This window comes from Corvus moneduloides, chromosome Z, assembly GCF_009650955.1.
Source record: "Corvus moneduloides isolate bCorMon1 chromosome Z, bCorMon1.pri, whole genome shotgun sequence".
NCBI lineage: Eukaryota > Metazoa > Chordata > Aves > Passeriformes > Corvidae > Corvus > Corvus moneduloides.
The window spans coordinates 2,415,107-2,559,285 of record NC_045511.1 but is presented as its reverse complement, the minus strand read 5'-3'; the positions used below and the strand labels follow the sequence as shown (position 1 = coordinate 2,559,285).

General features: G+C 39.6%; 1 protein-coding gene across 5 annotated transcripts; it reads left to right on the top strand.

Moving 5' to 3' along the window:
• The first annotated feature begins 42,051 nt into the window (after nucleotides 1-42,051).
• On the top strand, nucleotides 42,052-102,657 carry PIK3R1 (phosphoinositide-3-kinase regulatory subunit 1). Of its 5 annotated transcripts, none has more exons than XM_032095407.1 (16): nucleotides 42,052-42,224; nucleotides 46,786-47,540; nucleotides 75,709-75,801; nucleotides 77,155-77,229; nucleotides 80,096-80,227; nucleotides 81,103-81,304; nucleotides 81,492-81,571; nucleotides 91,560-91,662; nucleotides 92,351-92,449; nucleotides 92,576-92,756; nucleotides 93,215-93,340; nucleotides 94,338-94,480; nucleotides 94,754-94,930; nucleotides 95,029-95,097; nucleotides 97,421-97,591; nucleotides 98,028-102,657. In XM_032095407.1, exons 2-16 carry the CDS (start codon nucleotides 47,207-47,209, stop codon nucleotides 98,215-98,217), a joined length of 2,175 nt encoding a protein of 724 aa, XP_031951298.1. In that variant the 5' UTR covers nucleotides 42,052-42,224; nucleotides 46,786-47,206; the 3' UTR covers nucleotides 98,218-102,657. The 5 variants fall into 5 exon arrangements, with proteins under 5 accessions (XP_031951298.1, XP_031951299.1, XP_031951301.1 ...); XM_032095408.1 differs by lacking the exon at nucleotides 42,052-42,224 and adding an exon at nucleotides 46,499-46,517; XM_032095410.1 differs by lacking the exons at nucleotides 42,052-42,224; nucleotides 46,786-47,540; nucleotides 75,709-75,801; ... (2 more) ...; nucleotides 81,103-81,304; nucleotides 81,492-81,571 and adding an exon at nucleotides 87,692-88,006.
• Nucleotides 102,658-144,179: the final 41,522 nt, after the last annotated feature.

Sequence of the window (144,179 nt, the reverse complement as noted above, 5' to 3'; positions counted from 1 at the left end):
GTCAGAATGGAAAAACAACGTGACATACACATTCTCAATGGTTTCCATTACTTCTGTCAAACTTTGAGAGATCACTAACACCAGGCATATCAAAATGGCAGTCCTGATTCTAATTCCTGACTTATAAAAAGTGTAAGCCAGGGGCCCGACTGCCCATAGCTGTGGACATGTACTTATGGCTAGATTCCACAGAAAAATTATTAAATCAAACAGCATGGTCTTACTGCTGTACCTCAATACCAAATGCTTCAAACCAAAATGTTCGGGTTTTTTTTCCACTTTCACGTGCCCCTGAAAATGAGGCGCCAAATTTATGTCTCGATTTTGGAGACAAAATTTCAGGAGGAAAGGGCGCCAAATTTATGTCTCGATTTTGGAGACAAAACTTCAGGAGGAAAGGGACTCCTCTTGTCCTCCGTCAATAAGACAAATGGGTCACAAGGAGTGAAAGTGGCAAAAAAGAAACGAAACTGTTTATTAACACACAAACAAAACAGGACAGAACAGGGAAAAAAAACCCACTTAAAATACAACAAATTCCCGGAGAGGGATCAGACACCCAGCCTTGGACCAGTTGGGGCCACCCCGCAGGCCCGCTGGGGCCACCCACAGGCTCCCCGGACCAGCAAGGAGGGAAGGCAGGTAGTGAGGCAAGGGAAAGGAAAAAAAACAAGAAAAACCAACAGAACCTTTTTTCCAGCTAGCTGGAACACAACAGAAACTGAAAAAACAGCCCAGCGCTCCCCACGCACTCCCTCCCAAGCCCCGCCGCAGCCTTGAAGTCCCGAGCCTTGGGCCCGGCTGTTGAACCCTCAACTGCCCCACCCCCAGGCCCTGTGGCCCCGCCCCCCGGGTCCATCTTAGAGAAACAGCATCCTTGGGCATTGAGCGGACAGTTAAGGAATAAAGAGGCTTCGTAACATCACCCCAGGACACCTGGGTGTAGCCACAACCATCCTGCTCAGAAGCTTATCAAGAAGGTGTTTCTCCTTGGGAGGAGAGAGAGGAAGGTAGCCATTCAGCTGCCTGCAAGGCAATTTTGGGTCTTTCTTCTAACTTAGGTGAAATTCCTACCTTCCTTACATGCAACCCAATCTTATCCTCTCCTTCTCTGTTACATATAGCATGATCTAAGCAGACAGTTTGAGTAATACGGTCCTATGCATGGTAGCGGGTACTTCATTATACTTATTAGTATATGCAGAATGTGTGTTTTAATATGAAACTGACCCTTAATCAGGACAAGAGAAAATGGCCTCAAGCTGCACCATGAAAAGTTCAGGTTGGACATCAGGAAGAATTTCTTCACTGAGTGGATTGTCAAGCACTTGAATAAACTGTCCATGGAAGTGCTGGAGTCACCATCCCTGGAATTACTCAAGAAACAGCTAGACATGGCACTTAGTGTTATGGTTTAGTTGGCATGGTGATGATCAGTCAAAGGTGGGTCTGGATGATCTCGGAGGTCTTTTCCAGCCTTAGGTGTTCTATGACTCTATGATTCTAAAAGTTACATTTTCAGCTACAGTGCCCTTCAAAGTTCCAGTCAAATGACTTTGTTGCATTTTGTGCTGTTCATCAGAGCCATTGCCCATCCTATCTCCACAGGACCTTCTCCTTCAGCCAACTCATCCTTTCTTGATGTGCACTATGCAGCTCTCCATCTGCAAAGATAATGCAACAGGTACACAGTGGAGGCCATAGGTAGGAAGCCCAGGCCCTTGCTGGATCTTTGGCCATCATCCCACAGGGCCCCAGACCAGGATGTAGTACTCCAACACAAGTGACAAGTAGACGGGTCTGACTGTAACAGTATTCCATTTCTGGTGGAGGTACTTCCAATACCCACTGGTACTGTGTTTGTATTTATTTCTGACTGCATCACATTGCAAGCCTATATCTCTTCTTTACTCAACTTCATACTAAGCTTTTATTTCTCACAAGTAATTTTCGAGGAATCTTTTTGTTATGAGTCACTACAGGGTCAAATTCTTCATAATCCAAGTACAAAAAAAATATTTTTCTTCTAAAAATGAGTAGTTTTATCGCAGCATTTCTGATGGCATGAGATGCTGAGAAATTTTAGCTTGGACTGATTTACTGTGTTCTGAAAAGTACTCTGTGGCTTTTCCACACACAGAAAATCCTGAAGAGTTGTGCCAATAAAAAGTCTATTGCAGATTACATAATTTGTATTACTAGCTGCTTATCATTCCTTTGGATCTTTTTACATCTGAGTTAGCACCAAAAATATGAAGGACATTCTGAAAAATATTGAATTTAAACTAACAATTAATTAAAAGATTTTAACGATCCCTTACAGTTTAACTCCCTAAATGTGAAAAAAACCTTACAGCAAATTCACAAAACTTTGGTTTTCCCTTACCGTTGATCCTTCATCTTTATTCTGTTCTTTCTGATGACTGACATGAGATTTGCTAAAAACTTAATAGAATTGCCATGGTTGTAAGTTTTGCAAAATTCTTGACTGTAATGCAGAGAAAATTTGGGTGTATTACTTCTTCCACACCAAGGAACACAACCTCTACAATTGCATTTTTAAAAGCACAGCACTGAGAGGTCACTTTGCCAAAGGAGAATGACTGTAGTATTTGTCTAGGTTTCAGAATCGCCCACAGTTAAACAATCTTACTTTAAATGAAAAACCCCATTCCAAAGAAGATGGTAGTACCTGACATTAGGCATATAAGAATATGGCAAACACAAATGTATTTTGTAAATAGGAAATGAAATTTATATATTGAAACTTTTGCATTTGTCTTTGAACTGAAAACTCTTCTTCCTTTAAGTACGTATGATATCTTCTGTTGCAGAAATGGTATGTATCCCTCTATATTTACTGACCAAAATCCATCTGTACTTATCACCTTCTGTCTCTTCATCAAATATAAAATAAAAATGATGAACCTTAGCCAGTAAAACAAAAACAGTTCCAGAAATATGGTTATGTGCAAGTGATGTGGGCATTTAAATCTTACTGCTGGATGACCGATTATGATTTTTTTCACTCCTAAAACTAGAGAGCTGGAGTGGCTTTGAAGTTTCTTCTCATGGAACAGCATCATATGTTTGCACTGGTGAGGGCATACCTTGAGTACTGTGTCCAGATCTGGGCCCTCACTGCAAGGACATTGAGGTGGTGAAGTTGTTGAAGGGTATGGAGTACAAATCTTATGAGAAGGGGCTGAACGAGCCTGGAGAAAAGAAGGCTCAGGAGTGACCTTATCATTCTCTACAACTGCTTGAATGGAAACTGTAGCTGGGGAGCATCAGTCTCTTCTCCCAGGCAACCAGTGACAGGACAAGAGGACATCACCTGAAGCTGCACCAGGGGAGGTTCAGGCTGGACATCAGTAAGAATTTCTTCATGGAAAGGGTTGTTAAGCATTGGAATAGACTTCCATCCGAATGATGGAGTCACCATCCCTGCAGGTGATCAAGAAAGAACTAGTTTGACACGGCACTTAGTGCCATGGTCTAGTTAAGAGGATGGTGTCTTTAAAGGTGGGACTTGATAATCTCAGAGGTCTTTTACAACCTAAATGATTCTGTGGTTCTGTGATTCTGTGGTTCTGTGATTCTGTTGCCAACCTTGAGTGATCAAAAAAGAAGGAAAAAAAGGAAAAAAAAGGAAAAAAAATCCTGATCACAAAAAGCTGAAGGTGTTGGTAAAAACAATGAGATTTAAATAAAAATGCATGTTGAGGGCTGCTTATTTACCTAAAGATGTTTGAATTTGCCGTGTTCCTCTTTCCTGTTTTGTTCAATAGGCCAGTTTGTGGAGAGGTATTTATTTATGTATGTATTTTTTTAGTGAAAGATGAGATTATGATGTAGTCATTAGCTCCTTAAGAGATACATTAAACTGTGAGAACTGTCAAAATGGTGTGTAATTATCATTGACTTGAGAATATTTTATCCTATATTGAGGAACTTCTGACATTTAGACTAAAATTTTGAAAGTACAGTAACAATTGCCTCTGAAACTTGTAGTGCCAGATTTAGAAAGACATGTATGCAAAAATACCCACTAAGTAGAACACTGACACTGCTGTGGAATGTAATGTGGAACTAGAAATGATGTACTTAGCAGCTCAATATGATGCCAGGCTTTTCCTCCTAACAGCAGTAAAGTTGTCATGCATATGGGCAACTGACTGGGCTTTAGGAAACCACCTCAGCTACTGATACAGAATAATTATTTATGGAGATTAAAAATCATGGCATTGAAGAAAACAGAGTTTATAAAACAAGCAGAATGGTCCAACAAAATCCAAAGAGTCATACTATGACAGAGTCACAGTTTAGCTTTTGTCTTCTACCTCTCCATGGTTTGGTAATCCAAAGATACATTTCAAGTTGTTCAGAAGCACACAAATAAATGAGAACAACATCCTTCCTGAATAATTACTATTAATTCTGAAATATAATTCATAAAACCATGGAAAACAGAAATGTTAAGTAAATTATATTCACACTCTACTTCATAGAACAGGGCCACCTTAGATTTTTGTAGCAAGAACTGATTAGAAATATCAGCACAGTCTTCTCAGAGACAAGCTACTGATTAGCACTGAGTCCAGGATATTTAAATTATACTGGGTACTAGCACTTTGCCAATACAATAACTATGTCAGTTGCAACACATATGTTTCATGTGTTGTATATAGCTAAACGGACAGGTGGTTGTATTAGTCTCATATGAAAAATACTTAGAAGTAAAGACAATTCATTGCATGTGTTTCCCTGAATCCTGCCTGAGGGACAGAACAAGGAGTGCCGCACAGGCAAGCCTTTTTCAGCCCTCACTCTCAAGCTCATTGACACTAATCAAGGAAGTGCAGCAAGGAGACAGATGATGAAAGATGTTCCCAGGCTCCTTCAAACTGATTTGGTTTAGAAACCACTTCAAAGGATGTGGTCAGGAGCATAGTTTTTGGTGTTACATCTGTGGAGCTGCATCTGTAAGGTCTCTCCTCTTCATGTTCTCCACTCTGTCCTGGGCTGTCTGGTGAATGCTGAACTTGGCTGCATGGTTTTCACATGTGTCTCTTTTACAGAAGAGGCACAATTTCACCTTTTTTTTTCTTTTCCTGGGTACCATCGTAAGAATATTCTACCTGGCATTAAATACAGGATTCAAAACAGAGAGCCAGACACTTACAGCAAATAATTTAGAACTTGTAGTACTAGAACTTCAAAGGGAATTCCCATCCATTACAACTAATGAATGGGAACCACACTCTTTTGATAGCTCAGTGGGCTATATGTGGTTTTACTCCATAACCTTCCAGTTGTATGTAGACTTCTCCTTTTTCACATCTGTCTTCTTCATTTGGAATAAAAACCCAAGTATGAATGCTTGGGAAATGCAAGACAGACTAAATCTCCTGTTGCAACTTCACTCTGCAGGGTCTGTTTTGCACGCACTCTTTGGATTTTCATAGTCTCTGAAAGACCTGGATGCTTAAGGGTTGCAACTATTTCAAAATCAGCTGGAGCCTGATATAGCTCTTCAGTTAAATGCTAAGCATTTTTGTCGGTCTGTGGGAAGGGTTGGTCTGAGAAAATCGACAGGGATGGAAAAGAATAAACTGAGATTCATTTATAGAGTTCTATTTTGATAAAAGGCTGCAGGGATTCTATATTTCATCTTGTTTACACTAGTTAATTTCTAGGATATGGAGATCAAAAAGTGAGGCTTTAGAGCACAGGATCACGCTCCACCCTCGGCTGCTGACAGTTTTGCCTGAGCAAGAACAGCATGGCATGGTGCACAGTAACAGCAGCTATGTCTGTGAGAGCTGGTCAGGTTTCTGCACACATAGACACTAACCAGAACTAAATAGTGTTTAATTGTCACTTTGCTGCATGGTAACAGCTGATACCACTCAACCCTTCTCCTCTTCTTTTTGGAAATTTCCCTCGAGTGTGCGGAAACTAGTGCAATGGCCAAATACAGCTCAACTGTGTCTAACTCTGGTGTGGGTTAGTGACAATAATGTTCAGGATATAAATATCCTAATTCTGGCTTAACCTCGGGCCACCAGACTGCATGACAAATATGCAGAGGTCCAAACATATGCTTGGAGGACTGTAACTTATAGCTGCCACAGTTGACAGGCATTCCCATTCAGAAGGCCCCTAGAGATTCACACATAGCTATCACACCACCGTCTGAAATATTGCTGGCAAGGACTTACTCAATTTTAAGACCCCCTGATCTTTCCCAGGACAGTTGCACATCTGTCTTTTTGGTTTTTTCCCACCAGTACTTGCCCTTTTTATTGCATGGTACTTTAAGCTGTCACCTATCATTTGCAGCAGAACACAGGAGCTTTACACAGGATTAATGACTTGAAAACTGTTAATGAATCTCATTAATAATTAGCTGGAAAAGTAACCCTGATATCATTGCTTGATTCCAGAAAAAAAGAGAAATTATACTTTGCGTTTTAGTGAGGAAGCTAGAAAGCACTGGTGAGGAAATTACTTGACTCCACAAATATCTACAGTTCCATCTGAAAAGAAGTATGAGAAGTACATAGATATTTATGAAGAAGCCTATAGAGTGTCATAACAGGACTTAGCAAATGGATCAATTCTTTTACATCACTCATTCTAGGCACACTAGTAGCTATCTCACTCCCACTACAACTGCAACTGAAAACCTGTAGCAAGGAGGAATACTCTGCAAGTGCTGGAGAGCAGGAACAGTTTTAGCTCTAGAAAAGGCAGCAGATGAGATGCACGGCGTGAATATGGCCAACATATGCAAACCGAACATTAGGAATCAAACTAAATATAAATAGTGCTTAAGAAATGGCTCACACAGGGACTCTTCACAAATACTTCTCTAACTTTGGAAGCAACATAAGGGTTTGCACAAAAAATACACACTGAATGATTATTAGGAAAAACTTATCTGTTGATGGATTTATTTGCAAACATCAGGTTTCATTGTCTGTCTTAAAAATCTACACATTACTTCATCCTAATAATATCATTATAAGGTTGTATGGTATTGGACAAGGTTAAATAGCACTCACATTATTTCAATCTACAAACTGAAGTCAATCAACATGCCTTGATATCACTCCTCCAAATTCTCGATAGAACTGAATAATAAAGAAGAGGTAAATCAAACCAAGCTACTTTAGCTCCAGCCAGTCTGTCTCCATTCAAAGCATCCATTCAGCTGGGAAGTACATCAAAATTTATAGCACAGACATTTACCGTGAAAGGCTTTAACACTATGAGGAATCCTATACTCGTGTCTTGAAAGCCAATGATATGACACAGAGCCTATATTTGCACTGTGCTACAGTAGCGCTGTAGTTGACTACAACTGCAAGCAAAAGTATTTATTAGGCTGTGAATGTTATTTCATCTGTGTACACCGATACTGGATTTGTTTTCTCAAAGCTGAAAACAACAAGAGATTAGAAACGGTAATAGCTCCAGCCTTTTTATTCTACTTCCAACTGAGAGTACAGGATACCAGAATATTGATGTAGTTCTCCATCAAAAAGTTGGGCAACACATTTCTGTTTCCAATACCATAACTGTGTGACACAGAGCAGAAAAATTCTTTCAGAGGGAATATAGAGCAAATCTATTATCCTAGACAGTGAGAGTATGAAAGTAATCAAGATTGCAAACATTTATATTGCTGGCAACTTCATGCTTTAATTCTTAACATTACTAGTGATAATATGAAAGAGAGGAGCATCTGAATTACTCTCTTAATGTGAAACAATAATAATCTTGTTTGGATAAACGCTCACAGTTTCTTGGAAAGACCCTTCAATGTATCAGAGACAGCAGAAATATACCTCTGTTTCCTTTTCCAACCATAAGTCTAACTACATTTTATTTTCCTCATGAGAAATACATGTGGATAAAGCAATGCATAGGACATCTATGTTCCACTGTGTTTTTCTTTATGTTTGGACAAGTGGAAATCAGGTGAATCAGTCCCACACTATCTTTTTCAGATTGGGGTCCAGATGTAGCAGGCAAGTGCACAGCTGTTGGAGTGCCTCCCCTTTGCAACATTTGTATTGCTAACAATCTGTATGACAAAGCCTGAATGTTAGTAAGAGGGGTATCTATCCAAGACTTTCAATCCTCAATGAACATGAAAAAGGCAAAGAGCTTTACATTAATGTAGCAGGAATCTTCATGCATTCATGAGTAATCTGTTAAACCACAACATCAGCACATAGCATGTTACGATACGGATTGTATGGTTTCACCACACAGAAATACAATTTCAAAGTTTTCAAAACTTTCTCCTATCCTAGTCAAAATAGGATATTATAACTGATTATATTACATCTTTTAGTGAGGGAGTTCTAGTTGTAAATATGTTTACTTAGCATTTCACCTGCTTTTGTTCTTTATTTAAAGATTCTGTATCTACATACTCTTCTTGGTTTTTTATGACTAATTTGGTAATAATATTTATCCCTTTCCTCTTCCCATCCAGAACAGTTCAAAATCTCCTTGCCTTTTCCTCTCTAAGTTTACTTCAGCAAATCTAGGAAACAAAGTTTTGCTTAGAACTTAAAAAATGTACCAGCTGGTAATGGACAGAAAGTCTCATCTTGAGAAACCGTCCTTTCAAAAGCAACTTCCCTTTCTGGCCTATATTTACTCTGAATAATTCATATTTTCCTCACTCTGGTGCCTTTGTCTTCTCTTGTGTTTGCTAACTGCTAGAGAATGGCTATGCATTCACTTTTCAGGAGGGCTTTTAATCTGATATGACTAATGCATATTAAGAAAACCAAGTGAAAAGCGGAAATACAACACTATAAGGCAAGCTATGTGAAGTCAAGCATAGCCTGAGTTGATAACCCTGCCAAGTTATCTTTTGATACAACTCCATTTCTTTGCTGGAGTACATGAGTAAGAGACTGTCATTCTGTTACAAAGGTGCTAGAGCTGAGAAAAGTAAGAATTTCTTCTCCATTAGGTATTACAAAATTGGAAGAGAATGATATTGCATGTTGTCCCAAAATGTCTTCAGAAGTTTCAACACTTTTTTGGAAAGAGAAAATTCCTACCACATTTCATTTTGAAATGAGATTTCATTTCAGATATTTCAAATCAAATTCTTGACAACAACAGTAGTAACCACATCTCTTAAGAGCTACTCCACTGGACTTAGTAAAGCTGAAAACTCTCCTGGACTGCTGGTTTCTAGGGCAACACACCGGATAGGAGCTTCCAGGGGGGCCAACCCATTAAATCTTAGGTCACAAACCTGAGGTATATGTCAAGCATACAGCTGAGAAGACTGGCAAAACTCTAATAGAAATTTTTCTGGCAGTCAATCTTGGCAGCTCTCCTTACAGGAAGTGTTCCCGATCTGTCTCCAGATTCTCAGGTTAGTATTTTCCTGTGAAATGATTTCATGCTATTTAGTTCACATTTTTTAACAGAAAAAGCAGATCCATTTAGACATTTCTGAGCAGTTCTAGTAAAATTTGTTACATGATATCAGGCATTATTCCCATTATTATCTCAGATTACCCTGGTTTTGTTTTGGGTGAATTCACTTTCATTGTAGATAACCTATTAGATCCTATTACCTGTCACGTCCTTTAGGTCACAGTTCTTACTGAGCTCGAGTTCTGAGTCACATCCTTCATATTGCAGCTGCTTGCTTGATCTTTCCCAGACAATGCTCTTTCTCCTCACTAATATTCCAAACTAGTTCTGCTGCTTCTTCAAAGTACTAACCTCCCTTCCTGCTGTGAAGAAGTTTTTATATTTTCTAAGAATGGAAGATTCACATACAGTGAATTTGGTTTGTTAGAGCAGCTAGTTTTACACATGCATTGTTCAAGCAATGCTAAAAAATATGAAGAGATGCCTAATTAATTAAGATGTAGCTGAAGTTGACTACTGTGCACTGTGCTGTATAGGACCTTTTATTAACTAGCATTAATAAAAGGCTGAGGCCCCCTTGGGATTCTGATAAACTATTTCTGGTTATCCACAGGTTGTCAGTGACTGACAATGGTGTGTCCTGTTTTTCCACACTAATGCAAGTTTTCTAGAAATCCTTACCTTATAACAGCAATCTCACCGCATTTGATTTATATTTTCCAACACACCTCAACACATGTGAAACAGCAAACATGAATTGCTGTCAGGTTTGCAGTTTTTTTGTATGATGCACATTTTGGCTGAAAACTTGACCTTATTTTTATTCAAACTCCTTCCTGCTCTGAAATATTTTGAAGGCCTTATGTGCATACCTATTATTTGTCACAGAAACTCTCAAAGGCAGTAAGATTTGCTCAAGCGTATGCTTCATCAGAGGGTGCACCACATGTATCACTTCTGTTTTCTGACAATATTGACTTGAGATATTTTCTAGACTATGTGTTATTCTAGAGATTGTATTTTGAAGGAATGTGTCAGCCTTCACTCTCTGTGAAGGAAGCTGGCTGGCTATATGTATTCACAACATGCATACAGAGCTCAAACACCTGCAACTCAGATACTTAAGGTTTTTCGATAATCCCTTAGAGAATCTGATTCCATGGGGTAAAGCTGAGCTACATTGAGTCCAACTTCCATATGCTGTCTGACAATACTGCTTCAAGAGAGACTCTTCTCACATGTCTTAGATCAACAGAGAGAAGCAGCTCCATAGGAATCTACAAGATCAGAAGAAAAATTTGGTGTCACCTTGAGAGCTGTCAAGCACAAAGGATGACCAAAATAGATACAGCTCTCTTCCAGTACATTATGGTTACCATATGCGACTTAGGAAGTATACCATAATGTCTCATGACAATGTCTACCGAAGCACAAGCAACAGGAACCTTTCCCACTAATATATTATTACAACTCATTAACTGATTTCTCAGCTGCAACTGCAACCTTTGCATGTTCTCACTGCATGAATAATCAAACTCTTGCCTATAAAAATACAGGTATTGACTAAAAGCGAATCTATAGTTCATTTGTTGGGGGTGCTGGTTTTCATGCTGTTATCTAATAATGGGGTTTCAAATACAGGATAGGGATGATGAGTTAACTACATGTGGCAAGGTCTATAGCCAGGTCACAACCAGGGTGAAAGGTTTTGGGGCTAAAGGCTGGAGAGACAAAGGTCAGCCAGCAAAGGGCATGGTCACCCACAGCTCATTAGCCTCCTAGGAAGCAGCCTGCAGCAGCAGCAAAGGAGAAAAAGAGGAACGGAGTACCTAGTGAAATTCAAAGGGTAAGGTTTGATCTCAAACTGTAATGAAGGGTTTCTACAGATTTTTTTTTTTTATTGTTTCATATTATTCCTAAATAAAAAATATGTTTAAACAGTATTCCTATCTTGCTGTGTCTTTCTAAGAACTTAGTGGCAAAAACCACAGAGAATTATTTTTCCATGTGGATAGAAAAATACATGGGATGTTACAGGTTTCAGATTATTTCTCTGAAATTTTAGTCTTCCCAAACTAGATATTCACAGATATGATTAAAAAAATAGGGGAGGTATTGTATAGCAATCATATCTTCAAGACTAGTTTGTTACAGAGGAGATTCTGCAGCTCTTCAAAGAAGCAAACTTTATTTTCACCGAAGACCAAAGGTGTTAGTGGATTGTAACTAGATTGCTTTGTCGGCTGAGTTCTGGGGGCAGTTTCTTCAGAGAGAATGGATCCAAATGGATTTCCTAAGAAGAGCAGATGAAGGAGCTTGCAGAGATTGTAATTCCCTGAGAGAATCTGATTGATTAGCAGCAACTTGCTTTTATTTAGCGTATAGCACAGATCTGTAGCAAGTCACATCATGCTGTCATTGCAAACAGGAGTCTGATAAACTCTGTAGCATGATGGTTGTAATACATCCAGCATCTTGGCAGCCTGCTTGAGCTGACTCTTTACACAGCTGAAGGATAGGTATATTAGGCTTGTCGTTCAACCATGCCTTGCCACCAAGTAAATTACAAGGGAACACTTTGATAAATGCGATAAATGCCAGTTTGGCACCCATCAGAAGCACAGCATGAAGTATGATGTAGGAACTGGAAGAGAAAAGAAAAGGAGCTGTCTTCAGAAAAGTCAGTGTTTTGTCTTGACATGGGATTAAAACAGGTAGACAGAGGCATGTATTGAAAATTGTCCCTAGCTATGTTGGTACAGACACAGTTGTAGAAAATATCTGCAACTGTACCTGTAAAATAGATTATAATTTTGTTGGGAATATGATTTTTTTGCAATTCTGCCTGGAATTCGCATGCAAGCTTATGAAAGACAAAACACCTCACATATATAGTCTGCACCCGCTTCACAAATACAGGTCCTCCTTACTCACTCCCTTTGAAACTCAGGCTGGTTTTCTGGCTTTAAATTACCTGTTGCTAAGCAAAGACTTGAGCAAAAATTTCAGTGGCCATCTCAAGGCGTGTGCACATGCTTCTGTAGACACATGAAACAAGATCCATGCCTATTTACAAACCAAACTGGGGGACATATATAAAAGATAAAAAGTAAGAACCAAAAGGTTTTGTTATCTTGCTGGGAAACAAGGAAAGGCTGTGAATTATCTGGGGCCTGGTTTAGAGCCCTCAGCCGATAGCAGACAAACTATAGTTTTCTGTCTGCAAACTGTGCTCCTGGACAGAAGAGTAGTAGAGAAAGATTCACACACTTTATGTGAAACCAAAAATGACAGACAAATTTTAGTCAGGCAAGAAAACCTGATCTCCATGCTGGACTTCAAAGGCATTAAGGGCTTCTTATTTAAAGATCAGATTGTTCAGGAAACTAATTGTCTACCTTTACAGGACAAACTGAGAAAGATATATTCAATACTACAGTAATTTTTCAAGGAACAAGAACTGCTGAAAAAAAGGATAAAGGAATAACTCTGTTTGGTATGGAACAAGAGCAAAGGTAAACAGGGGAAGAAGGAAGCAGCATGAAATAACGAAAGCAGGATGGAGACGTGGTAATCCACACTGTTTGGAGGGAAAAAAATCACCTTGCCCTGTGGCACAGGAAAAAAGGAACAGCATCTGCAGTGTCTGTCAGCCGTAACTGCCATATTTATGATTATAACAGCTGATCAGCAAACCATTTGATTGCAGCTGGATTGGGAAACCAGCTGCCGTTGCTGCTGAGGTAAGCAGCAGTATTCATGTGGTGGCATGTGGCTGAGTACTGGTGAGGTGTGTTCTGGGGCCAGTGGGCAACTGCTAGCTGTTGATAGGAAACCCACAAAACAAGAAGTGTTGCTGCAGATATCATCATAGCTGGCACACAGGGAGTTTCCTTCTGTGCTGAGCAGCAGTGCAGTGTGAACCACGATCATAGCAGAACACCAAAACTTCTTGGGGAGTATTGCTTTAGGTTCTGAGTAGTATGCTGCCAAATAGAAAACCAGATTTTAGAAGGAATGATTCAATCCAGAATTGCCTTAGCTTTGGTGGGTACACCTGAGGCTATTTCCAGCTGCAGTTCAGGCTCTTTACAGGTTTTCATCCTGCTCGTCCAAGCCCCTGTTGAAGGTGCTTTTTGTAATTTGTATTCTTGAATTACGTGAAGACTGCTTCCTGCATTTCTAAGTCCCATTTCAAGCTGTCTGCTTAACTACACTGCATGCAAATAGCATCATCACCTCAACAGCAGTAGGGAAAATTCCAGGTCAGGTACGATACTGACCTTAACACATCACTGAACTGAGCATGGAAGACATTTGCTAGTTCAGGACAGAAGCATTGACAGTGCAATGGCAAATGGTTTTTACAGTCCGTTTTGCAAGTGCCACTGGGTACACTGCCAGCTTAAAAAGTCTTACCCTACAGCAGGTATCTATCTGCTCAGCTGCATGGATCTGTCACTTGGAGGACTGAAGTAACTGATAGCCAGTACTACATTAACACTTGTCCCATACAGGATGTCAAGGGGTAACGATGCACATGCTACCAGTACTTATCACAAGTATCTGCTGATGGTGGAGAAATAGTAATATGTCTTTCCCATTCAGGTTTATTTTGAGGATGTGGGCAGAAGGAGAAGAGAGCAGGACAGAGTAGCTTATGATTTAGATGAAAGTTCATGATTAGGGCATGTTTTTTACTTCCTGAATTGCATCCTGAGTTGGTTACTGGAATCAACAATATAGAAGAGATTGGAGAGCTTGGGTAATTTTTCAAATCAAGGAACTTTATTGTACTTGCAATTTTGCTGGCACAACACCTCCATTTTGTCAGTTAAGTCCCTTACTGTGGACTGCATAAAAAATGAAAGCATTAGAAAAAATATGACTCTTCATGCATTAACAGGAGGTGACTGAGGGGGAGAGAAATTTTTAGGATTGTTAATAATTTATATGTGACATGAAGTGAGGAAGAACACTTTGTATTCCATCTATTTCTGCCTGAACAACTCTCAAGTTGTCATCCTGCTCCCTGATAAAATGAATGCTAAGCATTACTAATGACCAATGAACTTCATTCCATTCCTCAGGGCACTTTTGAAATCCAGTTTTTGGATACATCGAGAAGTGAAGATGTATTTCTTTCCCAGAAAAAACTCCAAAGGTTTTTCACCAAAACAAGACTCAAAATCCTGTTTAGCTACTGTTACTACAATGAAAAGAAAGCTAAGGAATTTAAGTAGCTGATGAATTGTATTAATAAATAACCAAGAGATTATAATGCTATGACTGGCTGATATGATGCATCATTCATGCTGTTTCTGCAATTCTGCATTAAAAATGACAAGGAATGGTAAAAGGCTGACAAGTATGGAGTTACTAAAGGTTTATTAATCTTTTCAACAGAAATGAAAATGAGTGAAATATTTGGAAGAAGGAACAGAAAGATCAGTGTTGGTGTAGAAGTATGAGAAACAAATTGTATTTTGATGCTGGCCTTATTTTATGATTTAAGACCAATTTAAAATGTCATAGCATGAAAAAAATACACCCAAAGAATTTGGAAGTTTCAAGTATAATTTCTTATGGCTACCTTTAAAAATTTCTTGTACTTGGGTAAATAACAGTTGTCAAAATACCACTTTAATAAGAGATAGTGAGTAAAGCAGGTGAAAACAATATGAATAGAAAAGTTTAAACTAGGTCCTCTCTTGGTGAATGTATCTCTGGGCTTTGAAAACTTAAGACCCTCTTCTTTTTTAGGCAATGAACATCTTTGGCTGATGGTTCTATTAAAAGATCAAAAAGTGTTTCAAAGAACTTTGAATCTGAGTATTAATAAAACTAAAAATATTTCAGCTCAAGGCACTTACAGTTACAGCTCAAAACACCCAAGAATGCACAGAGACCAGTGTCTGCACTAGGGTAAATGTGGCACTTACAAAGAAACTAGGTAAGGCCTCTATATCTGGACTTCACATTGCTTAATTAGCATTGCCTCTGTCCAGGGACAGAATAATTGATGTGGATTTGCCTTGTGTCAACAGTCATGCTGCCAGATGGATTCAATTATGTCCATGAAGTTTAAAAGGGGCGTCTCTTTTGATATCAGTCAGGAGAAAGAAGATGTGCAAATACTGAAGTCAGTTGTAAAAAGGTGGAGGTGTAATAACCTACTTAGCATAGGCTCTGTGCCTTAGCTACGTATGCAAAGTTTGCTGCAACTCCCAGTTTAGATAACCTAGGCCCAGGAGCCCAGAGCTGGAAATACTTCACACTCTCAGCAATTATGAGAATTTATATAAGTATCTGCAATCCATGTTTTTCCTCAAGATGCAAAGCCAGATTCATCCCCTTAGCTATGTAGGTCCTGTAGATTCAGTCCCCAAGTTGTTCATGGTGACTAAATTTGATGTAGGTGTTCTTTAATTGATAGGCAGGAAGATGAAGCTAATTTTGGACATTACCTCAGAACTGACTAAGCCAGGGACTCAAGCCATTCATTGTTACTCATTCATTTGGGAAAGTTAAATACAATACAAAGTATACTAGATGGTGTCTTTTTGTACACTCTCCAACAACAATGGGATATCTGCCAATGACTTCAGTGGCTGCCAAGTGCACCCTGAATTCTCCAATTCCAATATCTTCAGCTGAATTTATGAGCTTTACCTAGAAATGAGAAGTCAGGTTCTCATTGCCAACTCTTTTTTTCCCAATAATGGCAATTATATCTTTTCTATACACCATTCAGATTAATTTGCAGAGGGAGGATAAATGTATCACACTTTGCAGATAATTAGGGTCATCTTGCCTTTTACAAACAGGATTCCAGCCACTGGAAGCATCCATAACTACAAAGAGGTATTTGCTGTAGAACATCGTAACTGTTCTGGGAGCAATTATTTCTGATAGCTGATGCCATATAGGACAACTACGCTGCTACAAAAATCAGTGCATTTGGGAGGCCAAGGTACCACCAATACCAACAGGCTTAGTACTGCCAAGGGAACATCTTGCCTTCTGCATCAGTTTGCTCTTCTGTTAGTGATATCAGTAAGAGTTCAGTGATGGAAGACCTTTCAAAAGCCTAGAGGATTGACTTTCAAAAGTTATTTCAGCTGAAGGAGAAATCAATTTATTAAATGAAGTGAAATAACTTCTTTTGGAGCTTACTATTCACTGAAGCAAAGATTTCCAAGTAGTCTGATCCAGAAAAAAAAGAGGTATGTTAAATAGGAGGTCACATTTGTATCTTCTGGCTTTTAGAGTACATAAGACAAAAATGATTCCTAGTACTGTGACATAAGATGTGAAACTTCCTCACTGACTTATGTTGTGTTAAAACATGCTAATTCAACTAAAGCAAGATACTTTATCTGGATTTCATTGTGCTTCTGCAGATTTCTACTGTAACAATTGGATTTTATAATAAGCATTTAGTATTTACTATTTTCTGTTTATGAAAAAAAGATCCAAATTATAATGAAACATTGTAACAACACCAAAATTAACAAGGTGATAGAAGCAGCCCTCTGGGGCTTAAGACTTCGTTCCACAAGAAATTTGATGTGTTTTATCTTATTTCATTCTACAGTCTGATTCCCACCTCTCTTGATGAGCTGTGCTTCTGGCCTCTGGCCATAATTTTTTCACTGGGGATGTTTCCAAACTCACTTAGAGTCAGCACTTAAAAAGCCAAATTCTAGTTGGTTGCTTAGTACATCTTGTTTTGTCATATGTTTCTGTAATGAATAAAACTCCATAAACTTACAGTTACCCTGTTGCAGAAAGGAACAGGCAAAAGTCCATTTTGGTTTGAAATTGTAAATCTACACTAATTTTATTTTTTAGTGCCAGTAAATCATAGGCATTTTTCAAACAAACTTTTTAAATAAGAGCAGCTTATTTTATAAGTAGTATTTATAGAATCTATTGAAACTACTGAAGTCTCATTCTTCCATCTGACAAGCTCAACATTCAATGTGTTCTGAAAACTGAACATGTTTTGTAGCAGCCTTTTCCTACAGACTGAAAATGGAAATTCCGGATAATGGAATCAAAGCCAAATGAAAAAAAAATCTAAACAGAGAAGTATCTACTTAAGAAGCAGCAATAAATCTGTGGCAGAAATACAGCCAGCAGTGGACTGAGATGTACAGTGCTCTGCAATGGAAGCTGAGATTAAGAGTCCTTCCATTGTGGCTGAAAAACATTCTCTTTGAAGATGGGGTAAGATGTGTTGAACAATTCCGATCAGAGCCAACATCTACTCCTTATAAAGATCCAGCTCTCTACGCACAAACCCTGAGTGAACATTCATGGGATTTACATTCTTTGCTATGCCCTGAAAACTGCCTGGCATGCAACCTACACAGTGGGGCACACGTACAGTTCACCAGTCTCCCTGGTCCAGAGGCTTCGTTCTGCCTTACCTATTGCTCTGCAACAGGATCACAAAGATCTGATACAATAGAAACTATAATCATATTTAGAAAGTCAAATCAAGTTGAATATACTGATCATTTGACATTTCTGACTCAGGACAGGCAAAATGCAACCAAACAAAAAACCCAGCCTTGGCACAAATTTGGTACCAAAAAAAGTCTTCTATGAGAGGAAGGGAGGCTGTCTCTTTGTCCAACACTAGTAGATTAAAAACATCTGTTTATCACTCAGTGATTATTGTATCTGCAATTTGACCTCTTTTTTTTTTCTTATTTCCAAAGCCATAAACTAGCTTATAAGACTGAAGTAGTTGTGGGATAGCAATTAGAAGATGAGGTATATAGCACTCTCTAAGTAACAGTTCTTGTTCCTTGGTTGAAAGATCTGCATAGATTTTAATTGTACATGCTTGACTGGGATTGGATAAGTGAATTTCTTTTAGTTCTCTTTTACTGAAATACTCTTAAAACTGGACATAGGGCAGGGAAAGTTACATATGACTCCTTACCTGAAAGTTTGTAAAATTCTTTGGAGAAGTTGAAGCATACTGTAGGAATCTTCTTGCTTATGTGCCTGCCAAGGGGTTTCCAAATGGTGTTTGCTAAAATGCAGAGCAATGCATGCTGTGAGCAGAGAAAATGTTTTACACATGTATACCAGTGGGTGGATGAACTGTTTAAAGTCAACAAGAGATGATAAGAAAGGGTATATATCTGTGCATGCCTAAAGTTAATGTTCACAAATACCTTTCTAAGTGTTTCAGATGAGAGTACTTTAATTTATTTATAAACCTCATGTACTCTGGAATTATATTAGTCTGCATTCCACTCCCAGGAACAAGATCCAAAGAGCTCCAGGAGTACAGAAAAACATTAAGAGGACTGCTGTTTTGGACTGACTAGAGAGGCTATGAAGTCACGGCACTGAATATGTGGTGTTACCCTCTGAAAAAGGATACAGTGTCAAGTACAGAAGAGAACTGTTCGCTTTGCAGTTAGAGGCATAATGCAGAAAAATGTATATGAGAGAAAGGACCAAGCAGTTGTTCAAAGTAGGGTCTGAATTGGAAAGATACAAGTCACAAAAGTCAGGTAGTAAAAGTGAGTGCTAATAAAATTAAGAAGTGGCATTTGTGGCTGCCTGTAGTATGGAGTGAGCCCAATCCCAGTTAAGAACCTAAACATTCTGGCTGTTGCCTCTCTCACCCGCATGCAGAAATCCACCTAGCGGTTCAAGGACAAAACATGTCATTTTTCTTGTACCTTCTAGAGCTATTTGAAATATAAAAGTAAGAAAAAAAATTATCAACAATCTCCCTTCTGCCACATTTCCATGCCCGAGTTTTTCTCTGAGACAACTGTAAAATTTCCATACCTGCATTTATTTCTCAGTATACAGTCAAAGGAGTACAATGGTAAAATTCCTTATCCGATGAAGAAAATGTAACTGCTACTCTTTTTGCTTAGCTCAAATTCTCAGGCCACAGCATTATTTTCTTTATCATATTTGAAGAGCAGTGATGTTTAAAATAACAATCTATAGACTCATACCTACCATTCTTCTGGAGCTATTTATCTCAAAATATCATTCTTCCCTATCTAACTACAAATGTTTCATTCTGAAACTGTCCTTAAGCCTTTAATAACCACCTGTGAGTAAAAGAACTTGAGTTCAAGAAATCTGGATGGTTAACTATTGATCTAGGATACCTGCCATTTCAAGAACTCTCTGTTAGAAAGCTGGCACACAGTATGTGGACAGACTATTGAAATGCAACAGAGATTTCAGTGTCCCTATAACCACTATATGGAGCAACAGCACTGGAAAGAAGAGGAGTACATTTTGCTTTTTAAGATCATGTCTGCCTTCAGAATGCTGTCTGGTTTTTGTTTATCACATGTATTAAGCATCCAGAAAATTTGGCAGGATTTATGATAACTTCTCCTGGCATTTGGTGACTTCAAAGTGAATTCATGTTAGTTTGTTGTCCATTCTGAATAGCTGTCAGTTCTTGGATACAGTTCCAATTTTGTAGATACTTCACAGGAGGATGCCTATAATTCATAAGTAAAAGGTGCACTAAATGAAGTGAAATGAGTCTCCTGTCTTGAAAATTTTATGCCCAGCATGGAATTCAGATCTGCTGCACAGTTCCATGTTATTAGTAAAAACTGGTCTTAAATTTACTTAGCTGCAAACATATCAAATATCAATCCATCAGACGCCTATTACTGGCAAGGGAGTACAAATCCTGAACTAGGATTTGCACTGAGGAAAGAAAAAAGTGCATCTCCACATCAAGGGATTAACTTGTTGGCAATTCAATGACATTGATCCAAGAAGAGACAGGGACCGTTTTCTTTCCACCTGCATTTTACTTCCTGACTAGTGAATTTCTGACAGAAAATTAGATAGTACTTTAATCTTAATTAATTGTACTTTTGCTTTTTCGTTAAAGAAAACTATATGATCACAGGGAAGTTGCCTCCAATACTATAATCAATGAAAAGGAGATAGGAAAGGGATCTCAAGAGATTACATAGTCCAAAATTTTGCTTCAACATAGAAGAAACATGCTTTCATTGTTCGTGACAGATGCCTGTCTTCCATGTTCAATAAAAGGCATGGTGGGATTTGAGGGAGAAGAGCAGAAAGAAATGCTCTTCTCAGATGCTAAGAACTGAATTACATGATGGACTCCACTACAAATTCCTGTCTTTGGAGATTACTGTGTAGTAAAACATGAGTCTCATATCTTCACACTAATTGTCCTGCCATGCTTCTTTGGTCCACTCCTTTCCCATTCAAAATTATTCATTACTGAAGACGTGACCCAGTTTCTCCATTTCTTTGCACTTTTCTTAGCAAAGTTCATGTCATATTCACCTTACAAGTAGCTACAGAAACTGACAGACAGAAAAACCAGTTTAAGTTCCAAGGGGAAGAAGTCACAAGGTTCTTTTTTATGAATCTATTTATGGAGAGAAAGGGAAGGAAATATTAATTTTACGTAGCTATTGCTACATCCAGCTTGACATCTTGCTTTGTTCTTGGTGTGTTACCACCTCTAGGAAAAAACTTTACTCACTGTCCACTATTTTGAGTCTTCTGGTCCTTTTCCCTGGACTCAAAAGATGTGGATTTCCTCCAGTGTCTTCTGCACCTTACGTTGCTTAATTGCTGTAAGTTGATCATTATACAAAAAAAAAAAAAAAAAAAAAAAAGCACCATGACTTCTGAAAGCCTTTTTTGAAGCCTTTAGTTAGCTACACAAATGCAAAAATCTAAAACCAGTCAAAAATTGTGTTGCCTTCAGTCAGAAAGCTAACACTCATCTGAACTGTGCTCCCTACAGAATCCAAACAAAAGTTGCTCTCAATTCTTCTTCATGGGTGATCATGTAAGTCCTTGATTTTTTGTACATCTGTAAGCCCACAAATATGTTTATGGCTCACTATCCAAAATGCAGTACTGGGACAGTCAAGTGGCTCACCACATATGAAAAGGTTTACCTCTAATAATAAAACCAAGCATGTCATGATAAGCCCCCCTTGTCATACAACCAGACCAACAAAGAACTTGCTAAACTGTTTGTTTTTCAGAAATACAGTATTTTCCATGAAATTTATTTCACCTGTGTTAACATTATTGACGTCAAATACCTGAAAAATGAGCTAATAAGGAAGAGTTAACTGAGTTCCTTAAAAAATACCAAGAATACTGAAGCAAAGCTAACAATAAATATCTACAAAACCTGAAAATTTTATTTTCTGCCTCCCTTTCCTTCAGGAAGAAGGCAAAGAAAGAATTGTGTTTAAATAAGGAAATTTTTTGTGATGTTTTCCTTTGAAATATAAATACTAATTAAATCCTTCAGACAAAAGGTAATTTATTGCATGTTGCACATTTAAAGTGATACTATTTGAAGAACTGCTCCTGCTCCCAGTAAGAGTGAAACCTCACTACTTCTCTAGCATTCAGTGAAGCAGTGATAAAACTTTCAATGTGATATATGATGCATGTCCAGCTATCACATTTGTGTTAGCACATCTATACATAGCATACTATTAGCAGTTTTACACTATTCCAAATTACTGTGAGTCTCAATGAGGCTGTTTATTTTCAGTCTATGACTAAATAATTGGTATAGAAGCCAATGGCATCAGCTTAGATTTGATGAGAGCCTGACCCAAAATTTCTTAGTCTTATCTCTTCTGGTAAAAATCTATTCTCACAAATAAATAGACTGAAAAAAAAACCGTATCACATGGCTGAATTTAATCAGAAGTATAAATAATGTGCCTTAGCTCCTCAGCCAAAGATGAATCATTAATGACGTGACAGATTAAAGATGAGGATATCACAAAATATTTTTAAATAATCCAGTCTCCTAATATTGATCCAGCATATTTTCTTTCTGCCACATTTTGTGCAGAGGTAAGTGTGTAATTATTGACAGCCCAAGCCAGTATGAATTTTTAAAATACTCTTCCTTTCTGCAGTGCACAGCCTCACAAAATGGTATCAGACCTTTGGAAAATAGGGTGAATAAGAGCACACTCAGAGCATGAAAAAATTCTCTTCACAAAATTGTGTAGGAGTAACTGCTTATCTCAGCAACTGTATGTTGCTGGGAGTAGAGAAACCAAGGGACCACCTTTCTAAAGGGATTTTCAGCTTGCCTTTCTTTGAATAAATGTGATTCACACTGTAACTGTCCATCTGTAGTATAATGCCCAAAGATGATCTGTGCTTGATGTGCTAATGCTAGGTCTATCATTTGCATGCACAAGTGATATGCAGGCACCCATTTGCACTTACATATGTAGAAGATGACATTTGAAAAACTGGCTTCTAGAATCATTCCTTCTGTGAATGTTATGCAGCCATCTGTACAAAAGTAACAACCAAATACTTTGCCATCAGCAGAGTATTGGCCTTTCAGATATGACTGGTTGAGAGGGGGTTTTTTTGTGCAAACTTCATTTCAACAGAAAATTGTTTTTTCAACTAATAAAATTTTTAAACAAAATGTGAGTATGCTGTTGGTTTTCAGCTGAATCCTTTCTACTCTCAGCATTGCCAAATTTGATTGATCTGATATATGCTAATTTTCATGTCCTGTGACTTCAGTTTTCTCCATAGTACTATGATCAGGGATTCTTGTAGTACATCCTAGCAGTTCACTGAGAGAAGTGAGAACACTTCAGGGTCTGTACCCTATGATAGGACCTACTACCCCCATAGCATTTTGGCAAAAAATCCCCACCAAGTTTCTTTTTCTTACTCCACTTCAGAAAGCATTAAAAAATTCAACGAGGAAAAATTTTTCTCTCTAGTCTATCCAGTGAATCTGAAAATCCAAACTTGCCACATAATGGTACATCATTCTTCCAGGTGGTAACTGTCACAGGACAAAGGTCCTATTCAGAGGAAGTTGTTGTGACAAATTGTCAAAAAGATTTCTTTGTGTTACGATCAGTGTTGAGTCAGCTGCTAAAACCGGGTTCAAGCTGGTCAGCACTGTTTTCAATGAAGCACACTGCTACTTGATCAATGGAGTGGATGGACAAAGTACACGATGAGGGAGGCATGAAGGGCAAGACCTCAGATGATGAGAAGCACATATGGAATCCATGGGTCATACACTATACAGAATGCTCAGTATGTTAAATCTATCAGGAGCTACACTGCTGAGACACTACAGCATGCTCAGCTACAGACATTAAAATAAGCTACAGACATTAAAATACACATGCTGCATGCTAGAGTACATCTGACTCAAATAACCTAAACACAGGTGATAACCAATGGGAGAACCCATCAAAGAGCCATGAAAACAAGCATGTGGCAGTTTTCCAAAATCTGCTGAAATAGCATACATGCCAGGAAATGTGTTCCTCCTTCACACATTGTGTCAGAGAAGTTAATTTAAAAAGTGGAAGTGACTTGAATTTGTCATATTACTCTGTGTAAGTACTCATTCCATGTTATCCTTCCTTGCTGTTTTATATGAGACCAAGATCATGTGTGCACATGTATATGCAGATCAGAGACATGGATAGGATATTTCCAATGAAGTCTTTCAGTCTTTTGCTGCAAAAAAGAAAAGGCTTTTATTTTTTCCCTATATGTTTAGAAACAGATTTGCTCTCAATTGTAAATACTGCTATCTATTGAACCAACCCGAATTTTACCCATGAATCAGAAAAAAAACCTCAACACAACACCAACCTATACAACCTAAGGAAATGTTCCTGCAAACCGACAACTTTCAAAGAGAAATGTTGGATTAGAGCTTACTTGTAAAACCTCTATGGAGAGCCAAGGTGCCCAACAATGTCTCTGCTCCTTGTAAGAGCAGATATTTTAAATTTGCCAGTTTTTCTCCCTTCTTTCCTTCACACCTTGCCTGGTTCTTTACAGAGAACAATGAAGCAATCTTGTCCCATTTTGATAATGCTTTATTCACCCATCCTGCTTTTCATACCATTTGATACATTCTTTCTGTTCTCCTGAATTATTGCATTTGTTGCAAGACAGTAATGAATCAGGATCAAGAAGCCGGTTGACCTGGGATTTTCTTCAGTATATACTTGAAAAATGTATTTTGGTATATTTGGTCCTCAACTAGCTGTACTAAAACTATTTAGAAGTGCTTTTGTTTTGCTACCAGAAACCTTTCTAAGTCAGATCTTAGTGATAAAGGACACCAGATAGGTCACAGCTTCTATGAAGTATATTTTTAAAATCATTCCCTGCTCTTCAGGCTGGCATCCATTTCCATAGAAACAGAGGCGGAACTGGACCATTAGCATCAATGAGTCAAATTGAACTACCAGTGGTCAGGTTCTATCACTGAAAAAAAAAAGTTGAATTGATGAGTGTTTTAAAATTACCCTTAAAAATGTCTTTTAATGTATTCTTCTGCTCTTGTCACACTGGGTCTTTGTGGAATGCGGTCACAAATCATTCAGAGCCAGCAGGGAAGCAGAGGAGGAGGAGAACTCCAGATCACATGCAACAGCTGGAAGCAAAAAGCAAAACAAAACACAGATGAAACTTCGGAGTTCTAAAGCTCCCAAAATTAAAATGCTAATTTAAAATTGCATTTTTTTAAACAGTGACTTTTTAATACTTTAAAAAAAAAAAAAATTCTCAAGTCCTTTTGACAACTGCACAGAGACTCTTTAGGAATTCATTTTTCTTGGAGAGAAGCAGCTATCTAGGTCACGGGGATATTTAGTTACTAATCATATATTCTGTGATATCTTGTTTTACCAGTGCAGACTACCCCCTTAGACATGAAATAAGGAAGTCCAAAGTAGCTTTTACTATGTAATTGCAGAATGCTGAGCTGTAAGAATGCTAGACTTAAGGTCTCTTGGTATTACTGTTTAACAGCATGGTACAGATACTGAACCTCACATTTCTTTTATTGTGGTGAAGCTCCTTTTCCATTAAAGACATGGGTCCAGCTTTCTAAGCATGAGAAGCTTCCTTTGTGGGGAATCATGGCAATCAAAACCAGTTTTTCAGTGGCTGCTTTCAAGCCTAAGTGTGCATGTGCTGTGCTTTATTTGCACATTACATACACCACAATATTTGACTGTAATTTTTTGCTCTTCTGTCTTTATGTGCAGTTGAAAATCTATCTGTTCTCTCTGTATCTATCTACCTGTTCTCTCTAGAGTTCATACCTACTGCACAAGGCTTTAAATATCATCTAGGAGACTGTGCTGCAAAATCATCCTTCTATTTGAAGATAGAGCAGCAGCATTTCTTCAAAGCAGTTTGGATGCCTAGGGATCAGTAGCTTCTCCTCTTTGGATGAGTTTCATTACCCCCACAGATGGTTAAAGGATGAAAATTACATGCTTAATATTTTTTTTTCAGGAATTTTGCCTGATTTCTACAGCGCATTGATATAAAGGTCAAATTCCATTAGCTTCTGCCAGAGAATTCTCTGAATTTTGTTCTTTTCTTTCCAGAACACCCAATTAAGCCGTACACTTGCTTTAAAAATGTTTCATCTTTTGGGTGTTTTGTTAATTTATTTTCTCCCAAAAGAAATGTTACCTTTGTAAGCCTTTTGTTGATTTCTTTATTTAGCTCCATTATTTCAGCATTTAGTCTTCAGCAATGGGTTGAGTCCTTTCTTTCATTCTCCAAAGCTCTCAGGAGCAAAAAAGAACATCATGTTCCTGTGGACTGCCCAGGACACATGCTGCACAGCTGTGCCAGATTTGCAGCTGACCAATTGGCCTATGCTGCAAGAAGAGTCATTTTCAAAATTTACAATCGTTTATTTTAATGCGTGCCAGATAGGCTGATTCACTGTGAGAATTCTTTGATTTTATTGACGCTTAGAGACTCATCCAGTTCCCAGTGAAGTCAATGGGTGTCCTTCCAGTCCTTATAGTAGGACTTGGATGAATATCTAAGCAGGCAGAACTGTTTCCTGTCACCTATTTTGCTCACTGAGACTTACAAAAGATCACCAACCCCTATTCTGTACCATCTTATAACAGCATTTATTCTGGAATTTGAATAAATTGCATGATCTTTAAAAGTAGCTAGCAAATTAAAGGGGGCAAATGATTTAAACTAACAGATTTCCCAATGATAAGCCTGTCGTGGGAAGAATAAAAAAGGCATTATTTCATTTGGGTTATTTTCCAAAAATAGAGTACCTTTTGGAGTACTAAGCCCTGCTCAGCTGAATATGGTGGCTTGTCTAGAGAAAGGAAGTGCACAAACAAGGAAATGTTAGGCATCCAATCTAAAATACAGTGATGTGATTTCACTATCAGAGTTTTTAAAAGAGTGGAAGCAGGCATAACTCAACCATAAAATGTTTAGCATTTTATGTCTGAAACTATTTCAGGCTGAATATTTCAGTTTACAGTGCATATAAACAGACTTATGAAAAGTAGCATTTACAGAGATGAAATCATAATCTGGAAGACTCCAAACCCAGATGACATTTGAGTCTGAAGCCAATAATAGTATCTCCTCTGCAGTGTAAAATCAACAGGGCAGCAGCAATGTTCATACACATTGTTAATTGTATGTTAGTTTACAAATATAAAAAGCACATATACTCTACATGGTCTGATGCATTTTCTGGTGCATGAAAAAGAAAGAATAACTGGACTGCCCAGGGCTTTTTTGCACCAATCTAGAAAGTTGTTCGAATAAGACTCCTGAAAACAAAAAGAGAGAAAGGTGCCTACTGTAAGCACAAAGGTGTGTGACTTGTCAGAAGTGCATCTAAATGTGACGTATCAAGAAAAGTGTTTAGTGGGGATGTCTACAGTAAGGTAAATGCTACCCTTCATATAAGAGTGGGAGAACCACTTACAATGTTATTACTCAAGGCACTTGAGAATAACTATATGGAACAATTTTGGCATGAAGAGTATCAACTACAAATATAATGCAGCATTTCCGTCCCCACTTTCACTACAATCTAACATAATTGAAAGCACATTGTTTGAAAAAGGTACAAAACATTTTTCTACATTTCTGTAAAAGAAGTAAAATTCTGTGAAATCAGTAAAGGGAAACACTAAATTTAAAGCTGAACCATTATAGATGTAGTCATGTTAGACTGCAAGAAAAAAGGAAGAACAGACTTTCCTCCAAAAAACAAGGAAGGGAAGAATAAAAATCTATGTCACTGCAAATGTTAAAATTTGATTGTTTTCTTACTAAAATGGTTTTAATTTCCAGTTGTATTTTTTTCCAAAGAGAAAACAAAGTCAGTCATAGAGAGCTGACAAGATCATGTGTGACGGATTGAACCTCACTGGATGTCAGGTGCCACTCTATCACTCCTCTTCACAACTGGACACAGGAGGGAAAATATAACAAAAGGCTCATGAGATAAGAACAGGGAGAGATCACAAACACATTACTGTCACAGGCAAAACAGGCTCGACTTTGGGAAATCAACTGAATTTATTACCAATCAAAATCACAGCAGAATAATGAGAATAAATTTTAAAAACACCTTTCCCCAGCACCTTCCTCCTCCCTGGGATCTGCCTCCTCCTCTCCAGTGGTGCAGGGAGATGGAGAATGGAGGTTATGATCAGTTCATCACAGGTTGTTTCTGATGCTTCTCAGGGAAACGAGTCCTTCCCCTGCTTTTGCGTAGCGTCCCTGCACAGGAGACGGTTCTCCATAAACTTCTCCAGTGTGAGTCGTTCCCATGGGCTGCAGGTCTTCATGAGTGTGCAGTCCTTCAAGAACTGCCTGCTCCAGTGTTCATGGCCCACAGGGCCACAGTCCCTACCAGCAAACCTGCTCCTGCATGGGCTCCTCTATCCACAGGTCCTGCCAGGAGCCTGTTCCAGCATGAGCTTCCCACAGTCTCACAGCCTCCTCGCAGGCCTCCACCTGCTCCAGCGTGGGTCTGCTCCAGGGGCTGCAGATGGATCTCTGCATCCCCAGGGACCTCCATGGGCTGCAGGGACACAGCTGCCTCACCATGGTCTGCTCCAGGGGCTGCAGGGGAACCTCAGCTCTGGTGCCTGGAGCACCTCCTGTTCCTCTCACATATTGTCACTCTGCTCTCCCCCGAGCCCAATTACATCTGCATGATGACTTCTTTTTTAGTTCTTAAGTATGATATCACAGAGATGTTACAACCTCCTTTGACTGGCTTGGCCTTGGCCAGTGGTGGGTCCATCATACTCCCTCCTATTCCTGGTCTTGCCGCACCTTAACAAAAGAAGATAACTGTAATGAGAAGGACCAAAAAATTACTTTTCATGAGTATATCTGGGGATATATATATCCCCACTATATCTGGGGATCTACAGATCTGGATTTTGTCACTATAGGAGGTATGCAAATATATGAAAAGAATGGAAATCTGCCTCAGCTACTGGAGTTAGTGTGACGCCTTTTCTTGGTCTTAAAATCAAGACTCAAACATGGTTAGAAGGGGAAAAGGGATTTTACCTTGGTATTTATTTTAAGGATCTTTAGGTGCACACGTCCAGGTCAAATGCACCTAAATGCACACCACAATACACACCCCAAAAGATCTGGTATCACATTACAGGTTTTACTAATTAGCATATCTATCAAATATTCCCCAATGAGAGGCTCGAGTGAGCCCCCCCTCCCCAAGGAACCTTCCCCTGGATGCTTCTATCTTAGTTTACACAATGTGTTCTGGAGAGGACCTTGGGGTCTGGGGCACACTGATCCCTAGCTACGAAGCTTCTAAAATGTTTAGTCTCTTAGCTTGACAAACAAGTCCAAGAATGTAGGCAAAAAGCACTAAGAATACAGAAGTTGTAAAAAAGGTATAAGAGGGGTATAAAAGAAAAGGCAAAAAATCTTCATGGCATCAAGTGCAGTGGCTAGCAATCACTTATTCATGCTACAATATCATTAACAAGGTTTGAGTAGACAGAAGCTTCATAATCCTAGGTGCTATGTAAGCACAAAGAAAGACATCCTCTTCTTGGAGCAGGAATTGTAAGGTAAAATGAGTGTCTTGGGGATGTGGTAATCAGTGAGGTGAAAGAGAAGAGCAGGGACACAGCAGCTAGAGCACACACCACAGAAAGATGCTGAGAAACAGGTCTTAAGTCACTCTTTCTGCCTAGACAATAACGTCCACTTTTCTCCACTTTGTGCTGCTAAACCCATTGTCCATGGGTTATCTGAACAAAAGAGTGGCTTGTACAGGAGAAGATCATGAAAATGGCAAGAGTGTGAAAATAATGTAGGTAGTATGGGCGAGCATGCAAGGGGCAAGTCATGTCATCTTTCTTGGGGTTTGCTATTCCCTGCATTTCTTTGCTGACCACTATATCATCAACAGTAGCACCAAAAGACTTTGAGGGGCAGTGCTTTAAATTAATTATCCTCTGTATGCTGTGATGCACTGAGATAGGTAGTAGATGCAGTATCAATAACTTCTGATTATTTTTTGGAAGTACACATGTGGGAGGGTGTTTCTGGACTACACACCTGACAAACAGAGTTGAGACTGCTGGAGCTGACCAGGGCTTCATTCTTTATTCTGCCTACCAGCTACACTGATGAAAAGGGAGGCTGCATAAAAATATACTTTGGGCATTGCACCAGGCAGTGCTGGTGGTGAGGGCAGAGCACTGATTTGTCCCTGCAATCACCAGGTCTGGTTTTCAATCACACTGATGAACTTTAAATGGAAGCATGAACCTAACAGTAGGACACAGGGAAATGGCCCCAGAATACAAAAAGACAACCAACTCCTCTGAAAACCCAATTAAAGTAGCAATGATGCTCATATTGGTCATTAAATCACCTTTTCGAGAATGTTTATTAAAAATGAGCCAAATTGCTCTTTTAGCTTGTTTGCAACAATGGACCTTTGTGTCCTACAAGAGAAAAAATTAATGTTCAATTAATAAATTAATGGTTTAGGTCTGAAATAGTACTCTGTTTCATATGTACTAAAAATTTGCTTAGAAAATTCTTGATATAGATACAGAGGAGGAAATTGTTACTAGATCCTTGTTCAATTATTTTTACTTTCAACACTGCCTCAATAATATTCACAGACTGCCCACTGAAGAATTCCAGCTCTCTTTCTCAGAGATAAGCATACCAACAGCCAAGACATTCTCATAAAAGATTAAAATTCCTTCCCATATCAACAACAAATTAGTCATTCATTTTCACATTCTTGCACACTGGAATCAGAAAAATATAAATTATTAACTATTGTTACACTCCATTTACAAGAGCAAATATTTTAGTTAATTGCTTATTTGAGCATGGCTTATAAACAAATGAGAAAATGCACTGTAAATTTTAGCACTTAAGCATATAAAGTGGATTCTACCAGAAACAATGTTAGGACTTAGCGGGGAGATTTGGGGAATAATTCTTCATAGGAATAAATCTCAATACAAAAAAGATTTGCTGAAGCCTTCTTTTTCCTACATAGTAATATAAAAATGGATCACTGTTTAGGATACTTTTTCTGTGGTATGTAGTGCTTATAACTAAGTCTCTTTTTTCTTACCTCCTATAGTGGAGAGTACTTTTATTTGTAGATACAGAATATGTTTACATGCATTTGTGATTATTTAATAAATCTGTGTGGTAATTTAATAACAAAATCTAATGAAATATTGCTTATTGACTAGGTGAACAACTATGCCAAGAATATTTAACACTTTAATTCATAACATTCCAGAAAGTGAATCCTTTAAAAATACCTATCTGCATTGTTTTACTATCAGTAAACTCAAATACATAAGTAAACTAATGGCTTAAATAAATACGTGCTGGTTGATCTAAGGTGAGGATCTACAAGTAGGCTTTAACAGGACTCAACACAAGGACATGGAACCATGTGGTTTGCTTCCTTTGTGGGACAAGATACGACAATAGTTTTCTATGGAGTAAAGTAAATTTTTCACACAGGTAAAGTAAGTCCTGAAATTATAAGGAATGCTCCGTGTAATGTATTCCAACCAGAATTATCACACAGGGTAGTGGACATATGTAAATAAAGAATCAGACAGCAATTTTCTGGTATGACAGAGGGCTGCACATGCCTCTTAAGGGTTTAGATCAATGAATTTAAAATTGTCTTGGAACATAAAAGTCAGAGAATGTTCTTTCTTCTTTTTTATACATTAAACACAGTCCTACTGGACTAAATTAGTGATCCATCACAGTACCCCACCAAGATCTTGTTCACCTCTTCTGCAGATGAGAAGGCCCTAGGACATAAGCTGTAGCCAGGTGATTTGGACATGATGGACTGCAAGCACAGAACTTTAAGCTTTCTGCTCAGATCATAGAAAAAATAAAGACTGGTGAGACATCAGGACTGTTGAATTGGTAAAGCTGTAGACCTGCTAACTGAGGCCTAAGTTCCGTGAGCACATATGGGAAGAAGAAATTTGCATACTTACTGTACTGCAATAGACCAGGTGCAGGATAAGTTTATATGCAAAATGTGAACTCACTGGCCAAAGACCAGGCTCTGGTTTCTCAGAATTGCACTACTCTTCTCCATTGGATCTGTGTATTTCTTGATGCATTATGGAACAGAAGTAACTGCCACTAGCTGGAATCTGACTGCAGGGAAAGCACTGGACTCTGGCTTTTCATTCTGGAAGTCCTGAGCTTGATCCTAAGCCTGACTGTCCAGTCCTAGCAACAACCCTGAGGTTCTCTGCCCTGCCAACCATGCTTCTCTGCCCTGCCACACAGCAACGCTGAATCAAGGTCAAGGTGCTCAAGTCAACAGAGGTTTTCATGGAGAACGAAGCCACAAAGAGAAGCAGCACTGCAACAGTACTGAGCACAGAGGGAGGCACTGGTTGACCTAAGCCCTTTACCTAACTCTCATCATACAGCTCTTCAGAACGGGCCTCTTTTTGCAATGCCTGTTCAAAGATAAGCATAGCTGGGGCTTGGATCCTACTCATACATCTAACCACAGGATATAAGCCAACAAAAATTGAGAGCAATGGATCACATATATTTCTGTGAAGACACCCCTGAGCAAAGCTTCTGTAGAGGTGTCTTTCAACTTACTTGGAAACTGTGAAAGAAAAGTTTTTTCTTTTTCTGTAAACACACTGGCCTCATCACTAGCATAAGCTGGCTTAACAAGATGTCCTTTGACAGAGACAGCCAGGGCAACAAACTGAACATCTTCCTGTCTTCATGGAAAAAGAGTGAACTCTTCAAGAAATACTGAGACTTCAGAATTTATACTCCCATTGAAAGGGAATTCTATAGCAGCCTACCTTCAAAAATTGCCTTCCCTTCTTGCCAAGGCTCACTAAGATTCCATGGAGTGGCCATATAATATGAAATTAGCACTTTGTGGAAAACAAGGTCACCCGGCTGAGTGGAATTACTTTATCCCCATTTTAGTTTTTACATTAATGTGTGGGACTCTGATACATAGACTAGGCATCTATTCAGCCTGTCAGGGTTTCCACTACAAGTAATGGAAGCAAATTACAGTTGCATTGTATGAAAACAGAGAACTGAAATGCTCTTTTAAAAATTCAGAATACATTATACTCTCCAGCTTGAAATAAAGGAGTACTCCCAGCTTGCAGAAAAGACTATCTCTAGACTATAAGCTCCTTGACTTTTCTTTTGAATAAGTTTTTTCAGCTCCCTACTCCATCACTGGAATGCTATTCTAGCATTCTCTGCAACATTTTGTAAACCATTAGGAACCACACATGTGCACACACAGAGAGAAAAAATACACAGGGGAAACTTTCAGTGATTTGAAAATGAGATATTTGATGCTGAATTCAATAAGCCCCATACTCCCCCAGCTCTCCTAAGTGTAAAACTGTAGAGCAGTACATGAAACACTATGCACACTGCTCATTCAGACCTCCCTCTGTCTCTCTGTACTCAAAGAAGAAATGCTCTCCAAGGACAACTGCTTACAACTTTTTTCACAGGTGAATGTATCACACTTGCCCCTGTATCTCAATCTTCCTCTTACCTGTATGAGCCACAGTTTTGCTCTCCAGCTTCTCCCATTTGCTTTCCGTCTTGAGAGACAGTTGTGGCCACACTAGGGCACAAAATTTGAGCAAGGTATACCACAGGCTCATCCAGACTGGAGTTTCAACTTTAGTTGTGAATATATTAAGGCATCTGTGCTGAGTGAGCACTGTGAGAAGGCAACCTTGCAGAGATACTGGCCCTCCTTGAACCACCATTTTCTACTTCCTGGCCTTCCAGAAAAACCGCAGACTGTAGTTGTCAGGTGCTGCAGCTCAACCTGAGACAGGAGATTTTCTTCCCACAGTCCAGGCCTTGTCAGTAATTCAGTTCAGTCTCATACAATAATAGCCACAGTTTCAGAACATGTCACACTGTTTTAATAGCACTTCCTCTCATCAGCTTCCAAGAAAATGTTTTGCTGTAGCAGCAATTCTTCTGTCCTGCTTTTAACCATGATGTTTCCTATGGTGCACCTCACCATATCGCTCTGTTTCCACAGTCTGTACATTTTGCATTGTTTTTCCAAAACTCAAGTTATTAGCATTTTCTTCTTAAGACTTACTCTCTAGAAGGACTCACAAATGTCAGGAGTTTATTTTCTGTATCACTTTTTATGTTGGATACTGTCTCAATCCACTTCTGTACTGACTTCAGCTAGTTCTTACATCTTCAAGGCTATCACAAGATCCCTCTGAGATCTAACTTACAATATGACACAGCTGATGAACTGCAAGTTCCCAAAATTGCTTTACTTTAGAAAGCTGTGTTTAAGAAAACAGGCCAGAAAGCAGTCCTGTCTCTTAAGAGGCTGGTGACCCTACCATGAGCACAGTTGCATCACACCTAGGGAGGTCTTTTCAGCAGAAAGTTGCAGGAATAAATTGCCCTTTGTAACATAGTTTCTGCTTCAGGCAGCTGGCAACTCAAACAAGGAAGGTGAGACCGACAACAAAAATCACTTTCATCATGATTTAAGGGGGACTACGGTATCTTTGCACCAGACACTGATTTTTGCTTGCCATCTAAACCTGGGCTTGTTCAAAACCAACCAACAGATCAAACCCAACCCCTACACTAGTAACAAATACTGCTAGAGACTAGATGGCTCTATTCAAGGTTCATTTTCCTGTCTTGTAAAGGTTATTGAGAGGTGCACCTTTTCCAAAATGCATTCTGTTTCCAAAGTCATAGAGAAGCGAAATACTTATTCTCATATGAAACATGCAACAACAATGTACAAATTGGTGGGTAATGGGTAGACACTACCATCCTTATCTTTGAATTTCCATTCCTTTTCTTAAACCCCAAAACCTTACTTTAAAATTGTGGTTTGCTGTCCCTCCTCCCAGGCACCCCCCCTTTTCTTTGTGGCTTAACAGATAAAGTCAGAACAGGGGGAGGTTTCACCACTTTTGCTGCATGTAAAAACATTAAATAATTCTGTTATTCTGAAGCTTGCTGATAGTATGAAAATGACAACTGAACACCAAGGATAGCATTTTCTTTTTCTGCTACTAACTGAGGGCTTCTCTGGTTGGGTTTTTCAGTTTAGTAAATTCCTGATGTATTTGCCTTGATATGAACCTTTCAAAAAAACCCTATTCCCTATTTTTTTTCAAAGAAAGTATGATTTAAACACCTATTCAGTTTATATTGAAATATATTAGCTCACATGCAATTGTCAAATCCTATTTTTATCTCATTAAAAAGGTTTCCTAGTAGTACATACAAAATAAATATTCTCCAAGAAATGTTACATATAATATATTGTCTACTACATTCCAAGTCAAAATGAAAGAAATTAAAATTTCATAAAATCACTGACTTGCAAAATAATTTAGGTTGGAAAGGACCACTGGGGGCTATTCAGTCCATTCTTTGCAATTTGCTTCAAGCATGGCTAGCTTCAAATTTAGATCACGTAAACAGAAGAAGGTTCCAAATACTAATTGTTCTTATAACCGCTTATTTTACAGTGACATTCATTTAAGAGCTTTGTAACATTTTTACAGTAAGACATACATTTTTTAGTACAGCAACTTTGTTGTTGCCATAAAATGACACAAATGCCCTACTCACATGACAGGCACAAATAATGATCAGTTACATGTGCATATGTGTTGGTTGGTATGCATGAGGAGATGTATGATGAATCATCCTGTCCTATAGCTGAAAGGTGGGACTGAAAATCTTCTGTTTGCTGTTCCTTCCTTCCCGGGAAGAGGAGTAGGTAGGAACAAAAAAGGCAATTTGCTGCCAGGCATTTTCCTACGGAAAAGTGAAAGGCAAATGTTCACAGCATTCTCAACTGAGACTAAAGGAAGCCAGACTTTCTAAGGTGCAGTTCACAGCACCTGTATTATCATTTTGAGCTTACTCGAAAGACAGCTGTCATGTTGTGTTACAATATTTGCAATAAAAAGGTTGAAATTTTGGGGCTGCACCCTTAGGTACCAGTAGAATGTGTTTATACATCTAATTAATCACATTGCAAATTTTTCTCAAAACTAAAAAAATGATAGCTCTGACCCATCCGTTTAAACACCAAGGATTATAACTTATTTATTGCTGCAACTAAAAAAACAAAACAAAACAAAACAAGAAGCCATCTACCTACTTTCCTAGTCTAGGCAGCAAGAAGATACTAGATACACTTTTCTTCTGGCCCTGAACTCCTACTAGCTTCACAGGATGAGCCCTAATTTTCTATTTGCTTCCTAGTGCTGTAATTGCTGGAGATGTCACTGTAGATGCATTTAATGTAGGAGCAACAGCACATGTTCCTGCCTGGCAGAATCTGGATTATTCATGCACATATTGCAGTGAGTTTCACAGGCTCTCCAAAAACATATCTAAATTGGCAAGCTTTCTGATGCTTGGTCTTGCATCTCATCCACTTTGCAAGAGAAGGGAGTGTACTACCTATCAAATATCCATACTGAGATGTACTGTGATGAGTGACTCCTATGAAGAATTGATTTAAGGGTCCAGGATATATCAGACAATTGGTAACAATATGTGACATCTTCCACCTTGATGTTATTGGAAGAAACTACACAACTCTTAATCTGTAAAAACTGATACAAAATGACTAAATGGTCTCAACCTAAATTAGACTTAATCTATTTCTGAGTCCATTTCTGCATAATGAAAATTTCCTTGTGATCAGTTGAAACACCAAAAACTACACACAGCATCTTTAAGAAAACAGTCTTAATAGAAAACACAGCCACAAATGGCCCTGGATAATATTTAGATACATTATTACACATGGAGGTTTTATTATTCCTAGCAGTCTTATTCAGACAGAGCTGAAATGTTGGTGTAGATGTCAGTGCACAAATGATACAGTGCCTGAGAAAATTTCTAAAATTTCTGTTCACTCTACATCACTTGTCTGCACAGAAGACATGAGTTTTACACGGCTGTCAAACCTGACTTTTCTATCATTTAGCATACAAGCACTGAAAGAGCAGAGGAGGAATTACTCATAGATTTCATAAAAAGCAGAATCCTTGTTTATGTAATTTTACATGGTTGAAAGATAAACACAGATGTTGCATTTGCAGATATTGTATTTATAACATTATTTTATCAATTATGCTGTGCTTCAGACATGGAAAAACATTGTATATTTTTATTTCTTAATTATTATGGATTTTTAAAAGATTCTTGACAAAATGTATATTTTCATACAGTTAGTCAAAATTATGAGACTAAAGAAAAAAATTAAATTAAAAGTCAACTTCCAGATAACTGAAAGTAGTTTGGGGGGTTTTTCAAGCAAAATATTTTGAAGACTTTTCATGAACATGAAGTATTTTCCAGATGTGATCATCACACAAAAATATTATTTTCCACTACTTTTGCGTTCCATAAATGTGATCCAAAACCGACTGAAGAAACTCCTTGCTATCAGATCATATTGCAGAAGAAAGGCCCTATGTTTTTTTACAACTACAGTCATCTGGCTTTCAGATATCAGATGAGAGCAGGGGAGCGATTTTTGTCCACTTCGATTCTCATAGGAAAATTCATTTAAGAGAAAGTATAACTTCTCAGGGTTTGTGCCTCCTTCTGATAATTCGTATATACGTTCACTTAGAGAACCACAGAAGGCCTCCAGCGGCCACCTATTCCATCTCTCTGGCTGAGTCAGGACAACCGGTGTCTCTGCCAGGCAGATGTTTGACTACCTTCCTAGAAACATTTAATGATGGAGATTCCACCACCTCCTCAGGTGTTTTGTATCTTGAAGAAAGGAAAACAGCCTTAGATGTCAACTGTGACATGAACATAAACTGTAAATGTCTGTGAAGGCAGATTTGTCTGACTGGCTGAGATATCAACATTTATTGCTGATGTCAAAGTTTTGGCCAGATAGAAACCATTCTATCCTTCCCACAGAACTGAAATAAATTTAAACCAAATCACGTTGTGATGCCCAGCATGACTGGCATGCTGCTAATCAGCTTTCTTCCAGTTTTAAAATGAAAGTTGTCAGGCTTACTTCTCTGATTCTTAATGAGATAGCAAGTTTTGCTTCTTGCTTTCCTGAATTTCTCTGTCTTATTTTTAGCTCATTCTTTTCCTTTACATGCTAGAAAGCTTTTAAGCAGTGAAGGAACTTGCTTTTCATACTACTGTTTTGACTTTTGAAACACACTTAAAGCTACATTTCTGAACAGCAATGTTTCTTTGTCCCGGCTATGACAGGAAAACATCACCATTCATAGTCTTTGATGCTTGTCCTTCTTGTGATCCATTGTATTTATTTGGCATTTAATTCTTGTCTACAATAACTATGGATATTTTTTTCCTGTTGTTTTCCTGACTTCCCATTCCTTTGGGAATTTTACGTGAGTCATTTAGCAATGTGTGCTAGTAGAACAGTATAACTACACTGTATTAAATAATTTTCATCTTTGGGAGTAAAAAAGGATGTATGCATTGATTCTCATCCAATTTCTTCCCTCAACTCAGCTGGCTGAAAACCCCACTGCTGCAGAATGGTATGATATTATGTCACAAATCACAGGACTCTCTTCTGAACTTAGCAAATTACAGTGTTATTAGCATTCATCACACCTAAAAATTATTGCAATAAAACTCCCCTGCACAGTCTCTTCCACCTTTGTCTATGCTATCCCAGGAGATCAGATTCAGCACTGATAAAATCATGGAATTATTTAGATTGGAAAACTCCTTTGAGATCATTGAGTCCAACCGTGAACTTAACACTGTCCATTAATCTAGGTATCTTACTTCACAAATGGATTTGCCTTGACATCCTATAAGAAACAGAAGGAAATCATCTTGCTTAAAATATGCCAGTAAAGGAAGAAATATGGAGTTTGTCAGTTGAAGTGGAAGAGATCCTACACTCTGGAAGCCCTGCTTTCTCCACAAACCCTCTGATGAGTGCATTTTTTCCTCTCAGTTTCCATACTTTAAAATTTCCTGTTTAAGATCTAGCTGAACTTTTTTCCTAGAGGAAAGGGAACTTCCAGGGTAGATCCTCTCCAGTGCTGCATGACCTTTACCACAGAAAGCTTACCCAGACATAAGATGCAAAGGCTCAAATCATTCAACTGCTACTAGTACTGAAAAAAAGACCTGCTCATTTTTTTATTGCATTCTCCTAAGCAGCTTCTGGCAGAAACACTCAAAAGGTCTCCTGACAGATGGAAACTACAGTTGTCTTAGCAAAAACATGGATGTATGGCTTGTACCTTGATAATCCTGCCCTCTTACCCATATTTTATCCTTCTGTCTTCTGCTTTCCACTCACTGTTGCCTTGAAAATCCCTTCTGTTTACATGCTGCCTCAATAACTTAACCTTTCAATTGGACAAGAATATCCTTTTCAACAAACCTAGAACTAATCAAACACATCTACATGCATTAAACCCCACTGTAAACTTGATATGCAAAAGCTTTATGCAGTCCTTAAGACCCCCTGAGAAGTACCTGATGGAAGAAGGAACACGGTTTTCAGCTTGTGCATTCTCCTTTTTGTCTCCTGTGGTACTGCTTTGCAGCATTCCTAGAGCAAACCTAATTGTATAACTTTCACCTACCAAGATTAGACATAGGAAATTATTCCTGGAGACATTGGGATACTGCTGGGATCTGTGAGGAAAAAGGTGTGAAAAAGCTGGAGTGACCTCAAGACTGAAGTCACAATAGGCATGACAGCAAAGCCAGCAAGGGCAGCATTACAGTTATGTGCTGCTATTGCCTACTTTCCCTCTTTTGGGTCCCTTTCTTTCCTTGATGGACAGAGAAAACAGCAGGTGAGATGCCCAAGGTAGAATCAAAAAGTCGAGTTCAGAGAAGAAAACTTGTAAAGAAAGCAGAGATCCAGATGCCCAGCTACTGCAGAGGGGAAGCAGAAGGAGGTACTGGAATTTCCCCTGGAGGCTTTTCCTTCCACTGACAGATATCATGCCAGCAGGGAGGGAACACAGACATCGACTCTTGCCCTGCATTTCACCTGTGGGACAAGTCTAGTCTCACTAGCTGGGAAACACTACTTGAGAGGTTTTTAGTTCCCCTAAATACCCATTGTTAGACCAGTGCCCAGGACTGGCATTCCAACCAGCCAGTCTGTCTAATCCCCTCCAAAATCCATGCTGTTTTTGCCTTCAGCAATAGCAAACGCCAGAGACAGCAGTCTGGACAGAAGAAATGGAACATTCTTTCTTAATTCTGCTTCTGCCTGCATTTTCAATCACACAAAACCCCCCAAAAAAACTGTATGAGACAAGAGCTGCAATTTCCCTCAAAAATTTTACTGTTCACTATTTAAATTATAGCAATGCTTTTGTTTGTGTGTAAACAGCAGTCTCTATTCCAACAGGAGTGTTAATTTTAAAAGTCATTCTGTGTTTTTAGGTAGCCAGATAGACTACTGAAGGCATTTTTATCATCTTCCAGGGTATGGGTTCTGGAACTTCAAGGATGCAGCCTTGCAGTGCTCTTTCACACCCCTCTGGGGTCAGATCCATGCTGGAACCTTAAGGTCTTAGGAACTGTCATCTTCTCCCATCTGCAGTCATGAAGCAAAGCGGATCTTAATGAATCAAGGCAAAACCCATTAATAGGTGCCAGAAAACATCTTTCTAGTGACTCTTGGAAGTTCAAAAAATTAGGAACACAATGGGGAAACAAGTAAAATCCTCTGCAAAGAATAAGAGGCCAGTGAAGAGCATCTTCTAAAGGAATTGTAACTAATAATTGATTCCCACATTTACCCCATACTCAGAATAATAAAAATTTTTGGTTTGGAACATTTTCTACATAGATACCTCCAGAAGTCTAAGGATTCCAAAACTGATCTATTGTACTTGGCAGAAGCTTGTAGTAAAACTGGTCCACTTTTTCTTTCTGCTGCTCATGATCAGATCATAAGCTAATCCACTGTTTCAGAATGTCAAATTAAAACAAGACGGACTCTTCCCTTCTGCCCAGACAATACATACTCTTCTGCAGATTACAAAAGTTCAGACTGTCTCACTTCACCAGACGTACAGTTTCTTACATGGTATTTCAAGGCCTGAACCTTGCTCTCTGTTTGCAGCAAACACTTTGGATGTTCTGTGCTATCTCTCTTTTGGCTGGTCTTAAGCAGGTCAACCCCTGTACTTGTGTTCACACCACAGGCCTCTGTGAACCTTTACCTTGCTTCTTGCACTTGCATTCCTTCCCTGCCACCCTGCATGTGTTTTATTTTTGCTTAGACCACTTTGTCTTCTTTCACAGTGACAGTCGTGGTAACACTTGTACGCATACTTGGTATCTAAACAGAGATCTGACCCAACGCAGTAGATACATCTGCAGCATGACTGTCTTGCTGCAACCTCGTGGTGTTGTGTCACACCCTGGTGTTGCCAGATCCACTGTAGGTGGTGTGCTCCATGCAGCAGGGAATATGCAATTTTATTCTGCACTGCACGGAACCCTTCAAACTTGGGCTCTGGTTATCAGTGGTATCAACTTGGTGGTCTCCCTTGCTGCAGACAGCTGCCACCTCCAGCCAGGCCGAGGCTGAGGGCCGTGTGGCCCGCGGCTCCCGGTGGATGGCGCTGGGCAGGCAGGGCCGTGGGGAGGAGTGTGGCCACTGCCCGCCGCTGCCAGGCGGCCCCGGGCGAGCAGTCCTGCAGCGGGAGCCCCAAGCAGTCAATGGAGGGGGGACAGCTGGCTGTACTGCACGGCCCTGCTCCGCACACAGCCGGGCACCCACGGCCCACGGTGCCTGGTTTTGCTCTGGACACACTCCACCAACGTGACACCGCACATCAATACGGGGGGCGGAGAAGGAAAAGAGAGGAGAAAAGTCCCCAACGAGGAACTAGGCAGAAGCACGTGTTCCGCTCGCTGCCGCTCCCCGGCCCGGACTGGCTTCCCCGGGCCGAGGCGGCGCCCGAGGCTCGCAGGGCCCGGTGGGCGCCGCGCCAGAGGACGGCGACCCAAAGGCCCCTGGCCGCGGGGGGGAGCTGCGGAGAGCCCAGCGGCGCCCGGGCCCCCGACCGGGCTGCGCCGAGTGCCCGGCGGGGCGGGGGCGGGCTGTGCCGCCGTCAGTCAGCGGGCGCGGCTGGGCGGTGCCACAGCGGGTTGGCGGAGGCGCCGGGGGCGGGGCGGGGGCAGAGCCGGCGGCGGGCACGGCACTGCCGAGGCGCTGAGGCGGCGAGCGCGGTCGGGGCAGCGGGTCTGGGAGCGTGGCGGGACGGGCGCACGGCGGAGAGCGGGGCGTCGCGGCGACAGCTGCTGTCCAGCGGCGGGAGGGACGTGGTGACGGCCCCGCCGCTCCTGCTGCAGCTGCTGCTCCCGCTGCTGCCGCTGAGGTAAAGCGAGTCCCGCTGCATCCGCTGCAGCTGGTGCTGCCCCTCGGGCGGCTGCTGGGGCAGAGGAGCGGGGCGGGATGGGGCGGTGCGGGGCCTCCCGGCCGCCCGGAACCCGGACACCGGCCGCCCTTGCGGGGTGACAGTCCGAGCGGCAGCGCCGCCCCGTGCAACTTTTTCCCCCGTGCGGGGCCGGCTGTGGCGCCGCCGAGCCCTCCGGCGCGGCAGGCCCGGGCGGGCCGTCCGCTGCGGCCGGGGCCGAGCCCCGGGGACGGTGCAGTCTCTTCCCCCGCGGCCGGGGGCGGCTCGGCCCGGCGCTTCCTGGACGGGCAGGGCGAGTGGCGCGCCGCGGCCGCTGCGCGGCTGCCGGGAGCTCCGGCCCGGGTGGCGTGGGGAGCCGGGCTGGTGCCCGCGCCGGGATAACGCCTCCGGGGCAGAGGAAGGGGGGTCCGTAGAGACAGCTGGGGCGGGAGCGGGCGGCGTCCTGCCCGCCTGTGCCCGGAGCTCCACCATCGTCCCCGCGCCGCCGGGGAGCGCCGGCTCGGCGCAGCCCTGCCCCAGCGGTGGAGGGGCTGCAACTCCGCCGAGCACCGACCCCTGGCGAGCGGCTGCTCTGTGGCGGGGACTGCAGTTGATGCAGGGCTCCGGAGTGGTTAACCTGCCTGCCTCTTAAATGGGATGGAAGTTCAGACTGTACTGCTCTACTAAGTTTTTAAATTATCATTATTAATTTAATTATTCTGCTGAAGTGGTCTTGATGCTCACCTGCCTTCGTCCATAATTTGCAGTCTTTATAAGATCTTTGAGATGTTTCAGAATAGATGTGCTGTACAGTGTTCACAGTACTTATTCAATGTGTATGTATTTGGATTCGTTCAAAGTCTTGTGATAGAATCTCCACAGATTCAAAATAATTATTTCAGTTTGGGAGCGGTATAAAGGTATTACTTCGTGATACATCACGGACCTCACTTTCTTAAAGAAAATACTGTTCTGATGTGGTACTTAACTTGGTCGTCTCCACTTGGAGAGCGTACTTCAGAGAAAGCTGCAGTTTGAGTCACAGGTGTATAGACACCTAGTGGGGAGAAGAGTCGGTCTCCAAGCAAATTTCCCTGCTTACCCCTCAATTCTCATTATTTCAGTGTCTCCCTGAGCATGTTAGTCAAATTCATCCTGCAGTGGAAGAGAAGCTTGTGTTAGTCACTGTTTCTCTAGGGATTTTTGGAATTAGTTTAGAGATATTGCAGTACAAGGAGTTATGGTTATTAAATTTGTTAATATAAGGGTGAAGAAAATCTTTGCATCTTGTATTAGGGATGCTGCACTGGTTACACATGCACACCCCTCTGGTATCAGTGTGTGTGCCTATGCAGTGTAGAAGTTTGTATTCTCCGGCACCAAAGGAATGATAGCTTGTGTGGAAGGAAACACTTGGGTACCAGTGAAGTGGGAGCCAGATGTCATTTTTAAGGGGAGCGTGCAGGGGAAGATTTCATGTCCCCTTCCTTTTCCACCTATATTTGTAGGAATATCTTGAGTTTTTATGTTGAATTTTAAATTTTATCACCACCGAAATGCCCAACATAAACCATTCTGCTGAGAGACCGGAATTCTGCCTGAACTCAGGAATCTTTCAGTGGGATCAAGCTCTTAGACAGTAAATAAAAAACAAATGAACATTGATTCTCTTATAATACTTCTTCCTCCTTTTCCATTTGACCAGCCAAATGGAAATCCAGTAATACGTCATCTCAAATTGAACAGTTTCTCCCCTGAAGTGTTTCATTTGGTTGTTTTAATCTATTTAAGATGGTGTCCAAACTATTTATTTTAGTACTAGCCAGCTTAAGTCAGTTTAAGTCAAAATGCCTGCGTGTAGAGGCTGTGTAACTTCACTTGGAGTAAAGGGAATTTTTTAATACAGGATCTTAGCACAACAGTCTAAGTGGGCTTTTGGATACACCACGGTGTTACTGAGCAGGTGTGAAAATTGGTATTTGTCCCAGGGGTTAGGTCTATCTGCAAGGTTCACGAACTCTGAGACTTAGTTCATCCCTAAACCCGACACATAGTAACCATAGAAAAAGGCATGAATCCAAGAAGTTCAGAATGGCTGACTCGCAGGAGTGTCTCCAGGTACATGAACCATAGATCAGTCAGGAGGTTAGATGCCGGGGACTCTGTACTGAGGGTGGTGCTGATAAGTGAGTATGAACAGGTACTGCAGCTCTGAGCCCCAGGGAAACTGGATCTAGGGAAACTTTGCTACCATAACATCATTGAGTTTTTCTAGTCTGATGCATGTTTTGAATTTTTAAAATATGCTTTAAAATTGTCATAAGTTTTTATGTTACTGCAACATTTCCAGTTCTGTATTTTCAGAAGATGCATAAGAGACACAAGTACTCATTTTAAATATATGGTCATAAAGTTTCTATGATACATTTGATAATAAAAAATCAGAGGAATAGGTCAAGTCAGTTGAATTATGCAGTGTTTAGAAGACTTTGTTGACTGCCAAAATGCCCCTAGGCAGTAGGAGTTAAATAAGTAGTTGTAACAGAGCACTTGTTGAACGTTTCTTTAAAAGAAAATAAATATTTCAGAGTATTTAAAGTAGTCAAACTGGTAATTTTCTAGCACGCTTTACTGTGTGCATAGTTGATTTTGATTGGAAACATTTATATTAACCCAACATTTGGATCTAAAGTGTGTAAATGCATTTTTTTTCTCTTGCTACATGAAACAGGAGAGATCCATGCTTTTGTAAAGGCTTCTCTGCTATTTGGTTGATACACTGATACTTGTATTTTTTCCCCAGCTTTTGTCTGTACTTTTCTCTGGTAGAAGAGGCAAAATGAAATATCAGTGAAACTATTAATGTTAATTGCAAAGTCTGTGATGTTTGGTAGCATCAGGTAAGCAGCATAGTTTGGTTTTTCAGAAGTGGCTGCAGAAATTTCTAATTAAAACTTTGGTGGGAGCTGGGTGCCTAATACACGTGGATAGATTTGCAAGTTTTTAAATACTTGCATGCAAGCTTTTTGAAATAGGAAGTCTAATTCAGGCTCAGATAATTCTTTCATTTAACAAAAACTGGTTGCAAGGGATGATAAGGAAGTTCTTCAAGAACTTAACAAGATTTTCTTCTGTGTTCTGTCACGAGAGAGGTTGTGCAACATGTTGCAGGGACCTGATGGACAGAAGAGGAGCCACATACAGGTTAGGGATCAGGTCCATTCACTGGCACAGAAAGTCCATATGCATTCTTATAAACACTTCTTAGCTTCAGTTAGTCATATTGCAAAGGACTTGATGACTGAGACATTAGAAAAAATAGTGTGGAAAAGAGCTGTCAGATGTTCCCTATTCCAGCCCTGTCTACTGGTGTCTCTTACAATGTGAAAAGGGAGTGTTTCACAAGAAAAAGAGCTTTCTATACATTGAGTACATAGTACACAGTCAATATTTTACCTGCTGGTATTACACAGCTCTCCTGGGTCTTTTATTCAGATGTAGTTCAGGAGTTTCAGTGCAACTTTGAGTAGTTAGCACTTTTTGGTTTCCAGTATAGTATTTCAAATTATGATTTGGCTTGTCTTTTTAAGTAGATGAAAATGAGTAACAGTTGAAATAATGTTTAGAAAGCTTTCACTGTTGTATATGTCTTTAAGCAATTGTTCTCTAAATAGATTAGGTTTGTAGTCATGTTTTTCCTGTTACTTTATAGTTGGGCAACCTTGAGCCAAAAGTTCAGGCCTGTGTTCTCTTGCCTTTAACGTAATTTAAGCATACACCCTGATACTTTACTCCTGCTAAGGCTGCTTAGGTGGTCTGGGTGTGCCTATTTCAGTTGCTAATTGTTTTTCTAGTATTATACCATAAACACATTAAAAAACATCTGGAAGATAGGGGAGTGGTAAAGCCCCTCCTCAAAAAAGAAAAAAAAGGGAAATATGGTAGTCATCAAGTAAAAGCACTCTGGAGTCTTTGTTTCTTTTACAGATTATGAAAAGACACGTTCCTCCAAAAGGTTTTTTGAAATGCAGGCTTTGGGATGGGGATTGTTGCCCATCCTCACCCTTGTCATAACCAGGAGGAGACTGAATTCCCCAGGGGTCAGTTCTAATTACAGTAAGCTCCTCCTCTGTCTTGTCAGACCTTTTGTGGAGAAGAGGTGTGGCTGTCTGGCTTCAGGGGGGTAATATATAAAATCTTGCTGCCAGGTTAGATACTGCACTAGAGGGATAGCTCCAGGGCTTAGCCCTCTCACCCTGAGACTTTTCAGCAGCCGTAAGTCACAGAGAAGGAAGCATGCCTCATACTGCAGGGTTACAAATTTGGTTCAAGTAATTTGACATATATCCTTTATAAAAATGCAAACATTATCTGGAGATATTTTTTTGTGCTCTTGCTTGATTTTATTGTTACATAGGATTCTTATGTGGGACACAGTCTTTGCCAGGGTTGCAGAAAGCTTAATTCATAGGTAGAATCCCAAGTTCACAATCATCAAGAGAATGTGTGAGATGATTTAATCAGATTTCTCTTCTCTTTCCAGGAAAAGCATGTGTGCAGAGTTTGGTGGCAGAATACTTAAGGTACATGAGCAGCCTGTGGCAAATACATCTGAAGAAAGCGTGACTGGCTAAGGAGTTGGCTGAAGTTGCGTATGGAGATGCAGAAGTGCAGGCAAGCCCAGGAAAAGAACTAATTGGAAGAATATTGCTAGACACAGAAGAAGTGGAACACTTAACTTCTGCAACAGACAGTGACTCAGAATAAATACATTGGTAAAAACATCAGCAGTGAAAAGCCAAACTTTGGTGTTTTTACATTCTCTGGTGGATTTTATTACTTAAGAGATATTTTCTTCATCCCATTTAATACATCTTGAATTTCTCGGTGCATAAAACTATAACTGGACAGTTGCATTTTGATACTGTTTAATAACACTTTTGAATGTTAAATCATTTGCCAAGATGAGTGCTGAGGGATATCAATACAGAGCTTTATATGACTACAAAAAAGAGCGAGAAGAAGACATTGACTTGCACTTAGGAGATATATTAACTGTGAATAAAGGTTCCTTACTAGCTCTTGGATTCAGTGAAGGGGAAGAAGCAAAGCCTGAGGAAATTGGTTGGTTGAATGGCTTTAATGAAACCACAGGGGAGAGGGGAGATTTCCCAGGAACTTATGTAGAGTACATTGGAAGAAAAAAAATATCTCCCCCCACTCCAAAGCCTCGTCCTCCTCGGCCTCTTCCAGTAGCACCAAGTCCTGCAAAAGCTGAATCAGAGAGTGAGCAACAAGGTCAGTATTCAGAAGGTGTGTGTATCCCCCATGGTTTCAGGTATTTATGTTTCACAGTCTTGTCTGACTGTACGTTCGTGTATATAGCACCTGCTGGTCAGCTTTTTTAGTTTACAGCTCATTTCAGTCAGTTAAGAATTGTTTGTACATCGTAATATTTAGCTTATACACTTTGTAATTTCATGTGGTTTGTCTCAGGCACAGGGACCAATGACTTACTGTGAGGTATGTCTCACAGGTTGGAAAGTAATGCTTGTAATTCTCCACTGTAGAAACTTAAATGAAAAATGAGCCACTTAACATTTATTTTAGGTTTCTGAGAAACTGATGGAAGTGTTTGCTTTTGTGGTTCATCACACTCACTATTAAGAAAGTTCTTGGTGAGTCCAATAGTATGCATTCTAAATAAAACTAAGTTCTTACCACTTACCATCTCTTGCTAGCAGCAAAAAATATATTGTGGTTATGGGGGTTACCTGTGGCATTAAAGGTAAGAACTACTATTTTAAAATGAACAATGAGATTATAATAAAGAGAAATTCAGATTTATCACTTTTAGGGAGTATGGCATGCAGTAGAAAAAAATAGCCTTCTATAAAAAAGGTTAAACAAAGGAAATATCTTCCTAAGTTGCTTTCTAACCTATATTTGCAACAGTATGTTAGGCAGAACTCAGAATTTTATCAGAACTCTTCTGTTAAAAGAGGAAACAAGTCTTCTGTTTTAAAATTGGAAAAGCTTTGGGGTAAAAAACTAAAACAAAAAACCCCTCCTTCCAAGTGACTTTCTCTCCTTTACGTACTGATGTTCAGGTAGTTGGGTTTTACAGATCAATAAGCCAAGTACATTTTAGAATAAACTTTACAGCCTATTGGAGAAGTCTAGAGTGGCTTGTATTTCTTGAACTTCTAATACTTTGTAAATTCTCTGGGTTTCTAGCTGTAGGAAATAAGAGTTGTAGTATGTGATCATGATTTTCACAGTGACATCATAATAATGAATAGTATCATCACACTGCCTACACAGAAATGTTTGTAGCATCACTTGCAAATTTGTGGTATCAGTTTATCAACTTCCATCCTTCTGTGCATATTGTAAGTTTATATTCAGCTGTGCTGATAACGAGCGAAGATAAGAGCAGAAATATAGAAAAATGTATGTGGCAACCAAGTTGACCTGGCAGAAGCATTTCTAGGTTGGTGGGGAATAAAGAGTGAATCTGAACTGGTTTATATAGCAGTGTTCTGAAGCGCTGTAGCAAGCATTGCTTGCAAGTCTGCAGTGCCTAGATGTAAATCATTGTTAGGATGAAGGTGGGGGCAGATGAGGGTGTAGTGGCATTTGAAGTTATACTGTCCCTGTCTCTGAACTCTTAACTGCTAGTCATTAGAGTCTCATGTTTTCTCTTTCATTAGAGTAGTTCTGAAAATGGGGTATTTCCTTTGAAAAGAAAAACTATTATATGTTTGATCGTTCCTTGTATTGGATATTAATGTGTGCTGCTCAGGTAACACTGACTCTTTTCTTAACCCACCTGTGGAGACAGTTGTTATCATCCTATGTAACTGCAGATAAACATGGCTTTTGGATAGACACCTCAATGCTGACAGATCATTATGAGCAGCAGAGAATGGAAAGAAAATCCCATTCTTTACGTGTGCATGCTGTGGTGAAGCAACCAGCATTCCAGGCTTTGCTGTTTATTGATTTAAAAGTAGCGCTTTGTAACTTCCTTGGTTTCTGTAGTCATGCTTGCTTGATCCTTCCGTTCACAGCTCCATGCTGTGAGCTGGCCACAGCCCTGCGCTGGGAAGTCCTGGGTTAATCTTGCTGTTTCCAAGCCTGCCCCAGGACTGTGTTTGTAGCAGACATTTATGGCAGTTTTGGCTGCTGGGAGTTACTCTGGGAAATTCTGCTGCAGATTTGGGAGGGCTCTGCTTATATGTAGCCTTCTATGTAAGGTTTATTGCCTTGAGACAATGCAGTATTTACATGCAATGTGTTTATTTTTAATACCATGGAACTCTGGGAACTGGAAACTGGAAAGAAAATGTTCTGATTTGACTGGGAATCTTCTTCTCAAAGTCTCCATACATAATCCTGCTGCGCTTCAAAATGCTTAAGAGTCAGCTTGCAATCCAACCATGTTTTCTTCTGATAAAAAATAAAAAAATGGAGTTCCCATAGCTGCTTTCGAATTAAAGATTTTAAGCTTCATATAAGAGGCTAGGTACCTCCATAATGCCCTAAGATCAGGGATCAGACCCTCCTGAATAGAAATTTGAATTTCAGGCTTAATTACTATTGAAATAAAGTATGCTTTCCTAAAAGAAATTAGGAAAAGTAATTATAAGTAGTCTCTCTACAGATCTGAAAAGATCTAAGGCAGAGAGTGCTTTGAATCTTAGAAACAAATTTGGAAATGTTGTACTGAAAGAGTATTATAAAAATCAAAAGGTGAAATTTTTAAGTTAGCAGAAAGCTACAAAACTTGTGATAAAACCAGAGGTGAGGACAGGAATGCAGTTCAGATAAAGAACAATGCAGCAAGATATGCTTCACTTCCAGGTAGCTTCACTATTTTTGTGTATGTTATTTGGGTCAGGGAATAGCACAGTTAATATTGTCCAGCAGCCAGTGTAATGGGCAGTAGGCCAAAAGATTCTTCCCAGGATGATACTTCTCTCTACACCCTTAGAGTGCATTTAAAATAAATTAATGTGTAATGTGAAACTTGCCTGACCAAATGCAGCCAAGCTTACATTTTCACTACTTGATGAATTAAAAGTACTGTGGATTAAAATGACAAATTAATGGGGAACTCTAACTTAAGACTTCTTAAACCTACCTCAGTTATTTGAAATCTGTATACTTTTTTAATTCTGTAAAGAGTCAGTTCTGTATTTACCCCTGTTGTGTATATTTTGAATAAGAGTATCAGAAACTTGAGATTTCCAAGAATACATAAGCATAATCTAAGGAGTTCCTTTAATTTTGACCTATACCTAGGTTTATTTTTTTAAGGAAACACTTTTTAATAATTTCAATACTCTTTAATACTTAATTATTCTCTCTGAATGTTTTTTTCCCCTGGCTTTATTAAGCTTGATCACTTTCTCATCAGTGTCTGGATTGTTTCGTATTAGATCTAATTTGCAATATTTAAGCAAAATGCTGCCAATATTCACAATGGTGTGTTACTCATACACAAATAATCGTAGACATCTGAACAGACTTCGTAGTCAATGAGGCTGGTGACATGGGCAGAGCTGCTCATCAGGCCCATGTCTTATGCAGTCAGTCTTTCTTATAAACAGGGAGCTTCCTAAATATTAAAAGCCAGTCTGAAAACAAAAAAAAACCCCCTTGATGGTGGTCTCTAATTCCATTAAAACACTTTAAGTCAAAATTTTCCCCGTATTTTTATTTTATTCATGACTTATTTAAGTTTCTAGAACTATTGGTTAAGACAAGAATTGGCATTCCTTGGCTGAAATTTTAGGACTGTTATGTTTTGCCTGTCTTCCTCTTACCTTTGTCAATAAAAAACTAGATTTAGTCTGATTTTGTGGGGATTTTTTTTTTAATTGCATCTGAAAGAATATGAAAGTAAAGGAGAAACAAAGCCTGAGAAGACTCTAGCACCTTCCAGTCTTGAGCCTGATGCATGTCAGAGCTATGCCAAGGCAGATCTAATTCCTCTCACTGTTGTGAGGTTCCAAGTCACCCAACCTGCCAGATTTTTTTCCCCACCAGGCAAGAGTGCCTGGCTGCTGCTGGGAGGATTGAGGTGCTTGCAACCGTGGACATGCAACATAGGATTTTCTTACTCCCCCCATTAAACATCTGAAGTTTATGTGAAGCAGTAAAGATTTTACATGACTGGGGTTTCTTCCCTTGAAACGATTTTTTTTTTTTAATTGAAGCTAAATCAGGCTGGTTCCTCTCACTTATCCCAGTTTTCCTCAATTCTTTGCAAATTAAAAATGCATAAGATGTACGAAGTCCAGATACATTTTGCAAACGTTGATTCAGCTCGTCTGATACGGCTGCATATATTTAGAGTTGATTCATACAGTATCATTTCTCTACCTGGTTTGTGAAGGCTGACCTTAAGCAGACTTTGGAGCATAAAGCTTTGATTGATGGACTGAAATAATTTCAGATTTAACTTGGAATGCTAAATTCTCACTTTGAAATGAAGATCAGATTGCAGAGGGGCAGACCAGAAGTTTACATGAATAATTTGTCAGTTTTGATGTTTTGGCGCTTCCTTCAACTTCCTGTAACTGAAAAGGGTTGTTTATGTTGACACTTTGTACTATTTCAGCTGATTTTGAGCCTAAGAATAATCTGAAGCTCTTCCTTCTTGTGGTGAAACTATAAAACAGATTTATTTTTTTAAAGAAAAAACCCAAACTTTTCTCCACTCTTCTAGAACAGATACAGATCAGCAAGTTGCACAAAGATAATGACATGGAACGTTTGGAAACTCTTTCCTTTCACCAACCAGGTTATGCAATATCTGACAGAGATCCAAACTGACAGAGGGCATAAAACTGTTTGTGCATGGTTTAACTGAATGTGTTGTAGGATTTGTTTCTCTAATTTTGCTGTAAATCCAGTGGAGCAATCTATTTGTGGAAATTATTTACATTTGTGTATTGAGGGACATAAGAGTGAGTGAAATGCAGCGAACCTGGAGCCTCCATTGGGAGGAAAACAGTCATCTTGCCTGATTTAGGCAAATGGAAAAAGGAAATTATGGGATGAAGTGATGAGTCACTATCTCGTGACAAATAGAAATGGTAAATATATTTACCATTCACACCAGAGCCCTTGAATTCTTTCTTTTTAGAGCCAGTTTGAATATAAGCCTTTGCCCTGCTGCAGTTGTCAAAACTGCCTTGCAGTCATGAATTTTCACGTCAGTTGATTTTGACTTGCACTGAGAAATGGGGCAAGTTCCTGCCATGAAGCCTTGCTGGCTACTTGTGATCACATTTCTAGGCAAATTCCTAGCTGCCCGATAAGTGCATGCATCTGAAAACAGAGTTCTTGCCACCTGCTTCATCACTGATGATTGCAAAGATTTTTGCAAGCTGCACTGAAGTGAGACAGAGCATTTTTTTCTCAGTGATAACATCAGGGTTGATAGTAACTTAAAAAGCCTTTGTAAGCACCCAGGAAGCACAGGGATAGGCTTTGCAAGTACGAGTACAAACTGCATGTGGATAGAGTAGGGCCTGGGCAAGTTCATGGTTGATGCCTGGCCCCACCTGCTGGTACAGGAGGAAGGAAGCAAGAGGGAGGAAGTTTAAACCCAGCATCTTCCATGTTGTGTTTTAATCCTCACAGGATAATAATTAAAGTGAGAGAGAGAGAGCTTTTTAAAATAATACTTTAATTGAACAATAGATATTCCTGTGAAAAATATATCACTTGGGGCACACAAAACCCTCTTTTAATCCTCAGAGGTGACCTTAGACTGAAAAGGCTTGTGTGGCTGAGATGAATCTTTTTCCCCCAGCTGTCTCAATCTAATGAATCTAATAAAAATAGTGCCTTCTGTTACACATTTTGCATTAAGAAGCTGAAAGACTAAGACATTCTTATTTTGATGTTGTAGCAAATATTTGTCTGTTTCGTATCATACTGATTTTAATATGCCTTTCTATGATTACCACAGTGGCACACGTTGAGTGACTTCGCTTACGTGTCTCCAGCCTTCCGTTATACTGATTTAGTCTGCTAATACCTTGTGCTGACATGAAAGTTCCTGGGGCAGATGTAAAACATGGCAAAGGTGAATTAGCCTGCACCTCTCACTGGAATCATCTTGGTTTGGTCCTGTAGCTGTGATCCAGGAACATCTGAAAAAAACCTTCACTGGTTAGCAAACAGCTGTTACGTAGGCTTGCATATGATAACATCAGTTTGTGTGTTTCAGCAATACATGGTACTAAGTGTTTGCCAAGAATGGATCATTCAGCACCCAGAGCAAATAGCTGTGCCCACTTAAATAGTTGTGTGATGCCATATATGCATCCAGATTCTCTTGTGTGAAAGAACACAGGTCTGGAACTGCAGCTGGCAGTGCACTGTTTCACATCTGCGTCTTACTCCAAAGCTCCTCGCCATGATGAACATCCATGAAATCAATCTGAAGGCTAGAATACAAAGAACTTCTTTATTTTCATAGCTAAGAATGACAAAGGGAATTACATGATATTAAAGACATGCTTATTTTAACTGGAGAAGGATATTAAGTCCTGAGAATACTTTGGTGAGAATCTAAATACTTGGGAGAACTTAGAGAAAATTTTTGGCTTAAAAAACCAGTAGTTAATCTGATTAAGAGTTGCTAACTTTTGTTCATGCTTTCAGCAAAGTACATGTCTAAAATGCAATTCTATTTTGGGATGTTTTCGTTAATAGAAGGCAGTTTTGTAGATTTTGGGGGCAGGTTTTGGTTTTTGTTTGTTTTCTTTTTTCCACTGTGTTGTAGAAATGCTTGCATCTTTGGACATTGCCTGAAATAGTTTTGTAAAATGTTAGCGCGTGTAACGTTTTGTACTAACTTGACTGCTTTTTGTTCAGTCTTTTGTAAATGCTGTATGCAGCAGTCCACAAGAATAGCACCCAAATCTTGTTCTTTATTTTCACATGTTGACCCACTTTATAAAATAGTTTGCATGTAAGACAGCACTAAAAAATTATATTTAAGCTGAGAGCTTTTCAGGTAATAAGATCCTCAAGGCAGAGTTTCAAAAACACACTACTGCCCTGAGCCAGGGTAAGATGTAATTGCATATGGTTTCTACACTTTAAAAATATCTTTTGAGACTATCTTGTGCTTCAAAACTACTATGTAAACTATGACATGAATGATGAAAAAAGTCTTTAACAATTCAGTTAGCTGTGAGACAATTTTCTCATACAATCCACTTTGTTTGTGTATGTTCATCATTTGCTATGTTAGAACATTTCCCAGAGGTCAATATCTGAGATAATTTCTTCACTGGAGATTGTGGATGTTGAGGGCAAGAAGTGAGATCTGCCTTCAGTAGGTCTGAACATGCCAGGTTCCACCTGTGCTGGCAAATCACTTGATGGCATCTGGGATGGGAAGATGCTCCTGCAGAATGGAGATCTGTTGCAGGAATGGCAGTTACTTCGGGTCCATTCAGGTTCCAGAATATTTTGAGCAGCTATTGTATTATTTTCAGTATTTGTTGTTGTTGTTGTTTCTTTATTAGTGTCTATGTTTTGGGAAATCAAAGTTAACTCTGCTTTCCTTGAGCATTTTGATACTTCCTTGTAAAGCACATGCACACTTAAAGATGTAAAAGGTAATGGCCAAAAGCCAAACTATGGTATAGTTCAGGTTGTCTCTACCTTGCTCTTTCTCCCCTGTGGAGTTGCATTTGTTGGATGCAGCGTGTTTGAACACTCCAGTTCTGTAGCCTCCTGCTACCTGGGAAGGAAGGAAGAGTCAGGCAACCTGAGAGCTGTAGTCTGAGAGGGAATGCACTTCTATGCTGGTTTTTGCTAGGATAGAGTTACCACAACAACCTTGCAGGAGGCATGGCTGCACCAGGTTTGTATGTCTTGTTTACAGATATAACAGTGAAATTTATTTGTTGAGGTTAGGAGAGAAAACTTAAGTGCTATCACCTGTTTCTTCCAACGTCTCTTCATCCTGCTTGGGTAACATTGGTAGATAGCAGATAAGCCTGGAGAACTAGTCTTGGCAAAGAAACTTTTGAATGATACACTGTGAATCCGTGTTTCAAAGCATGTTAGGGCTTCTCCAGCAGTCCCTCGCAAAGAGAAGGCTCTTAGTTTTTTAGGTTGTCTTTTTATTTCCAAGTCCTCTTCCTCAGCTCTTTTTTGCTGGAGGTAGATGAAAGCACTTAAATTAGGGAATTAATGAAAGAAACCGCTAATTATGCATCATGGTAGATAAGGCTGCACAGCTGTGTCTGGTTTCATTATCTTTCTATCCAGGAACATTCCAGAAATAAGCAGTTAAGGGAAAAAAATTTCAGTCTTTTTCCTATTTGCACATGGTGTTCAATCCTGTGATCACAGATTCCAGTCCTCTAGTGCTATTTTTTCATGTAAATTTCACTGCAATTTTTCATGTGCTGTGCTTGGCTGGAGACAAGAAAATGTCTGTTGTGTTTATGACCTTATCCTTGAATTGTCTGCTTGCCAAGACACAGCTGCTTGGCACAGGTGAGGAGCAATAGAGACCGTGGCAAAACCCCCCATCACTTGCTGCTTTGCTCCTAGTTGACTGGCACAAGCTTGAGAGGCATCTGCCCTGATGTGGTCTGCAAAGAGCTGTGAGGTGCAAGGACACCATGGAGTGCAGTGAGGTGTGATGTGTTCCCTTGGCCTTCCAGTCTCTGCTGATACATGGGTCTTCTGTGACAGCTTATTTTAGGTACTTTGAAGAAAATCTGTACAGCTGTTTAAGTACAATTTAGAATATATTCTGGCCAGTCCAAATCTACTCAATTGTTCTGAAGCCAGAAGAGGGTAGCTAGTTAGTAGCCTAGCCTAGATAAGCAATTTTCTTAGGAAGAAAAAGATTTAGGGAGGCCTTTTGCTCCAGTGCAAGCCAGTTCTGAGCATAATTTTTCAAGTCATCCTTGTAATCTGTATCAATGGATAGAATTTTAAGGAACACAATCTAAACAGCAAGTAGCAAAAATTTCTTCTGAAATAACAGAAAATAAAGGACTTCTGTTCATTGAGTGAGGGGTTTTTAGGGCACAGAGTGATGAATGTTTGAATTCTCTTTGCTGTATTTATAATTCATTACTGTTGGTTGAAAGATTAGCATGCATTCCCCACGGCTTGCATGTTCTTCTGACTTCCTCTTGGATAAAACTTAGTGCTGACAACTCTAAAAACTTTCTGATAGCCTGTGTAAACTATAGCCCTCTACATGAAATGAGAGATTTTCACAATCCCATTATTACCAGGATAGTTTTTGGGGATAATATTAAACCATTGGTTGAACAATGTTTACTACAGAGCAACTAGAATAAAATCTTGCTTGTAGGAAGCTGAAAGTCTCTTCTATTTTTGATACTAAAACTTTCACTGAAATAGCTAGTGGGCTGTTGGTGCCTTCCAGAGTGATTTAGGATGCAGGACTTTGAGTTGCATGTACAGTTTAGTAAAAAAGGGGAAGACAGTTACCAACTGTTATGCTTTTTCTCCAGATGTTTCCTCTAAGACAAATATGTAGAGTTTTATTATGACACAGTAAGAACATGCCAATTAGATGAGGCTGGTTGTTTTGTTGGGGGGGTTTTGTGTGCGGTTTTTATTTTTTCTTCTCAATGTCTGTTTGAACTAAACAGTCAATCAAATACGGTGGTAAATTGTCTAGTAGTTTGGAGGGAACATGCCTGTGCTTGTTAATGTGAGCTGCTCTCTTCTAAATAGAGTATTAAAATGCCTTGTTCAAAATCCTTTTGGATGCAAACTAAAGATAAAATTATTTTAAAGTACTGATGTTCTTGAAAATATTATACATGGTTGGGGGTATTTTTCTTTACTTGAAGGACTTGTTCATACAGGAAGCTGCAGGTTACTATTCTACTTTCCCTTAAATTGGTGACAAAACCCAGCTTGGCTTCAGAAGGAACAGGATCAGACCTATAGTCAAGGTTTAGCGGCATTGGGAAAAATCCCACGGTTTTTACTCTTAGTTTTGTCAGGCAAAATTCCCAATATCTTCAGCATTTGGAGCACAAATCTTAGCTCTTTTTGGAAGGGATTCTGATATACTAGATTGCATAGAAAATGAATGTACATTAAATACTACACCATAAATGCTGATGTAAAGAACAGAGTCTGACTGTCCTTTCATGAATTTTGAATACACGTAAGGGAAACTGTTGTGAGCATCTCTTCTGAGGTCCTGGGCTAATGCAGGGCATGTAATTTCACCCTGTAATTCCTGTTTCAAGCTCATAACTTCTAGATAAATTTAAAGCCTGTTACTAATTAGTCCAAACTGCTTCCTTTAGTACATATTTAATGTAGATTACTTAACTTTTTATCTCTTTAATGTCCATAAAATGGTAAGAAATGTGAAATTAGTAGTAAAATGTTTTCATTTGGGAAACTACATATATCTAATTGTATTTGGTAATGACAGTATAGAGATTATTTTCATGAAATTATTTTTTTCCAGTATATTTAGAACTCTTCACTGATACATGTTAAAAATTTGCTCTAGGCTGCTAGATACTTTGGCACGGCTTATTTTTTCCTTAGGGCTGCCTGTTTGGGTAACTAATGTGACAGTAATGAGGGGTTTTTATAATTGAGGAAGTGGTATGATGACAGTTTTATTTGTATAATCTGTTATTGTAACAAATTATTATTTTTGGAATAAATACAGAGTTTTATCACCTTGATGCATGTGCATATAGACAATGAACTGCACACTACAGTAGGAGAACACTGTTAAGGTTTCAAAACTGCATCCCAAACTTGTGTTTGTACATATGAGTACAACTTATTTTAGTGTATGCCATCTGATACAATTTTTTAGTGATATAGTTGTCTGACCTTTTTCCCCACTTATTCTTGCTTTGGTTTTTTAAATGTTTTTTTTTTAGATTTTCACTAAATTTAAATTGCTTCATTCACTTTGATCAGTTTGTGGTCTTAAGCCACCTGTTCTTCACAGCCTTCAGACTTCTCTCTGGAAACATGTTTTTTCATTGACACTTCTGCTCTTTCCAATGATATGATATGACTAATAAGTGTTTCATAGAACTTCATAATGACAAATACTAAGTCACCTTTGGATACTGTTGAAAGCAAAGGTGCTATCATGGTCCTGTAAGGAATGAGGTAAACAAAACAGACAGAAAATGAACAAACCAACAAACCTACTGCTCTAAGATAGTTTAAAATTAATCTCTTTGTCATAGAAGGGTGATGTGGATATCACTTCAAAACGCTGAATCTGGGGAGTAACTCTTAACAACTCTTAAAATATTAGAACTCTAGCAGTTACATTTCATTGCGGTAACTAAAACCAGGGACCGAGAATGTATTAAGTTTGACTTTGTAAGTCTTTTTGTCCCAAGGAATGAGTACTATTTGCTCACTCCATGGCTGGCTTCAGTTACTGTGCACTGGACGTCCAAAACAATTCCTTGCAGAACAAATCTTCCTGCACCAGCTGGAATCCAAATATAAGCATCAAATCGAAGGAATTACTGGAATGTGAATGCACAGATTCAACAAATACAGTAACATAATTTAGTGTTAGCTTACTTGTTTCATGATTCTGCAAATCCAGAGTTTCAAGTTGTCAGTACTTTGTTGTACATGTAAAGCATGTCTTGCAATAGAACGTTTCAGTGACCCGTGTGTTTAAAGCACCCCTTGCTTTAGGTTTTTATGGTGCATCTCTATTAGTTTTGAGAGGTTTTTTGCTGTATCATAGTTGTGATTCACAATACAGGAATTTTTGCAAATGATGACATTACATAGTAAATTACCATTCGTGAAACTTGATTATAGTTTTTCTAATACTAATCAACAACTTGCTTCCTTGAAAGATGCTTTTGTTCCCATGTTCATTTTGCCATATAGTAAACTGCAACCTTAATCAAGAGGTGTGGCTGTGTAATTTCATCCTACTATGACAAGTTCAAAGTTTTTCCTGGATTACTCTGTTGCTAGCATTATACATTAGATTCCTCTTTCAGGAAACATTGGTTTAGAAAGTGGAAGTTAAGACATCAGTGTGGATGATAGATGAGCAATGGGGGAGGTATGAAAAATACTCTTGACACCTGGAATGGTTATTCATTAACTTTCCAGACACACTAGAAACATGGAAAGAGTGTTCTTCCATGGAGGAACCTGTGCTGTCTTGCACTAGACCTGTCTGCCAAATTGGAGAAATTGAAGGGTATACTTACTCCATATGAAGTTTTCTGCAAAACCTTTGTGGTTTTAAGTTTTTCATTTTTCATATCTTTAGATGCTAACACAGAAATTGCAGGATCATTGGGTTAGAATGTACAAACAAGACACAGAACTCTGGAGAACCATGGCATTTGATCTTTGAAAGCTATGTATGAATGCATGCTCCTGTGAAAACCCCGAATTGCAAAAATCATTTCTAGTGGGCTGGAGAGGTATTTGACAGATTATGTGCAAGTACATGCATGTGTGTTTCATTATTTGATTGCCTTAGGAGACTGGTGTTTAAGTTGGCAGATCTACTTACTAAAAGCAAAGCTCTTTGGCTGGCAGGATTACAGAATGCCTGAAGGAGAGAGTCCAAATGCTGAGAGCAACAGAGAGGGAATGTGTAATGTGCAGAAAGCATGGGGAAGCTATAAAGCCAGCAGGAAAAAATGGACTTGAATATGGTTCCAATTTTTCTGTTGGGCTCAAGTTGATAGTCATGCAAAAGTAAAAGCATGAAATTCTCTTGTTCTGAAAAATACTGTGTTTTCTATCATGCTAAGTGTTGTTTGGTTACCTGTTTGCAGCTTGTCAGAAATCTTTAATCCATGCTTATATTCTGACTCAAATTTAAAAAAAAAAGAAAAGCAGCTTGTTTTGGATGTTTACAGAGCACTGTCAGACTGTGACATAAGTGGACACTATAATAGGCTCTGAAACTTTCTTCTTGTCTTTATTAGTATGATGCAAGACTACACTATTGATTCCCACCCAGTACATGTTAAATTTCTGCATGTAATTTTGTGATAGGTAATTTGTAGCTGTCCAGGGGGAAAAAAAACCCAACCCAACAACGAAACGAAAGCCCAACGCAGTCTTTATAGATACAAGTTTAGAACAAAACTATCCTGCAAGGTTTTGGAAGCAGCAGCCAAACAATTTGAGTATGTGTATCTAGAGAAGTTCACACCTTGCACTTTATCGATGTCTTCCTTCTCCACCGCAGGCAACACAGGTTAGCATATTCACTTGGTCCTTTGCACTGTTCACTCCTAGCTGAATGCCATTATAGAATAACCAGCCACCTTGCTCTGTCTCCTAAGATTTTTCAGTTTGAGAGCAAGGTTTGAAATGTGGGAAGCTGGCAGGTGAAAAGCAGACTATGTAGTGAAGCAAGAAAAAGAGAAGCAGAAGAGCTGACTCCCCTGAGACGTCAAGAAATATGCTATTTAAAAAAACCCAAACCACCAAAAAATAAAAATAAAAGGGAATTTCCCTTAAAATAAGGCCACAGTTTAGATGATTGCTCATACTGATATGTCTAAGTTATTTTAGATGCTACTGGTGGCACATTCACCATGAAAGACTAGAATTCTTTGGGAGGTAGCAGGTCCTGCAATAAGTAGGTACCTTGTGGTAGCACGGCAGAGCTTAGGCGAGTTGCACCAGCTGTCTGCTGCGTCTGCCATTTTTGAGGACCTTTATCTTGTAAAATCCTCAGTAAAGTTCTCTGAAGTTGCCACATCTGAACTAATTAGGATATGAGTTTTTCCAGCTTCATGCAGGCAATTCATGTGAACTATGCTAAAAACAAGGAGTCATATGCCTGTTTAAAAAATCAGGTCAGTTTAAAGTTAATGTATTCCTCTTCCTCCTGTTCTCAACAGGGAACTGGTTTTTTTTGGAACGATTTTCCATCTGGGAGTCAAGTGAGGTACCCTTTTTCCTTTTGACATGGCCAACATTTAAATAAATAAATAAATAAATAAATACATTTGAAAAGATAAAATGAAATGAGAAGGTGTTCCCTTCTGCTAGGGCCAAATAAAGGTAACTAGTTCTTTCTTCTAGCAAGGTGACCAACGGATTCCTCTGGAGCATAATAACAAAAAACCATACATGTAAGACTTCTCTTCTTTCCCCCCTCTCTCACTCTCACTCCCCCCCACCACCCCGTACCCCATAGGATAGCAGGAAAACAATCATGATATACTTGATATTTTGACAAAATAGCCAATTCTCAGTCCTTGCTGGCCAGTGTGGAAGAAGGCTTACTCCAGCCAACCAGCAGCCTTTCAGCCTCTCAATCCTCCACCCATTTCTTAGTGAGTCATAGCTAGAAGGCCCTTTTACATGTTTGATCACATCTTGTGCAAGTCAGGAATGTATTTTTACTCCTTTATTACTCTTATAAGCAACATTCCAAGTCAACTTGAGTGATTGTTCCTCTAAGCTCTGTACGTATGTGGAAATTGAGATAGATGTATAGATAGATAGTGCCACTATATTTTCAGATATGGATGGGTTAGAAGACCAGTTAACTTTCTTGGCAGGAGCGGGATGGTGGAAAAACTGGTTTGGGTTTTTTGGGTGTGTGACCTCTAGAAGGTCTGTACACCAGCAGCACTTAAATATTCAAGACATTAGTATTTCTTGTCATTGTCATGTATACACTTAGTAGTCCTCCAAGTTCAGAGGTGGCATTGATCCTGTTACCCATTAATTTTCTACAAGGAAGTCGGAGAATGTCTACAGCACATTCCGCTGTGCTGGAGTAGGTCAGTGTAGGGCAGCTGCCGGGTAGCAGAAGTAAGGAATGAAAGCAGTGGATCGGAGTGCTTCCTGCTCATGTCTTGGGTCTTTGTAGAGGACCTAAAAAGAGCTTCTGCCTCCCTCATTTATTCCATGAAAGACCTGCTTTTATTTGAACCACCTGAGGTAAAGATCATAGAGAGCATGTTGTCAGTTCTTAACCAGATTTATGTTTTTTTCTAGTTTTGCTGTACTGCAGCTTACACCTTCCAAGATCACTTACAAAATACTTCTTTCAGTTATTTAATCCTGTTCTACTCAGTCTCACTCCTTTACAACACACCGCTCGTTTTCAAGAGAGAGATCTTTTTCTTTGTTTTAGACCACAAGGCACTCTTAACACTGTAAGGTTACAAAAGGATTTCTTAAAATTGAAGTGTTTGGATTTTCTTAGAGAGGCTTTGTCTCTTGCTTTTGGTCTCTTTGCAAATGAATGCTCCCATTGCAGACTGAAATCCTGTTCCATACCTTCTTACCCTGACTTCAGTTAATCTTTGGCTTGCAGATGGTGATATAAAAACATAGCCAGTTTTTCATGAGCACCATCTTTGTTGTTATTTTCAATTTTCTTAAGCACTTCCTATAAACAGATTTTGCACTATATGAATTTCATAACACACTGTACTGGTCAGTACACAAATTGAGGTCTTTTGCCAGTTAGTTAACCAGTTGGTACCCTGACAGCTTTATAAAGGCTCATGAAATTCATTTGTCACCTTAAGTGCTAAGGTCTGAATTAAAGCTGCTTCAGCAGTGGAGAGTGAGCAAACAATGATTGATGCAAGAGAGATCTTTAAGTTCATGTAATAAGTACATGTACTTGATATTGCATGACATCCTTTTTATTCAGAATCTTGATAGTGTGACATATACTGGAATAAGAAAATAAAACTCATATTGCTATTCAGAGAAATCTCGACAGGAGTATGATATGGGTCAAAAAGTCTTACTGCATACAGACGTAGAGTTTTCTTCTTCATCTGGAGAACGAGGGTAGTGGGATTAACCCTCTGTAGATTCAGTCCAGGGTTTTCCTAATAATGTTGTTTCTGTATCTATGTCAAATCACCCCATGGTTTAATAGCTGTAAGGATTAACCCAGTTTTACTTTCTTGCAAGACTGCCTTTCAGCATTGCTGTATTCTGTTGCTACAGTTACAGCTCTAAGCTTTTGCTTTTTTCTTTTTTTTCTAGGGGAGGAGAAATGTTTGATTTGATTTGAAACGCATTAGTTTTTTGAATAAGTCATGGTGCTGGAGAGCTGTTAGCATTGTTTGCATTTTTTTTTCTGGGTGACTGCTATACACTCATTATTTTTAACTTTCTGTGTACTTACAAATGTTTCCCATAATTCCCAAAAGATGAAGGAGCAGTGTTGGCTTTTATCTGTCAGCAGCTTCTGCCAGTTCTTTTTATGTAAATCTTCCAGATCTAAACAACTTGACTTCTCAAGCATAGTAATACACATTATCTTTTTCTTGCAGTTGTAAAGAGCCTATTCTTTTCTTCTAGATTTCTTGCCTGTGAATAGTTTGACAGGGATTTGTTGGCATTCTTCCCCCATTAGTTTCTCTACAGCAAAAAGGTAGCAAAATAAAGCATTCTTTCAGAGCAAAACAACATACTGCCCTGAATTTTTATGTATTACGATTATTGAATAAAAAGAGAATGCTTTAAATGTGCTCCTCAAGCAGAGATACTATCACAAACCAGTGATGGCCTTGCGTAAGAAACTTTATGTTACCAAAAAAAAAGGAAATAGCAATAAGGAACAAAGATCCTTTAGAGATGGGACAAGTCATTCTCAACAGTATTCCAGCAACCCTGGTATCTCATAGTGATGGTTCATCCACAGTCCTGTCTTGGTTACAAAGAGCAGATGCTGCTGGTGCACCATTTCTCACCATCCATGGTGCAAAGGGAATTGAGGTTAGTAGTCTTCGTAGGATAGCACCAGACTACTCAGAAGAAAATACATGTTACTACTTTTCAAATAAAAATGGTGCCAGCACATGAACTTGCTCTATCTGTGAAGTTTTATCTGATAGAGGTCATTGAAATCATCTCACAATGACTTTCCACTGGCTGCCCAGAGCCAAAATTTTCAAGTGCCTCCTGAGATGGACCTCAGCATTTTTCCCTTGAAAGATAGGCAACTGCCTCTGTCCTATGTGTCAAACATTTCCAGGAAAAACCAGATAGGTATTTCCTCTCCCACTTGCTTGGAAGAACTCAAGAACATATTGTGGACCAAAATACTTCTACATGGGAAGCCGTGTTGAGATGAGATGATAGAAAATTCAGGTTTGAAGAGGAAAATAAACAGGAGAATATAAGCCTACTGCATGACCATGTGTCCTTGTAAAATCTAGATAATATTCCAGGTACTAAATTACTCAGTTCTTCAGATGAGTTTTATCCTTTGAGAGCTCTGGTCTTTGTGCACTGAAATGGGCAGTGTAATTTCTTGGGAAAAATTCTGTATCATTCTATGAAAAGAGACCAAAGCATGAACTGAAATTGCACATGCAGCCTTAGTTCTTTGTGGTCTTGAGTGCTTGACCTTGGGGGTGGTCTTGATGCTCTTACAATGCAGTTTTGTTAATGTGTCTGTGTAGTAGTATAGCAGGCAACAGAGGGATCTTTGCTGCTGATTCCTTATAGAGTGACTGTAGCAAAAGTACCATGTAATTGCATTAATTTACCTCTAGTGACTTTAGAATAAATTTTATTTTTACTAAAGTTTCACTGTCACTTTATTAAAAAAAAGTCTAGAGTGCAGAAGTTAATAGAAATCATGTCATAAATATCCTTGGGAAAGATGAGGTAGTTTGTGGAAAGGCAGCTGGCAATAGTTCTAAGGGAGTGCTTAGTTAATCATAGTACCAGTAAGGGAAGTTTTGTTTAGAGAACTATCAAAATTTTGTCTAACAAGGACTTCTATGTACCACTACAAAATTTGGATGTTTAACGGCAATAATAACACTGAAGCACCAGGAACACAATAAGTAAGCCACAAGATGCAGCTGCCAGTGGAATGCACTGTTTGTCCTCACGCCAGCACTATCCACACTACACTTGAACATTCAGTGTTACATATTTCCCTTCTTGATAGCATGTATGGTTTCATGTCAAACCACTGCCAGAAGCTGAAATTGTCAGCTAGTGTCTCTGAGGACAACTGAGCAGGCCAAGTTACTCAAATTCTTGCAGATCTCAGCTCATTTCTAGTCCTGGAACAGCAATCTTGAAGGAGGAGGAGGAAATGCAACAAGCCTCACTTCATGAAAAAGGCAGTTTTGCACTTTATTGGTCCAGCTGCTTGGTTGACCCTGTCCCGTTCCTTCCTTTCTGTCATCTCTGTCATCATCTCCTTGCATGTGGTGATGCAGTAATTTGGTACGTGCATCACAGTTTACCTCTCATCTGCTGATACCTCTCTGACTGTAAACTGCTGGCAGGGAAGCTGCAGATGTCAACAAGACATGAAAAACAGGTGTTGGCTTATTAAAATATTTTTTTCTCTGTCCTTGGAATCATGCTCTGAAGCCCATGCTGGCTTGTTCTATTTAGAGATATTAACCTGTCCTTCCATTTAAAGTGATGCTTGTAGGGAATGTGAGAACACTATTACTGCTGTAGTTCTGCATGTCACACGGGGCTTGGGGTGATCCCTGAGAGTGAAGGGTGAGAAAGAATTACTTGCCAGTCTGCCACGCCTGAGAAAAGCATGGGAAGCCTCAAGCTGTGCCAATGCTCCAGACCACGTGAGGGAGGTGAGATGCGCCTCTCGTGGAAGCCAGCGGTGTCAAAGTCCCAGTGCCAGCCTGCTTGGGTTTCAGCTCCAGCAATGTCTATCCTGACCCACACTGTTCTCCTCAGCTTCTCGAGTGCCCCTTCTACTTAGAAGCAGAACGATATCTTTTACTACATTCTTGCTTATTTCTTATTTTATTATTTTCTGTTTATCTCACAGATCCTTGAAAGAAGAGTTGAATGAGCAGGTGGTTTTCCCATCTCTTGCTTGATTTTTGTGGGTGGGAGTTTCTTTTGCAAAACTATTTATGCATTATTTATGGCATTATAATGCAGTGTATTGCATGCCAGAATATTTTACTTAGTTAATATTTTTTTCCTCAGAACAGTACTGCTCATGTTTTCTAATTGTGTTAATAATAGTTGTAAATAGTTGCAGCCATTTCAAACTTTAAATTCAATTCTGTTTGGAGAAGGAGTATTGCAAAAGCTCACCCATAGAGGGAAGCAGAATACTGTCTTAACTACAGGCTGCTTTTTAAAAATTATCCATGCTTCAGATGAAGCCAACAAAGAACATCTGTTATCTTAATTATAGCTTCTATTTCTAAGAAGTATGTTCTATAGCAGATGAGAAAAATGTCTGACAGCTCATAATTCATAAAGTTACTGAGGTTTAATCTGATAGAATATTATGTACAGAATTCCTTCCCCGTACAGACATTATCACTTCTCTTTCAATTGATGATAGAAATAGGGCTTTATGAAATATTATAAATTAATAAGTGTGAAACATTATTATCAGAGACTATTAAAAGTATTAAACTGTTATAAAGGAATACAGTTCTCCATACTATGTTGCTTTGTGGTTTTGTTTTTCTGCTTATCTCTGCAACTAAACTTTCCTCAAGCCAGATACAATCTCTTTGTTCTTTCTCTCCCTGCTTTCATTTTGTTTTGTGTTACAGGAATTCTTAGTTGATTAGTGCAGCAGCTCTAGGACAAGTATTCATTTTTGTGACAGAGAAGGTTACAAAGATCCTGTATGTCTTTCAGAGAATGGATATCTTATGAAGTAAGACTTTCTAGATCAAATCAGAGCTTTTTTCTGCCTAGTCCTGCCATCTATTCCTCGTGGATTATTTTCTTGTACTAATCTGTATTTACCAGGGCTTGTTTCACCCCTTTTCACATAGTTGCCCCTTGTTCTTTTTAGCCCTGAGAATGCAGCTGGCACAACTTCATGAAGTTGGATGAAGAGAGGAATTAGTTCTCCTGGCCCCCCAAAATGCCCTGCATAGTCACCATGCACATGATACTTTATCAGCCAGAGCATTGCTTTCATGTGAGCTGATAACCCTGGGAAGTATCTAGGCAAAGTATTTTATTGATCTCAGTTACAGCATTGATTTATGCAGGTAACTATGTCTTTTTGACACACTATACGTAGCTAGGATAAAATGAAGTAACATTCAGTTTTTATTCTGACCCTCTTAGATTTAGTGGGATGGACTATAAATGGCCCAATTTTAATATACATGTGTTCATCCTTCTGAAAAAATGATTGCCTTATTCTGTTAAGTGCCACAATATTATGACACGTTTTGTACATTTTTCTGTAAAAGTTGGTTTGAGTTGCCCTTTTTCAACAGTATAGGCTATGTTGTTAGTACCTACCTTACACAGAGGAATCTGTAGGTGTTGGCTTTGTTTTGAGCAGTAAACTGGGACTGATGAGTCAGAAGATCACGCTCATGAGAACTGCTGTTGTCATCCTTTTGGAATAAGCCCCTCGGATAAGTTGTTGTCACTCAGTTTTACTGATGTAGGATCACAGTAGAAGTATGAATGCTTTACAAAGATATTTGAAGTCTGAAAGTGTATTGTCAGAATACTGTTTAGCTGTGAGGGTTAAATGTTGTCATTGAGATGCCCTAGGAAGGCTTTATTCTGTTCTGCTTTATTCAGATGTTTCTCCATTGAAGACAAAGTAAAAAGAGGAATGACAGCAGATGAAATAAATCATTTTCTCAGTACAGATATGTATTTCCTGGCTAAGATCTTCAATGTTCTCTTAACAGAGAACATCTAAATCCAGTTACCACTTTGTCCTCCTGTTCATGCCCAGCACCTTCTGACCAGTCGAAGAAGCAGACTGTGATGGGTACATAATATTCAAGGATTATAAATTGGTGGTATTTTCATTCAACTTTCCAGTTGTACCCCAGTTGTTTAAAGTCACTGGCAGGCATAGTTTCTGTATTCTTTTTCATAACTCTGGGGCCATTCATATCACAATAAATCCTGAGTCTCAGACATTTTTCTGCCTTCACTTAAATGAACTTCTTCTGAACCCAAAGGCTCATAGTGTTGGTGGGCATGACCATTTCTTTTTCTAGTGCTGCAATACTTTTCACCTGTCTTCAGTTGTCCTTAATCTAGTCTTCTCTACTGCCAAGGCTTCTGTGGTATTCTGAGTCTGCAATTTGCCTGACTGATGACATCTCACAAAAGTAAGAGACAAGTAATAGTTCATAGACTTATCAAGCCACTTGTAATAATAGGTCAAATTCACGGAAGCTTAAATCTCTTTCATATTTTTCCATGAACGGTGTTGTGCTTTAAAATCTTTCTAATTAAACCAGTACTGGAGAAGGTGGTTGAGCCCTGAACAGGTTTTCCTCCTGACTTTAAATGGTGCTTTCAGCCTCCAGTAGCATTTAACTGTAGCCAAACCAAATCATCTCAGTAGGGGCTAAAGAGAGGTATTCTCTATCAACAGTTGCAGCTGAATTTACTATCTATTGCTATCCTTGATTTATCTGAGACACACAGTGACATTGACTTTGTCTTCACTCTCACCTTTTTGTCTTTCATCTTTGCCCAGTGAAAACCTTTTGCTAATGGCAGTTGGGCAGTTATGAACATTGTTCTTGTGGTAAATACCATTAGGTTATCTGAAAATGCAAATGTCAAGGCAAGGTTGCGGTCTTCAAATCTCAGAGTGAGTTGTTCTTTGGTATTTAATTGTAAGACCAGACTTATCTTCTGTGTTGGTCTGATACTGAAACCAAAGCACAGATTTCTATGGAAAATTTCTCCACAGAGTTTAGAGTTCAGGGTTTTTTTAATCTTTCATACTGTTGTACTAAAACTTTTTGCAGGAACTCGCTACTTTTTAAGACTGTTGAGAAACATACCATGGATCACAGAATTCCCTCTCACTAAGAGTTTTGTGTCAGTAAGGCTCCTTTCACTCTGATGTGTTGTGAGGCTCATGTGGCCTTTTCTTTCCCTGCTGATAACAGCAGGTGCTGAGAGGGCTGCAGTGGCTAAGGCTCAGCATCTGTACCATCTGCCGCCACAAGGCCATGAGAAGCTTCAGGTTTTGCCATCATCTGTGTGGCAGTACCTCCTACTGCTTTCCACTTTTCCAGGTTCTTGACCTGTGTTTCCTCAGGGATGGCTTTTGGTGTGTTCCCAGCACAATCTCCCCAAGCTCTGCTGTCTCTGATATGGGGGTCACTAGCAGCCAGCACCCTGGAGGAGTACATGGGACTGCTCAATACATACCACTGCCTGAAAGGACCTGCAGAACTGCCAAGTTGCCCTCATTTCCAATGCATCTTCACTGGAATTCAACATTGTATACTGTTAAGCGGTTAAATTCAGCCATTATGGATCCTTATTTAAATTTGGATTCTGTTTCAAGGAGGATAGGTGATAATAGTGGAACATTGTTTGAATTCCATTTCCTGTACCTAGTAGAGTGCATAACTGCTGAAATAATAGTATTTCAATCAAGAAAGTAAGCTCCTGTGTTTCCCAGAATTTTCAATAGCAAGCATGGGTATTGAACTTTGTAGGAAACCCTCCGCTGTCCACAGCTGGTAATGCATTATACTGAAGGTGCCACTGGCGGAAGTATTTTAGGTGCTTGAGCAGCCATCATTTCTTCACAGTTTGTTGGCTAATCTTGTTGGACCATTATCACAAGTTCTGTCAAGTTGCTTGACCATGATCCTTACCTTTGCATTTCTTCTTTTGCATTAATTAATATGCTTATGTTTAATGTAGCTGACTTAAGTACTGGTAAAACCTTTCATGTCTGGAGTTATTGTATGACTTTCAAACAAGGATGCCTGTAAATCTATAGAAAATCATTATGTTAGTAGATAGAACTGCATGCATAAAGAGTATATCTGCATGTACCGTAAGTATTATGATCATCTTAAGACCTGAGCTCTCAAATAGTAGAATTTGTTTTCATCAAAAGAAAAATGTGTGCACAAACTTTAATGCCGTTCCTGGAAAAATAAGAACATTCATGGAGTAATCTTAACTCAAAGTTAAATTCAAGTAGAGTTAGTATATAGTTCCTGTAAATGTTTAGAAATTAAATTCCCTTTCATGGTATGTACTGTACCTTCTAAGGGGCTGTATTATATATGTTTTTCAATTTCATTCTTCTTCTAGCAGTAATGAAAGATATGTCTCAGAAGCATCTGAAGCCAAATTGCTGCTTTAAATTTCCACTTGTCATTGCCAGGTACTAACTCTATGTATTTTTACTGAGAACCCTTCCAAAAGGTGCAGCTATGTGCGGGTTTCATCTTCCACTTTGTAGCTGTGCTGGCAACCCTTGAATGTAAGGTATGCTCTCATCTCCCACACATTGCCATTGTCTTAGAGATGTTCAGTTCTGCCCGTAACAGGGAGAAGGAAGAGTTTGCAGATTGGAGAGAACCCTTGATTTGTGGTTCATCTCATTGGCTCTCACTGTGACAAGGTAAAAGTAGAGCTAGTGGAAAATCCAACTTTTATCAAGTGTCATCAGAAGCTTCCTCACTATCTGGAGACCCACTGCTAGACCTAAATAGAGGACCATTTTGAGAATCATTATATTTTGGAGACCCTGGAATTGGAAAAAAAAAAAAAAGAGAGAGAACAAAACAGAGGAATTTGGGGGAAAATATTGCTTTAAATGAAAAACTCATGCGGAATTTTAGCAAAGGGATATACAAAGTTGCTCAGATCCTTTAAAGTGGATTTGGTTCTCCAAACATCTTTGCTGTCCTACAGCATTCTTCAAAGAAAAAGATTCTTTTGAAATCAGGTACTAAATGCAGGTTGCATGTGAGTGTTTCTTCTAAGTTGTCTTTTACTAAAACTGACCTATCTAAAAAGTTTTCCTTTCTCTCTGTAAATCTTAATATGCATGCTGGGTTTTCTCCTGGAACACCTAATCTAGAACTGGGACTTCTTTAATTATAATTTGTATTCTGGTTCTTGAAGTAATTGGTTTTTTTTTTTCATTTTTAAATTCTTCTTTCCCCCCAGAAATTAGGTGTAATTTTCTTCAGTTTAGCTTCTGAGATTTCCTCTGAGCATTTTAAAACTGAAGTGCACTGTTGCCAAATTGAGCTGTCCTCTGTATAAATGTAATAAAGTGGCTTCAGTTCTCTGAGTACTGTTAAGTTTTTTGGGGCTTTTTTCTGACTATGTATGTCTTGTGACACCTTTCACCTTTAAATGAACATAATTTTCTATTTTGTGCAAAAGTTGGGAAATTTGAAGCAAAAGTCATTATGATATTACGCGTTAATTATATTGGAGGTGACTCAATGAGTAGGAAATCCTAGAACAGGTGGGAGGTTAAGTGATTTTAATTTGTTCATGTTATCTTCAACATGCTGATGGAATGAATGTTTTTCTGTGTTGCTGAGCATTGTAACTGTGTGGCTTAGATGTTTTCTTCTGTAACTGCTGTGTCGCTGATAACTGCAGGTTTTGTACCTGCCAGTGTGTCTCTCTGTTGTTTATGTCTGTAAAGCTGTCTATGCTGTAGAGCTTGTACTGACCAGTGTGCATAGTATTAAAAGAGAGGTGAACTCTTACACCTGATTTTTCAGTCAAATTCACAAGTATTTTACAGACTACATATTTATGGAATAGATTGTCATTCATTTGAAGTCTCATGTCATCTAAAAGTTCAGCAATGTCTTTGGCTATGTAAGTTTCCAGTTTCGGAAAAGAACGGGATTAAGGGAGGAAGAGACATCAGAAATCCTCTGAACTCCTAAAATGTATATTTTAGGGTAGCAGAGAAGTTTTAGAAACTTTTCCTTTTAAGCAATGTGATGTTTTCTTTGCATACACATTTTGTAGATATATTACAGATTTTGTGTAAATATAAAGGGAAATGCATAGCTTCCAAAAGCCTTTCACTTTAAGTAAGAATATTATTGATTGATGAATACTCTACAACAAAGATATTAAGTAACAGATTATGATACAAACCTAGTTTATAAGCTAAAATTCTGCTTAAAGTTTAGATGAAAAGCATGGAGCATCAAAAAGGTTGCAGGAAGAGGCTCTCTCTGCTTAGGTAATTTAGGTAAAGTCTACACCACCCCAATCCCAATGTCCCATGGAGACAAACTGTCTTCTGTGTTGTCTTGTCTTCACCTTGCAAGGGGCTTCTTCCTGAGCTGACAGCTTCCCCTGATGCTGGGTTCTCGTCTTTGCTTTCCTTGGACTCCATCCGTCATGTAGAAAGTCTACATCACTGGAAATTGAAATTATTTTTCTAAATACACCTTGTTGATAGATATTTGTATGTCTTGCCATCATTTCAAGGCACAATTTGGTTAATGGAACAAAGCAGTGTAGCTTTCATATGTAAAAGCACATGTAGCTTTTCCAGGCTCAGTAGCCTGGATGGGCCATCCCTGAACTGCCAAGCTGTCACTTGATAAGGTTCAAATGTCTGTCAGTTTTGACTTCTCTGTCTCTATTTATCCTTGTCTCTTTCCTCTATTTCAGTTTAGACTGCTGACTATGGCTGCATGCTGCCTCCAGCTGGAATTAGGAGATGAGCATCTTTGTTCAGAGATGATGCAATTCTGTTGCTGTTATGAAAGAGGGAAAAATTTAGTGTAACTAGCTACCTAAGGGATCAGAAAGTTACTTTCATAGGTAAAAATATGTGAACGCTGTTGTTAAAACCTGTTCTTCCTCTGCTACCATATAACGGACCCATTTTAAACCCTTTGCATTCTCTTGAGTCTATTAGGATCTCACAATCTGAATATTTTCATGGCGTACCCTTTGATATGACTCTGATCTTTCATTTATTCTTTCAATAGATTTGTCTACATCATAAGATAGTTTCATAGTTTGGGGTTGAAAAGAACTATTTGATCTGAACATCACAAATCTGTTGGTCTGTATTTCAGTATGCCTCAGCAGAGGCTGCTTGGAGTGCAGCATTTTCCATTTGAGCCCATCATGTGTTTGATGAAGCAGATGTAAAAGAGATGTTCCAAATGGAATCTGAAAGTGATTTCAAGATGGAAAGAGTTGAAAAGTCCATTTGCTCCCTGAGTAGCTTGTTCTGCATTAATACATCTATATAGCATGCTTTCTTTGAATTTAGCCTTGAATAGGAGTGTCATACTAAGTCAAATATCTGACAGAATTTTGGAGTTTATTATGTCTACTCATTTGCATTTTTCAGCTCACAAAGGTGCCACTAAGGAAAGAACCTATCCTCTGAAAAGCTGTGCAGATAATCCTTAGTTACAGTGCTATCTGCTGTCTTTATGAGCCTAGTTTTAGGTTTTTCTTTATTTTGCCCAGGACTTAAAATGAAACTAGCATGTAGGTATGTTACTTGTCCTTTCAGCGTCTGGATTGAGTATTAGAACTCTTCGGATCTGTGGGAATTGCTCTTAATTTCCTCAAGTCATTAAAAAGCATCAGGAGGCCAGAGATCTGCATAGACAACTCTTTTGAAACTCCTGAATGGTTATTTTCTGGGCCTCTTAAGTTAAACTGTTATGACTAACAGATATTTTTCTAATATCCTCAGTTATGAATGGATTAGAAAGTATTCCATCATTATGGTACCATCATTTTCCTTCTTTTTGCAAGTATGCTTCACTTCCATTACTACTATTGTCTTTCATTTTGCTTCTCATCTCTCTACACTTCCAAACTTCTGTCCCTTCCTTGCTCTTTTACTGTTTTTCAAATTTGTGCTGGTTTTGGCTGGGGCAGAAGTAATTTTCTTCATAGTAGCTATCATGGGGCTGCATTTCAGATTTATGGTGGAAATAGTGCTGATAGCACAGGGATGTTTTAATTACTGCTGAGAAGGGTTTATACAGTGCAAAGGCCTTTTCTCCTTCAGACCCCACTTTACCAGTGAGGAGACTGGGGGTGCAGAAGAAGTTGGGAGGGGACACAGCCAGGACAGCTGACCACAACTGACACAGGGACATTTCGTACCACAGAGCACTGTGCTCAGCAGTAAAGCTGGGGGAAGAAGAAGAAAGTGGAAGATGTACAGAGTGATGGCGTTTGCCTTCCCAAGTTACCCTTACCCAGTGATAAAGCCCTGCTCTCCTGGAGATGGCTGAACATCTGGCTGCCCATGGGAAGCAGTGAATGAATTCCTTGATCTGCTTTGCTTTTGTGCATGGCTTTTGCTTTCCCTATTAAACTATCTAAACCTCAATCCACGAATTTTCTCACTTTTATCCTTCTGACTCTCACCCTATCTCACCAGAGGAGAGTGCATGAACAGTTGTGTGGGACTTAGTTGCTGGCTGGGGTTAAACTGCAGCAAAATGGTTTGCATTTTTATGAAGTTATGTAATCCAAAATAGGGTGAATTACTAGCCAAAATTGTCTGCTTTCTCTTTCTCTCTTGATATATTTAATTTTTTTTTGGCTATGTCAAAGTTTTTCTTTAAAAACTCTCTGTTCATAATTTTCTGTTGTGTTTTTTTCTCCTTCTACTTAGTTATCCTCATCATTTTGTTTCAGTCTTCTGAAAACAAGGGGTGTGCATGTGCATATATGGATTCATATACCATGCAGGCACCTATGTGTATGTGTGTTTAAGAATTGCTTTCTGTTTGACCATGGTGAGTTTAACTGAGCAAACATCATCATTGCTTAGGCAACTGGCAATTTTTACTTCAGTGGTTAATCTTTGTTTATCAATCATAATCCATCAAGTTATGCCAGATGTTTCTGGCAGTGGTTTAATATCTGTATGTAAACATTCTTGTTTCCAAGTGTTAAACAGGACCACTCTAAAACTTCTGAATTATTCTTTTGACAAAAATTGTGTATTTAGAGATAAATCTTTCCTCACAGAGCCAGAATATTCCTTTACAGAGTATGTTCTCTTCACAAGGAAACAAGATTGCATGAAAACTGACTTTGTATAAAACTCGTGTGCAGTTTTGTTTGAATCTGCAAAGTGTCCCTTTCCAATTATACTGCTGTTTATTCCTAACCAGTCCACGTAGATAAGAAAATTCTTGCTTCAAGTAAACTATACTGTTAATAGTACAATGCTTGGAAATCGAAATGCACAGAAGTTACTGAGCTTGAGTGTGAAATACTTGTTTCTACTGCTGTTTCAGGCCTTTGTAAGTCTGTTTTACCCGGGGGATCAGGCACTCACAGACGGTTATGTGTTTAGCACCTTCACTTGGTGCACAGTGTATGTAAATGTCTCTGACCAAAAGATGTTTTCTTTCCTTCCTTGCGTTTTATTTCTGCACATCCATGGACTGCAAACTTTTATTGTGTTTTCTTTTCCTAGACAATATGGAGAGTGAATCTAGGACTGAGGTCCCTAAAAGAAAATGCTATGAAAAATGCAGCAGTCATAAATTTTATTCAAATTTTTGATTAAGTATGGAATTTTCTCATATAGCCCTGACAAGTGGGATGCTTGTTCTATAATTAAAAATTAACTGGATGCATTATATGTCATCATTTTCATAAAAGTAATTGGATTCACCTCCAGCTTGGCTTAGTTTTCTTCTTTTTTTTACAGCTTTTTCACTTCCAGACCTTACAGAGCAGTTTGCACCTCCTGATGTTGCTCCACCGATTCTTGTCAAGATCATAGAGACAATTGAAAAGAAAGGTAAGCTGAAGAATGAGCTACTTAAGTTTTTTGTTGCTTATGTTAATCAAGACTGCAGAATCAGATCCAGAGCTGGCATGTTCTCTTTCTAGAGCTGATAATGCATCACATTACTTAACATCCAAAATAATCTTCTTTAAGGTTTGTTGCACTGGTTTCTGCTTATTGGAGGCTATTGGGACTGTAGGAGCAAAGCCAAAGCTTACCTCAAATGGCATTTAGTAACTAATATAAGTATTATTGAAAGGTAAGGTAGAAGTATTGGTATTGTTTTGGTTTTTTCTAACCAGTTAGCAGCTTAAGTTGGTTATGGAAATGCCAGCATGACATTGAGTTGGATACACAGCACACAGGGAAAAAAGTAATGTTTTGTCCCAAAGCAGGGGAAAAAAGAAAAGAATGAAATATGAAGAGGTTACAAGAACTGGTTTTATTCTTCAGGAGTCAATTCTTTACTGCTGCTCTATAGTGAGCCAGACAGAGTTTCTTTTGTGGTTTTTTTCCTCACCTGCTTTCCTGTGCTGATGTCTCCCCATCCTATTGAGGCTTTCCTCTTTCTTTTACAATGTCGTATTTCTTTTGCCCTATTTCTGTCTTCCTGGCACCTACTATGATGTTGCCTTCACAGACCTGGTGAGGTAAGGAGCAGCTCAATGAGTCCTACTCATTCAGGAGCCTTAAGCTGGGGGACAAGAGCAAAAGTGGTATTCTGATCAGAATTAGGCTGCTGTCTTTGGGGACATAGGTTCTAATATAGTCCTCTGACACTTTAGAAGAATGTAAGCCTTTTCTGAAAGAGTAGGAGCTTGCTGATATCAACGTGAAGGGCCAGTATTTAGCACCAGTTTGCATAACAAACTGCTGCTTTCAGGTGACACCAGTGATAGTGTTAAATTGTCACTGCTCTGCATCCCTGCACATGGTCTCTTTCCTTGTGTCTTCTCTATTTTCACTGATGTAGGAAACTTGTAAACAGTATCTTTCATGTGAAAACATTTAGTGATGTCTTTTGTAATAATTCAGGCGAATTATTAGACATATTATGTAAGATATACAGATATTTTCTCTGACACCAGTGTGAGTCTGTTTCCTAGTCCTGGCCTTCTACAGTTGGCCAGTACAGAATATGTGGGACTACTGGCATCTCTGATCTTCCTTGCCCAGCTCTTTCTGTAGACACAGCAGTTTAAATGCACAAAGGGGTCTTACAGGCTTAAAAAGCAATCACATTTTTAGTGTGAAAAGGATGTTGCTAATTTATACTGTCAGTACTTACTGAAGAAAACAGAAATATGTTGCGTCAGAGCAACAGTCACCAAAATATTAATACGTCCCATTGATTTTGTTTTGAAGGTCTGGAGTGCTCAACTTTGTATGGAGCACAAGGCTCAAACAGCACAGTGGAATTAAGACAAATTTTTGAATGTGGTAAGTACAGTTCTCTTCCTTAAAGCACTAGACAGATTTTGTGGTCAGACCACTCCCACTCATGTATGCTGGTTCTCAATAATATACTATTAAAATGACATATATAAGTAAAAAAGTTCTCTAACTTTTACACTTCATACTTAAAGTATTTTTCACTTTTAAAGTTGTCTTTTTTCATGTCTCCACTGCATGTTTTTCTTCTAAGAATAATTTTTTAAATCTCTTCTTGTCCTCTTGCTTGTTCAAAGACTGACAATCTAGCTGTACAGAGAAAAACAAGGTGTTTTGTTCAGAATCAATGTAAAGATAATTATTCCTGAAAGGCTGCAGGTTATTATTTTGTAAACAAATGGCCAGTTGTTTATATACAGTTCTGTGTGTGCATTTTTTTGGTCCAGTGGGTGAGGTGGCAATAGCAGCCCATTATCTACCTGCTGCAGAGTGATACTGAAGTGAAAGAGACAATTGATTCAATATTGTAGGCTGAGTTCTCAGACAGTAAAATGCAACTACACCAGTAACACCACATACCCCTTCAAGTTTCCTGAAATATATTTCCTCTTCTTTCTTGGTATGCCTAATTTCTACTTCGCGCCAGAATATATTGCCATGGCAGCCCAGTTTCAGTATGAGAGTAGGAGGAGAGTTTGGCCACGACTTGGCAAGCTGGTGTGCAATGTGTGGTGTGAGCTTTCACTTGCTTAAAAGAGCACAAAATAGAAGGGGTAGAAAATGAAAATGGTTACGTGCCTTGTTGCCAGAGGGACAAAGAAAGCAAACTCACACAGTGAATTAGTCTCCTCATTTTTAATAATTGCAAACATTAACAAAGTGAATAAGAGATGATACTCTGAGATGATATTCAGAAAAACCCTTGTTTTTTCAAAACAAAAGAGCATCCTCCCCTGCGCTGATTGTGGTAGCAGTGAAGTGTATGTGTACAAGCAGGGAGAGGAGATAGGCATGTGCTAGCAGCCTCATGATAGCAGTCACATTTTTAGTATCGTATTTATGTTTTTCAGTCCAGATAAATCCAGATTTTCTGTGGCACCAATATGATTGTATCTCTTAATTTATCTGAATCCTTTCTTAAGTCTTTAAACTGAGATATACTTTTATGAAGGGTTCATCTATCTCTTGAGATGAAAAACTCATGGTTTACATGTATTCTTACTTAAAATGTAGTTATGTTTGAGTAACAGAAACAGAACCTTACTCTTTAGTAGAAGTGTCTCTTTCTGAGGTCTCTTTAAGATAGGATTGGGATCTTCCGGGACAGAGCTGGTGCAGAGAGTATGCAGGTGCAGGGATACAGACAGATCTCATTTCCTCTGCCTGCTCTCTTTGAATTAGCAGAATTCTAATGCAGAGGGCAAAGTCAGCTTTGGTCACAAAGTTGTGAACTTGCATTAGTGTGCTGTTCTGCTAGTGGTTAGAATGCTCTCCATTTTTTAATTGGGTTACTGTCTGTTAGCATCAACACAATACTATCTAGCTCCAAAATCAAAGCTGACTTACATCTGGCCAGCTCAGCAGATGGAAGAGTTCGGGTCTGTCTACGATACTACACCCAGAAAGTTGCAAAGTGTACTATTACTCATGTATTCATTATCGTAATTTGGGACATACTTTAGAGAAATGGTCAACACTGAAGAAGCATGATTTAACTTAGTTTATGAAATAAAAAACAGCCAGTGAGCAACAAAACTAATAAAAACTGGTTTTTTAAGAATTTATGGTTGGATTCTCTGACACACCATTGCTGCTGTAGAATTCATTCCCACACTGCAAGTTTTGTATCATCAAAGACATTCATTATGTCTTCTTTCTCATGCAAATTCTTTGGTGTCCGATAAGATTTGAGCTCATATTGCAAGCTTTTCGTTGGGGAAGACAAAGGAGGTGAAGAAGCAACAAAGTTTCTCACTACCCCCTCTTGGCTGCTTTATTTCACGGTGTTTGTAGACACACCATATATCTGATTGCTCTACTTCCCCGTTGCCTTTGTTTAAACTGGACAAACAGATTCAGTAGTTATTTTACCAGGGACCTTGCTAGATAGAAGGCTGATCAGCATTAATGCCTCTAAATGCTTGTACAAAATATGGATCTTTTTGTATACACTTCGGACTTTACTGTGCCAGAGTTTCATGTTATAGGATGAACCCTAATCTTGCTTTTACTAACTAAGGATTTCTGTATTTTCCCATTTTTATTTTTGCTGCCGATATTCCTTGCTCCGACACTAACAAGTAGTCCTTTATGTGACACTCCCAAACCTTATCCCAAGTCATAGCTATCCTGGAAGGGGGTATCAAGTTTTACAAGACAAATCCCAACAGCTGCATAAACCACCAAACACACAGTTCTGCACGTGTATATTTGTTTCGACTTAGTTACATAAATATTTGCAGACTTGGATCCCCAAGATGTTAATCAAACTTTCAGTCATAATAGAAATAGCTCCTTGTAGAGAAGCTGCATTTGACCAAACTTTTGATTAGTACTTACTTCTTACACAAAATATTTACATATAAAACAGAGACCTGTAAAAAATATTCTGATGTCTCATAACATTGCCAAGATGCAGCAAGTCACTACCATTACTCTGAGTTCAATCCTGAGCTGTATGTGATGGAAGGCCACACACAGCTATGGAAGCCATTTGGTTCATCAGATGCCAAAGGACTGAGCAGGGTGTTGAACTCTGTGTGTTCTTCATCTCAAAGGTGTTTCTTGGTGTCTTAACATTCTTATGAATTGTTCCCTATAAACCAGGTGAAAGTTAGCAATTTTGGCTTATTATGAGCTTATATATTTTTTCCAGTTTCTGAAGTCTGAAAAGCATGTTTCTCTTTTCCTTTAGATGCCTCTTCATTAGATTTAGAGACATTTGATGTCCATACTTTATCAGATGCTCTCAAGAGGTATATCCTGGACCTGCCAAATCCCATCATTCCAGCAGCTGTTTACAGTGACATGATTTCTGTAGCTCAAGGTATGATTATCACATTATTTCAAATGTCAAACAAAAAGCTTTTGTTAGAATTCTGAATATCTGGTGGTTCAGCTATCACCCACAGAACAGCAAAGATTCTGCACAACCTGGCAGCCTCACAGAAGCCTTTACCACTTTCGATGAAAGCTGTTTCAATTCAGATCTAGACATTATTCTGCATTATTTGGTTACTTATTTAGGTAAACATAATGGAAAATACAAGGGATAACACAGTTCTCTTCACTTTAGTAACTAGAAATACTATAGAAGAACTGGGGGGAAAAAATCAAGGACTTGCCTGTATACAGAAAGCTAATTTTTAACTTTTTATCAGTGCTGACAAAGTAAATGTATTAGAGGTCATGGAGTGCTGTATTACATTGGGGCTGCAGATTGTGAAGTGAGAAATACATGCATGTGAGATTCATCATCTACAGTGGTCATTTAAAACAAGTACAGCTTACAGGCTTTCAGCACGTGGGCCAAGTATTCTGTTATATATCTCAGGACAGGATATTGTTACTGGTAACCTTCAAAGTTAGAACAGCACCTGTGAGACTTATCTAGTGCATCTCAGAATTACCCAATCATGTGTGACGCTAAACACAAGACAGACTTCTACCAGTACACTCTGAACACATTGTGGTTTTTACCAAAATGCATATCTGTTTCCATTTGACTTTTAAATACTTGCTCTTTACTCTTCCCTGAGCATTTCATTTCTTTTAAAAGAAGAAAGAAATCGTATGGCTCTAATGAAGGACAGAATTATTTTTTTCTGTAAAATTGGTGCTTCTGACGGAGTCACATATAGTTTCATTTTACTTGAACGTTCCTGTGCTGGTTTCAAGAATTGTTTATCTGTTTGCTTGCAGAAGTGCAGAGCTCAGAGGAATATGCTCAGTTGCTCAAGAAACTGATCAGATCTCCAAATATACCTCCCCAGTATTGGCTCACACTTCAGTATTTGCTCAAACATTTCCTCAGAGTTTGTCAAGCCTCCAGCAAAAATCTCTTGAATGCAAGGTCTCTGGCTGAAATTTTCAGCCCTCTGCTTTTCAAATTCCAGATAGCAAGGTATGTGGGTCATCTTTACCATATTTTTTACTGTAAATATAAATTGGTTATATACAAAATAAGATAAATTAAGTAATTTTCTGACCTTATTTCTGATGCGAGGTAAATTTTTTCCTTTTTTTTTTTTAATTTTAAAGTAAACTTTTGTATTTCTCCTAGTTCTTACTGCTTAATCCATTTCTTGCAGCTCTGATAATACAGAACACCACATAAAAGTCCTAGAGGTTTTAATCACAAGTGAATGGAATGAGAGACAGCCCATACCAGGTAAAAAATATTTTTAATCTAAAAAGTTATCTGTTCTCTTAAATATTAAAATTCAACTTAAGGACGGTAAATGCTTTTGTTTTTTCTATTTAAATCAAACTTAATGCAAGGCAAAAGTGTACAATTACAGAGCTAAGTAGAAGTTCCTCGTATGTTTTATAGTGGTGTGCAGTATTTGTTTTATAAGCAATAGTCTTTTTTCATTGAAGTCATTTTAGTGCCAATAGTTTGTACAGCCCTTAGGATTTTTGTTCTCTTTCAGTAAACAGCAAATAGGAATTTGTGAGTTTTTTGAGACCTGTAAACCAATAGAATGCATATCATACAGTGGTAGGGGGCTTAATTCTCCAGGTTTTATTGAACTCTCGATTTACTCCCAGGTAAATTTTCTTAGATTTGCTATACCCTATGGAGACATTATTTACATACATGTATTTTTTAATCCAGATACTAAAAAGATTTATTTACCAATATCAATAAATAATGTGAAAAATATTAAGAGCCCATGCAGGAAAGTTAGATCCCACGTGTATTGCTTCTGTAAGTTAACATCTAATTAAGTCAACAAATAGTAAAGCCCACCTCTAATTTATGCAAAATCTCTGGGTCTGAATCAGGTATTTGGTAGAAGCAAGGCTTGCTAACTATGTGGAAAGGACATTACTAATGCAGGGAACTTTACTTGTTAGCTGAAAGCAATTCCTTTCACAGCTTATTAACAGAGACTATCCTAACAAAGGAAAGGGTGAACAGAGCATTGGACAGCCTGTACCTTTCCCACCTCTGTAGTCAAAGCACAAAATAAAGTTCATGGCAGGATTTGCAGAGTTGCTTAAGATCTGAAGAGCTAGAACACAGCAGAAAAGTGCTTTATTTTCTGTATTTCAGGTAGGCACATTGTATAATCCTCTTCATCAGCTAATGAAGATTAATTTAAAATGGCTAAAATTTTTGTTCCTAATGCTCTGTTTGAAAGACTTTTCTAATCTTGCCAGCTCTGTTAGTTAGGAAACTTTCCCTAACATTTCGTGTACATCCGTTTTTCAGCTTGCTATTTAGTTTTGTTCAATTTTGGTAAAGTATTAAGCAGGGATTTCCAGAACCACTGTATATTTTTCTGCCTAGTGCTTTGTAACAACTAGGAGAGTGCAAACTTACAGTATTTGTCCTATTTTACTAAGAATCAGCAAATAGCTGCTAATTGTAGAAGAATTATTTTCTTTGTCACATGTTACAAGCCTTAAAAAGCAAAACAGATTCTAATAGTCTAATGCTAATAGCATTTTTTATGGTTGAATGTTTGCAAACACTTTGGAGTATGTAAATATGTATGCCTAGAGGCACTGGTTGGGAGGTTACAAAGGTGGAGTCAATGGTTTCTTCAGTTTCAATGCGAGTATTTTATAAATTGCATTTAAGAGATCACTTGGTTGCATATCTGCCTGAGTTGCTTCATGTGAGGAAAGTATAAAAGTGAAAGGTGTTAGAACTACTAATGAGGACAAGGAATCTAGTCATTTTGAGAATGTCATTAGGGTGCTTGAAGAAATGCCATTGTATCCATCAGATTTATACGATTTGACACTACATTAATAATTATAATTGAACATCTGTTTGTTTTTAATATTACTTCTGCATTAATTAATATAGCAAGATGCAATAGTTTACTTTGACAGTCCTACTAGGATTTTTCATGTGATCTGTTACAAAAACAGAACTCCTTCCCTGTGCATTTCAAAGTCCATCATGTCTAGTGGAATGTTTTTTAGTAGAGCACTTTAGTAGCACATGTACTAATATGCTGGAAAAAACCCTCAGATACAAATTTTCAGGCTTTGTACTGTCTGGCTAGCTAGTCTCTCTGCCCTCAGGCCTGTAAAAAGTTTGAATCATTTTCAAAAGTTGAATCTGTATAGAATGTTCTGTAAGTTTGCAGGATTAGGCCACGAGTCCATTTTCCACACCAATATCATTCAGTGACTGGAACATCTGAAGAGGGCTGTTTTTATAGTTCTCATAGAACTATTAAAAACACTCTGTGTTCTTCAGCATTGTCATCTTTAAGATTATTGCTTGTAGTGGCTTGATTTTCCATAAAGACTGTTTAGATACATTGTAATAAAAAGAAGATTCCAATAAATAGACCTTATTTGTTATGTAAGTATTTTGAGAATTACAATCTTTAACAGAATTTTACAAGTGGAGAATTCGAGAGGTTTTAAGCAGAAAGAATTTTACTTACTGAAAATAACGTCATGACTAAGTGACAACAGGGAAGCCAGTGCTGCCAGGTTTCTTCTCTTTTTCACAGGCTGGAGTGATGGCTTCCTCCCTTCTTAATTCTTTTTATTAAGATGAGAACATTCTGTCTAAAACAAGCTGTGCATGAAGTTCTGGTGGTATTTTACGCAGTATATAAATACAGTAAATGCAGTGTTAGAGGTAACTGATCTGAATAGCAAGTAGATCTTTGCACAGCTGTCGGGTTTTTTTCCTTACCACATCACCCACTAATTATCCTTCTTACCTGAAAACAATAGGAAGTAAGGAACTGGACCTTACATCTTATTGTATTTTAAATTAGTATCTTAAATTAGGCATCTTCAGTTGGACATCTTTTAGCTAGAGTGATGATTTTTGGATGCCATAACACAAACAGAAGAGTTACTCCTAGACCATTACTTGATTTACCACAAAACGGTTGGATTGGGTTTTTTTGTCTGTAAAGGTGTTCATCAACAAGCTATAGATTCTAGTTTGTGGATTAGAACAGTGCTTAGTCCTACACAAAAGTACTGAAGTTAACAATACCTATTCATAGAATCGTAGGTTCTTGTGTAGCAGATGAAGACAAAGTAATGTTGCAGGAGAAATAAGGCTGGAAAAAATGAGATCAATTTTCTGATTCTTGTCTCATTCTTCAACTTTGTCAGTATGAGAGACAAAAGATGGTGGTGGTGGGCAAGGTAGGTGATTTTTTGCATCCCGTCTGAACACCCGAGCTTGATGTACTGCTGCACAGACTTTAAATTAAAGAGTACAGTCAGAAACAAAGTACAGGTCTCTAAACGTGCTATTCAAAACAGTATTATTAGAAGAAAATATCTTAATTGTAACAGATTTTAGCAAGTAGTGCTGCTCATGTCTCACAGAATATCACACATCATACAGACTTGTGAAGGTAAATAGCGGAAAATAGGCTATATTAGGCTGTGTTTATAGGCATAGGGTAGTTTTATAGCACTGGGGTAGTTTTTTCAGTTAGTTGTCAAGGATCTTAAAGTCTCCTGGAGGTGGTCTGCCCTGGATGCAGATCCCAAAGCTGCCCATGGGGCAGTAGGTGCTTGGGGCAACAGGGTCAGTTTAGCACGCACAGCTGCAAAGGCAGGCCACACAGAGAAAATTGGGAGGTGATTTTGGGTGGGGAATTTAGGGAGATAGGGGTCCTTTCTGGAGTTGGGGTGGTGTTGAAGAGTGGGAAGTGGCTTTGGGTGTATGAGACTGAGGTGTGTCTTAGGAAGGCAAAGAGGAAGTGGGATGTGGAGAGAGAGCAAGGGAATGTGGGGAGCTGGTAGCATTGCTGGTGAAGAGCAGAAAAAGAGCTACAGGAAAGGAAAGAGCTGCCTTGTATCAATGAGTCAAAGCTTCTAATAGCCTGTGCACTAACTAGAGCTGAGCTGCTTTGTCTGGGCTGTCCATCCCAGTTTATCCCTGTTTCCTAGGCTTGTAACATAATGGCTCAGACTCTGAAATACTGCAGGCTGAAAAAGTAGGTTTTATTACTGAGAGGATCATAGGTAAGAATGAGTGAGGTAATAAGACTGCCTTATATGTAGCTGCTCGCTTGTTGGAGATGAGGTGAAAGTCTTGGCAGCATCACCAAGGTGAAGACACTTTGCTTTTAGTTACATAAAACATTTGCACGAGTGGTAGCGTAACAGCTAGAGCCAGGGCAATGTGAAGGCTGATCCAGTTCCTCCTGGAATTTGACTCAAAGGTACCTTGGATTGCTGTAGGCAGCAGCCTGAGACTACAGTCCTGTCGGTAGTGTCCTGGGGCCATAAACAAATGTGTAGGAACGCTCTCCGTTGTCAGAACTTGTCTGCAGCATGTCAGAGTCTTGGCTGGACTGCCAGCAGGGCCGAGCGTGGTTTGGAGCGTGCAGAAAGCTGCGAGTCCATGGACAGCAGATCCCGTGCCCACGGCAGATCCTGTGCATCCGTGTCTCACCCAGCAGAGGGCGGCCCTTCTAAGCTAATAAAAGCCAGGCTTTATCCGTGACCTAACGGAAAGCACAACGCTTGGCTAACCACCGTACTTTGGAATGCTGTATCCGTGGTCTAAGTTTTGACACAAGCCTGTGCTTTATGTTTCTCAATACCTTATTGCAAGTGTTTGGTAAAAGTGAAACAATGCAAATGACGTTGTGAGCATTTTTTATGGATTGTTATGTCCGTATGCAAGTATTTGTATGTATAACACATGCAAGCATGTCAAATCTGATCGGTTCCCTTCCTGCTTCAGACATCATTTTTTAGAAAAAAATGTGTTGTGTTAATAGAAGAACACTGTGAATGTGACTGAAAGGAATAGTAGTCTGCAGATTAAATGGACACCACTCAAGATTTTGAAATTTAAATAAAAAGATAAGACAGGGCAATATTTGAAAATACGTGTGCATGCCAGTATCTTTTTTTGACAAGATAATTGATTCTCTCCTGCAGGATAATGAGGAATTCATTATCTCTGTGTGGGTATCTATGCTTTTTTAACTGATAAAAAAGTTCAGTGAACCAAGTTTGGGTTGTTGTTCTTCCTTTGACTATATACATCTGTATTGTGGCCCTATAAACCAAGAAATGTTCTCAAGCCCTTCTGCAATTTTAACAGTAAAGAAGCATATCAACTACAGACTGAAGCTGAATTAGTTCAGAAACACAGGTTTCCATCTCCACTTGAAGTAGTCTGTACCTTTATGACTGCTGCTTTAAATTACATTTAGAACTGACCATTGTTCAAGTAGTCAGAGGCTAAAACTAGGGAAGAAAGGGATTGTTCTAGGTGAAGCTAATCAACCAACTGCAAAACATCAAAAATGTACTGCAGATATTTGGGATTTCATTATTAGGTGCAAGTGGTGTTTCATAGCATAGGAGGATTTTGGTATGTGAAGTATTAAGGAAGAAAAAACTTTTCAATACTATTTTACTGCCTTAAGGAGCAACAAGCAGATCTCAAAGAAATTCTCAGTGTTTTTATTAGAAATTCTCACTGTTGGCAAGAAGTGGGAGGAAAATACTAATCCCCTTCTCTCTTTCTCTTAATGTGTTTGCTTCTCCTTTTACTTTGAATTTATTTCCTTGTAGAAGTTTAGCTGGCAAAGAATGTAACTTCTGTAGGCAGAGGGAAGCAAACTCTTCAGTCGCTGCTCTGTTCCTTTAGCAAGTTTGATCTCCACCAAACACTAAGGCAAAGAAAATAAACTTGACCTCTCTGTACAATTTTACCTCTCTGTGTTCATTTACCCACCTGCCTGCCCAAGAAATGAACAATCCTGATTTATTGGAAACCACCATGGATACAGGCAGTGTTTTGTCTAATATTTTTAGTTCTATAGGAAATTGATAAAAAGCCTCTATAGCCTCAGACTAAGGGTCTTGAAAAGCACCTTTATTTGTGATCCAGCGTGAGCATATAGGAGGTGATGCTGTGCTTGCAAGCAGGCTCTTTTTCTTGCACAGGGCTGCTTCTAGAGATGCAGCTCTTTTCAAGGAAAATTTTTATTCTCTGTTCTTTCTGCAGTTAGCCACTTCCCGTATTTGGTTGTTCATGGTGCTTTTCTCATCTTCTGCATGCAGCAGCCAGTGATAGGGACTATTTTAAGGCCTCTTACAATGGTCTTCTCGTTTACTTAGCTAAAATGAGAAAGTTAGCCCCGCACTGGCCACTTGTTAGCTGATGACAACTTTTACTTTGAATCTTGCTCCCATCCCCCAACTGAAATCCCTGGCTCAGCAAATATTTGAACCTACCCAAGTTAATCATGAAACTGAGATCCTTATCTGAGAGAGACGTGCAAGCTACTGAGGGTGGTGGTTTCTTTTTTCTTTTTTTTTCACCGTACTGAAGTCAGGTTCACTTTTTAATGATGAACCAGAGTAAGTGGATACCTTCTGCACAGCACAGAGGTTTAAGCAGTTGAGAGAGAAGGCTTGGATTTTCTCACTGCAAGTTACAGCTCTTTTAGGAGTTTTTATGGAACACTGGTTGGAAAGCAGAGCAATCTCTTTTTCTTCATTGCTTCAGAGAAGCCTCCTAGTAAATGGAGGTTTTAGGGTTTATTTTTAAGCAAGATTTTTATAAGAGGAAACCAATGTTGGATCGTATTTTCAACTGTATTAAAAGGGTGATCATCTGCGATGCGTAATTTACAAAGTAAGTGATTTTGAGTTTCTGTGGTTTTTTCATCATCTCATGGAAGTATTGTACTGTAACTGATTACCAGGTAGAGCTTTAAATGTCCTAAGATATATGAATTTAAGTCAAGTACTTCAGTACCTCTCTAGGTTATACACAGAATGGGGAATAGCCTATCTGCCTCCTTTCTTTTCTTGCCTGCAGGCTAGGCTAGTCTGAGCTGAGTACTAACCTGATTATACAAGTTTGTTCAGTCCTAAATTTGGCCACCAGTGAAACCCTAGGGAAGTAATTTTTCCTGAAAGTCTTTATTCAATGGAATAAAAAAAACTTACTGATCCCACATGAGACCTAAAAGCAGCAATGCAGTTTTTGTAGGAAATCTTTGTAACTTAATTTAAATAATTACCTTGGCAACTTAACTGTTTGGGTAGCAGGTGTGCAAAACCTCTAAGTTCAGTAGTTAGACTTGTGTCTGGAGTGATTTTAAGTATCCTGTTTCATTTTGGAAATGGAAAGAATCTTTGGAGCATGTCTATCTCAACAGGAAGGGGAGAGTCTACTTCAAAATGAAGTTTCTAAATGTACAAAGCAAACTAGCATGCATCTTTTTGTATATGTTGGTACTCCAGACATGCTCTTGTATGTCGATGCTTGTCTAAAAGAGGTAACCTGCTCAGGGGCACAGACAGTGCAGGGTGAGGGTGGAGGGCAGGGGTGAAATATTTAGAGAGCATATAAATTGTGTTAATTTTTTTTAATGAGTATTTGTGAGGTAGAGCACATTTCAGCTGCTCCAGGATTTCTTATGCTATAAGGCCCAGATAGTTGCTACAGCTAGTCTTTGCTGTAGATATTTCTGGTCTCTGGTTTTCTCCTCCCCATAGATTATAGTGAGTATAAAGTGTTCATATTGCTTTACAGAGCATTCTGCTCTGAAGTTAATAGCCTGTTCTGTCCATGTTTCTTCCAAGAGGTTAGAGAGAGTTACAGTCAGTGATGGAGGGAGTTAAGATGGAATATTTCTAAATGGTTGGAGGTTGCTGATGATCTAAAGTCAAGGGGCAAAAGAGACACTGACAAAGGACTCTTGTTTTTAAAAACAATTAACTTGATAAATATATCAATGACAATAGGGTAGAGAAACTATGTGAAAAGGCAGGTTGAATCTTATTGTATCCTCAGAGCCTTTTTTATGTTCAGCAAAACCACTGTTCAAGATCTTGCTCAGTTTTTACTTTCTCCCATGGTTTTAATGAATCTGCTGAATGTGAGATTACAATATTTGGGGTTTCAATTTCAAAATTAATTAATCTAGATTGATTTGAATTGTGTATTATTACATAATGGTATGAGAGGAAGACCTCTCTGCAGTAAGCATGTTTTAAATAATAATCTCAACTCTATCAGACCTGTGTGCCCATAAAAATAGTAGAAATATGTAGAGTTTAAAAACATAATCCATATTTCATTATGTGTATATATACATCTCTCTGTGTGTTTGTGTAAGATGAGTGTGTAATGGATATACACTGTAAAACTGTGTAGTAGGTAGAATCCTTTTAAATTTTTTTGAATGGCAAACTTGAGGCATTTAAGCCAGAGAATGCACCTGAGATGTGACCGACCTGCTTCTGAAGGGAGCTGCCCTGTGTGTGAACGTGTGTTTTGTGCGCGTGTGTGTAAGAGCTACGTGCTGCAGCATATCAGCCTTTTGTCATCCTGCCAGGATTGGACTGTACCATGCTGCAAAGTCAGGAAAATGAGCCAGGAACATGGGCAAGGAGAGCAGAGTTGCTCCTTTTGTGTGTAATACCAGCTTTATATTGCAATTCTGCTAAATGTAGATTCTTCCCAAAACTGAAATTGTTTTAAGATTAATGTAGAACAAAATGAGGAAGCAGGAGTGGTTTGGTGACATTATTTTGACATGATTGGCTGAGGATTATGATGTAATAGGTTACAGTGCAGCCCCTTATAGGTTTTAAAATGAATTCCAAGACACCATTACAAAGACAGCCTGACTCCTTTCTTGTATCTGAGCTTACTCAGTGAAACTCATACAAATGTACAATACTGTTTGGAATATGGAAGAACTGGATATAGAATATCCTAAGACAGATATAAATTGTGGCACAGACTTGATGTTTTACATAGAAATGGATCCACCAGGTAAAACTGCAGTCTTATTATAGAAGACTTAATTAATATTGGTCTTTACATTAGCTGTTAAAAAAAATCTTACTGGATGTGTGGGATTTCTTTACTTTGTTATTGATACAAATAATTTTCCTTTTTTCATAAATTAGAATAAAATTTTGGATTAGTGCATGGTTGTAGTAATTAGAATCTTGAAATATTAAAATACCTGTCTGCTTACTTAATTGAATTTTTAGTGAATTGACCGGTTTCTGTTTTTATTTTATTATGTCAGATGTAGTTCTAGTCCTGCTATTATATCATTAAAAATTTGTATTTCTATTTTTGCTCTCTCTGTTCCACACTGTGCCTAAAAGGAGATGCTGTAGTAACACTCATATTTCCTGAAACAGTGATTACAAACCATTTGCTTGGATTGTTTTAGGAAAAAACATTTTTAAAATCTAGCAATACTAATTGAATGCCTGTTATAGCATCATTTTGTTCATGTCATATGAAAGTATTATGCTATCCTGATATTCCTTGCAACTTTAAAACATTGTCTTTTGAGCCTGGTCATAATATACAGGACAGGAATGATGTACTTACTGGAGAAGTGAAAGAGCTGAGTTGATTTTTAATCCTGATTCCAGTGTAGTCCCCTTCGTTACTAAGTCAGTGCTGCAGTATCTTCTCTGGCACCCACTGGTATACATATGCAGCTTTGACATTGAAAAAGCTGGGGGGGGGAGCGGGGGGGTGTGTTTTTAATCAGTCCTGGCATTTGGAACACAATTTATTCTGCAGAATACTAAGATTAACACAAGGGATATTTGGGTCACAGATGGGTTTCTTAAACTGTTGGGTTTAGTTTTTTGGTGGTTTTTTTGCAAATCATTGCACAGAATGCTGAGGATTACAAAACCCTGATTCTTCTTCAAATATACTGTACTGCTATGGGCTTGCATCTTTTATTACTCAGCTTCTAGGTAAGAAAACAGCAAAATTCCTCTAAGACCATTACGTAGAAGGATTAAAAAAAAAGTGGCATGTTTTATTACTTGTGTTCACCTGAAGATGGTGAAAGGAGGTAAAAGCAAACTTCAGATTTCTTTTTTCTCAAATGCTTTCTTCACAGGGGCAGGAGTTGAGTATGGTGTTATACTCTGCTTAAAATTAAAATATATTATTGCAAAATAACATCATTTTTTCAAACAGTACAACTTTATTTTGAACTATTTCATTTTCAAGTATCTTGATTCCTGTAATGTCTTTTAAAGACTGTTAATGGTAGACAACTCTGTTTGGCAACCAGTTCTTTTTTTTAATACACTCATAGATTTATAAAATTGTTTAATAATGTGTAATTTCAAGGAATATATGGTCATGTTTTCAGTGAGTTACAACTTTTCTTCCCTCCTTTCATTTGCAGCACTGCCTCCTAAGCCACCGAAACCTAATACCGTAACTAACAATAGCATGAATAACAACATGTCATTACAAGACGCTGAATGGTACTGGGGGGATATCTCAAGGTAAATCACCTCAAGACATGTATTTCCTATGTTTGGCTTTATGTTATTCTTGCTGTGCTATTCTGTGTATATGTATTATGCTTTAAGTGTAGAAAATTCGCTGTTGTAAGAGCCGTTTTTAGGATAGTTTCCACCACAAACATATTACAGTTGGTTTAATTCCAAACATGACTAAAAAGTTACTGGCAGTCAGTTAGAATGTAGTATGCAAAATGATTGTTCTGTTACTTTAACACAGTTATATGAAATGCTAGCATGAAAAGATAGCACTAAGAAAGAAATCATTTTCTTCTTGTCTTTCATTCAGAACCTCAACTGTAGGCACAATAGTTAGCAAGTCAGACTAACAAGTGCCATGTATTAGCAACATTTTTATCTGCACTATATATAGGTATATTAGACCAGCACTGGCTGCTCCAATTGCACAGGCTTGTACGAACAAGCAGAAAGACCTTTGCATGAATAATAATTTTGTCCAGCAGTGAGAGTGCAGAGTATGCCATTTTTTATCCCACTTGTTCTCTAACAATTTAAAATAAGCTATTAAATAGTTGTATTAATATGGAGACATAGTAGGCTTCTAAAACTCACTTAATTAAAAACATTTGAATTTGAATTTAGAGTACCGTGGCAGAATAAATGTGTGAGAACTAATTGAAATTATTGGTTACTTTTGCTTTCATTTTAGGGAAGAAGTAAATGAGAAGCTTCGAGACACAGCAGATGGTACCTTTTTGGTACGAGATGCTTCAACCAAAATGCATGGGGACTACACACTTACACTGAGGTAAAACTACTTACGTTGGGTCTGTAATACTCGATAGTAAAATGCAATACCTGCACTTAATGTAGAGTATTCTTTAGGAAATAGTACTTGAAGCATGCCTAACTTTTCAATATACTTTATTTGCAGGAAAGGAGGAAATAACAAATTAATCAAAATTTTTCATCGGGATGGAAAATACGGTTTTTCTGACCCATTAACTTTCAACTCTGTGGTCGAGCTAATAAACCACTACCGGAATGAATCTCTGGCCCAGTATAATCCTAAACTGGATGTAAAATTACTCTACCCAGTTTCTAAGTACCAGCAGGTAATTTAGTTTATTTTCTTTGCATTTCACTTAAATACAGAGAAATTATTGCAGCACTTCCAGAACATGAAGAACTTCAGCTCTGTTAATGTTTGAAAAAGCAAGTGGGTACAAAACCTGATATTTTTGTGTAAAGCCAACCCCACACTATGCATGTAAATATTTAGAACTTTAAATACTGCAGATACACTGTTAAGAAATAAACATCTTTGTAAGTAGCCCACTCAATGGTGAGATATGTAATTTTCAGTATAAAGCTAAACACTTGCAATGCAAAATTCCTTTTTGTCATTAATTTCTCATTTGCATATTATGCATTTAGCATATCTCCATATTGGTGAAAGAGGATTCACATTTCCATGTAATTATCTAAGCATTTTTAAGCAGTTTTATCCGGAAAATCTGTGCAATGGAATTGTCTCCTTACAGAATGTCTTTCTTTCTGCTCATCATTCCAGGATCAAGTTGTAAAAGAGGACAGCATTGAAGCAGTGGGAAAGAAATTACATGAATATAATACCCAGTTCCAAGAAAAAAGCAGAGAATATGACAGACTCTATGAAGACTACACAAGAACATCTCAGGTGAGCTGGATTTGAACTAAAGGGAGAGTGGAAGACTTTGTAGATATTGAAAATATTATTGTGAATTCATACTGTTATTTTCCTACTCCTCTCGTCCACCACCACTGCATTTCCCTGATGTGCTCGCTCAGAACAGTGCAATTGCTTACTCATGTTTGAACAGCCACCACCTGTAAACTAAGCCACCCTGTGCCCAAGTCTGAGAGCTCCATCCAAAGCAAGTACATAACTATCTTGATTTACCACCACTTCTGCATACTGACCTCATCAAGCTGAGTTGTGGTTTTCAAGGCACATTTTCAGGGAAGCATTGCATTTTATTGTGAGTTTTTCGAGGGTCTGGTTTACCTATGCAGGACAAAGAGATGATGTGTGTAGATACAATGCAGGAATGAAAAGCTGCCTCTGTCCTTCTTTCAGCCTAATCAGTTATTAGCCACGCCTTAAAGTGCCAGTAAATTAGTGCAGTTTTACAGACCCAGAATCAAGACTGCTTCTTAAAGTGTGCAGGAAATATGCCTAAAAATAATTGAAGAAAATTGGAGAATTGCTGGCAACTTGAACTAATGACTTAAGACTTGGCTATCAACTAGGTATGTAGAGGCAGGAGGATAAACTAGATAACCTCCTGAGACCTGTCCAGGACACCTTTATTTCAGAGAGCCAGGTGTGCCTCTAAGGACCTAAGTTGGTACAAAGGGCAAAGTGCGCTGCTGTAAGATTCTAATAATCAATTTATTTATACAAAGTAAAGATTGTAACTGGTTCATTTTTAGCAGTTCTACTTCTTGATAAACCTCATCATGGAAATCTTACCAGGTAGCCTTTTGCACAGGCCTGTTGTCTCTATGCCATACGGCTCCGCAGACAGAATACGTTTTGGTAAAGGGATATTGAAAGGATATTCTACAATATACTGAAGTGTTTCTGTGATACAAGCCAATAAATCTTCCCCTTTGTCTGATAACAACTGTAATAATGATTATTTTATTTTCAGGAAATTCAAATGAAAAGAACAGCCATTGAGGCATTTAATGAAACGATAAAAATATTTGAAGAGCAGTGCCAAACACAAGAAAGATACAGTAAGGAATACATTGAAAAATTTAAACGGGAAGGAAATGAAAAAGAAATACAAAGGTCAGTATTTTATTTTGCATATCAAATTGTATGATTTTTGAAAAAACAAACAATGCCAACTATAGGTCTGCCTAAAACTGAAGAAAGATGACAAGTTTGAAGTTGTTCAGTTGTAAGCAGAGAAGCCTCAAACAGGGTAGATGTGAACTGGAAAAATGTATAATTACATCTAGAGAAATAATCTGTTCTCTTAAGTATCTACACCTCTGAATAACAGATTATAAAATTATGAATAAGAGATCAGAATGTAACCTACCACATTGTTCCATCTAGAATCATGCACAACTATGAAAAACTGAAGTCTCGGATAAGTGAAATTGTGGACAGCAGGCGTAGATTAGAAGAAGACTTAAAGAAACAAGCAGCTGAATATAGAGAGATAGACAAGCGTATGAACAGCATTAAGCCAGACCTCATACAGCTGAGGAAGACAAGAGATCAGTACTTGATGTGAGTATCATGAATTGACAAATTTTAAGCTGTTTGGTTTTTTAATGGTATCCAACTTTCATGACAAAAAATTAATTTTATTTGCAATTATTGTCCAGGTGGCTGACTCAAAAAGGTGTTCGGCAAAAGAAGCTAAATGAATGGCTTGGAAATGAAAATGCAGAAGAGTAAGTACTGGAAGATTTAGGTATTTCTGCTGTTTCAAATCATCTAAATACAAAAGTGAGATAAAGCATATTTAAGTCTTGGACCACACAAAGGAAATCTCAAGCCTGCAGTAGATCTGCAGTAACAATGCACACTGTTAAGACACGACAGCCTACATAATACAAGTATTAGAAAGGATGTTCTCTCACCCTCTACTTTCTTCCTTTTTTTAGGGAAGTGCCTAATCAAGTTACTGTAGCAAAGCACTGAAATGTAACCTGTGTCTTTTTTCTTACCAGCCAAATTAAGTTCATAAGGTGTTAGTATCTTGGAGAGATGTCATATGGATGGATAAATTGTTCAGAAAATCTCTAGGCATGAGCAGGCGTTTTCCAAATCTCAATTGTGGGTACCATAATGTTATCCAGTATAGTGGTGCCCACATCATTGTGTCATATTGCTGTTGGAGATTATAAATCTGTATATGTTGAGGAATATCCTTCTCTGGTTTTGTAGTCTATTTTATTTTTCTGGAAAATGGATAGTATTCTGTCATTTCAAACAGTTTACTGCAGGTTCTGACAGGGGCTAGGCTGATGAATACATTTCATTTCATTCCTGGGAAAAAAGGCAAAAAGTGCTTGGTTTGTGCAAACATAGACCAAATTTAAACAAAAGCAAGACACAAAATAGTATCTGAAGCTTAGTAACAGTGAAAAATGAACAAATAGAAAAATCAAAATTGTCTCAGTAGTATTTGTATCAACATTTTCTGCCTGTGTAGTTTCTTGTGCATGCCTTTTATGCTGCCTGGTTGAATATACAGTGAAAGCGGAATAGACAATGACTCTAGTGGATTTGCGTTCTGGCCTTGTCCCCATTTATTTTAATTTGGCTTGGTTTATTGAGTCTCCTACTATTATCCTGGAAATTGTGCTTATCACTGTGGTAGAAGCTGAAGATAAAAATGACATACACTTTTTAAAGCCATGTTATTCTCTCAGTCTTAGCACAACTCAAAGATGATACGTTGTAAAATACATAGGCATCTGTCTCCACTAGTGTTTCTATCGCTTGAACAGTAGACAAAGAACAATGCCACTCTGTGGGTTTAGTGTAGCATCAAAATAGTAAGTGAAACTGTTTAAAGAAAATCTTCATTTTCTCTCACTCTGACACTCTTTGCCAGCAAGTCTAGCAACTGCTGAAAAATTAAACTTTTAGAATATGGTTTTTTTTCTGAAGTTGTATTGCAGAAAAAAATCCCCCAATATAATAAGCAGGATGAAAAACAAGAATTGCTTTCTCTAGATGCTGGTTGAAAACAGAGCCACTACTGAATGTATGTGAATGTCATGCAGGTCAAAAGAGTGATGGGATAAGGGACCCAGAGAGAGTGTTATCTGAAACAAAAGAACCCTTTTTCTTTACGAAAAATTGAATTCTGTATGAGATTGCTGATTTCTGTAGACTTCTTTGAGAATATTCAGACAGAACCATGGATGAGTGAGAAGTCATCTTTTCTTATACCAAGGAAAACTAATTAAAAGCCTATTGCAGAGAGAATAAGTGCATTAGCGTAACACAGACTGATTGCAAGCTGAGCAGGACAGGCAGGGCCAACCAGTGCAGGCTGTTGTGGGAGTGGGGAGCTCTGGAGCTGCAGAATTCCGAAGTGATGTCCACACAGCTGAACTAGATCCTTCTTTTTTCATGGTGGGCTTTAGCTCAGATGGTTCTTTGTAATTCTGAATCAGCTTTATAGTTGGTGGCTGATTTAACAGAGAAGCATATATTGCATGCTATTCTCATAATCTGCTTATAAGGGGAGAGAGGGAGACAGACAGAGAGAGAAAGCACTACTGCACTATTGTACTACTGCACCTTTTCACAAAGCCATCTCCCCTATAAATAATTAATATCTCCCTGTGCAACTGCTGGGAGGTTCTCCAAGCAGCAGCTGTACTTGATACATTGCATGATTTTTCACTGCTGACCAAGTGTTCTGATCTTTGGAAATGAAGCTGACTCAGAGGGTACTGATTTTGTTGGACTTGCTATTTACCAAAACAGTGAGCAATGGCAGAAGTACTGAAGTACTCAGAGCATACTCTGAAAAATAGCACATCATCTTTTTATATTCTTCCTAAAATTTACGTGAGTGTTCTTCAAAGAAACAAGAAACAGGGCTTATATTTTACTTTTATCCAGTCATTTAAATGGAGCAGTATTACTTGGTTTAAATCCCTAATTTTACCAGGGAAATATGTAATATGGAATAAAGACTACTTAATTGGCGGATTTTGTTCTGTGCTTCATAAACACATTTTTTCTTTTCGACAGCCAATACTCTATGGTAGAAGATGATGAGGACTTGCCCCATCATGATGAGAGAACATGGAATGTGGGAAATATCAATAGAAGCCAAGCTGAAAACCTGCTGCGGGGAAAACGAGATGGAACATTCCTTGTTCGAGAGAGCAGCAAACAAGGCTGCTACGCCTGCTCTGTTGTGTATGTACCCTAATTTGTGAATGATATAACCAACATGTGAGCTTGGGGCAGATAGACACTTGCATATGCACCATTCCTCTTTGACCTTTGGGCTTAGAAGCAGGTCACAGAGTCCTGAGGCCATTGTTGTTGCTGTTCCATTTCCTACACAGCTCCAACCTGTGCCACTCCCACAGAGGAGCCTCACTCAGAAGAGAAACCAAAATGTGTGCACTCCTTTCTGTGCAGTTGCTAGGTCCTGCCTATCTCCTGTCTCCCTAAGATAGCATGACATCATGAATTTGGACTAAACCTAGGTTTTTACCATTATCCCACCACAGAAGAGAAGAATTCTATGTACTGACTAGCATCTGAAGATTTATTGCTAATACCTTATTTTCTGTCTTAATTTTACTGTACTCACAAACTAAAAGCTGGTTGTTCGGTTTTTTTTTAGGGTGGATGGCGAAGTAAAGCACTGTGTGATAAACAAGACACCTACTGGGTATGGATTTGCAGAGCCATATAACTTGTACAACTCGCTCAAAGAACTGGTGCTACATTACCAACACACGTCACTTGTGCAGCACAATGACTCTCTCAATGTCACACTCGCCTACCCAGTATATGCACAGCAGAGGCGATGAAGATCTTAATACTCTGGGTTGTTTGGGGTTTTTTAAAATAAATGATTTGGCAACATTGAGGCCTCTGGAGAGAAAAGGCTCCTTTCAGCTTTACTCAAGAATTTGCAGTATGAAAGCTATCTATCTTCAAATGGGACTAGAGATTTCCTTCACAACTGCAGAGGGAGAGATCACAGTGTTATGCTGTGAATGTATGTTTGTAATCTGAAGTGCTTTTTTTTTTTTTAATTATAAAAGAAAAAACACAAGAGAAAAATCCAAACCTGATCTCCCTGCAGGGACATAGAGGCCTTTAAGCATGGTGCTTGTTTACGACCACTTCTGAAGCTTTACCAGCTAGAACATTGGATTATCCAGACACAAGGTATAAGAGGTCTGTGTCATTCAGTTATTGGCATTTTGTGGTCACGATCTGACTTGGAATGGTGTTGCTGTACTCAGTGGATCCAGACATACAGCATTGTGGTTCTATTTTGGTTTCTGGTGAATGATATGTAGCAGAGTGGCACTTTCATTTCTAAGGGACACTTTAAAAGGACTTCAGTTACAGTATGTTGTTCAGAGTAATTGTAATAGCAAAGTGCCAGGAAGTGTTTTGCTTGGATGATTAAAAATCCTGTTTTAAGAATATATTTAAGACTGAAGAAAACAGGATTTTCAATGGCATACAGTGTATAATAATGTACATAGTACTGGATGACTAACTATCATTGATGGAAACTGTCAATACCAAACTGCTTCGTTTTTTTCCTTTTCTGTTTGCTAAAAGCTGAATTCTTAGACTATGCTATGCAATACTGAATTTTCTTTAGGCTGTAGTCTTCTCTCAAGCATATCTACAGATTAAGCTTGTTTTTCTTGGGTTTTTTGTCTTCTTTTTTTAAAATTTCTTTTGCCTAAGGGTATTTTTCCTGGTGATTATTTTTTGTTAATAATTTTCTTGTTTGGTTTGTTTTTTGGGTTTTTTTTTGTTTTGTTTTGTTTTGTTTTAATGTACAGAGAGCCAGCAACAGTTGGCTTGAGAATTAAAACTATGAAATACTTTACAATTTTCTTTGTATAGAATATTGAGCTACTAGCTCAAAGTTTAAAAATTTCATAATTTTTTTTTGACTAAATATTTTGTTGGGCAGTGCCTGATAAGCTTCAAAGCTGCTTTATTCAATAAAAAATAGATGAACATTACAAAATATCACTGAGTCCAACAATACTGTTTCAGAGATATCTTTAGAATACGGTACCATGCTACATTTGCTTCTTGAAGCATTTTGAGCTTCTGTCATGATTGTCTTTGTATTTGGAAGACAAGAAAAATAGTGTATCCTTCTTTGATAGTGACTGCAGAAAAAAATGGGGATATTTTGCTACTGCAGTGTAGAGTGTAGATAGTTTGGATCTCAGAATGAATCCACCTTCACAGTAAATAAATGACTTCTTGACCTCCTGTGACAGAATTTTTGTCAGCCTGTAAAGGTATTTTCATTTCACATGAAGGAGTTTCTCTAATCTGTTGCCTAGGTTTGTTTTTTTATTAGTATTGTGGAAAAAAAAAAAGCTACCACCTCCACTGAGAATATTTGGATATAATATAGTACTAATTAAGACTGGAAAATGTCTTTTTTGAAAATGATTAGGCTATGATACGTAGGCTGAGGCAGTATCAAAGTGGACATTTCCATAATTTCAGGGCACCAGAGACTTACAAAATAATGGTTCAGTTAAAGGAACCAAATATGTAAATCCCACTAAAATGGAGTTACTAATAATTCTGGGATAGTTCACTGTCAATGATTTTCAATGGTTATTTATTGTCCTGACCACTGAGGAAATTGACACATTGCAAATCAATAAAGTAATGAAGTTCAGAGAAATCTTGACTGGAAAAGATTGACTAAGTCAACATATGAAATTATTCTTCCCCCAAGATGCAAAAGACAAGATCCATTACTATTAAAGAGAGTTGCACACACAATCAAAAGAGTGAGACCCATGGAGTTCTCTCATAATAGCTCTGGTTAGAGGTCCTTGTGTTTTATTTCAAAGTATGCAATGCTTTACAAACTATTGGAAATAATAAGAAGAAATTTGTCAGTCTCCAATAATCTTTATATTATCTTTTCATTTTTACATTGTTATTTCAGTTCTGAGGCTGTAAGGCTTTTGATTTTATTTTGATTTTGTGATTTTTTTGTTTGTTTGTTTGTTTGTTTTTATTTTTGTTTTTTTGGTGGGTAGTCATTACTTTCCTATAGGTGTATTTTCTTACTAGAATTTGTATCAGGAAACAAGATTCAACAAATATTGTTTCATGATAGTCATCACTTAGAAATTATTCTGAATATTTTTCCTGCATAGAAGTTTAGTCTTCATGCCTTCCCTTCCTCATTCCACACTTTCTTCAGGCCTGTAGGACCATGTAAATCTGTTATACTAATAACTGGTTTATACTATGAAAAACACCAACAATTACTCTAGCATGCCAGTTATACTACTGGGCTTGAAGTTACAGATTAGTTCAATATACAGCAGTTTAACACTTGTAGCAATCCAAGATATTCTTCGGACATATATTAATTTCTGAATGTTAAATATTTTAAGAGTAAAATCGTATTTTTTTCTCTGTAGGCAAAATATATGTAATCTGAATTGATGTTTCACGTAGCATTTGTCAAGAAATTTTGTCATAGTTAAAGCACTTGGATCTGATTTTCCTTATATTAAGAAAACCCCTGCTATGTCAGTGGGCCATATCCTTAGCACGCCCAGCCCAGTAGGGACTATAATTCATTCCTGTGTGCTGTGCAACTTCTCTTTGTGTGTGGCTGTGGCAGAAAAAAAAATAGCGTGTGTGCAGATTTGACACTTGCTTTTCTTGCACAAGCAACAATGAGAAATAAGCACTATGTTGTAAGGATGAGTGCTTAGGGCTTCTTAAGGGGATGTTCTGCCTACACAGGGTCTGTGCAATTTGCAGGGATCATTTATGCCCTCAAATTGGCATGAGTGGGTTTTCTTTGGTACTTACATATTGTGTGGCCTCTGCATTTCTCTCCCTCTTTAATGCACAGAGCTAAGTCCTGCCAAAGGCCCTATTCACTGCAGAGTTGTTTGTCTTTAATGTACCATATTGTTCACTCCACTTTTGATTTGATCTCAGACTACTATATACAGAAAAAAAGCATGGGGATATAAATGAAGAAACACAGTGTTTTTCTGTATTTCTATTGATGCATAGTTTTTTCATCTAATATAATTCATGGATGGGCTTTGTTCTGTTACTTTTTCTTTTCTTTTCTTTTTTTTCTTTCTTTTGTTTTTCTGGTTTGGGGAATGTTTTGTTTTATTTTAAATCCCTGAGTTATGCTGCACTGCAGCATCTCTTTCACAAGGCCTTTGAAAGGCATGAGACATAGCAAAGAGAACCAAAACTCACAAGCAAAATTTAGAGCTTCTGATTTACTTAAGTTGAAATATGAATTTGAATGGTTGGGGATGTGTATCTGTGCATACATGTGCATACTTGCTGTGTTTATGTATGAACAGTTCCCAGTATTGGTGCATTTTCACAGAACATGATCATTTTGCTGAAGTTAGTAAGTGATATCATTAACTTTGTTTGAAGACGCACACATGCACACTAGACCTTTGTGGGTGCAGCATGTTTCCAGATACAGTTAGAAAACTGAGTTTCTGTGTTGTTGGATAGTTTCTTTAAAAAAAAAAAAAAAAAAAAAAAAAAAAAAGAGCTTGTCTGTATGGTTCCGTTATCTTGTCAAGCAATCTATAAAACCAAATCTTCAGATTTTCTATTTGGTGTCAACTGTTCTGTAGTGAAAAAATGGCTTTGTCTTGTAATTGGCAATGAAATAATAATGCTTGGGAAAACATTCAGATGCTTCTAATGGGGAAAACTTCTGCCGATTTTCACACAGTGCTTTTGCTATGCATGGTATTAAGTTGGGAAAGTGAATCCTGATACTGTTTTTTTCAGGGTCACTTTAGAAATGGGCAGCTCAAAGCATAATGCCTCCCATGGGACAAGGTTACAAAGTGCAACATTTTATGCAGAATCATGTTCTGGTTATTGCAGTTGGGACTAAACTGTAGGAGTTGGTAAGGTTACATTGCACTTGTCCTGATGAGACTGCATTAGCTGCCCAAGATGCTGCTATTTTTTTTTTTTTAATTCTTGTTTTTGAAAATAAAGCTCTGTTCTGTTACATGTCTTTAAAACATTAAGATTACTCTGTTTTAAAATTGTTGTTGAGGAGGTGGAGGGTAAAGCAGATTGTAAATTGCCTTTACAAGGCAACAGTGAAAACATGCCTCCTTAAAATTTTGTTTAAGCTGTAGAGTTGATGGAGCTGTGTCTTGTTTTTGAGTTGCTTTAAAAATTGTAATAAGTCTTCAAGCAGAATAAAGGTTGTTTTGAAACTGCAATTCAGTTGTTGAGGCTGCAATAAGGACTGCGATGTCGATTTACCAGCATCCTTGGCTAACTCTTCCTGTCTATATGTGGCCTTCTTTGAAAATGATACCCAAATGCTCTTATTATTAGAGGAACTAGAAAGCAAATAGTTTTCAGCCATTTTGTGTCTTGAACCGAGTGTATGACTGAATGAGGTAGTTGAGTAGCTCCAAAATAATCTCGTGTCAAACAGTGCTAAAATGACAGTTTTTCTCATCTCATACTATTGCAAAAGGAGTGCAATACTCATGGTCTGTGATCTGCCTCTTGCAGTGCAGATAAAGTTATGGTTCTTCTGAAAAGAGTGTGAGTTTTTTCACTGATTTCCATGAAGCCAGCCTGTCAGCCTTTGCAACTGAAAGTCATTTACCAGCTTCATGTCTGCATCTCATTGTAAAAGCCAGCATGGGACTGACGAAGAGAGAGGAAGTATGGGGGGGGATTGAGTAAGACCAATTGTGAACATTGTTTGCTTCTCCTCATCATTGGTATATGGTATCTGACTTCTTCCAGCCCATTCATATCTTGCCCCAAGAGAAGTCCTCTGGGGAAGTCACTCAGCTACTCTAGAAGAAGGAAGAGATTCCTTTTCCCGTTCTGTCCAAGGTTTGCATTCTAAAATTTGCTTACATACTGCTCACACTAATGTGGAAATACCCTCGACTGAGGTACTCAGCACAGACTTGAACAATTTTAACAACCACAACATTGTTACTGGCCCTTAGAGATTCTTACAAGAAACTTAGACTAAGAGCTATTACTGTATTTTTAGCCTGCTTAGTAGCAAGTGGGGCTAGATCTCCAGCGCTTGCATCTGTTGCAGTTTTTCTCAGAAGGCTGATTCTTTTATACTGACACCGAGTTTACCTTGCTCCTGTCCCCTGAATCGATGTTGAGGACCACAAAGTCTTCTTTAGCCACAGAGTCATCATTGAAAAATAAGGTGAGCTAGGTGATGAATCATGCCTCATCTACCATCATCTGTTGGAGAGAAATTAAGAAAGATGGATCATAATCTGCAGAAATCTATGGACCGGCAGATTTCTTGCCAGTATCATACATTGTATGCAAATCACTCTTGGCAGGCTAGAAAAGTAGTTTGCAAAAATGCCATTCTATTTTTGCTGTCTGCAGACAAATACTCCCCCACTTTCCCTCTCTGCTTTCTTGCTAAGCTTTGATGGTCATAGAATCATAGGGAATATGGAAAACTGCTTAAATCTATCTTTGTGCAGATGCAAGTGGGTGTGATATTTTCAAAGGCTTGGGAATGCTTGTGGGCTGGGGTTTTTTTCTCCTGAAGTTGCTTGACTCGTGCAAAGTTGTGTGCGAGTAACTTCACACAGATCCCTTTACTGAGCTGTGAAGCCAAAAAGGGAAGGGAAAGTTTTGAAACTCTCTGTCGCCATTTCCGTGGCTCTGCACAGACTAACAGGTACTCCCAGGGCTGCAGGTGGGGACAGCCAGGCACAGAAGGGCAGGAAGGGGCAAGGAGAGCAACTCTTCTGAAGCCCTGGGACACCTATCACTGCCCATAATGGCCCTCCCAGCCGTCATGGGGAAGAGCCCCTCTTGTTCTTACGGGGACTCTTTTGAGATGATTGCCATTAGGATACACCTAACATTTACCACAGGGGCCCCATTCCCTCATTTAGAGGGTGCAAACTGAGGAAATGGCAAACAGCAGGGACTTGCCAGCATCCCTGACTGGAAGGAAGGCTAAAAATAAGTGGTTTTTCTTTCCCTGCAGGACAGCTTGCGTGGGAGCAAGGTCAGACATGCTTCCAGACAGACGTGGGCTGTGCAAGAGGCACCAGGCCTTTCCTATTGCCTCTAGTACAACAAAAAGCAGGAACAGTGGGAGCACTGCGTGGTTCTGGTGTTTCTACTTTTTAATCCCTTTGAGGACCTATGTCCTCAAATACACAGACCTCGATAAAGAGAAATTCTGTTGGGACCTTCTAGATAAACAGATATTAATTGATCAGCCACTATTTAAACTTTGGATAATCTTTGCAGGGACGAGCTTTTTGACCTCTGATCAAGCAATCAGATAACCAGAAATGCCCTTCTTTGAAAAAGCAGGGTTTTATCCATGGGTATTCCAGGGCTAGTTGACTGCCAGAACAGCATTGCAAGGACACCACTCGTGCCATTCTGTCCTCTATGAAGAAATTACCTTTGCATACTAAAAATGGAGGCATTTAGGGCTACTGATTTAAATGTGCAAATATTGACAGGAGTAAAATTTAACAGGGAGCACACACAAGGATCTAAAACCTGCCATTCTTAGATCTTTGAACAAAAAATATTGACAAAACCAGACATGAATATAGTTAATTCAGATGATGATTTCACTGTAGTGTGTCTGGTATTCCTAACTCATTAGAAGACTGTAGCCTGAGAAGAAAGATAATGAATTCATACCTGAGAGCATTTCATGCTCTATAAATGTTTGTTTTCTACATGGTTTACTCTTTTTCCCCACAAATCTTGTGCTTGGTATAAAACAAATATTGCTGGATTCATCTTTATCATATTTTTTTTAAATTGTAACTGGCAGAAGTCCTTTAGCAGAGTCATCCTTGGGGTGTTAGGTGAAACAGACACACTGACAGCCAATGCCTAGAGTCAATTCCACAGGGAACCAACCGTGTGTCTTGCCTTCCCAGTACCCATGGCAGTGGTTCATACAGGTGATGGCTTTCATGGGCCCTCATGCCTGTCACTGCACTCAGGGTAATGAGGAGTAATCTTTACCTATCTAAAAGGTATAGCAACTCTTAGTAGCTTGTTTGTCACAAGGCTGAATGGGAGTGGAGACCTCAAAGAGCATGATGTGGAAATGAGAGGAATGCAAATCAGCAGGTGTCAGGACTGGAGCCAAACCAGGGAGCAGAAGCGAGAGGAACAGCTTTGCACTCTCACTGCAGACTCTGAGCAAGGATCCAGACTGCACCGTCCAGTTGCCTTCCACCTTTCCTGTGAAACCCCATGATGGAGTGGCTTTGGGTAAAGGCTGCCACTTAACATCAGCTGTTTGCATGCTCATGCAATTTGCAGCTCTTCCTTGCTTCAGAAAGACAGTGAGTTTGAACATTTAGAGGAGGGATTAATCTCATCTAATTTTAAGCACGTAAAGAAAGGTTTGTCATCAAAGGTGTCTGGCAAAACTCTCTTCAGAGAGAGCCAGGCAATTCCCCAGAGTGATTCACCCCACCTACCTCAGGCACTATTCTTAGGATGCAGTGAATCACTCTATGGAATCATTCCATTGACTGGAGGGAGAGCCCAGGCAAATGGCTTATGCTAGATGTGCACCTTTAATGTGGCTAAGGTTAGATGAACTCAGTCTCTTCCCTGCTGATAGGCAGTTCAGTTTTAATCTTTCCTGTACCAGCTGCAATGTCTCCTGCTCGTAAGCATAATGATAAAGGACAATTAATTTGGGTCTGGAATTTCAATTGGTTTATAGAAAGTGGGTTTTTCATAATTACTGCAAGGGTGACAGACAGGTTCAAAAAGATGCTGGCCCATATCTTCCTTGGAGATGTAATGCTGGACTCCACACAGAGGAATCCAGATAAGCAGTAATGCCATGATACTGCTGCCTTCTCTGACTGCTCCAGGAAAAAACCTGGCACTGCCTCAGACCTGGCTTATCAGTGCCTTCCAACAGCCTGTCTGTGTGAAGGCTACAGACCTGTCTTTTGAGGAATAATTTGGTCTCTTGCCAGCCATGCAGTAACTGAAAAGACATGGGTGAAGAAGATGATGCTGTTTTTTCCAAGTAAGATCAGTTTGTTAGTCACCACATCTATATTTCCTTTCTTATCTGGGGGAAATTTAAGCAATTTTACTTTCTTTCCTTCCAGCTGGTCCATAGCCAAGACCACAGGGTGGGCTATTGTGACAGTAAAACTAAGATAGGAAGTACTTCAGTCAAATTACCTTCCAGTCAGAATGAGTTCTACCTCAGGGCAGCAGAGCTGTGTGAAATCCCCCAGACATCTACTACATGAAAAATTCAAGAAGGTGGCAGGTCCTGTGGTGGTTTTTGGGTACAAGAGTGTATGCATACCTACACCAGTTAAACTAAACCTCTCAGTGCAGAGTGTTCTACTGGGAACAGTCTGTGGACTGCCTGGCAAATTTCCCCATCCACTGAAATGGAAGATCACGCCTTGAATAGCCTCAATGGCTAGAGCAGATCTAGTGTCAGGTCAAAGGCAGGAACATTTTGGGGAGAAGCTTCAGAAGTCTTGAGATGAAAGAAGAGAAGCTGCTATGCAAACAGCCTGTTGCTCTACTGATAACAGGCAATGTAAACAAGGAAGCCAGGGATTTGACAAACAACCCTTGAGCACAAGGATTCCTCAGGATATGTGAGTGAAATCCTCAGAGTGGGTTCACAGAATTGCATCCCTTCATGGTAGGCACTCTAGGTTTCTGGACAAAAGCATACTGCTCTTAGGTGAAAACAGACTGACCTAGTTGGTGAATAAATGTGTGCAACCACTCTCTTGCAGGGCTGTGAGTATTCCAGACAGAATGAGAGGACAAGCTGATTTATAGGGGGAAAAAAAAAATAAGGCCACCCCTGTACAAATACACACAATTAAATGATGTTGATATTTCAAAATGTCTTGATCTTCATTACCAATAACAGTGTTACTAAAACTGAAATCTTGTCATGGTCTGTCAGTTTTGCACTGTAATTTTGGCAGGCACAGATGAGCCAGGTCTTGTCCATGGTTCTCCAGTGGAGAAAATGCCTCTTATCTGTCTGGGCCACATGGACTTCCAGCAGGGCGTGGCCAGAGTCTGGACCCAGTCTGCCTGTGTACCATTCTGACAGCTGTGAGACAGCTCCTGAGTAATCCTGACTCCAAACAGCTATTTCCAGAGTATGGGAGAGGAAAGGGAAAGGGAAAGGGAAAGGGAAAGGGAAAGGGAAAGGGAAAAGGGAAAGGGAAAGGGAAAGGGAAAAGGAAAAGGAAAGGGAAAGAGAAAGGGAAAGAATCATCCTTTAGGTGTCACATACCGAAAAGTACATCCACTATTAAGATGTTTGAAGAGAGCTCCTTTTACTGGGGAAGGTGGTTAGCTCTGGCAATTAAATGAACAAGTTTTACTGCCTCACTTTCACTATACCTATGTGTATGCACATGCTCCCTTCAGCAGGTCTCTGTTGGATGATCCATGACCTAAGGCTCCCTGACACTTCTCAGTGGAATACACTCAGTAATGTGACCTCAGGCCTGAAGACAAGCTAACTAATGGAAAATGTGTTCAGCTTCTTCACCAGGCTGTGCCAATGAATAGTCTTCCTTTCAAAATGCCACACTCCCCAAATTTCTGAAATTCAAGCATCCTTTGAAATTGGTATAAAATTGATGAAAAGCCTTTGGAGAAGCCAAAGAAATCCACATCAATGCCTCAGTAAAGAAGTAACTAGGCTGCCCAAGTGAAACACATTGCTGTAGGGGTTTTCCAGAACAGACACTTGTAGAGCTTAAGCGATCCCATCCCTACTGTACATATTTATGATTTCTACATCAGATCTGACATATGTATCTCCAGTCAAAAAACAAGGGCTGTGGTCTTTTTGACTGCCCTCAAATTTTAGTGTTCTGGCCACTGACCTGGAAACCAGCTGCAGCAGCCAAAGCTGCTCCCACCCATGCACCTGGGTTGTTTTCTGTGGCAACAGATCTGTGAGGGAAGGTGGTGGCTGACTTATGCCCTAATATGAAATCAGGATGCACATGAGAAACATGCCTGATCCCAGAAACTCAAAGAAAGTGCTCTCCCATCTGGTAACACACATGTAGCCCTTGACTGGTGCATGTCCATGCCCAATTCAACATGTATGTTTTCTTCTTTGAGCTGACATCTTCCATTATTTTCCTGAGCTACCCATTTTCAGTGGATTAAATTCCTGGTAGATCTTCTTGAATGCAAGCGGAAGGGTGAAGGCAGAAGAATATGACCAGGCGTTCCCATAGTCTTCTAAAACCTTGGATTTACTTATCTTTTTAATTTTGCTCTGCAGATAATTGAGGATAAAGTTGTCCAGCCCAACACCCTTATCAATTCAAAGTTATTGGTGTATTTGTTAGTGTTGATGCATTTGATAATCCAAGGTTATATTCCTGTGTCATATAAATCACACACTCAGCAACAGGATTTTGTCATTCTCTGTCCTTTCCTAGAAACTAATTTAGTCATGGACCTTGAAAGAGACAGGAAGGAAAGGCTCAGTATGCACATATTAGTATCATCAGAATCAAGAATCATTCTTCAAGGGAAATTCTTATTAAAAAATGCTCACTTATTTCATATGAAATCCTCACAAGGGTTATGAATTCAGCCGAACTCTTTCACTGATTACAGAATCACAGAATATTCTGAGTTGAAAGGGATCGACAAGGATCAAGTCCAACTCTTAACTGAATGGCCTATATAGGGGTTCAAAATTAAAAGCAGAACTTTATTTTCCATCTGATGTAGGCTGTTAGCCAACAGTGACCATCCTAGTAGTCACTTAACACATGTGAGATCTAGGAGAGTCTTCAGTGGGCAAAGGGTGAAGTCAGACAGAAGATGTTCATAATGCTTTATGCTATTTCCACCCCGCTATAGAGTTAGTTTCAATTCATTGGTGGTTTTACTCCATATAAATAAAAATACTAATTTCGATAAAGAAAACTGATTATAATTCCTGGTCATTTTGCCATTCACCAGAAAAAAAAGGAAGATTTAATTCACATCCCTGCTTTAATGATTACTGCAGGAAAACAAGGCAGGCTTTGGCTGATATGGGTAATTGTACAGTTATAAAGGTGGTGATGATGGCAGTTTGAGTTCTTTGGTTTTTACTGATTATTACAGTTCAAGAAGTGATATCTGGGTCAGAGCTATTTTTAGATCAATATTCACATTTTAAGGCTTAATTGGTCTGCAATGTGAGTCTGGCTTTGGAGGCCAAAGGATCCAAGTCTGGGAGATTTTTCCACCATGAAAAACCATCACATGCAATTTTAGAAATGACAAACCTTCTGCTTTGTACATATATAACTTAAAAACAGAACAGGAAGCCAAACCCAGCCAGATCTGAGTATGACACAGAAACCAGACTGGACTGGTGTTTTCTTAACTGTACCTTATCCATTCAGAAATCAAAGGTGTTTTGGTTTGGCTCCTTCATACTGAAAAAGCTTAATACTGCCTAGTCTTTTAGACCAGAAACATGAACATTTGAACAGAGCAACAAAAAAAAAGGCCAGTGAATGTGTTAGAATCTTTTATGGCTCCATGAAAGACTAACCATAAAGCATAACAAATTATTACACTGATTGGAAACTCCAAGTTAGAAAAGACCCTTGGCTGTTTGTTTCAGACCCCTTCCCTCCAGGCTACTCCAATCACAACAGAAATTGGTGTGAACTAGAAATGGACCAATTTACATGATGGGGCTGTGTGTGCCAAAAAGTCTCTTTAGGTTCACTGATTCCATCTAATCCCAGACAAAATGTCTCCCCAGAATTATCTACCCTATAGGCAGATCTGGCTGCCATTCAGATCACTATTTTTGCTGTTAAATTAAAGTGATTAGCCCTGCCTACCTGCTACACTAAAATATTTTTAAATGTTTTCTGGTTTTTTTACCAAAATTTCTAAATGTGGCTGAACCAAAATCACTGGTCAGGCCTCCTAGCCTTGAAGACATGCATGGTCTGGCAAAGGAGAAAGTCTTCTACCATTTACAACAGAGCAGTATCAAAGTGCAAAAACTATGAGTGAGTGATAAAATTGCATCAAGGGTATTCATTTTAACAAGTTCAGTAGAAGAAAAGTCACATTAAAACTTCACTCAGACAATCCTTTTTGCAGATTGTTGGAGGAGCACTTGTTCAAATGCTGTTCAACCAGCAAAATGGTGATCATATCCATTAGGATATTTATTTGACAACTTTTTCAATAATTTACCTAGCTCTGATGATACTGCTTTTGTAAGTGAGAAAACGTAAATTACCAGTCTCACTTAATTTTGGTGCCTCAAGTTCCTGTGGACTGCTTTTGTACTAGTGTCATAGAAACCTTTTCCCCTTCTGTGCCTGACTGACTGCACCCACTGCACCTGAATAATATTTGCAATGGAAAATAGAACTTGTCTTTCCCAATTAGAGAGCTTTGCTGTTCTTACAGATGACCAAGTTTCTTGGTCTCTTTGTCCTTTGAATCTGAACCATAAATTCTGTTTATGCATTTTTCACACAAGGTGGATTTTGTCTTTTTAAGTTATTCTGCATGTTCATCTCCCTGTCTGAAAAATAAACCAGTGGAGTGAGGGAGAGAGGGAAAATTGACAGTCTGATCAGATGCTTGTCTCACCTGGTCATCGGGAGTCCCACCCTTTCAGGATGGGGCAAACAGATATGAGAGAAAATTTCAGGGGGTGGTGAGAAGATACTCTCTTGGCGGTCACCTTATTTAGGAAGGTTCAGAATTTCCTGTCTCTGTTTCTTTGTGGTGATAGCTGGGGTGGGGTGTGGGGAGGAAGTGGTTTTTTCGTTAGTAATAAAGGCAAAGGGAGGTGTACATTTCCTCTTCTAAAATTGCAAATTGCGATGCTTCTAAAAGCTGCTGAGTTTTTTGGGTTTGTTTGTTTGTTTGGGGGTTTGAGGGGTGTTGTTTGTTTCTGTTTTTTGGTGGGCCTTTTTGTTCCGTTCTTTTTCATTGGTTTTTTTGGTAAGTGTTTATTCAGGCACATGGGACAAGTGAATAAGTAAATGTCACTGCTAGAGCCACCCTGGCATCATGAGGACAATCAGCCTGAAGACCCGTACAGACCCACCTGGCTTTTTTTTCTCAGGCTGGCAGTGGAACTTCACACTTCAGTGTTGCCTCATCAGACCTGAACCTGTGAGAAAGGCCTTATATAGTACCCATCCCAAAGAGGCTCAGTTTGTAAACAGCTGTTTCAAAGACAGCAGAAATCTTTGGCTAATATGGCTGTTGTCTGGTTTATCTAGAAAAGCGGATGAAAAAGCTAGCGAAAGTACAGGTACCGTGACAAATGTGGTTGAAGGTGGGGAATAGCTTCACTGAAAGAGGACACAAGCTAGACTAGGGTGCTTCAGATCAGAAAAGAGACTGATGAGGAGGTGTGATAGGTACAACCACTTCTGAAAGACAGAGAGAAAGCAAACAGAGAAAATTTAGTTACTGCTTCTTAGAACACAAGGTCCAAGAGCATCAAACAAACTTAACAGGTGGTTAATTTAAAATATATGTATATAAATAATATATGAAATTCTATGGCCTGGGAAACTGTGAATACTGAGGGGTGATTAGACAAATTCGTGGCAGTCAAATACAGCAGGACAACTGAATGAAGAACTGCTGCTACAACAACCAGGCAGCAAAACCTTTAGACTGCAGGTAGAACTGAAGGAATGATAAACCACAGAAGCTATTATACAGGGACTAATCAAGTATCTAATAAAAAGATATTGAAATAATTCAGACCTGGATGCCAAATTTTTTAAGGTTTTGGGATTTAGACCCGTTATAGAGCCACCTGTGATGATAAACTCCACATAGTTATTTAAAGTTTTACACCCAGAAATGTCAGGTGTGGTTATGCTTTGGCTTTTTTCCAGAATTTTGGTTCACACTTAGAATACTACCTTTTTTCTTTTTTTTTTTTTTTCTCCCTAGGTCTCCCAGAGCTCATGACTGATTTAATAAAAGTTCTGGAAAAATCTGTCAGAATGCCATCTCTACAAGAGTCTGTGAGACTCACTTTCAAACTCTGGAGTGTGCAGTACCATAGTTACACGTACTAAAATTACACCATGTATTTGTTAACATAAATAAGGTGATATTCTTATTTCATTCTTATGACCTTTTGCTTCAAGGGTAAATGCAATCTTAATTTCTAATATTTCTCAGCTTTTGCAGAGGCATTCTAAGAGTCTCAGTTTTAAACAAGATGGAACATGTTCACAGCTGAAATCTAAAAGGGTTCTGCATCCCTGTTGAAATGTTCTGCTTAAATGTTTGATCCTTAATGCAGTCTACACTCTGCCCACAGCAAATGTTCCTCCCAGCTGCTGTTCTTCCCATTAACAGAAAGGGGAAGAAGAATTAAGGTACTACTCTATCCGAACATGTTGAAGCCAAGAGTTCATTAGCTGCCATCCAATATGGAGTGGACTATAATAGATTTACTATTTGCCTGCCCATACATTCAGAACTCATATTGCATGAAAATAACACTTACTTGGTTAGAAACATTTTCCTGATAATTTAGTCCTTTAAATTTTCAGTCTTCAAACAGGGCTCCCTCCTCCTTTCCATTCTGGAGAACTCTCACCAAATAGGATAAATATGAGGAATTTTTTTTCATTATTACCCTATGTTTAGCCATAATGGGAGGTTTTGTCTTGGAGTGGAAGGAGAGAAAACAAAAGCCCTAGGATCATGCTGGATTCAGCCCATTAATCCCTGAATTATCATAGATTAGTCACTGCATTTCCATCTGATGAATTTCTAAATTTTTATTCCCTCCTGCCATTTGTCTCTTTTGTCATTCTCCATTACTTGAACAAGTATGAGTAAAATAGAATCTCCTTTTATTTCCATACACTGCAGGTACAAAAAACCTAAAAAAACCAAAAAACCAAATGAAACAAAAACACAACAACAAAGAGACAAAACTAAAAAACTCCTAGTTTAGACAAAACTGAAAAAAAAGTAACAACTTTCAGATTAACGTGGTGACAAGCCAATTTTTCCCTCCAGCTTTTTAGATAAAGAGTCATGCTAGTACAAAGTTGTATCATCCTGAATAATTTTCAAGGCAGATATTGCAGTTCTTCCCATTCAGTGGAATGCAGATACGTCTGGAATTCATTCCAAGCACTAGATGAAGCTCTGTCAGAGGACCCACTATGCTATATGGGCCTATTAAACTCTGTCTATCCCTTGATTCCTCAGTCTTACCCAGTAGCATTAGAGCCATTGTACTTCATTTTTGGCCCTATGTTAATAAAAGTTGAATGGGAGGACACATTGTCTGTCAGACCAGGCTGCTGGTGGGAAGTTTGATGACTCTCAGCAGCTTGTCTCCTTTCATCTAGATGACTCTGGGAAGAAGGAGACATAATTAATCTAAAATATTCGTGTACCAAAAATTCACTCATCCGTCCCTTGGAATATGGGCGGATTCTTCCCTCCTCATATTCTTTCTTTTTCCTTCTGTTCTGTCTTTTCTTGTGGCCCTCTGACTATTGCACTGACTAACATAGCATATTAGGCAAGCAGAATTCATGTGAGTGTGTATTAAATTATCCAGTGCAAGCTTGTCATTGCAATTGGTCACATTTCTTCTTTTCTCTGTTGCAGCAGAGCCTTATCTCTTAGCTTTCTGCCACCAGCTTCTTTGAGGTGGGGAGGAAAGGCATGAAAGAACACTCAATCCATACACAATGAAAAGTGAAAAATTAGACACGTACATGAAAAAGGAAAAAAAACCTCTTAAAAGAAGCACTTTGGCCAGGCTCTGTGACTGCTGAGCTTCCACTTTCAGTGTCTGGGAGAAATGACCAAGGACACGGTACTTCTGGAAGAGCGTTGTGATGTTACAACCACACACCACGTTCAGCAAAGCAACGTCATTACCAGGCTCCACGAATACCAATCTCTTTCGTGGGAGTTGTTCTTCTCTGTGGAAATAATTAAACATTCACTGGCCCAGAGCAATGACAGTCAATTAGGAGGGATATGATAGCACAATGGCTAGATCTCTCACTGGGGGATGTAAGAGACCACGGTTCAAGATCCTACTCTAACATCTACTTAACTATTTGTAAGCCCTAGTAGACACTATTTATCTACTTTAATGATACTAACATGAGTTTTCGATTGGAAAAGTCTTATTTCAAGTATGTAACAACATCACAGTGAGAGTACTCCACTACATTGTGGACAAGCTGCTTTTTGATTTCTTAAACTAAGAGACAGAAGCCCATTAGCAATTAGCCATTTTAATGAGCAGAAGACTGATCTTCCTTCACTTCTGTTTTCCTCCACCAAACAACAATGCCATTCCTGTGGCAAGAAAAAAGCATCCCAGCTGGTGGGTTTCCTCATCTCATTTGACACCTTTTTTCTGGAGTATAGAAGGAAGCCAAGAACTGTTGTAAATGGATTTTGAAGTCCTCTGAAATGGGCTTTGCTTGTAGAGCAGTTCACCAGTGTGGCATCACCTTGACTCGTTCAGGGAAAACAACTCCAAGACGAAATATTCAAAATATTACAAGCTGTGGGTCAGGGTGGAGGGGCCAAGAGCTCTGGCCCCAGTGCTAAGGCTTGTGGAATAGTTACAAATCAGCTTAGCTGGAAAACAGTTTTTTGAGGATTACTGAGAGAACAGCTAACAGCAGGATAATTTGATTAGAGACATGGAATTAGGTGAAGGAGTGGCTTAAAATAAACTGCTTAGATATTTTAGAGCTATGACTAATAGGAGAGACTGGAGGAATGCTCTGGATATTTTTTGTGTTAGATTTTCGAAGAAAGCACCCAAGAAGATTTGCTGGTGGCGAAGGCTGTGTTGAGGAGGAAGTCATGTGAGTATGAGCACAAGGCACTGTGCAGGGGTACCAACCACAAAGGGCTGCTGCAGGAGTCTCTCACGGCAAGGGTGCACGGCAGGGTATAGTTTAGGAACTGCCCTGTACACATGGGTTGTTATTCCAGTTTGAACTAGGAAGTCTTTTTCTTAGTTTTAATAGTGTATTATGGTTGCAGTTTACCTCAAACAGAAACTGAAACACTGCTGCAGAAACACTATTAGCTGTCAAAAAACCTCTGGGAAGCAAAAAATCAGTATCACGTTTTATGCTTGGCATGGGCTTGCAGCAGTACCAATACTCCAATTCATCCCTCACTAGGCATTCTGCCACCATTATTTTTACTTATCTGCACAGAAATTAAAAAATAATAATATTTTTGTAAAAAGATCAGCACAAAAAAAGAGCCAGCAAAAATGGCAGTCAAATGGTCCCAAAATGTGATCAGAAATCAGAGAGTGATTACTGTGGTTACTGTGCCCCGGGCCTCAGAAACCCCCTCAGAAGTATTTAAGTATTACTGTAATGAGGCAAGGAGTAAGTTAAGTTTTGAGAAAAACTCCTTTGAGAAGTGGAGAACCTTTTGCCAGAGCAGTCCTGCCACACCACGCAGGTCAGGTGTCCAAAACTGGAGGGCACTGCCAGGCCCTCAGTTTTCCAGCTCTGCTTCCCACTTTTACAGGGATGGAACTGGGACAATGCACAAGGTGCTGAGATTCCAGCCTTCTCCGTGCCCTGACCCATGGGCCCCTGGCTCTCCCCAGCGCTGTTTTGTTTCTCTGATGATGAAATTCTCCGTAGCAATTGTTCTCCTGATTTGTGCATGGAATCAGTGACTTCAGAGGGCAAGAGCAAGGTGTCCGTGTGCACGTGATGGGCACCATCACCACGCTCATCGTTGGACCAGTCCCAGTTGGTGTTCAGCTGTTGGTTACACCACACCTTGTATTTTATGCCAAAGTCAGGCTATGCTGCAGGTGAGGCTAAGGTTTGTAGCAGTCCTCTCCTTTTGAAAATAAAAGCATTAGCAACTCCAAATTTTTAAAAAACAGGATAGTTGCAGTGGGCAGGCGATCCAGCTCAGAGTACTCAGAAAGCTAACAGCAGCAAGGAAATGTAAACCATGCTTTTGCTTGATCTTCTGAGGAGCCTGATCTCGGCTGGGCCTGATGTAAAGCAGCCCTGACCAGGAGCTACTTGCAGCACAAATGAGGGGTGCTTAGAGCAGTAAAAAGCCCCTCCTGCAGTTTTTTAAAAGTCTATTGGAGGCTGGCTGGAGGGAGGGGGTAGACAGGGAGGAAGGTGCACCAGGAACACTACGCTGGAAGGACTAAGGGAATAAAGGTTAATCTTATATCTCTGTCAGGAAAACACACATAAGCCGTTCTAACTAAGGAATAGACCTAACTCCCTTCTGTGATAAATCAGGAATTGATCTTCCATTATGTTCTCTTTTTCAAAACACCAGTGTGGTTACAGCTTTGGGGCCATGAAATGATTGTCGCATGGATGGTAATTGTGTTGCTGTTTCTGCCCTTCATTTGGGGAGCAGCCCAACTTCCCTTTCTATTTGTCCCTTCCCAGGCCCCTGCCCTGGATGCCGGTGCAGAGCAGCCGAGCACCGTGTCCTGCCCCGTGGCCGCAGCCCCCTGCGGTTTGGAGCAGCTCTAACCATAAACTGCGTAAATTGAGCTGGGGAGAAGGAGACTGGGTGGGAAGGAGACTGAGGACGTGGCAGCTTTCCGTGCTTGAGAGTGACCATTTGCTGCAGGGGTGGCAAGCAATGCCACGTCCCCAGCGCAGCAGGAAACCCTCCCTGGCTGCTCCAGGCCCCGGCTGCGGTGGGGACGAGGCGATGCTGGGACCGAATTTGCAGCAAATGGTCACTCACAGGGGGAGTCCGGAAACCACCCAAGCAACTCAGGTTCTTGCAAGCAGGGCCAGCACTGGCTGGGCCTGGCTTTCTGAAGCCCCGTGTCAGCGATCCCGCGTCCGTAAACCGAGGCGGCATGTCACCAGGAACACCGCGTACGGTGTAAGCGGCAAGCGGGAGCTTCTCACCAGCAGCGCTGCGCCCTCCCTCCCGAGCCTCCTTGCAGCAGGGAGGCTGAGGGAACGCGCTCTCCCCGGGCACGAGGGCTGGCCAGCTGAGAGCAAGGACAGCCTGTCCTTTTGGCTGTAGCACATTGCAGGCACAGATGCTCCGTGAGCACCCAAACAGGGGCACCGAACAGGATTGAATTGCCCAACACATCATGCAAGTGCGGAGGAAGCCCCAGTTAAACCAGACACGGAGTGGAGACCCGGAGAAGGACGCAGCCGGAGACACGGCAGGGAGCGGCGGGAGTGCCGGAGCAGCACAGCCAGTCTGTGCAGCTGCAGGAGCTGCAGAGTGGGGCCAGGGAGCTCGGTTTTCTCTTCGGCCTCACAAACGACAGCTTCAGTTTAATGGATAATTAGTGAACTTTATGTATATTACCCCGTTCCCACAGGTGTTCAAAGCCAGTCTGGATGGGGCTTTGAGCAACCTGATCTACTGAAAACTATCTCTGACCATGGCAGGGGAACTGCAACAGGATAATTTTTAGGATCCCTTCCAACCCCAACCATTCTGTGTCTTTATGATCCTAAGTCCTTTGAAAACTGAGGCTTGATTCTCAGTCTGGCTTTGAAATCAGAAAGCAGGAAGCAAACCCCTGCACAAATTTACTTCCATCAACCTGCCATGTTTAGGACCAATAGGAAAATGTGTATCTTGTATAAACTTATTCAAGGAAAACACAACTATCTGATTTAACTTGACTATTCAGTCAGATGAATGTCATTCATCACAAGTCTGCAATAAGGAAAAGGCATCTTTGATCATGGGTCTTTCTTTAGGAGTAGAAAAGGTGCAGCTATGTTAACTTAGGGTGATTGAAAAGCCCAGTACAGTATACAGATGTAACTTGCAAATATTTTAGTATCTCTCTTATATCCTGTAGCTTTTGTGTCAGTTCTCATATCACTGTTTTGAATGCCACTGGAAAAGCTGCTAGAGAAATTATACAGTGAAACTATATCTATCTGCATGCATGCATATCAGTGAGGCTTAAGTCTCCTGGAATGCATTTATACCCCTATGGTTTCTTGGCTTTATTTATACTACATTAAGAGCAAAGCAAAGTTTGAAGGTGTACAATGCATAGTAGCCTACACTACCCCCCCCCAGCCAAATATGAGCAGCTAACAAGTTTTTGACCATATTAGCCTGTAGCTTAACATAACACAGTCTTTGAACTGCATGAGTTGCATTGCTTGAGCTAATATGAATGAAAAATTATGCTTTTTAGCATGCTGAAACAAGATCTTGGAGGAAGCAGGAACAGAGTTCAAAATTAAAGGATACCCTTATGTTGCAGACTGATTTTTCTGCCCAATAAAATAATCAGGCCAAATCCTGAAGGTTTGTGAATGTTATCATAGCTGTCGTATAGGTGTGGTGCAAAAGCTACTTGCTCTTTGCTCTACCCAGTGCGATTTCTAGTCCTGAACTGAAATCATGTCCTTGGACAACCAATGAAGTGTGACACACTTTTTAATGCTGCAGCGCAAAAAACTGTGGAAAACTGTTGTTTTGTAGCTGGCATGCATAGGATCACCGTGGGCAGATGGGACTTCAGTCAGACACTCCCTGTCCAGCCAAGTCCAGCTCTCTATTACACAGAGCCAAACTGCTGCATTGTCTCAGGGCTGCATCTGAGCCTACCTGAAGTGATGTTGATCAGGGAGATTATAGACCTTTCATATTCTGCCCACCAGCAGGTTCACACTTCCCTACCAGCAAGGTCCCTGGGGTCTGATTTGCAGTGAGTCTGTTGACTCAGTCCTCTCAGAGAAGAGATGCTGAGCACCTACTGATCCTTTTAACTTCTTGGGATTCAAAGACTTTTGTCGCCAGTGGGAATTACAAAGCAGTTGGCAAGCCCTAAAAGAGGAAACACTAAATGCAATATATTTCTCTGTTACATCTCTGCTAAGAGCTGCAAATAATGTCAGGCCACATACAGGTTTAATGTACAATTGGTGACTCAAAACCACAGCTAGTTTTCAGAAACCCTCTGCTACATATTCGTCAGCTCTGTGCTCACTCACTGCACTCAGAAATTATCATCCACAATACAGATGCTTCCACTTGACATTTTGTCTCAAGGAAAGAAAAACTTGTCTTTATTAGACACTTCAAAGCTGTAACTCCTTGAGGTTGTTTCCCATTATATTTAGAATAATGTGGATTAAAAAAAGAGATGATGAAAGCTTCTTCTCTATTATGACCAATCTGTTCTACAGGCCTCATTAGGCCTTGGGTATACTGATCCTCACTAAAACATCAAGCTGAAATGCTTAAAATAATTTCTAACTGTAGACCATTACTCTACAACAGTGCAGGCAAGATTGTTTTGTATTCTTGGCTTTCTCTTCCCCCATCCAGACTCCACGTTGACCCCGCGGGAATGACAGCACATTTCTACACAGAAATTAAGGACTCAGAGACACTTTTAACAACTTTTTAATGCAAGATCTTCTTTATTTTTTTATGGAAAAGAACTGTGATAGTACTGTTCATTACTGTTCAATTTCCCTATCCCTTGGAACTCTAAAACAACAGACAGACACCAGATAGCCTGCCTAATCTCCTGAAAATCTGAAGAGAACCAACACCTCATGGGCAGTTTGGAGATTGTTAAATGCTCCCCTACAATGTTTAGCAGAATAATAATTAAAATAATAACTCTTCCCTTCTTCTTCAGCTTCAGAAATGGCCTCAAAAGCAATAAGCAGTAAGCATTAATCCTTAAATTATCCTCTCAATAAAGCCAATAGTGTAAGTATTGTTCTCTCCTATATCACCAGCCTGCCTCCACCTATTGCTTTTCCTCTCTGGTCCTCATCCAGTGAAGAAATAATCCAAAGGACTGAGATGGCTATTGAGAGAACAAGCTCACCGAGGACGTGATTTAGGTTTGCAGATTAGGAGCAGCAAAGCCTCCAGAAATGTTGAAGGTTTTTTCTATGTACATTTTTGCATGACTATACTTAGCTTTTTGCCCGCTTTCCAATTTTCTCTTTAACACACCCTGCCAACTTGTAGGCTGGATTGCTTTATTTTGTAGCTGTAGCAGATCTGAAAGGCCTAGTTCCTGTAGACAGGAATAATCATTGGGTAGCTCAGTGCCATTTCTGATCTGTACTCTTTTATTTCAAGTTCCTCAAGACTTCATGCCTCTTAAGTGCTCCTTCAGAGGATACCTGATATTCCTAAGAAGCCTCTTACCCTGCACTAGGCATAGGACTGAAGGGAAGGGATGCCTTATGGCATAACTTCTAAATTGTACTGGGCCCAGCAGAACTGGGACACCCCCAAAGCTGTTTGAAGCAACAGAATGATTTTGAGTCTTCTGGAGTGTGAAACTTGTAAATGAGGAAGATGAAATCTGCTAAGATTGAACTAATCCAAAGTCAGAAAGATCATGTTTGATTTACTTAGAAAGACATATATACTTTAAAGCTAAGTCTTTCTATACTAATTTGTTTTCAATAATCTTCAGGAGTATCCCATGACAGCGAGTTTTTTGCTTTCTTGATGGTATAAATGTGCGGGAATGTAGAACAGGATGAAATACATTCAACAATTAATATTCAGGTCTTAGAGACAGTTTATGCATATGGTTAACTAAGTGCAATGAACTCTCTTTTGAATACATGTACATATTTGTAAAAATCAGATGTAGATTTGTAAGATTATGATCTAATTTATCTACTGTAGTATAAACACTGTCACTAATTCAGCAAATCTCCTTTATGTAGTTTCACCAGACTGCAATGTGACAGAATCTGGGCTGCTTCTAAAAAGAACCAAAAGAGTTAGAAATCTCTGAGATGGAGTTAGTTGCCAGAAGACCTGTCTGTGCCATATAGGATACTCTGCATGCAGGTGATCCTGCTCACCTTTTCTCCTTTGCTGTGATGTTATCAATGTCTTAATTTGCAGTTTAGGGGAAAGATGAGCGTTCACAGATCAAACTGCTCAGATTTCCAGCAGCAGACAGTCAGAACTGGAAGGTCAAACATTAAGCGAAACAGTAAACATTCGTAAGTACAGGGAGTCCACACACACCAGACATCCCAGTTCTGAAATACCCTCTTCCTGTTTAGATTGCATAGAAATACAACTCAGTGCAAATTAGCACTTCTTTTAGATAAGATAACCCTCCTTTGAGAGCAGAGATACTGTGTCAAGAGTTAGATGTTCAGAGTTCAAATGTTCTCCCAAAACTTATCAGGGATTTCAGTCTTCCAATCCTGTTTGCAGCATACAGGTGTTTCATTAGCCTTTGCTTGCTCTGCTGAAGATAAAATGCTGCTCAGAAAGAAGCTAGTTTTGCCCTCAGTTGAGGTTTAGGTCATTATCTGGCACATCCCTGAACACTGTAACTGCCCAGGTCCATGAGTTTCATCATTGTCAGGGGATCTGTTATGGCTCATTGTTGCAGTGGGGATACTGCAACACGCATATATCAAACCAGGAGTCCCGTGGAAAGGAAATATATATGGACAGACAGATTCTTGCTAGATGTTTCAGAGATGTTTATTTCTCCAGCCGCATGGCCGGAGCTCTGCTGAGGAACTGTTCCAGTCACGGGACCAAGGGTCCTTCTGCCCGCGCAGGGAACACAAACCAACCCATGGGAACGAGGCTGAGCAGGGACAGGGAAGCCCCGTGTCTGTGCCCTCAGGGCCCCTCTCCCAGGGCTACATGGCAGGGGAGGGACCCCAACACCTCACCCGTTTTATTTTAATAAAAGGAGAATGAAAACAACTGGATAAACATAACAAGAACAGTTTCAAAACAAAACAAGCCACCCTCCTGAGTCTTTAAATGTCCAAACAGATTCTCTGGAACATCTTAGGGCTGACAGAAGGGAGACAGAATTCTCTGAGCATGCTTTGTGGGGAAACTGAGGCAGGAGAAGGTTTAACTTCTTCCCTCCCCCTTTTCATCCCCCACTCGGCATTGGAAAGGGATTTTTGGGGAAACAACTGGCAAAAGCATGGTTTTGTGAGGGAAACCATGGATGAAAAAACGGATTGGGAATACACTGGGGGTAATAGGACATAGGGTAAAAGGGAAAGGTGGGATTAGGAAAGGGAAACTGTAGGGGGGGCTTACAATGGAGATATTGTCTAACATGACTACGATTTTTTGCATATATACTGCCTTTTACAGGAACACCATCAGGCCCAGTGACCTGCGATGCTTGTAACCCTTTTCTCCCTTGTGTAATTTTGAATTGCACCACCTCTCCATCTCCCAAGCTTGGGATGCATTTTTCAGGGTTATTCTTTTTAATAGCAGTTCTATGCACGAATATGTCTTGCTGGTTGTCACACCTTGTTATAAAACCATAATTTTGCTTAACATTATACCATTTTACTATCCCTAAGATCCTAGTTACTATGATCTTTTCCTTTTTCCGAGTGGCTGCTGTTTTCTGTCTCGCTGCGTCTTTGCTCTCTCCTTCGGTCGCTCCCGTGTTGGAATTGTCGGGGCTGCTGGTGCCTGCGCGCTCTTCCCGGGGTCGCGTTCGGGGCTGCGCGGGCCAGGCCGGGCCGCACCGCTCAGTTCTCCGTGCGTCGCCTCCTCTGGTCGCAGCTTCGCTGCCAATGCCGGGCGCTGCACCCACATCTCGGCCGGGCCCCCGAGCGGCAGCCCCCCCGTGCCCTGCTCCAGCGCGCGTCTCGGCTGGGCGCGGCTCCGTTCCACCGCCACCGCCGCCCGCCGCCGCCCGCGCGCCTCCCCTCTCAGTCGGGCGTTCACGGGGCTCGCTCCACCACGCGCTGCGCAGGACCGGGCGGGCACCGCCGGGTCCCGCCGCGCCTCGCTCCGCCACCGACACTGCGGCTCGCGTGGCTCCGCCCGCACGCGGGAACTGCCTCGCTGCTGCTCAGAGAGCGCTCGGTGCACGTGGCCTGGGCCGCACGGTCCCTGCGCCAGGCTTCCCTTCGCCAGGACACAGCTGACATTGCTCAACAGTCTCGGTAATTAAATAATATTCACGAAAATATTCTTCCATCGGCATATATTTTGACTCCAGTATTAACTGTGTCCAAACGGTTTTCCAAAAGCCCTTGGTAAGAATTAAATCCCAAGAAACATAGAAAAAGTTCTTAAACAACCATGCCAGGAAGTGTTTCAGTTCTTTCTGAGCTTGAATCAAGCTAAAATTTACAAATCGTTGTTCAAGAATCGTTTTAAGTTTAAGATAAATGTCCATATGCGGCTCGGAGAGCCAAGAGTCTTCCCACTGTTCCTCCATAGTTTAGATATGGAATAGCAAAGCAAAACCAAGAAGAGGAATCCAAAGTTTCCAGGGTTTACTCACACAAATCAGTCGCTTAGGGATCGGAGATCGTTCTGCTCTCAATTCTCCACCATTTGTTGCAGTGGGGATCCTGCAACACGCATATATCAAACCAGGAGTCCCGTGGAAAGGAAATATATACGGACAGACAGATTCTTGATAGCTGTTTCAGAGATGTTTATTTCTCCAGCCGCATGGCCGGAGCTCTGCTGAGGAACTGTTCCAGTCACGGGACCAAGGGTCCTTCTGCCCGCGCAGGGAACACAAACCAACCCATGGGAACGAGGCTGAGCAGGGGCAGGGAAACCCCGTGTCTGTGCCCTCAGGGCCCCTCTCCCAGGGCTACATGGCAGGGGAGGGACCCCAACAGCTCATTCCTACATCACAGCACCACTTCAAATACTGATTTCACAACCATTAGCTAGAGCTGTAGAGCAGAGTTTGAAGAAGTCCCATGCAACCTGGTAGGTGTTACACACAGAGATGTAAAAGAGCAATAACTCAGAGAAACATGCATTTGTCCTGTCATGTGGGTAGCGACTGTGAGATAGAGCCTAGACCAGCCACAAAATCGTGATACTGGGGAATTTCATGAACTCCAAGAAATTAAATGTCTCCTTCTCATGTACCTCTCCTTCTTAGCCAAATGCTTTGATTCAGTACATCTAGGAAACTTGCCCCAGAACAAAAACTTTGCTTCTTGTTCCGCTGCTCCATTAAAGTAGCAACTATCCATCTCCAAAGTCTTGAACTTGTGGCTTTTTAGTCCCCAACTTCATTCTCTGACTGCAATGCCTGTAGCAAAGTTTCAAACATAGAGTGGGATACGTTGCTCAGTTGAAGGGCTTTGTCACCCATTTGACCAAACAGCTTTTCCAGTAACTGGTTTCACTTGGATAGTAGAAGCTAAAATAAAAGGTTGCATTTATAGCTCATTGCATCACCAACAACTGCAATAGGCCCCATTAACAGCCACCTAGCTCAGGGAGAGCTGCAGTCCCAAATGTAAATCAGTTAAATGAGAAGAACTGGCATCTAATGGTAGATAAAATTATTTGACATTGACAAGGTCACAATTGCCTGTCTGTTTTTAAAAGATGCTGCTATCAAATTTAAAAGATCTAAAAGGTCAAGTGTACCATTTTAGGAAATACAAGGTTAAGGGAAGAACCAGAGAAGGAGATTTAGCTGCATGCTCCTTAGGTAATGATATTCATAGATTATTCTTCCATTAACTCACAGAACGTGGTGGTCTATTTACCCACTGCTTTTCTTATTTCACATTGTTCCCCGCCTTTTCCCCTGCCCCTAGTCCTGGCCACTCCCTCAGGTTCTCCCCGTTGGTTCCTGTACCCCAACTCTGCCCATGTACCGCCCCTGAGCCCCTGACAAAACCCCCTGCTCCCTGGTCAGGAGGTCCCTCAGCCTCAGGAAACCACCTGGACAAGATGTAACATTAAAGATATTCAGAAGCCACCACGAGGGTCCCTTCTCTGCCTCCTTTGCTGTTCCCTGTGTTGCAGGGTCCAGCTAGCTGGAGCAGGAGCTCAAGGAAGTCCAAAAGGACTACAGGAAAGCCAGTCAGTCGCTTTGCCCTAAGCAGCCCAGCTGTGCTCTCCGGGAAAGCTGCAGCTTGCTAAACCAAACCTAGCACTGCAACAACAGAACGGGTGAGAAAGGGCAGTACTTGTTTGGTTTTTTTCTTACAGCTGGCTTTCTCTACTGCATACACTCACAAGCTATAATCCAGATTTAAGTAGAGAAACCTGTCAGGCTTCTGGTGGGACCAGAATGTTATAGACTCAGTAACCTCCTGGTTACTGGGAACAAAGTTTAGAGATTTCTCCTTGGGGATGAGTCAGCTGTGGAAATCTTCTTACCTCGACACCTTGTAGTTTGGTTTGAACCATCATTAGACAACAGTACCAATGTCATATTTCAAGTGCAAAACTCAGCTGGTCTCTTACCAGGGAATAAAAGCAGTTGCAAAAACCAAGAGCCACCAAGTCAGACTGGAGTGCTTGTTACAAGCAGGGAAACAGAAAATTATTCCCTTACATATTCCACTTTCAGTGTGGTATGGGAAGCTGAAAACCTGTCTGTAGATATATTTTCTTTGAATTAGATAAAAATTTAAGGTGCTTTTCATTGAGTCTCACATGGTTTCCAACACAGGATTTTATCTGTGATCTTTTCTTTTCCTCCATTGGTATGAAGATTCAGTATCATCCATGCAGTTCATGTTTGCTCTCTTCTGGGAAAAGTTCGAGTCATGAACAAAGAAACAGTGTAGCTGTACCTGTAGATGAATTAGGCCATGGGGGGGGAAAGTGTTTCCCTTTTCAGACATGTTTTGTGTTAGGGACAGTCTGATCAGCTGATTTACAATCCTATTCTCTGCAACATTACTTCAACATTCTTATTTTGAGCTTGCTATCATGTTCTACAGCTATCTGGCTGGATCTCTGCTGAGAGGCTGATGGCTGAAGGTGGAGACTGCTGGACTGCCTCAGCACTGTCCATTAGGGTTAGGCTGCTGGGCAATCAGATAGCTTCTAGCAAACCTGTGAGCCCAGCCTAGTCTTCAATGGTACCTTGAATCCATTCCCACTAGGGATGGACATCAGGTCTTTATAAAATGATAGCTGTTCTCCGAACAGTGCTGATTGCAGAGCCTGCATTGTTTTGTTTGAGATGCATTGTGTGCTCACAGTTGAGTGGAAACAAGCTGTCAGAGCACAGTAAGGAAAATAATCAGCAGGACACAGTTTAGACACTTTAAAAAGACCCTGTTCCAAAGGATGTGGCCCTTCTTTTTCACTAACATCCTTCAATCAAAACAACTACGTAAAACATAATTTAAAAAAAATGTTAAAACAGGCAAAAGAAAACTATTTTAAAAAATTCTACACACAAACCAGAAAGTAAACAGTTTTACCAATAAAAGAGAAAAGTATGTGAATTCTGCAGTGTTACACAATTGCCATTGATATTACATGATAGGTTTTCAGGTACTTCGCTAATGGTCATCTACAGAAAATCCTGAGACACAGAGTTGTAGATGTATCTCTCAATGAAGAAGTTGCTTTGTCCTGAAGTCTTGCATTTTTTCTCTGCATAACAAAACTTCAGACTGTGAAATTACCAAACCTGTAGATAGCTGTAGTCCCATAAAGTGGGCACAGCTTCTCTTAGGAACATTGCACTGAACTAGAAATACCTCAGCATGAAGTACAATAAGGGCTTGTGACAGCAGCTCTTTGCTTTTCCTTCAAAAAATCCTGAGACTTCTTTACATAACAAACACTTCAGTTTCACATAGGCAAAGCAATCTGCTATGTATTGGCTTCTATTTTTCTGTAACAATAACCAAAAGAGCTGCATGAGGCAAAAGAAGAAATTGTTCTGGCTTTGTCCTGTTCTAAACAGATACAAAAAACATCACTATGAAAATCATCCCTCAGTGGCTGATAAAAATAGAACTGCAATTTATGCTCCCAAATACTACCTTTATCTTAAGGCTCTTAAGGAGCATTTTCAATAATAATGGCTGATTTAGATGGATTCCCAGGGTGCTGGATCATTGCCAATGATATTAATGGTTTAAGGCTCCCTGAATTTTGATTGATTGCTGTAATCTGCAGAAACTATTTCAGGACATAGATTTATTGTTATTAAGCCTATAAAATGGTGTCAGGGTCAAAGCAAGTTGATGATTTGTGTTGTGATGCAAACATTGCACAGGAGAAGATGAAATCTTTTAATAAATGTGAAATTCGTGAGAGAACAATGTTTCATCTTCTTTGAAGAATCTGTGGCCAACCAATACAGATTGCAGCAGCAGGGAGAGTGTATTTAGGCTAAGGCTGCACTGCAAAAATTAACCTTCAACAGCATGCTGATGCCATTGAGTGCTATTCCACACAGTGATTGAGATATTTCACTTGTTTTACAAAGCTAAAATGTGATCGCCTCCCCTTCCTTGTTCTCTGTCTACATAATCTGATATGATATTCTTGATCTCACTAAAAATTGCGGTCCTAAATCCATCTAATAGCACACAACATTTCAAAGATGGTGACATTTTTTCCCCCATAGGAGTCACAGTTAAATAAAAGTGAGACCAAGCTGTACTCTTAACACCTCCAGGAGATAATGGGAAACGCCATAACTGAATCTAGAGATCACTGGGTTTTTCCTATTTAAATGGGTGCTCCCAAGCAGAATCAGAGCAGATCATTTCTTGCAAAAAGGAGAACAGGACTATAACAAAGGAATTCTCAGCACTGCATGATGTAAAAATATTCTTGTTTGCTTTCCCCCTCGGGACTGGATTACAAAAAAAGTTGTCAGATCCAGTACTAGTAGTAGAGCCAAGAAGAATGAGAGAAACACTCTCAAAAATGAGGCATCACATGGTTGTTTTGCCTTAGTCGAGCCTGCATGCTGATGGGTTAATAGGTTCTTTATGCAACTGAATAACTTCAGGCAAAAGTTTATTTTCTGCAGTTGACAGGGTAACTGTCACTGAAACACTGAGAAGTGCACAAAATCTGATAATTCATTTATTCTGGTGGTTCTAATCAACTAATGACTTGGATGAGAAAAAAATCATGATGCTTATTTCAGGCTGGCACTGTTTAACTTCATTTTGTCCTATTGTGTATAAAACCATTGTCATCTCACTAACAACTTAATATATAATTGTTGTGAACACAATTCACTATCATCAACAGGATGCAAAACCAGAATTAAAAAGCCATCTTTATCCCTGTAAATTTAACAGAAGTAACTTAAAAAGCAGAAAGACCTAAAGAAATAGGATTCAGGAAAAAATAAGTAAAGTGCTTTGCCTTTTTAGTTCCACAGTAGATTGTGGCTTTTTGTAAATATTTGTAACTTCTATGTTTTCTGTCATTATACAGTGTTCACTGGAGTTGAGGCAGGATATTGGAGGAGAGGGAGAGAAGAGGAATAGGCAGGGCAAAGTGCAGCAAGGCTGCTACAACAGGATGTGGATGTGACCAAAAGCCAGTACCTGCACAGCATATAAGCAACTACCTAAAACAGAAGCAGTGCCAGCACAGAGAGTTTAATAAATGGTCACATTAGAAGGCTGAAAAGACTTTCCTATTCCTGGAAATGTAGCTGCTGAGTAAGAAACCCTGAAAGATTAAACTGTTTTTGATAATGAGGATCACGGATGAGGAGTGGAGAGAGGAAAGGAAGGGTAGTCATGTGGGGGTGAGACTAAGAGGAACCTTCTACAGCGTTCCTGTGGTTGAGAAGTAATAAGAAGTGTAAACCTGTTGAAAATGGCCGTAGGTACTCTCAACCCCTGTTCACTAAAAATGTTATATGAAACTGACAGTTTCATGAATACATAATTTTTTTTAATGATAAAATTTTTCCAAAACAAAATTTTTCCCAGTTTTCATGGTTAGTCTAGTATCTATTGCATCATCTGTAGGAATCTGTTTAGAATGTATCTTTCATGCCTTAAAAAAGTAAATTTAAACTGCTTCATCCAAAGGCAATGAAGACTTCATTTGGGCCAAGCCGTATTTACAGGGTCCTGAATTCCTTCAATATTCTGTAACATCACTTGAGTCAGGCTGGAGCCCCTGGCAGGATAGTGCTCAGGAGTACATGAAGGTGACAAGCAGTTTGTCTATAACAGTTCAATTCCAGCATCTTTAGCCACTTTTGGGAGTTATGTCCATAAAAATTTCAGTGGAATGGAGAAGTAACACTACTGGGGCTCTCTTTAGGGAGAATGTCCCCAGAAAATGCTACCAATCCTATGACCACTGTTGAAAATGTGTGGACAGGATGTGTTAGGAGTCTGGGGTTGAAGAGCTGAAGGAAGAGCTCTGGCTCCTTTCACAGAGAGTCTGAGCAAGAATTTGGATAAGCTTCCTCAGTGACAGCAAGTAATACGTCCACATTTTTTTCAGAATAAGAAAAAACTTAATTACCCCATATAGATAGTAATGCAAAATAGTTCTGTAATTAGGATTAATTAGAAGAAATAAACACTCTGGGTCAGAACAGAACAGTGGACAAAATAAGCAGTTAGTGCTTTTGCCCTTTTCCCATATTCTTCATAATTTCTGAATGTCTCTTTTTGTTTCTCCATGTGCTCAAGATTCTTAGTACTCTTTGGTGGATTTTTGGGGCAATGTAAGGAAGGGCCTTAGTGTCTATTGTATGTTTGGATTTGATGATCTTAGTAAGTCTTTTCCAAACTTAATGATTCCATGATTCTCTGTATTGGTGTCCTGGGTTGCAGTGTATTCTATTACCATCCCCATCAGCTCTTGAAATCAGGTGGGGCAGTGTTTCCTTGCCTCCTCCCCCCAGACTATCTTTCTGTTAATTGCCCATCATTGTCCTGCCGCCTGACTCAGAGATAACTCCCTCCGGACTATCTTCTGTTAATGAGCCTAATCAACACTTGGCCTCATGACTCATTACCCCATTGTGAGATGCTCCACCCAGAGGGAGGAACCAAGCATCCCAGCGTGGATATAAGCTGAGGCTGAACACCAGAGATACCGGCTTCCCACTGGATTTCCAGAGGACAGGAGCTACACAGCCACCATTGGACTTTCTGAGGAAGAGCAGACTGTTTTACTACAGGATCACTGCTTCAGAGGACTGCAGCCACCATTCTACCAGACTGCTACCACCACCCTGCCTAACAGGGTGTCAGGTTGTACCTTGACTCTGTCAGTTTGACAGTGTTTTCTTTTACCTTTTTTTTTCCCTTTTCTTTAATTTCCATTAAATTGTTATTCTGACTTGGTGCCTCCCACTGGTTTGTTTTCAAACTAGTACAATTGGCTGAAAGACAACTGAGAAGCTGTTCATTTAAAGTTGAGTCCTGTACCAGGCAGTCTTTCCAAAAGTGAGATGTCAGTTTTGGGGCCACACTACAGACCGAGGAGTTGGATGCAGCAATGGCTCAGAGGCTGAGGACACTTTCCTAGACACAACAATGGCTGAGGGACTTGGGACACAGACATCCATCAAAACACGCGGAAACACATGAGGCCAGTTTGGGAGCTGTACCTAATCAGCTCACAAGATGGGTATAGTCACTGATCAGCCAGGTGGACAAGCTTAATTTGAAAATTGCTTGTAGACCAAGATAAAACTGCTAAGTAGGGAGGAGCTGATCCAGTGTATCACTAACCTGAGACTGAGGCTGTGCTGACTCTTAATGGGCTCTTTCATAAGTTGTTTTCAACAGTAAAAAGAAAAGGGGCAGAGGATTGGAGACAAGTGTGAAAAGCAGAGAAAATAATGTAGTGAAATTAGAGTGTAGAAAGGTAAACAAATTGATAAAGCAATTTTTCTGTAAATTATTTTTAAATAATTACTTCCTCTTCAAATGGTAGAGTGTGAACACTATAAAAGTCTTTGGAGGTCTAAGCTTGACTTTTGGCCTTGTTTTCTAAAGTCACAAAGATTATGTTGTTGGTCTGCTGTCTCTTTGGTATGTTTTGAATAGATTGGTTGATTTCTACCACATTTAGAAAGGCAGAGAGTTACACTTGAGCTGATTTTGTGCTTGGTTTTCTTTTTTTCAGTTGAGAACCTTATAATACTAGCTGTGGTCTTCACTCTTTCTTTAAAACAGAAAGAAACAGACATAAGAGTGTGTATTATTCTCCAGTTATGCATGTGTAGAGCTATATCCATATATAAATTATTGAGCTTTAAGCTATCTTAAAACTGCAACCTATGTTCATAATTACAACTATATAACTATACAGCTTTTTTATAAATAAATTTAAATATCAGCTTGATCTGATAAATGCTAAAACATTTCAACACCTTCCAGGTAGCTGAAGGATTAGATGGAACTTTCTAGAATGTTGTGTCTTCCTTTTCTGTGTTCTCAGGTGCTATGCTGAAGCTTCGCAGACCTTATCTGTGTTTTTCACTCACTGCATTACTTCTTATCGTGTTATGGGGGCATAATAATTTCTGCATCTGAACAAGTAAAACATTAGCTGATTAAATCCTCTCATTTTGCTGTTAGTTCACCTCACTGCATTACAGCTAGAAGAAGGGATCTATTCACAGTTGCAGATGATCTCGGTAGCAGAGTATGAAACAGACACCAGGTCTTTTGAGTCACAACCCAACTAAATAGCTATTTTGGCAATTTAGCTTAATGCAAAAACTGTTCAGCATTGCTGATAAGATTCCTGAAGAGTGTTCAGAAGCAAAAGGTAATATTTGGAAAATTGAACTCCATTTCCAAGGTTACATTCCTGAGCTCACAAGCAGAAAAGTCAAAGTAATAGGGCTGCAGTTATATCTCTTTAAGGAGACAGATGGCCCCACACCTACATTCACCCTAATGTCTGATAGCTGTGATCTCTGAGCAGGGCATCCCCGGGGCCAGCTCCCAGCAGGACCACCCCACACTGCACCACATCCGTCTGGAGGCACTGCACCACAGATGAGTTAGAACTGAGGTAGTCTCAGGGACAAAGAGGCAGCTCTGAAAGCAGCTCCTGAGATCCAGGGATGTGCAGGACTCTCTCTGTAAGTAGCAAACTCCCTCCTCAAAAGACCCAAAGGATTTCCTGGAAAAAAGCCACATGACTTCCAAAACTGAGTCAAGCAAAAACACCTTCAACTTTACCATACCTCACTCTGCTGTATGCCTTCTTTGATGTTCTGGTGGATTAATTTCAGGTCATTGGAAGAAAACCAGAACTTTTGTTTGAGAACTTTCTGAGAAAGGGACCTGTCCTAGGTTTCCAGAATCGTGTGCAAGGCACAAATGTAGTGACCTAGTGGGCCAAGAGCAGCCTCACTCTGCAGCGCAGAACCCACTGCAGAACCCAGAGGAGTGGACCTGAACTGTCCACAGCAAAGAAGTTCATGCTCCCCTAAAACAGAGCAGAGACATCACCATCCAGGCCTGAAGGTAAGTATTGCACCTGTGTACTAACCAAGAGTTAGGGAAAAAGAAGCCCATAAGGGTGAACATGCAGTACTGGACTTCCTGCACTTTCCTTCTAAGGCAGCTGGGAGACAAGTGACTGGGAAACAATGGCTGGCCCATGAAACAAGAAGTATTTGACTGAAACACAGGCATAGAGCAAGGATTGGGGAGGCTGAGAAGCAGAGGAGCTATCATCAGTCACCCACCCTCATCTCTCATGCATGAAGAGTCTTTGTTGCCAGACCTAAAATATTCTGGTAAGCAACTAAAATATCCCAGCACTGTTGGTGGTGGGAGCTACATATTCAATTCTGCAGTCAGTATGGGGTACAGCAGCAAAGGAGGCCAATGCACAGGACGGCTGTGATAATGGAAAGAGGACTAATATGAGCTGTGCAGGCTGAAAGGCCACATGGAGAACCTCGAATACAACCTGGATCTGAAGAGGTCATTTTGGGGTGAGTTGCTCTCACAGAGGTATAGGCGGGTCTAGGAGGCTAGGGACAGATAGCCACGGCAATCAGACCAAGAGCAAAGCTTTATCTTCCCTTTCTCAGAAGAAGCAGACTGGTCTGGGTGACTTGACTTACAGGAAAAAGCTGTCTGATTTGCTGTGATCTCACTTTATTGAAAAGTTAGATGAAGCAGAAAGCAAAGCTTTCCTAAACAGTTTACAGAGGAGCTGAATTTTAATGCTGCACCTCTTTTTTTTTTTTTTTTTTTTTGACCAACCTTGCTCTGACTGTTTCCTAGCACCAAAGGTAGGGCTCTCCCAGGACAGCAGTTCTCTTTCTGTGCAGTATCTTATAATAAATAAATTAGCCAGCAGTTCCTGCTTTCCTTTGCTGGACTGAAAGGATGCCATCACTTAACAGCTCTCTACAGTTCAGATCAACCTTGCCAAAACATCTCAGCTTTCTCAGTAAAGATACATCTGCTTTACTTGGTCTAAACTCAGAGTTTTCTGAAAAAAGTTCAAGGAGAATTGAACTGGCTCTATGCAGGCCAAAGTGAGATACAGACTTTTAATTGTGCAGGTAAGCAATTGACAGGGTTTCTAATAAAGGGTCAGAGCTAGTCATGTGGTTGTTTCAGAGGCACATCTGAATTGTTTCTTTGTGTAATGTAATCTTTGTCAAATGCCCTTGGGCAGGAAGCCACTGTAATCAAGTTGACTAATTTACCTTGTCCCTTTATCAAAATGCCTTACCTAAGTAACCAGTTCTGCATTTACCTGTGAGGTCTGTGAAGAAATACAAAATGGGATACAAAGATAAACAGACTTTTTAATCATCCAGGTGGAAAGAGTAATTTATGGTTAATAACTTATCCAGTTAAATCAGCCTATTTATCTGCTTCTAGAATATCCATAAGCAGACCACGGCTCCCCCTCACTTTGTTTGCATTTTCCCAATGAGTATGTTGCAAGACTATACTCAGTGACCTGCTCCCTTCCTCCTCCTGCCAGCAGACTCTTCTTTGTAAGGGCCTTAAATGGCTCTTCTTTCCCTGAATCTCTCCATCTAATGTCCTTAGCAGCTCCCCTTTTCTCACTGAAATCCCTCAGTCTCCTTTTCTGAGTAGTAATGGGTATTTTAACAAGAGGCTTTGGAGGCTACTACTGGCCTCAGGGCATTTTTTCTTCTATTTTCTGACTGAACGGTCCAAAGTGAGGACAGAAGAGAGTCTGAAGTTGTTGTGAATCAGCTGTAATGAAGAATTACAGCATCTTACAAAACTTTTGTTTAAGGCCACCTGGTCTTCTTGCTCCAAGAGTATTTCCTGAGAGTGAGCTCTGTTTAGTTGGGTAAAGTCCACACAGTCCATGTCCCCCTCTTCCTTCTGTATAAGATCACATGCTTTTCTGGAGAATATACCTCATTTATGAGGGTTTCATTAGAAAACTCCTGAGTGGTTTCACCTGGAAAATGATGCCCACATGCAAACTTCTGAGCCCAAACAGACCTTCACAACAGTCAGACCCTGCAGATGTCAGACCTCATGCACATGCAGGACCACCTCCACGCTAGGAAGACATCAAAAAGCTCTGGAAGTCTTTTCCTTCCTGTTTTCCTAATGTCAGTTTGATCTATTTAAAATGTTACAGCTGTATATTACAGACTGCTCTGGAATTTTTTGTTGGTCTATAAGTGACACAAAATAAACAAGTGTGTGTGAACCCATAATCGCCAGTTTCTCCTCATCTCTCTGCCAAAAAAAAGGAGGAAGTTGTGTGCCTTTTGCACCAGGAGCCAAAATCTAAAGCCTGCTGCCTCCTGTGGACTTGTTGATAGATGCACGAATTTTCATTGAATAACAGTAAAACAAATATCCACAGGAACAATGCTGTTGTGTTCCCACTAAGCTGTGGTACCATCCAGAATGAATAATATCATTCATTACAATATTTGTATCACTCCAGAAAGCAAAGAGGATTACATGGAATATATATGAGATACATATGAGGTCAGAGCTACGTGCATGATCCAGTGGAAACACAGAAGTGCACAGGTATTGCAAAAGTGCATGGACACACAAAGAGATAGACAGGTTTATTTCCAGTGTGTCTGAGACTTGTTTTAAGGCTGTGGTGTTTATTTGTGCCTATTCTAATACATTTGTTCCAATGGGCACATGCAAGGCCAAGTTTGGTTCAACCAAAACCAAAGCTGAAGAGATTTATCAATCATGGAATGGATAAAGTTGAAAGGAGCCCTTGGAGGTCATCTAGACCAACCTCCCTGCTCAAGTGGAGTCCCTTAGACCACATTCCTCAGGATTGCTCCCAGGCAGCTTTGAATATCTCCAGGGAAGGGGACTCTACAGCCTCTTCGGGCCACATGTTCCAGTGCTCAATCAGTCTCATATCAGTGCAATAAAGTTTATTGTGATATGAATGATAAAGAAAAAGAGATTTGACTAGCTGCATAAGATTTGTATTGGTGAGTGATCCACCTTCACAAACCCACTAGATTTTAACTTTCCTCTTCCCTAAAATGCACCCAACCTGAAATTGCAGTGAGAACTATTACATATACTTGGCGTAATTGTCCTCTGTCCCATTCTATTGCATTTTTTCTGCTCTGTTTCCATGGAAATGGCAGAAAGAAGGTCAGGCTTATGGTATAGGCAATTGTTTTAAAGCAGCTTGAAAGGCTTTATTATTCCCTGATCTAATTTTTTTCTGAGAATGGTGGTGGGAATAGAAGTCAGACACCTCACTCATTGTTATTTTTGGTGATATTTAATTTCAATTGGTATTCCCAGGAAGCCAGGAAAGGCCATTTTGCTTCCTTCTGCACCTAGGAAGAAGACCATTCTTGAGGGAAAGTGATGTGATGTGATGAGACAGGCAGTCCTGGAATCTATTCCTGAGCATATTAATATAGTCCTGTCATGTCACATGCTATATGACATTGCTATGTAGTGTCTGAAAGGCCCAGTCTCAAACAAGGACTTTCACACCTATGTGGGAAGGGAGCCCAAAAAGCCCATTTGTCCATTAGGAAATGAGAGGACTATTTCCTCAGGGATGTTTTGAGGCTAGCTGTAGTTACTCTTCGAAAGAATTTTGAGATCCACCACTGGAAATTGCTCTAGATGGAAAGCATTTGCCTTCTTGCTATTACTGAGCAGAAGTAAAATAAAGGTATTCAACTGCTCTCTTTTGATGATTTTCTCCTATTTTATTGTCATGCTGTTAGCTTTCATTTCCATGGAAACAGGGCTAGAGAGGCAGTTTTTAGCAATGTGGAAGCTTTAGTTGGGAATGACACATGCAGATTTTTGCTGCTGGATGTTGGCTAATAGCTAGAAAATGAAGGCACAGTACAAGAGGGAAAGGATGGACAAAAGAAAGAGATCCAGACATTTCAGAGGCCATGAGCACCCCTCCTTCCTGGAAGATGTTCTGGACATTTTCTGTTTTCTTTCTGCTCTACTACCTTAATTTTCCAGGCCTGTGCTTGGACTTGGCCTCCTTTCTATTACTTCTGTTTCAGTAAGGTAATATTTAATTGCCATTGTGTCTGGAGGCCCAGGAAACCTGAGGCTCTCCTGTGCTGGAACCGTGCTGCTGTGGCTTAGGAATGGTACTCCCCAGTTCAGTGCCCCATGGAGACCCTCCCAACCATATGGTGCTCCAATTGGAGGCACAAAAGGCAAGGTCATGGGCTGAGATAAGAACAATTTACTGGAAACAGCAATGAGATAAGAAAACAAACAGTAATAGCAACAATACTAATAACAAAGGCTGTAAGAAAAGAAGTCATTCACATGGACAAACAACATCAATAACAGAAAATACTGGACAGCTCCCTCCACCACATTTTCATGACTAGATGGAACCTCTTCTCTCTGGAAGTCAGAATTCCTTTCCACTGCTCCTGGCAATGACATGAGATGGTATAGAATAACCTCTGTGTTCTGCCTACACCCTGTTAAAGTTACAGCAAAACATTAACCCTATCCTGGCTGGACAGGGCACATGCAAACCCAGACATTACCATAGTGGAAAGGAGAAAAAAACACAGAAAAGATGAAATTATTTGGGTGTTATTACACACAGGACGTTGGCAAAGCCAAATATGGACTTTATTCAGAGCTCACTGCATAGCTCTGTCCTCTTACTAACTGTTTGCTGTGCCAAGCTGAGGGATACATGCCTTTTCCACTTCTTTCTCCAATTCTCTCTGTGTTTCTTCTGAATCTGTGCATTCCTTATGGAAAATGTCTTTCCTACTTACATATTCATTTTGAGTTTTTCTTCCATGGCTGCAGCTGTCTACAGACCACTTCTTCACTATCTCTTCCACCGGGAGTACAGCATTCCATCCCCAGCCCTGCTCAGGCAGAGCACTGTCTCAACTAAACCTGGTGTGGAGGAGGCGTCTTCCCTCTTCCCAGCGTATGCTGAAACCTCCCCCATCTGCCCAAGACACCTGCAGTCCTTCAGTTAGAAGTTTTGCCTATGAATTAATTAGATCTTGAAAGCCCCTGATCAAACTGTTCCTCGTCTTAAAAGCAGTGAGAGGTTACAATAACAGGACAAATCTCTAAATGCCAACTCCTCATCAGTTATGGATACTTCACCTTTTAATTTCTCATCCTGATAACACCCAGGCTGTTCCACCTTTCTACTGAATTCTGTGATCAGTTACCCTCTTTGCTATAAGATGTTATTGGGGTTGTCTTGCTATCATGCACCCTGTTTAGGAGCCACAAGTCTCCTATGGACACCACTATTTCTGACTGAAATTTTATGATGGAATTATTACATTTTAATTACCTCATTTTAAAAAAGGTCTTATGTCTTAAATGTATGATATCGAATGAACTAATCTTTCATTGTTCACAAGGCAGCAGGTGCATCACCTTCTTGTCAGCTTGACAATTTTTTATTGAAGAAGGTTTTTGCCACTAGTTACGCTGGCTCACTGAGATACAACACCTTTAACTCACCAGCATTGCAGGAAGCAAAGTGCTGCAGGGAAAGAGAACACAGGGAAAGAACCCAAAGACCAGACTCCTAAAGGAGGAATGAGCTAGTCTTTCTGATGGTATGGGAAAGGACTGTATTTGGGCCAAGCAGAAGAGAAGAATTGTATTTTGGAGGTTTTAGTGCCTATGCTAAAGGCTTGATCAGGCTCAAGAGACACAAGTTATGAATTACTGCATTACCACAGCTGACTAGACCCTCTGCTAAAAAAGCACAGGAACAGTAGGATGATGGACATTAATGTGAAATCACTCTCTAGTGAAAGGTGTATTAAAGACTGTGTTTATGAGAAACAAATTTATTGACTGCAATCAGTGTGCTTGTTCAGCTTTTCTGTTTCTCTCAAGACTTTAGCTCTTTTGGGTAATCCAAATTTCATTTACAACCCAGGTTGTCACCTCACCCCAACCTTTTTTTTTCATTGAACTCTCAGGATCTGTGTATGACTCTTTTCAGTTAAGAATAGGAAGACTGAAGCACCATAAGTATCCAGCCAAACCAAAAATTTGTGTAATTACTTGAACAAGTAGGTAACCAGCCTTCTTCTGTGTACTCAGAAAGGATTGGTATTCCTAATGTTAAGGCAGGCAGCATAAAATCTCCTAACAGCAGATAAGCTGAAGACCTCACACATCAAAGCACAATGCGTGACACTAAAGAATTAATTTGGTTTATCACAAAGCAATCTTAATGTGTTAGATTTTTACTTTTTTTGTTTGTTTTTTTGTTTGGTGGTTTGCTTTTTGGGGTTTTTTTTGTTTGTCTTGGTTTGGGGTTTTTTTCATTTTTGTTTTGGTTGTTGTTGTGGTGGTGGTTTTTTGTTTTGATTTGGGTTTTTTTGTTATTTGTTTCGTGTACCAGGGCTCTTTTAATCATTTGCTCTTCTTCTTTATATACTTTCCAGTAAGAAGGGAAGCACAGAGACAGGTAGGGCATTTTATACTACAGAAGAGTGAATGAAGAGATGTATGACACAGCACTATTCCCTTTGTACCTTAGAACTCAACAGAGTAACACCCCTTCTCTGTGTGTTAACTTCTTCTTCTACCTTCAGCCACAAACTGTTTCATTGCTTCACAGTTGAAGTGTACATTATAGGACTGTTGCCCCCTTCTTTAAGCACCTAAAAGCTGATTATAACTGAATACCAAGAAGGACTGCTATCACTGGAGTGCAAGCTGTCCCCAAACCACTCCTGCTGAAGAAATCAGTTTTAAACATGAAAAAGCATAATAAAACAGAAGGTATGGAAAAGATTATCAGACTCCGACATGCTTCAAATGTTCCCCATATCCTCTAAAATGGATGTGACAAACACAGGGCGACGTTTCAGTTCTGTCTTTGCTGCAGTAAAATTCTTTCCCACAATCCAGGCTGTCCTGACATTTACATCTACTTTTCATCCCTGAGTGCTCCCCATTCCCCCCAGAGATCAGCTTTGCACATTGTCAATGGCAGATACAGTGTTAGGTATCCTTGGCACTGCAGAAGACCTCTCTATGTGGGAGACCACACTGGAAACACACAAAAGGATATGTTTCCCCTTCTTTCAGCTTTCAGGACATTGACAGAGCCATGCACCAGAGAAGTGCTGCAAGAAATCAGTGACCATGTGTAAGTCAAACCCATTCCAGCCATATCTGATGAAAAATACCTATGAACATCATTACTGATGGAGTTTGTCCGCACTGCCATGAGGAAGGGGGTTCTCCTGAATCAGAGTTTGGAATCTCCTAGGGAAACTTTCTGTACCTGACTGATTCTATAAATCATGCTTGGCACCAAAGCACTTCTGAGTAATGGAGTTATGAAACAACTAGAGAAATATTTTCTTTTAAATCTTTTGACCACCAGGTAAACCCCTGAGACGAAATCATAGTACTGCAACATGTTAACATGTTAATGGGAGTTAGCATCTACCTATAGTCCATTTAAAAATATTTGTGCTTGCTCATGGGGTTTGGTACTTGTCTCCATTCAGAAATTTTCCACAGGGTTGAAGAAGAAACTTTTGAAAAAGATTAGTTCTGATTAGCACCAAAATAACAGGAAGGGGGTGAACTTTGAGCGAAGACCAAATGGAAGTAATAAAAATACCTGAGTACAAATACTGTAGATGAGCAAACAACATCATGACATATATCAAAGGAGCGTGCTCCTACAGCATCAGAATAGATTCAGCAGGATGTCTGGTTCAGACTGTTCAGAGTGTTTGCCTGAGCCAAACACTGAGTGTTAGATGAACATTGGATCCATATGAAGAACGGTGAGTTCTGAGTGTTTAATGTGTAATGGCAACCCCAAAATGCATTTAACATCTCACATGTGGAAGCAAGCAAGCAAAAACCATCCTAAGGTACCATACTTATGAGACTTATTCTACTTGGGCCAACCACTCTTCACTGTCTCACCACACTGCAGATGTGCCACAGGGTGGTAAAGCAAAAGGTTCAGGGAAATGTAGATGACGTAATCATTCTGCATATGAATAATGACATCATTCTCCCAAAAAACTGAACCTAGAAGAGAGTTCTTAAAAGCAAAGAAAGCTCTTGTGATTACAAGACAAATGGCATTACCTTTGACAGATGAGCAATTTCTCATTTAATCCGCTCTATGGGTGGCACCCCTGCCCGTCGCAGGGGATTTGGAATTGGATGGTCATTAAGGTCCCTTCCAACCCAAGCCATTCCGTGATTTGATGATTTCTTTAGTACTCTTTTGAAAGCCTTTTCTCTTACAGCCCCAAGACTAGAAGAGCCTACAGGAAGTTGTAAGAGGGAAGAAAACACTTCCTCTGGGAAAGTTATACTTGCTTGGGATGATTTTTCACCAAATGTTCCATTGTAAATAGATATAGCATTGCACTCCTTTTAATAGCTTGGTGCCTCAACTAAGTTTCATTTTTTCTGTGTGTATGTATGAATAAAAGACATTATTTACAATCAAGCCATGTCCAAATATTTTCCTTCTTACCCCTCTGAATGAGAAATGAAAGCAAAACGCAAAGAGGAGAGCATGTCCCAGAAAGAGCAAAGTTCTGGCCAGCCCATCCAAGGAAAACAGTAGTGTCCCTGCAACATTCCCCGTGTCTCTTCTCTTTCTAAGAGGTGGTGCTTTCTTCTGGACAATGCTCTGGTTCCCTGGTGCCATTTCATATGCAGATACCTTCCTGACGACCAGTCTGCCTCTGTCTCTTCCAGTCTGCCTCCATCTCCTCACCCAGCATGCTCACTCGTTTTGCTTACAGGGTAGCTGGCAACAGAATCAGAAAAAAGCTGGATCCAGAAAATGATAAGAAGTATTGGCCCAGAAAATAACAGGGGGCCTACTATGAATCCCTCTTCATCCTGGGTTTGATTCATTCCAGCTTTCTTTCACACATATTTCTGGTAATATTTCTTTTCTACTGCAATGAATTATCTGAAATGTTTCCTACAGTAGGTTTCCTAGTTTAAATATTTTAAAATCGATTAAATTTCTTTCTACTTGAAGAACTGGATCCCTGCATTATTTAAAACTTTCCTTGCCCTACTCATTTCTCTTTATTTCCTTATCTAGGCCATGCGTTTGGGATTTTTTTCTTTACTTCCCCTCACTTTCTTTGTTTTAAATCTGACTCAAATTGAGCACTTTAGGAAAGAAAGATAATACCTATTCTGTGCCGTGTCCCTCCAAATTTATCAAAGAGCTTGATTACTCAAATCTTGGTCTTTGTCAGGAGTTGGCACACTGTCCTTCTGCATTCATCATCTAAGACCCCTCACAAAACTATTTATCAGAAATAGCAAATTTCCACAGAGTTCATGGGGTAAGTCCTTAGACAGTAAGAATAGGTACCAAAATGGCATGGTTTCAGAATGGCACAGAGGATTACATTTTTAATGCCAGCACCAAGAAGGACAGAGCGTGGAACATAATTTCATAATGATGGTTACCTTTTGTTAAACTTTTGAAATGGTGTCCTCAATGTCTACAAACATCAGAACAATGGCTTTACAATCTTCCCTGCAGTGGAGCAGTTACAACCTACTATTGAAAAAGCAACCTGTTTTCTTCTTCCCAAGCAGCTGTCATCTGATGGCTCAAGACAGGAAGATGAATCACCTGTTTCTGCAATCTGTTTCTGACTGTGTGTGGCTGAGGGAAAATCATTTGACTTTTCTGTGATGTAATTTCCTCCTCCATGGAAATAAGAGAATTCCTGTTCATGCTTAGAGACTCTGCAAATGCAAGTTTTGTGAAGAGCATTGTAAGCAGCAGAATGGAGAGCTGCATTGCATGAATGTGAAGATTCATTCTGTACAATGCAAGTACCTTACCACTAACTGACCACATTTGGCAGGACCTCAAGTCAGTCACTTCAAACCCCTGGAGTCCATAAATTCTTTCCACATGCTTACAAGAATGGACCATGCTTCTGGAGTTTTGAGAGACAAACTCAACTTCAGCTGAATGTCCCAGATCTATCTTTTTATGTCTTTTGCTTGCTCTTGTCATTTGGGGATTTAGGAAATAGGATAGGGGATAGGAAAGGGTGAAATGTTCAGCTCTTTTGCATTGTGTACCCTATTTACACAGAGTAACACACTGACTTCCAAACCCCACCTTCCTGCAGCAGAACTGTACGTACGTGTGGCTATAGAGTTAAAAGCTAGGGCTGGGTGCTAGGAGGTTATTTTTGTCACAGTCAGTTATACTTGCAGTTGTGCATGGTCATGAAGATAAATTGGAGCTTATGCTTTGTGGCAAAGCAGAAAGCTTGTGGGACTAGATTTCAAAAGAATTCTCAATGAATCAGTCACCTTCAGGGGCAATGGTGGCAGTTCCTGGCAGTGCATACCGAGCTGGATAGGAAGGAGGATGTCTGTCTTTGACATACAAAATTAAGGTAGTAATTTTGGTGTAAAATAAGCAAAGGGCACATTAACATCATTTACCGTTTGTGTGCTGACGGCCTGTCCTAACATCTTCTCTTGATTAAAGAGAATAGCTCCTCAAACAAATGAAGGCTTATCAAGTCTTGCAAATAATCACTCTGAGGTCTTCTCCTGGAGAAGACAGAGATCAAGGGAGAGATGCACCCTCAGAGACAGTCCTACCTGCCCCCCTGTGTGCATCTCACTCTCATAGCAGCAAGCGGGGCACAGTTGGCATTGTTTGTTCAGCTCCTTTCCCCCATCAGAGCTGCAGCTTGCATCTAGCCATACTGTCCCAGCTGTTTTAACAGTTGACCAGCAGTCAACAGTTTTAACTGTTATTATTAGGACCTATTGAATCATCTGAAATAGCAAACCTGAAGGGGAAAGCAGCCACAAAAAAGCATATAAGAGTTTTCATGCAGAAAGGAAATGAATAATTGCTCTTGCACAAAAAAATAAATCAAGCTATAAATCAAACCTAGAAGCCAAAAGAGAGAAATTGCAAAACAAAAAAATTACCCTCTGAAACTAATAACCCAAAATCTTGTGATCACCTGTAAGTACAGGCAAGTCAGAGAACACCTCACAGTGCAGCTCTTCACATCATCACCAACTGTTGCCTTGAGAGAGGTAAAAATCAGGTAAACTGGTAGAAACTCATGCAGTAGTAATGAAAACAAGAGTTGCAGAGCAACTTCAGTCTTGAGAAGTTGCATCCTTACTCCATGTGCTGCAAGGGCAGGAAGACACTTCTGGTGGCTTACTCAGCAGATTGGATTACCTAAAACATTGCTGCTGTTTGTCTACAGGTTGTTCTGGCCGCTCTAAAGCAGTTAACACATATTATATGGTCTCTAGTATATACCCTATAACTGTACAGAACATACACACATAAAATAAGCATATATAGCAACATATCATATTGTTCAGATGGGTGCATCTGAAATGTGACATATTTGTGAAAATACATAGAGAGAGAGTGGTCAGTGCACCAACACATGGAATATCAGCAAACATTTCTCACATACTTATGTAGAGGAAAACCCACTCAGTACAACCAT

Bases quoted from the DNA above. Each gene is read 5' to 3' on its own strand.
- PIK3R1 (XM_032095407.1), top strand. From the start codon at position 47,207: ATGAGTGCTGAGGGATATCAATACAGAGCTTTATATGACTACAAAAAA. The intron at 47,541-75,708 runs GTCAGTATTCAG...TTTTTTTTACAG, and splicing joins ATCAGAGAGTGAGCAACAAG to CTTTTTCACTTCCAGACCTT. The intron at 93,341-94,337 runs GTGAGCTGGATT...TTTTATTTTCAG, and splicing joins ACTACACAAGAACATCTCAG to GAAATTCAAATGAAAAGAAC.